The sequence below is a fragment of the Diadema antillarum genome, unplaced genomic scaffold, assembly GCF_040938485.1.
Source record: "Diadema antillarum isolate AM-2024a unplaced genomic scaffold, OU_Dant_1.0 seq00000304_RagTag, whole genome shotgun sequence".
Classification (NCBI taxonomy): Eukaryota; Metazoa; Echinodermata; class Echinoidea; order Diadematoida; family Diadematidae; genus Diadema; species Diadema antillarum.
The window spans coordinates 248720-392898 of record NW_027271327.1 but is presented as its reverse complement, the minus strand read 5'-3'; the positions used below and the strand labels follow the sequence as shown (position 1 = coordinate 392898).

The 144179-nt window shown below is 38.8% G+C and overlaps 2 protein-coding genes across 2 annotated transcripts; one reads left to right on the top strand and one right to left on the bottom strand.

Moving 5' to 3' along the window:
- Window positions 1-54847: 54847 nt before the first annotated feature.
- LOC139730381 (solute carrier family 52, riboflavin transporter, member 3-like) lies at window positions 54848-56954 on the top strand. The gene is made up of 2 exons (XM_071641247.1): window positions 54848-56066; window positions 56719-56954. The coding sequence occupies exons 1-2, from the start codon at window positions 54848-54850 to the stop codon at window positions 56952-56954; spliced, it is 1455 nt and encodes a 484-aa protein (XP_071497348.1).
- Window positions 56955-61666: 4712 nt separating this feature from the next.
- LOC139730380 (uncharacterized) lies at window positions 61667-135119 on the bottom strand. Its single transcript, XM_071641246.1, has 50 exons — window positions 135050-135119; window positions 124226-124375; window positions 115822-115935; window positions 111278-111415; window positions 110893-111003; window positions 109317-109601; window positions 108325-108363; window positions 107392-107558; window positions 104755-104925; window positions 102443-102587; window positions 101290-101459; window positions 99988-100149; window positions 98554-98698; window positions 97929-98116; window positions 97326-97499; window positions 96238-96385; window positions 95479-95880; window positions 94753-94875; window positions 93843-94012; window positions 93217-93385; window positions 92410-92572; window positions 91702-91949; window positions 90792-91166; window positions 89755-90201; window positions 88373-88612; window positions 87494-87571; window positions 86356-86511; window positions 85372-85622; window positions 84530-84548; window positions 82308-82346; window positions 81168-81524; window positions 79863-79985; window positions 79045-79188; window positions 76126-76242; window positions 73972-74088; window positions 72945-73088; window positions 72181-72297; window positions 71577-71693; window positions 71039-71150; window positions 70397-70522; window positions 69935-70006; window positions 69300-69371; window positions 68333-68404; window positions 67543-67614; window positions 66848-66919; window positions 66234-66305; window positions 64795-65545; window positions 63523-63853; window positions 62649-62860; window positions 61667-61813 (listed from the first exon to the last, which is right to left on the bottom strand). Exons 1-50 carry the CDS (start codon window positions 135117-135119, stop codon window positions 61667-61669), a joined length of 8604 nt encoding a protein of 2867 aa, XP_071497347.1.
- Window positions 135120-144179: the final 9060 nt, after the last annotated feature.

The window sequence follows — 144179 nt, the reverse complement described above, 5'->3', positions numbered from 1 at the left end:
AAACTATACGATCCCTATAAGTTGAAGAATACTCCTTATGATACAATATAGCGATACAATATGATACAATATATCATTGGAAAGGTTTCTACCTGTTGATGAACTTCTTTAAGATGTTTAGAAATAGCACTTTTACCCGCTTCTTGATCAACTCTTCTTTCATGTTGAATATCATTATGTATGATAATATTCTATATTGATATACAGTTTCAGGGAAAAGAATATTTGGGTAAATTTATTCTGTAGAACACTAACTCAAGCCATCTATTTAACTGGACCGACGATAAGTAAAAACTACAATCAGACAGAAATATCATGATGCAACTTCTACTGCCTAGGGAGTGAAATGACTTCTCCTCATTTGTTCTACCCATTAAAAAGTATGCACATCAGCAGTCACCGACTGGTGATTATATAATGGCCTTGTACGCCCCCACGTGCACTCTGAAATAATATTTTGTTATTGACCTTTATTAAAGGGTTACAGACCTCTATCCCAAAGTCACGCACACACTAGATTTTGACTTAATAAAGGAGGAGAGGAAAACATCTTTTAAAAAGTCTACCCCCGACATTCTCCGGTGTCCGTCACTCCACCATCCCCCCCCCCCCCCCCCCCGTCCCGCCATCCCACTCCGGGCGCATGGATTTAACAGGAGGATTTAGGCAGAGGATGTCACAGAAAGTTCTCACCGTCTTCACACTGATCACCAGTATAGAGACTCTGACACTGGCAGGTAACTCCGTTCGCATTGTCCGCCAAATCCAGACAAGTGCCACGATTGTTGCAAGACGAGCTGGTGCAGGGCGAACCTGTTAGGGTAAAAAAAGGCAAACAAAAAGAAATAAATGCTGTCACTTTCGATGTTTTGTAGTGCTCGTTAGGGTCCCATGACGTGACATCCCTTACATGTTCACGTGTTACATGTCTATACAGATAACAAATTTACAGAGTTTTTATACCAAAATGTGCAACGCAATTTTTTTAAAGATTTTATTTTTCTTCTTTTCTGCTCCCAGCAAGCTATTATTTTGAAGGGTGGAGAAGTAATAATGTGTGCAGATAATACAAAAGTGAAAAATTGACATTATTGAAAAACATTTTATGAACATACAATTAAACAGTGCCTTAATCATGGACACATTATTTGAATTCATTTAATTTGATTTATTTGTTCCTGCGTTATCGTCGTACATGCACATCATACGTGTACATGTGTACACACATTGTTGGTGTCATATATATATATATATATATATTATTTACACAAATTTATTTACAAAAACACTTCTTGTATCCACTGGTTTTACAGTGTGTACAGCAAAATATTGATATCAGAGATACGGTGAATAATACAGAAGGGCTACATGTAGCTTAATTTGCCTACAACCAACGCACTCCTTGCACATAATATATAGATAGAAATAAATAGAAGGGAGGAGAAACATGCGTAGAAATAGGATTGCAATAAATAAAAAGGAAAAGGGAAAGGAGAAGTATGTTGCTTTCATAAAGGTTTACACAAAGTTATACTAACTGGATAACTGATCAGCAAAGCATCGGATTAATTAAAATTTGTATGTGCAGGGAGGCCTTTAAATTCATTTGAGGGATGCTTTGCACAAGTGTCAAACTGCTAAAAATGGGGACATCCTAGAGCCAAAAAAAAAATTGACTTTGTTTTTTAATGATTGCCACTTATATCTCTTTAAACATTGAAAATGAATTAAATTGAAAGTCACACATTTTGACAGTGCCAACATTTTGTGACTGAGTCGTCAAAGAGTACAGTCATATTTTAGTTATTCCTTTTCTTATAAAATCAGTTTTCTCGCTTTATCATTATCATTATTGTTATCTCCATCTTCACAAGATATCTCTTGGAGGTTAATATCACGTCGAGGACCATCCTGGAACCTTAGACTTCAAGCACTTTTCTCAGGATTCGTGCCGTCCCCAGCAATGCTCCTTTTTGGAGCGCTTGCACTCGATCGGGCACACCAACGTCGTCCAAGTGCCGTCGCAGCTGCTTTGGCGTTGTTCCGAGTGCTCCAACGACAATAGGGATCACCTTCGTTCTCATATTCCACAGGCGGCGAAGCTCTCTGGCAAGGTCTTGGTACATCTCTATCTTTTCCTTCTCCTTTTCGGCTACTCTGCTGTCTCCCGGTACCGCGACATCGACGATTGTGCACATCTGTCGAGCCCTTTCTACGACGATGATATCCGGACGCCTGTGCTGAATGACATTGTCAGTTTGAACATCGAAATCCCACAGGATTTTAACTTGATCATTTTCAGAAACTTTCTGTGGTTCGTGCATATACCATTTGCTCTCACATAGTATTTCATGTTTTCTGCAAAGCTCCCAGTGAACGTCTTGTGTCAGTTTGTCATGTCGTCTTTTGTACTCTTTTTGCGCCAGTTTACTACAGCCACATACGATATGTTGCACTGTCTCGTCTCTTTCTCGGCATATCCTGCATGCGGCATCCACATCTCTCTTCTGTATCTTGGCTTTCGGAGCATTTGTTGACAGTGCTTGCTCTTGGGCAGCGATGATCAATCCTTCTGTCTCCTTCTTCAGTTCTCCTTTCTTCAGCCATAACCATGTGTCATTACTGCTGATGTTCTCCGTCTCTCTGCAAAACTGCCCGTGCAGCTGCTTTTCTCTCCACTTTGCGGATCTGTCTGTTCGTTTCTGGATTTTGAAAGTAAGTGGATCAATGACGTTTACATTATTTCCACTTTCAACCAGAACAGCTCGAAGGAGTTTTTCCTCACTGCTGTTTATGTCATTGTTGAGGATGATTTGCTCCATTTCGACGCATTCTGATGCACTCACAAGCCCTCGGCCTCCTTATCTCCTTGGCAAGTACAACCTGTCGACATCAGCGCTCATTTGGTGGGTTTTGCAGATCCAAAGCAGCCAGTTCCGCCTTCGTCCATTCGACCACTCCTCCTGTGTATCTCAAAACTGCTACCGCCCAGGTGTTTAGAGCTGCGATCACGTGTCCGCCATTTAATTGTGATTCTAGTGCACTTTTCACACGTGAGAAGTACTCCTTCGTCACAGACACTTTGATAGCATTGTTCGAGACATCATCAGATTCCAACACTCCGAGGTATTTGTAATTCTCTCCTTCCTCCAAACTCTGTAGTATTCTTCCATCAGGGAGTGATATTCCTGCACTCTTCACTCGTCTCCCTCTCTTCATAACCAGGGTAGCACACTGTTGATGCCGAAGTCCATGCCGATGTCTTTGCTGACCAGACGAACCGTTTGAACGAGCTTGTCGCACTGCTTCTCGTCTTTGCAAAAGAGCTTAAGGTCGTTCATGAACAGCAGATGATTGAGAGAGCCATTATTTCCTCTGAGCTCATAACCGGCCGATACATTTCGCAGAACGCTTGTAAGTAGGATGAGTGATATAACGAAGAGAAGGGGTGACAGTGAGTCCCCTTGAAATATTCCTCGTTGTATTCTCACCTGACCAAGATCTTTGCCATTCGATGTGAGGGTTGTGCACCATGCCTTCATAGAATTTATCAGTAAAGCTCGGATGTTATCTGCAAGTCCGAACATTTGCAAGCATTCATCGATCCACGAATGAGGCACCATATCATAACCTTCTTATAATCGATCCAGGCTACACACAGGTTGGTCCTCCTTCTCTTGGAATTTCTCATCACCATTTTGTCAATTAGTAGTTGGTCTTTAGTTCCTCTGCACCCTCGCCGCCCACCTTTTTGTTCGACAGGGAATATGTCCTTCCTTTCAATGAAGCTATACATCTCATTCGCTATGATGCCAGTCATTAACTTCCATATCATGTTTAAGCAAGTTATGGGTCTGTAATTTGAGGCAACATTACCTTTGGATTTGTCCTTCACGATGAGGACCGTCCTGCCTGCGGTCATTATCATTATTATTATTCATTATTATTATTGTTTTGGATTTTGTAGTAACCGGTCGAAAATCCTCAAACGATTGTACGGTTATGGCAAGCTAAATGTCCCATAAAGACGTCAAATTCAGTTTATTGGTCGATAAACTTAGTTTAAAGAGAAACTTTGTATATTGAGGAAAAACTAGGTAAAGTCTGTTTATTGAGTGAAAAAAATAGATTTCTCAAGTGAGAAACAGGGTTTAATACTTTATCATTAAAATCTGTTTATCAAGCCTCCCCCACCCCCCCAAAAGTGTATCTTGACAGACCTACTTTATCACCGAAAACTTAGTTTATCGACCGATAAAGTGAAGTTTATCGCCTTTATGGGACATTTGGCTTGCCATATCGGTTGGAAATGCAATCAATGAAACATACTTGCTTTTAGCAACTTTCCCAAGTCGCATAGCCGTGTTTGAATATGCAAATATGCAAATCAATGTCGGGCCTATTAATTGATTTGATTTGATTTGATTTGATTTATTCATTCTCCGTATGGCAACATTTACATTTTTTTCCAACATAATCAAACATAATGATATACAAATATGAAACTCATTATAGCTAGTTCCAACAATTTCAAAAATTTTGATTACAAATGCATTTAAGACAACATTACAATACACGTGTTACGAATTACCATCCAGAACGGTCGCCAATAATAAGCTATAAGCTTGACCCTTTGGCAACCGATAATACAATACGTTAATGCAATAAAAGAAAGGGGTCCAACATGATGCTCGCGGGTTAGGGGCATAATAGGAGAGACAGAAAGAGCAGGAAAAAGAGGGTGATAGAAACGTTCCGATACCAGGCTTGCCAGATCAAACTCACAGTAAATACGTACAGGTGTATTATGATTATAGATTACAGTGATGTATTCACATTTCACGCACACATAGACATGATACATTGTTGCTATTGTCAAATAAAAGTTACATTGAATTAAGAATACAAGAGCAATAAAAATAACTACGAAGTATACACAGTTCAGCGCGCTACCAGGGCGTATAGAAGAGGGTAACTTGCCCGACATAACAACAATGAAAGATATCAGAGACAAAGACCATGGGAGGAGTGCGGAATGGGTACAGGCAGGTGCATCCCGTATGTGCAGAGTCTCAAGAGCAAACTATAAAAGCCAGGGATAAAGAATGAATAGGGTAGGGTTTCTGCAAAGAACATCACTGATCGTGCTGGTACTGTGTGATCAACATGTTCTTAACTGCCTTTTTGAATGATTATATGGACTTGATGTTACGTAATTCAGGGGGTAATTTATTCCAAATATCAGGGCCAGTGTGTCTTACGGATTTATGGGCTAAGAGTGTTTTGGGGTTACATAAGTGCACGTCTGTTGCTTGCCTTGTTGGATACGAATGAACTTCTGCATTTAAATGGAACATATTTTCAAATGAACGCGGTAATGAATTAGTATTGAAACGGAACATGAAGAGCGCGTTTTGCAAAATATGAATATCTTTTACCTTTAAAGTCTTAAGAGAGAAAAAAAAGAGGATCTGTGTTTGTTAATGAGTTTGTTGGAGGAAACCTGCGTTGATGGATTGAGAGATCGCACACATGGCCAGCGAGAAATTAAGCCAGTTCGTCTCCACATCTCCTTACGTAGCTCATGGGCACATTGGTACGAATGACCTTTCTTTTTTCTCAGTTGGTTAGGGGCACTTCACTCGCTTTCAGAGCGACATAATGCATAAGCTTTACGTAACAATTTATGGATTCATCAATCCCGTTCAAACAAAGAATAAACTTGCGTAGACCAGATGAGCAGAATGATCTGTCAATTCACACTTGAGAAAGCATCCATTTCATTATTTTGCATTGGATGTATTGGCAATCTCTTTCTATTGATATTGCCAAATACCACTTTTGCTGTCAGGTGGATGTGCCGGCATTTATAAGGATTACATGAATAATCATTACATGACAGATGCTTATCCCATTAAATTAAAAAACCAACAGGCCTGTTGGTCCGAATGACCTTGTTTCTGCTCATGCACAAAGTGGAACTCCGAACTGGCTTATTAGTGTCCTGTCCCAGAAATGACGTGTGCTCTGTGGCTTTATTCCACGGTCTCTTCCTCTAGGCTATATAACATACGAAATTGCTACTCAGTACATTGTCTACAAAAACGAATACAGAGAGTGGCGTGCACATCATGAGTCATATGCACACTGCAGAAACTTACCGGACGCGGTGTTTTCGATGGCGACGAAGTTTAAATCCACACCTCTGTTCGACAGAACCTGGCTGTTTTGGAGGATAGGCGGCAGGGAAACCCTCAATCGTGTCTCCCCCGTCACTTTGGAAATGAAATTGAAGAAGTGGACGATGAAATAGACTATCACACTGCCGGACCTGCAAAGCAAATCATAAGGAGGTAGATATCAGGGGTGCACATCAGGAGCTCGAAACCCACGAGTCATAGTATTACAGCCCATGAGTTATACAGTCCATGAGTGCACGAGTCCTATAAACTGCCAACGAGTCATACAGCCCATATGAGTCATGCAGCCCACGAGTTCTGTATACTGCCCACGAGTCATACAGTCAACCAGTTTTAGCTCAAGTTCGTGGGCCTTATTTGCCAAATGCCCAGTTCGTGGGCCTGCTTTGTTGGTTGGTGTCTCTATCTCGCGGGCCGTATGACTCGTGGGTGTCTAGCTCGTGGGATGACCCCCATATGAACTGGGTGGTGATTAGAAGAGCAACAGGAACGGAACAGAAACGGGAAAAAACACGTTCCTCCACCCCTGCCCTCTTGTGTGGAGTAATGAGCAATGGCTCGTGGCTAATTTGAATATTGTTAGATTAAAATGATGATAGGCCTTTCAAATGAGGGTGGCTTCAAAAGCCATGAGGATGGACACGTTATTTCACACTTACTCGAAACCCGTCACTTGAACTCCACTGTAGTCTGCGGTACTCGAGAGCCCAGAATTCAGCTGAAATAGAACAAATAATGTTCAGTAATTATCACTGTATGCTGCCATTTAAAACACCGCTGATATCCCGTTCAAATCAAAGGAAAAGTTTTACAAAAATTACAAATACAATGATTTCAGTTAAAAGTGCCCTCGCCTGCGTCATTGTTACTTCAAATGAATTAATGGGTGTTTTCTAGTTTGTTCAGTTTTTGAAGGAGATATTTTGAAATATTTCATAATACAAACTTTATCGCGATTTAGTCTATATCATAAATAAGCAAGGAGTCAGTTGAGTCGTAAATTCTAAGTTTGAATGCATTGCATAATGATGCCGTCAATATTATGATAATATGAATGCAAAATGAATGCCGGACAAATGCAACGTTATGCGCTTCACAAGGAAGTCTCGACCCATTTATCACACGTCCACCTTATCCGGTCACCAGTTAGAAACAGTGTCCAGTCACAAATACCTAGGAGTTGTCTTATCAGACCACTTAAGTATTGATATAACTACATCCAGAGCAAGCAGCATGATTGGCTTTCTTCGTCGTAATCTACATAATGCACCGAGAAATGTTGAATTACAAGCATTTAAGAGCCTAGTGCGTCCCCACTTGGAGTATTGCTGTACAGTATGGGACCCCTTCACTCAACGTAACATCTCTAAGATTCAACCAGTACAAAATAGAGCAGCCAGATTCATCTGTAATGATTATAAGTGGCAATCTTCTGTCTCCGGAATGATAAAGGAACTCAAACTTCATCCACTCCCAGAACGACGCAAGCTTTTAAGGCTATCAACATTTCATAAAATAAAGCACGGTAATATTGATTTAAAGCTTGAGGATTCTATTACATAACACTCGTACAAGTATTCCGAGGGTTAGCATATTCCACGTGTTCAGGCAGTGCATCACACAAAGGAAATTCAAAGTAGTTAAGATTCCAGTGTGTGGAGTGTGAGGTGTTCACGGCTATAAAGGAGTGTGTTTGTAAGGAGTGTTCATCTTTTTCATGTGTGACCGGCAGTGTAACAGGAATGTCGAGCGACGAGCAGCAACCCAGTAAGGAAGGCGTAGAGACCCAACTAACATCTCAGGCCGCGGAGATTAGGCGGCTCTCGGAGATAGTTTCTCGCCTAGCAGAGTCCGGCTCTGTCCAGGGCCAGCAGCATGGCCACGAACCGAACACACGGTATCCAATATCTTCTCCCGGCCCGGACCACGAGGCTGACGACGATCTCTTGAGTATCATCGCAGGGAGTGATTTTATCCCCCAGTCGGAGGCGCCCGCGGGTCAGATGTATGACCCACTAGCCACTTTAGCCTCCAACCCCGGAGGAGGGGTTGATGTTTGGGAGGCGGACGTGGATACAATTTATGAGGAGGCCAACAAGGTCTCTCCGCCTGTATATGACGGTTTAGCGGATCGAGTCACCAAGGCGGTAACTCTACCCCCTCAGAAAGACGCTATACAGAAGATACAAGAAAAATACAAGCCTCCGGCCAACGCCGCGGCAGCCTGTGTGCCGCGCGTGGACCACGAGATCTGGAACTCCCTTCCCCCAAGGGCAAGGGCCACAGATGCCCAGTCGCAAAAGTTACAACTCAATATCGTGAAAGCTCTGCTTCCATTTGTGGAAATGTTAGCATATCTCAAAGAAGTCGGGAAAGGCAAAAAGACCGTGGACATCGAGAAGCTACAGCGGCTGGCCGTCGATGGCCTTACGCTAGACGGCTATGCCAGCTACCAGACGAGTATGAAACGTCGGGAGGACATCAAACAACACCTCAATCCCCGTTACCAGGGCCTGTGTGCAAAGTCTGTGCCAATTACGGACTCCCTGTTTGGGAGCAATCTGCCTACGACGTTAAAAAACGTCTCGGAAGCTTTCAACGTGGGTCGCAAGGTAGCGCCCGGCAAGCCGATTTCCTATCGCGACCGTCAACGCCGTCGCAGAGACGGCGGCCCCTATCAACGTGAAGCCGCGTGGCGAAGGGATGTTTTTCGACGACCCAGGCCTCCAGCGACCGCTTCCCGGCCGCCACCAGCTGGTCCCCAGGCCCCAGCCTACGGTCGACCATTCACCCGTCCCTATAGGGCCTCGTACACCCCAGCCAAGCCGGACGCAAAAAACTAAGAGTGAGTTAATTCCCCAAGCCGGGAGACTCAAGTTTTTTGTGGATAATTGGTCTCACATAACATCCGATACATGGATTTTAAATGCTATTTCAGGTTACAAAATTGACTTTGTAAGAACGCCCTGTCAATTTTCCAGGCCACATAATATACCTCTTTGTGCAGACGAAAAGAAAGCCGTTTCAGCAGAGATTAATACACTTCTGGAAAAAAAATGCAATAGTAGAAAGTCGTAGAGAAGACTGCAAATTTGTTTCCACTATCTTCACAATTCGGAAGAAAACGGGAGATTTGAGACCAGTTATCAATCTCAAAAACTTGAACGTTTTTGTAAAATATGACCATTTTAAAATGAAAATATTACGTTTGTTAAAGATTTGGTTCAGCATAATGATTTCCTAACTTCTCTCGATTTAAAGGACGCATATTTTTCGGTCCCAATTCATCCTGAGCACTGGGGATATCTATCCTTTTTCTGGGAAGGAACATTTTATTCCTTCCAATGTCTTCCATTTGGTCTCAGTTCGGCGCCCCGTGTTTTTACCAAAATAATGAAACCTGTGATTGCTGCTATTCGCAGCAGAGGAATTAGAATCATCATTTACCTGGACGATATTTTGATTCTTGCTCACTCACTTCGAGAAAGCATGGAGCACACAAACTATGTGTTTCATCTTTTGTCTAATTTAGGTTTTATTGTAAACCGTGAAAAGTCGGTCATGACGCCGACGAATTCGGCGCTCTTTCTCGGGTTCCAAATCGATACCCGCAAAATGTCTTTTAAGTTGCCAACAGAAAAAGTCCAAAAAAATTCAATCCAAGGGTGACGAATTACTAAAATCCGATCGAGTTCCAATTCGCGACCTTGCCAGCTTCATTGGTTCAATTATTTCTTCGTTTTTAGCGTTTCCCTGCGGGAAAATGCACTTCAGACCCCTCGAATGGGCAAAGACAAAAGCTCTTTACGATTCAAATGACGACTATAGTTCTTCTGTTTCTCTTAATGCAATGTTACGTGAGGAAATTGGATGGTGGCTTAGTCAAGCACCGGAGAATTTTACAACCCCAATTCATGAACCCCCGGTCTCAATCACAGTGTCAACAGATGCTAGTAACACAGGTTGGGGAGCCGTCTGTCATAATGACAATTCTTTCTCTCAAGGCGTCTGGCGCCCAGAGCTAAGGTACATGCATATTAATGCCCTTGAGCTTCTAGCAATAGAGCAAGCATTGCTTACCCTCTGTAGCGAGTTCCGCAATAAACACATCCATATTCAAACAGACAATACCACGTCAGTGGCCTACGTTAATAAGATGGGCGGTAATGTACAGAAAATTAATGAGATCGCATTCCGCATTTGGTCTTGGTGTATAGAAAGAAGAATTTGGATTTCGGCATCTCATGTTGCCGGTGAAGCAAACAAAGAAGCGGATGTTTTGTCCAGAAGGGACATGAATAAAGAATTAAGTTTGCGTCCAAATGTCTTCTCTCGCGTGGTTGCCTCTACCTTTGACCCAGACATCGATTTGTTTGCGTCGGGTAATAATAAGCAACTGCCATCGTATGCGTCGTGGAAATATGATCCAAATGCGAAAGTTATCGATGCTTTTTCAATCTCATGGAAATGTCTAACTCCGTACATTTTCCCCCCGTTTTGCCTCGTTTCTAGAGTCCTCAACAAGCTACAAACGGACAACACACGAATAGCACTCATCATAGCCCCGATATGGAAAACCCAACCTTGGTTCCCCGCCATTCTTCGCATGACAGTTGCCCCGCCCCTTCTTCTACCGATGGACTGCCTACGCCCCGTTGTTCATCCGATACCAAAAATGAGGCTAGCCGCATGGACTATCTCAGCAGACGCTGGAATGCAGCAGGTTTTTCGAGAGAAGCTTCCCATCTCCTCGCTCTCTCCTGGCGCAGCGGGACTAGTAAGCAATACGATTCAGCCTGGAAACAGTGGACTGATTGGTGTCATAAACAAAAGACCAATCCACTCACGCCTACTTTAGCTGACATTGTTAATTTCCTTGCCTTCGAACATTCCCAAGGCAAGTCTTACTCTACAATTAATTCTTACAGATCTGCCTTATCATCTGCGATTCCACGAATTAATGGTCAGCCAATAGGCCAACATCCTGATGTCGTTCGATTAATGAGAGGCATTTTCAATCAAAATCCACCCAAACCGAAATACTGTAGCACATGGGACGTTTCTATTGTTCTAAACTATATCGCTGGTTTACCAGATGATAAAGATTTGTCCCTGTTACAATTGAGTAAGAAATTAGTGTCTTTGATGGCGCTCGTTTTCGCCCAGAGGTCACAAACTTTGTCTAATCTCGATATTTCTTCATGTACCATTTCTGAAGATCACGCTACCTTTTTCATGACAGATTTGTTAAAAACTACTTCGGTTAAGAATACTCTGAAAAGTCAATCGGTCAAGTTTAAGTCATACACTCCGAACAATAAAATGTGTGTGATAAGAACCCTCAATGAGTACATTAAACGTACCGCCCCTCTCCGTGAACATAACAATGAGACTAGGCTTTTTGTTTCCAGCAGGAGGCCACACACTCGAGTGACCACCTGTACTTTGGCACGTTGGATGAAAGATATCCTAAAATAATTGTCAGGAATAGATACTTCAGTATTTCAAGCGCATAGTTTTCGAAGCGCATCAGCCTCATCCGCCTATGCTCACGGGGCGACCCTAAAGGATACAATGTCAATCGCTAATTGGTCTCGCGTGACTACATTCAGAGATTTTTATCATAAACCAATTGTTGACGGTTCTTATCATTCGGCTGTCCTTAATTCTACTGCGTAATTCTCGGTGATGACGACCGTCTCTAGCGGTCCGACTGTTAAGAGGAGAAGGTAGTAGAAGGATGGCAGTCGTGGTTTTTCTGGCGGCGAAAGGTCAATTTTTTTTTAGAACCGCCAGTATATGATCTTAAAGAGAAAGTACTCCTTTGCATGTATTCTAGATAATCTGAATGACAACTGCCTTTGTATTATCGTTTGGGATAATGTTGAGTCAAAAGACTACAAGGGACAAAATGTCCTGCATCTCGGTAATAAAGTCAGGTATACGAATCAGACAGCTGGTGTGTCTTGCGCCTGTGTTATTACGTCTTATCCATGCACATCAACTTCGGTCAATTGCTTCGAACATGCTAACCCTCGGAATACTTGTACGAGTGTTATGTAATAGAATTCTTAAATTATGCAAATAATATTATGAAGTATAATTGGAATTCTATTAATAATAACGAAGTACAAGTAGACGAGGGTCCCACCCGTTTTCAACTCCTTTACCCACCCGCGTGTTTCACAGAAGTTGACGTGCCTTGTGTGCCTGGTATCAATGACTGATTGTGCTGTGTCTATTGTACTGCTTGTGGTGGATGCATCCGCATGTGCAGGAATGAATCTGTATACAGCCCTCTTAATATTCAACACGATTACTGCCATATTCAAATCTCAAAATCCACAAACATCTTGTCTGTCTTTAAAGAAAGATATTCATGCTTTGAGCATCTTCTTTAATTTAAGGAGTACCTTATATCTGCCTAGGAAGAATAAGTCAGTAATCGTGCAGTCTACTGGTACATTTACACTTATCTTTGAAAGATGAACACTCCTTACAAACACACTCCTTTATAGCCGTGAACACCTCACACTCCACACACTGGAATCTTAACTACATTGTACTTTGAATTTCCTTTGTGTGATGCACTGCCTGAACACGTGGAATATGCTAACCCTCGTCTACTTGTACTTCGTTATTATTAATAGAATTCCAATTATACTTCATAATATTATTTGCATAATTTAAGAATTATATCAGCCCCGCTCAAGCACCGAGAGGTATGACTACCCGAAGTTATCATCCTGATAATTATTCTACTTCATACGGTTCTTCAACTGCTCTCGTCAACTCCTTCTTCCATAGAACAGCGAAGGATTGGAATAATCTGCCTAGTAATATAAAGCAGATTCATAAATTTGACACATTCAAAGAAGCGCTCCAGCGTCACCTCCGTTGTGATTAGCTGCACATCACACCACAGTGCCGAGTGATACTCTATCCAGAGTTTTTCAGCGTACTCATCCAGATCCAGATCCAGACTACTTTTTTTATTTTATTCTTGCCTAATACAGAGTATTAAGTTGTTTTATTTCAGTTTCTGTCAACACAGTATTCCCTTAAAGACACACTGTTTATATATCATTTCTGCTGTAGAGTGGAGTACGATGAAAATTTCCTGCATCCCGGATATTAACATTTAAACGACAGAATAAAAACGAATGTAACCTGGGGATTTTTCCTCTTGAAGACGTTGGTTGTAAACGGGTCCGCTTCATGTCTGAAATTCAAAATCTTAAGTCGATAGAGGTCAAGGGTCATCTCTTTGTTATTAAAGCGAATCAGGGTTGACTTGAAAATTTTACCTCGCGCTGGATTTCTGAAGCGAGGTTCTGGTAAGCTGCACTCGAGGGATCCATCAAGTCTTGGGTGAAAGTCTCCCCATTCAGGCGTATGACAGCATTAACGGTGACAGTGTTCGCTGTTCAAAGATATCAATGTTGGGGATAATTTCCTCTTAATCTCTTATTCTCTTTTAATTTCTAATGAGCAAAGAAAAAAAATCTCTTGAATTATAATCACTGAAACCGGTTTTCATATTCAACTGATTTTTTTTTTTCTTCTTGAACAGATAGCTGTGCTGGCTTTGACAGTCCGTCCTCGTGTTGTTTACAGATCTATACAATTCAAATCAATTCAAGTGTAATTTTCGTTATTTAACAAAACATAATAAGCATTTGGCTCTCTTTATTTGAACAAATGAATGATATAGACGACACATTGTTGAATTAGCAACTACAACACCAGCGAAATATTGTCGTAACATAACATTGTAATAAGTCATCGAAGCGAGCAATGTGTAAGGTGCAAAAAAAAAATACTCAGTGAGTAGACGCCATAAACTTGATGTTGTTTGTAGAGAGTGATACAACATTAGAAGCTTTGATGAAGGCCTAAGGCCTTAATTACAAGGTAACGATTAAAGCTGAGACTTTATGATAAAAAGCGACAACACATAACGGTCATTACTCGAATAATTGTCTATTATCTGATCACTGGATAAATGTTTGAATTTGAATGGCGCGAGTGCCAATTTGACTGTTTGAACGTTTTATTTTCAGTCGAGTAGCACCAACGATTGGCCAAAATGATAACAAGAAATGCCGATAAAGTCGTTTTTTGCACTCAAGGCGACCTACGTGTATCGCAGGTATCTCCCGTGAAGCCAAGGGCACACTGACAGGCGTTATTTTCACACGTGGCGCCGTTCAGACAGTTGGTTACTTCGCAGAAATCTGTGAAAGTAAATCGGATGCTTAATACAATGACGTCATCATGCTACACAATTCACCCACATATACATTTCAACTAGACGGGTATTCTCTGAACTGATACATTTTAAAAGACATGACACAGTTTTTTTTTTCTTTTGATTTGTACTTGATGCAACGAAATGTAACGATGAAAGACGTCGTTTTGTCCGTGAACAAAATCGTTCTCTAGTAATCTAAGTATGCAAGATTCTACTCGATATAGGGGTCATGATAACAACACGTTATTTCAGATTTTTTTAGTCTAGATTGCAGTCTGTCATGACAGTTTCTGGGGGAAATATAGAAAATTAAGGGTAATGCCACAAGGATTGAATAATTGTAATGAGACTTCCGTATTGATTCAACTGTCAATGACTGCAAAAAAATCAAAAACAACCCCCTACTTTGCGTAATTATGCAGATGGCGAATATGACAGTTTTTTAACAACAATTACCAAAAAAAAAAAAAACAATGCTGAAATTGTTCAAATGTAGGCTTAGAGATAAAAGTTTCGGTTGTTTCCTAAAATTTCAGTTAGGAAGTTGAGTAAAATCGTCATATTTATCGGGTATCCTGAGAAACTAATATTTAAAAATAATCCTGTTGTTTATCAAATAATTTACTTAAGATGGAAACTCTGTCAAAAGTGAACAAACTTGAAACATGAAGCGACTTTTGAAATGGAGACATCTCCAAAGCATTTCTTGATATACGTGATAATGTCAACTGCAGGCAGGCTAATTAGAATGACCAAGTTATGTCATATCATTTATTATTAAAAAGTCACTCTAAGTGTTTTTCCAAGTGAAGAGCGAAATATATGAGTGACAAGTAATTATGAACCGGAAAATGTAAAAAGAAATGAGTGTTTTATTGGTTACAATCTGATCTTATTATGCAAAGACGATGAAACCTTGAAAACAGGAAAATATTTACAGAGGATTTTTATCCAGATGACATAATGGGAAGAGGGTAATGTCTTTGAGATATGACCTCTTGTTTCAGATCGGAATAATTACTAATGTGTTTAAAGGAGACCTCCGGATGATTTTCAGACTTTTATATTTGAACAACTATAAATTAGTTATACTGAGTACAGAGTTTCTAGAATTAATTTATAGAGATTGGGATGAGGAATAAGAATGTTTTCAAAATTTATAACAAATTGCAGTCAACACGGATGATGACGTATCAGCCTCGCCAGAAGTATCCATGAGCTGGGGCTCAAAAAAAAGCAGAACAAAAGAAGAAATTGTACTCCGGTGAACGTGTTAAGTAGGCGGTAATTTAATAGAATTGCATTGCTACATTTCTAAAATATGTGAGCCTCCTGTGTCACCAGCGTTGTTCAATGTAACTTGTTTAAGATTTTCGAAGTATTGGTTTCCCTGCTCAAGGACCCGATAAATTCCACAAATCTACACATGGAGCTGTCGATTTATGTACTGCATGATGTGAAATTATGAAAATCGTCTGCAATACCCCTGTAATACCAAAGGTATTCAGGTAGAAGAATTACTCACTTGAGTCACTGCTTGAATTCTGTCTTGGAACTGTAAATGGAAGAGAGAGAGAGAGAGAGGTGTTAGAACAATGCAGATGAATTATATCTTTATATCTCTCAAAGCTGTAGCAAAGTTTCCGAATTAACAATGTACCTTTTTTTAAAAGGTTGTTTGACAAAAGTTATATCATCATCTAGTTTTTTCACACAAATTAAAATTTACATTCACTTTGATTATTTAAAGATTGTGTAGAATGCTAAAGTGAATCAAAGGGTCTCCTAGATAGAGAATTTGAATATTGTTAATAGTGAGACGTAAGTACAATAACTGAATCACACCAAAATTATCCAGATTATCATGCATGACTTAGGCAGATATCTCACTGCACTAACAGTGCATAATGACTGAGCAAATCATAAATATGCACTTGACGGCAGCATCCCAGCTGCTTCACAATATGATCGTGAGGGATAATAAAACCTGATAGAGAAAATAGTAGTAAATGTCATTATAATCATTGCAGTCTTCGATACCAACGTGAGGCTCTTCATTCTAAGCATTTTTCTCCCCTATTGCCAATCTACAATTATTACCCCTACTAACTGCTAGGTAGCCACTTTAACTTCCGAGAATAGAAGAACTTATTGTATTGGGCAGGATTGACAAATCAGACTCTCCTTGTGAGAGCCGAAAGCCACAAGGAATAATATACCTGAACTGTGCAAGCAATGACAGTAATGAAAACAGGAAACTATACAGGCCTGTTACTTTTATAAAGAAAAAAAAAATCCGCTCAAAAATGTCATCAATTTCCTATGAAACGGGAAAAATCCCCGCATAACAGTGTAAAATAATCAAAATCGGACAAGAAGAAAGGAAGTGATGACATTCTGTGATTTATAATTTTTTTATTGTAAAACAATATTTTTGACCTGTCGTTATGAATATTCAAATTAGCAAGTCGATTATGTTATGCTCCCACAATTTCTTATTTATTTCATATATAGAAATGAAAAAAATCTCTTAAATCAGCTTCATGAGTGTAAACATGCCTTAAAAAAACACCCAAAGTAAAAAAGAATGAGTATTACCTGTGATGTATTAGGTACGGAAATACGTTTTTCCTGTAGGACCCTTATTAGCTGATATGTATTTTTTTCCAAACTTCATTTGTATTGTACGTGAAAAATTGTGAAGGCATGACATCATCAACTCGCTCAATTGAGCATTCATAAAGACTGGTCGAGAAATGTTTTCCGAAAAAAAAAATGGCATTTCAAAATGTCATACTTTCCTTATCTCTTATCCAATTTTTGGAACCTTCTGTAAGGCATTTTTCTCTTCTTTTGGAGTTTATTTATTTTCAGGGTGGATTTCGTGTTTAAGTTCATTCCAAAGGACTAAGCACTGAGGATAAAACGCCCTGCGTATAGGTCCCCAAAAGGCGTGCTCAACTTTAAGTGTAAAGCTTGTGAACCTGTTTTATTTGGTGTCTAGCTCATGGGCTGTATGACTCCTGGGCAGCTACTGTATGTCTCGTGGGTGTCCAGCTCGTGGGATGTTAACAACTTACTGTATATGGCCAGAAGCACGGCTGCGACGACCATGAGGATGAGGAGGAGTAAGGCAATGATAGACGCAACGAAACACAGCATCCGCGTCTTGCGTAATCCATCCATGCGCCTGTCCGGGCCGTACATGTGGTGTCCTCGGCGGTCATATCCATCGAAGCTGCCATTGTGGCCCCTCCGGAACAGTCGATCGTCGCCGTTTTGGTCGCTGTGGAAACCATCGTGCACCACGCCGAAGAACATATCCTGCCGCGCGCTTGGAGGTCGTTTCGTCAGAGGTTGACGTGGGGTGGAGCCGTTCCTCCGCGATTCGTGATAGCTGAATCCATTGTACAGATCTCGAGCAACCTGTCAACATTTCAGACACATCTTAAACGTTCACATACACTATCAATTTAGGAAACATTTGTTATGGTTTCTTTTTAACAGACATGACGTGTAACGCCACAAACTATTCTGAAGTTAAAAGGTCTCAATAAGCAAAGTCGTACGCATTTTAATTGTAAACGTCTAGCCGTTTGGGACATATGCGACATACACGGGTGATGTTCGTTTTTCCAAAGGTTTGCTTATCAGGAAATAAGATTCTTTATTCCCACGGTTAGTTATCTCAAAACACAGAAATTACTCATACCTGGAAAATTGTTAATCCGAAAATGAAAAAAAAAAAGTTCTGTAGTCCGAACACTTGAGGCATTATTCCGAAGGTTCGTTATTTTGCAGGTTCGTAATTCCGAAAACGAAATCAGATTCGTTGATCCGAAAATGACATAAGGTACGCTGTTCCGAAGTTTCGTTGATTCGAAAATGATAATATGATGTTCGGTTTTTCCAAAATTTCGTTGACAGAAGGTTCGTTGACATAAGGTTCGTTGATCTGAAGAATGATGTAAAAACGTTGCGTAAAAAATGAATCTCCGGCATATCATTACTGTCCGGAATTCGAACCTCATTTCGTTATCGGATTAACGAACCTTCTGAATGAACAAGCTTTATCTCTTTTTCGGATTAACGATCCTTGGGAATAACGGACCTTGCTTTATTGTCGGAATGACGAACTTTCCAAATAACGAACCTTTGCAATAACACCACAAATGTTCGGATTTACGATACTTGTTTAATTTTCTGATCAACAAACCTTCGAAAAGGCGAGCCTTTGGAAAAAAAGCCAGAAAAGTCCGGATGAACGAACCCTTTTTATTTTCGAGCGAACTGTAACCTTCATTCAGCACATTGCGTGATCTATTCAAAGGGAAGACACAACTCTCATCATTCTAAGTAAATTGCTGGATAATACTTTCATTCTTTGGATGAATCAGAGTAAGTGTGAACAAAGGTTTTTAAGAAAGAGGGAACTTAAATTTGTTTCCAAAGTAAAGCGATTACAAGAGGATGAAAACATATTTTTTTTTTATTGTGTTGTGCATAAACATCGATTAATTTGAAGCCCAAAATCTTTTAACATTGAATGTTAATACTCTGAATCACATCCTTTCACAGCCATGTTTCGGAGTAATAGTGATAATAATAATAATTCAAAGTTTTAAAACGCATAACAATTATCAGTAATTCTCTATGCGCTCGACATAACATATACAATCATTAATTTCTTAAACAGGTATATGGTATATCAAGAAGAATAATGTGGGCATGCATTTCCGCAATTTAAGAGGGCAGATACATCTCATTCACGATAAAGTTGAAAAAAGGGGTATTAACTAGTCATGGAAAGTTGTCGACGACTAACTGTTCCCTAATTGTCACCAGATATCTATAAAAACAAACTATTCATTGCGCAATATTTGGTTCAAACATTCTCAAATTGATATTATACAGATTTTGCAAACCTTATGCTACAGTCAACGCAGCATATGGAAGTTTCTCCCCGTGGAAACATACGGCATGCAAATCGATCTATCTCTTGATCGTGACATTATGAGATTCAAAGTAAGCAGACTTAATAGTGCCAATACTAACTGTCGTAACAGGAATTTAGTGTATTGCAAAATTCACATTTTAGTGTGTGACCTTCTTGGATGATTTCGATGCATATTCATCAGATTGTATAGATCCATAACATCACGTCAAGAAAGAAAAATTCCTGCACCGACAGTTTTTGCTCCTCAGGTAACCTATGGTGAACACCACTGGATTTTTGTCACACGGAAGTCCGGTATGTCAACATCTTTAAAGAATAATTCGCTTTTATTGTTTATGCTGTATTAACAGTACAGTAATCAGGAGCAGGCTGTTTACATAATCATGTTGCATTGTTGTGGTAGCTTATTGTCTTTATTCAATTTCAAAAGCCTTTGGTGAATCTCCGTATGTATTTGTGAAGGGCGTTCCACAACTATTCAGCTAAAGAGACATTACAATGGTGCTAACCAGATAGCGTATAGAATCGTGGGTTGGCAGTTGTTTTCAGCAAATAACGCCATTGTGCTACATTTGCAGTGCGACCTTAGAGTGAGGCAAACCTCACGAATTTCAAAAAAAAAAATGTTATTGCTGCTACCTCCATTGAACTACTTTCACCAAAAACAAACTTTCAAATCCTCAAATATGCTCGTTAATTTTGATTGAAAAAGTGTGAATCTGCATGGTGAATATGCTAACGAGCAAGTCTTGCTGGAGAGTCAGACGTCACCGAGGCACAACTCTTCCCAGCTGTGTTCTGCTCCTCATGCGTAAGCTCCCTTGTTATTCATGAATTCATGTTTACTATTTATTTTTATATTATATATAAATAAGCTTGAAATATTTTGTTTGAAAAAATAAAACCACATATTATCATATTTTATGACAAAATCAGATGTGATCATTTTGAACACTTAAATTGGTTCTCTGAGGCACGGCGGTCAACTTTAATAGTGAGTTGGGTATCAACGACGTTGCACCTTTTTGCAGGCTCTTACACGATCGCTCGCAGGAATTATTTTCTAAAAATCGCGTACAGAGACAGTGTGTGCTTTCCACGTGTGTACATTGGTGAAAGGTTATATTTTTTATTCTTCTTCACTATCATACAGTGAAAATTCTCAGGACTGCCTCCCTTTAAGCGCAACACTTCACGGACCTAGGCTGACCCCCAAACAATCTGTATAAGCCAGTTCACAGTTAGCACTTGTCTGCAATGACCTCTCCAACCACAGACTTTGCAAATCATGGAATAGTCTTCAAGAAGAGCAGTTAAAACAACCATGCGGGAAGTGGTAATTTACATGTCAGTGCTGCATGAATGGCTTTTGTTAATGTTGCTGGAAAGAATGCACATTCATCTGCAAATACCAATCTGCAACTGGTTCATTTATAACACAGTTGTCATGAAGCCCTATCTATTTTTTTAATACTTCAGTTGCAAATCCATTTCAAGAGAAGGTCTGCAATGACCTTTATCTGCACATGCTCAGATTGAAACTGTAAACTGGCTTATTGCAAGCCTCTATGACCTTATGCTTCTACAGGAAGTGTAATAACTAAAAAACTCACACATACACACACCAACACGAGCAAAATGGTACAAATTTCATCAAATATCGATGGAAATATAGACGTTTTCGCAGTGAAGAGGTGTTGGTCGCAACCACATATGCAAATTAGCTATGTAAAGATATAATTAACTCACAACTCTTCTAAATTGAAATATAAGCTATTTGGGTCAATAATTTAGCACTAAAACAACACTTTCTTCTTGCAAGTCCCTATTGTTAGTTTACCACAACGTAACTCAGATTTAGGCGAATGATTCTATTTATTTTTTAATTCTATGTCAACAAAGCCATAAGAGACTAATCTGGGTGTAATGTCATTACCTTATATTATCCAAACTTTGATTGTTCTTAATTTCACTATTTCGCGAACATGTGTACAACTGTTCGATTCCAAACTTCTTAGAAAGTATGTAAAGCTTCGTGATTGGTTTTTTTTTTTCTTCTTTTTTGAAGGTACTACAGTCCATCCTCTCCTATCCGGACATGTCGGGACCGGCGCTCATCCGGATAAGGGATTTGGCAACCCAATGTTAGTTGAGATGTACCGGCACATGTATCAATTCTGCATGAACGTGTCACGTCGTCGTAAGCTGGTCGGCATTCAGAATTCTCTGATAATTTGCTCAATGAACGATCGCCTGAACCGTGCCCTGATATTTAGTATTAATGAAAAGTTTTCTGTTCATGTTCTTGCGGTGATGTTTGGGTAGTGATAGAATGCAGGTTATGTAGATGAAAATTAGATTTGAATGTATGATAATTATGTTGGGAATAATGTGCAATTCATGTGAGTTTGTGTAGAAATTTTGTTTGAATGTGGAATCCCCATTTCCCCGTAATTATTACATTGAAAAAAAAACAAACACGCTGAGATCGCATCCGGATAATAGAGAGATCCGGATAAATGGAGGCCGGATAGGAGAGTTCGGAATGTATTTACTTTGTTTGCTTTTACAGTGCACCCTATCTCTCATAGCCAAACTGAACGTGAAGTATTTTATTGCACTTTGATTTGTTGAGTACGAGTAGGAATGAAATTCTTCTCAGAGACACAAACGCAGGGGATACGCTGATTTTTTGCACTCCCCGCTCCATCAAGCTAAATCCACACGACAAAGAGAGCGGCCATGTCAGTTCTAGTTCGGAGTCATCGTAGTGTCAAATAACAAAGGGGAGGCAAATTGGCTCTGTTGGTATAGCATATCTGCCTTGCAATCTCATGGCTTGGGTTCGGTTTCGGGTTCGGGTCCGGGTTCGGGCTCGGGTTCGAATCCTAGTGAGGTTTTTTTTTGTTGTTGTTGTTGTTGTTGCTGGTTTTTTTTTTTTTTTTGTAACCCAGTCATGTGGTAAGCCTTTGACGCCCTAAGTTCATACAATTGGACTTCATGGAAGACCAGCTAGTGCAGTTGAATATGGGCTATCTAGCCATCTTGTCAAATGGAAAATAAAAACAAACTAGGTTTGCGGTAAAGGTGTCCCAAATATCCTTCCGCTTGTGGAGAAGTCCATCATAGGCGAGACGCAATTCTTAACACTGTAGTTGTCACTGGTAAAATATTATTTTATCGTGTAAATAATATGTTTACCCTGATAGCAGACTGACGTCTAACAGACATCATAAGATTGTCATAAACTGGTCAGCTCGTCATACGTCAGGTCGATGACAACGTTATGACGTCAATATGATCTTTATAAAACCAGTGTTTCCTCGTTATACACATGATTATAATATGACGTATAGGTTTTATGTCAATTATTCAAACAATTAGGTCCTAACAACGTCTTATTTAGACGAAAATATGATGCATTCTTACGTCTACTTTTTCCATAATATAAGTTCTTTATATGACCAATCTTAACTCGTTATTTGATGACCATGATATGCTTTAAAATAGTTCTAAAACGTGAGTTAGGGATAGAAACAACCACTGTAAAAATCTGAATCAGTATGATTAATGTTAAGTATTGTTTTAGTACACAAAATGTGAACAATAGGTATGATAAACATGTTTCCAGACTAAACCATTTACAGTTATGGTTTATTGAGAAAAATACTGATATCCCCTTATATTTTAGGATTTATTGCGAAAATTTTGTATGGTGGGATGTTTTGTGATACAACTCACCTACACATAATGCATCAAATGAGATATCTTGAACATTTTTAAAATCACTGCTCCCAAAGGTAAACAGGACCTTTCACGAGGACATTCATTCATTTATTTTCTTTCATTTATTTTATTTCCACACGGCCACTTGTTTCAGCCACAGGCTGTTTTTCAACAAGTCCGTGCATCTTGATAAAAAACACCACGTCATGCAAAAACATCATGATACACAAAATCATACTGAAGAAGAGGAAGAAGAAGAAGAAATAAAACACACACGCACTTGAGCTTACAGGCTACATATCACATTCTGTATTCCTAACTCCCCCCCCCTCCGACGCAAAATCTATACATGTTTGTACTTTTACATAAGAATAAACAAACAAACATACACAAAACGCATGACTCCTTAACTGAAACAGTCTCGTTAATAAAAAAAGAATTATATATTCAATTTAAATCTAGTGAAGGACATTTCTTTCAGATTCCTAGGCAATCGATTCCATTCTTTAATTCCTCGAAATGAAAAACACGGTTTCTTGATATTAGTTCGTGGTTTGAATAACTCAAAGCATTTATACACATTTCTTAAACCATGATAATACTCTGTAAAAACAAAATGTTTTAAAAATTCTCCCGGTATCATGTTATATGCAATCTTATACATCATATACAGAATTTGCTTATTTCTTCAATCAGAAAGATTATCAATTTTCACATCAAACAAATCCTGACTGGGAAAACTCCATTCCTTCTTCAATATAATCATGAGAGCTCTATTTTGCAATTTCTGTAATCTATCGAGTCTTCCTTTCCCAGCATTTCCCCAAATAATACTACAATAGTCAAATCTACTCTGTATGATAGATTTGTAAAATGTAAATGCAGCTTGTTGAGTGACACAATATCTTATTCTCTTTAACAAATAGATATATTTGGCTATCTTTTTCGCCAAATACTCAATATGTTTATCCCAATCTAAATATTCATCTATGAAAACTCCGAGGTACTTACAGTGGGTGAACCGGGAAATTGGAATATTGTGAATATATACATCTGGAACTTTGACAGACTTGAGTCGTTTTTTAGTTCCGATCAAAAGAAATTCACATTTGTTAACATTAAGAGCTAATCTATTCCTTTTTGACCATTCATCGATCATCAACAAGTCTGCATTCAGCGTCTCGGTTACTGACTTAAGATCACTACTAGTATAATAAAGACAAATATCGTCAGCATATAACGAAATTTTGCACTGGCGCAAACACAATGATAAATCATCAATGTATATAGCGAAAAGTGAAGGGCCTAAGATTGAACCTGTGGTATTCCACATTATCTTTTGTTGAGAAGATTCAACTCCATTTACACATGTATATTGCATACGATTAGTAACGTAGCTAGTGAACCATTTGATTGATAGTTCATCGAACCCAATGGGGCGCAGCTTATTTGAAAGGATTTGGTTGTCAACTGTATCGAAAGCCTTTTGTAGGTCAAGGGTGACAACTCCTACATACTGGCCTTTGTCTAGACTAGACCAGTCTTCTGGGACATTGAGTAGAGCTGTTGCGGTAGAATGCTTTGGTCTGGACCCACACACTAATACGGTGTCATCATTTCCAGGAAAAAAATAAAGGTAAAACATGAAAATGCCCTAATTTGAATTAATTCCATTCCGTTGATGAAGATTTTTGATTTCATACTCATATGCTCTTTATCGGAGAATGGAGGCGCACGTCGAAGGATTTGTTCATTTTGTCTTGAAGCAAAATGTGAGGGAGTGTTCCAGCCCAGAATCAAATCTACATGACATCAACGGATATGTCACTAAAAATTACAGGACCAGGAGTGGGACGAGTTCTTCACAAAATGCACGCACAGTGCCTATTCAGCGCAATCACCGCACAACCAAAGGACGCATTTTGTTCGATTTGGTCCTTCAAAGATTTGTGCAGGCACTTGACTTTTCGTATACAGTGAAAGAATGTTACCTTGCGAGGAACGGAGTTGCGGAACGAGAAAAGGCCAAGACAAGCATGACAGGCATATGAACGGGGACGAACGAACTTAACATTTTTATTCTCCCTTGGACGTCCATTAACAGTATCTGGCAAGATGCCACCAATATGGTCGATTTAGAACTGAGGTATTTTCTTTGCAGTCAAACTCTGCACACGACGCTCTCGTTCCATACAGCTGTCTCACCATGATAGACAGGGCAGAGCCAGGCAAAAACTGCCTTTTTTTCCAGTCAAGGTTTTCTCACTTGATTCTGGTACTTTAGACCATACTTAACAAAATAAGCTTCTGCGCCATCTTGAAATCTGTCCCGAATCCAAGATGGCCGCCAAAAATCCAAAATGGCCGCCAGAGGACCTAAAAAGTGCCTTCTGTGGTTAAGATTTGTCTGGGGATGGGTTTTTTTAAACTCTATTTGATGATAAATGGTAAGAGAAATAAGATCCAGTGGATTAAAATTAGAATCCGTTTCTTTTTTATTGCGAAAATCCAACATGGCCGCCAGACGCAGCTCCTGAATTGATAAATGTCATAATAACCGGAGGGCCAAACCCTAAAAACTCGCTTACTTAACGAGTGAGTTCCACTCTCTCTACAAAATAAGTAGACCATGCTTATTTTCAAATTTCTATTGTAACAAACAACATACCACTGGTCTACCTCAAAAAATTTGTTGCGAAAGCCTCCAAATCCAAAATGGCGTCCAAGATGGCCGCCATATTTACTGAATTTGCTATTTGAAAGATAGAATTTGATAGAAACATCAGATTTCAACAAATGTGATGTCATATGAAAGAGAATAAAATTTCCTACAAGTTGATATCATTTTTGTGGGAGATTGTGATAACTGGATTGAGATTTTAAGGAAAAATACTCATTTTTTGATATTTTTCTGAAAAAAGGAAAATCATGAAAATGCTTGATTCAGCATAAATCAGAAAAAGACTGAAGGTTTATCTTGAAACGTTTTTAAGAATTTTGTTTGACATATAATTAATATTTGGTGAAAATTAGGGGTCAGTACCATATGCGGTTCAGGAGTTATAATGTCTCAAACTTGAAAACTCACTATGTAAAAATTTCCACTTTAGCTGTGACAAGACCTTGTTGGTCGTAAAGAGAGTCTGCACGTGCCAAGACTACTACACGCACCACTGGCACTGACGCTTGTGCCAGTGGTGCGTGTAGTAGTCTTGGTGCGCGCAGACTTTTTTGACAAACAAGAGTTTGTGCCTGCCAACTAACTTTTCATACCAAGTGGTAGCTCAAGTGACGCCGATCGCTATCATTTCAAAGTAGATTGTCCTGGAGCAGATGAGATGAAGGAAAAAATGTCTTTCAAATAGAAGTAGAAGCTTGAAACAACCATTGAGGCACTATCCATTGAGGCACTACCTGCTGATATTATTTTTGATGGCACACCACTGGAAAATGTTTCTTATATCAAATTTCTGGGAATAACAGTTGATAATAAGCTTTCATGGAAATTTCATATTGATAGTATATGTAAGATTATTTCTCGAAACATCGGTATAATCAACAAGATTAAATTTTGTCTTCCTTTGTCGTCCCTGCTTACATTATATTCATCCCTCATATTGCCTTATTTAAATTACGGTATTCTTGTATGGGGAAATACATATCAAACTCTTTTGGATAAATTACTTCTGCTACAAAAGAAGTCACTGCGTATTATATGTCACACTGCATATTTGTCTCATACTGATCCGTTATTTTTTGAAAATAAAATATTTAGAATTAAAGATTTGTATTTGTTTAATTTAGGACAATTTATGTATAATTACAATAAAAACAATCTTCCATATATATTTGAATCAATGTTTTCAAAAAATCAATCTGTTCATAATTATCCTACAAGGCAATCCAACGAATTTCATTTACCATTTTTCAGGACTTTGCTGGCTCAGCAAACCTTCATCTACGAGGGGCCTAAGTATTGGAACTCACTTCCCAACGACATAATAACAGCACAAACTTTGAATTCTTTTAAGAACAAATTAAAATTCTTTCTGTTGAAATCTTATGATATACAGCCAAATTAGTTTCGGTTTCATTCTCTCAATCAAGTCGTGTGTTTGTTTGTTTGTTTGTTTTTACAAGTATTAAGATATCACACAGAAATCATCTTTTAAGGAAAACAATCTGTCTAACATAAGTTTACCTCAGATATTTATTTTATTGTACCAGTAACAGTGAGTCTATTCTCTTTCTCTTTTTTTCTTATATCCGTTCCTATGCATTCATACCGGCATATGCACCCAATCAATCGCAATTTCAAACCAGGGAGCGTTGTATTGTTTTGTTATTGCATTTTAATCATGAAGTACAGTATGCTTGTGTCCACGATGGCGCGTGTTGTACCATAGTCTCATTCCCCCTTTTTTTTCTTTTTTTTTTCTTCTTCTTTTTTTCCCCTTCCTAAGTTAATTTCATGTCAGTTGACATTGGTTTCTTTGACTTTGTGTACGTATTTTTTGAGGGTCCTATACCCTACAAGCTTTGCTTTTTAAGTGGGACCCTCCATTTCCATTCTAATCTTTGTATTAGGTATATACCTTAGAAACGAAATTCTGTTGTTACTCGTGACCACTTGTACGTTTTCTTTGAAATTGTTATAAATTTGTTCTGTAAATGTATTGTATATATTTTTTTCTGTTTATTCAATGGAAATGGAAATAAAAATTGAATTGAATTGAATTGAACCATGCTATAGAAAGTTTACAACAAAATTTGGATCAATCACTCAAAAACTTCCAAGATTGCAGGCCATCAAAGCTGACATAGTTTATTGCGCCAAATTAAATGTATTATTTTAATTTTGGTACAATTTTGTCTGTTGTGCTATCTATTTATGGTTTTTATATATTTTGAACATTGTAGTGCTATTTCAAACCGTCATGGGTTTTTATGGAGATACATTTAAAACCAGTGATATTCTACTCCGAAAAAGAAAAAAAAATCGAGTGGAAGTTTCATTTTTGAAGGAGTTAATAACGGAAATCAGTAAATTTAAAGTAAAATTGGAGTGAATTTTGAGTGAAAATTTTCATTTTCACTCATTTTAGAGTGACCTTAGATATGACTCGTCACTCTTTGAGTGATCCCTGAGATCACTCTAAAAGGAATGAAAATGAACCTTTCCACTCTCGAGTGATCCTGATATCTAAAATGTGAAAGCATCTACCAATGGCATTGTAGTTCAATTCAATTTTGACATTATAACCCACATGAAATCAGCCTAAAACGATGTAGGAAAAATCTAGTCACAGTGAATACACTTTCAGCATGCTTATTTGTAAATTCAATTCAATTCAATTCAATTCAATCCAATTCAATGTTTGATTTCATTTTTCGACAAGAACATATAAACATCACTTCTTATTTTTTGGTAACAGAAAATCAGGTGCTCAAAACTATGTAGGATGAAAAGAATACAATAATTGTAGCACCTTACAATCATTACAGATTATCATAAAACTCGAGTGATTTGAAGTAAGTAAACATTGTGGATAATTCGAAAAATAGAGGGACCCACTAAAAAGACAAGTCTTGTAGAATGTGGGCCCCTCAGAAATTTGAATATACAGCATGAATAATCATTTTGGACAGTGTTATTTGAACAATATACTGAAAAGTAATTTCGTAAAAACACATTTAAAAGCAACTTTGAGAAATTGCCGCCATGTCGGATTTTTCGGGGGGGGGGTGCTCGGATCAGAAGGGCTTTCAAGGACATGTACGGATCAGATATTATTACACATATGCCATCATCATTCACGTTTCTACAACAGCAGAGTAACATACAAGTACAAAAGCATATCTTTGATACAGAAGCATTTCTTTTTAAAATCAAAGATCGGGCCTTACCCAAACACTAAAATGAGCTCCACCCCCCCCCCAAAAAAATACAATAAAATAAACCCTCAATATGGTTTAAACAAGGACAATATATATGATAGACAACAATACAAGAAATTCTAAAATATATATCAAATTATTAATCAAGATTTGACTCTGACGCAACACGCTAAAGGTATCGTTTACCATTGAAAGAGATATCACATTCGATTTATATGTGCAGGTTAGTTGTATCACTAAACATTCTACCATGTAAAAAAAAAATATATATATATATACATATATATATATGTATATATATATATATACATGTATATATATATATATATATATATATATATATATATAACATTGTATATATATTATATAATGAAGCCTAAAACATACGGAGATATCACCATTTCTTTTCAAGAAACCATAACATTGATAACTGTTGACAGCTTAGTATAAAAAACTAGAAATGTCGCTACGGCGACTGGTATGCCTCCGCCATAATGCATGGTTCTCCTAATAGACTATAGTACAATGTCTTGACAATGTGTGATGACAGTTTCACACAATTGGCAAAATATCAAAATGACAGGTTTGCGACAAATCAATGTCTTGACAATGTGTGATGACAGTTTCACACAATTGGCAAAATATTAAAATGACAGGTTTGCCACAATGTGCTGAATGTTCAATTTCCTAGAGCTAGGTTCAATTGGATGAATGATTAAAACGTCAGAGTGCAGGTATTTGGGGAACTGATGATTTTTACTTGACTTTTGACCCTTTTATAAGTTTATGCATTGAGTAATTTTCAAGTATTGAGAAAAAGTATAATTTCAGTATCAAATGGTAAAATAGCATTATCTAAACCTGGCCTTTGACCTTTGACCTCACAGTTCCAAAGAGAATCACTGTCAGGTAGAACATGCATAAATATGTAAGTTTCATGATGATACCTTGAGTTACTTTCGAGATATGGAGGAAAAAGTGCAATTAAGCACTTTCACTTGACCTTTGACCTTTTGACTCTTGACCTTTTGGCAAAAACTTCCCACAGAATATATATTTGGTAATACATGCATGCATCAAGTTAAAAAAACAAACCTTCAGGCATTGCAAAAATATAAGTAGTGATATTTTGAGGAGTTGACCTTGACCTTTGACCCCCCTGACCTTTGACCCATGACCCCCAGCTTTCCTAGATAATCACTGCCCCTCGGTACAAGCATATATATACTAAGTTCCATGAAGATACCTTTAACCATTTGCGAGATATGGAGAAAAACATGAAATTTCAACCTTTTTTTCCACAAAATAACCTGTGACCTTTGACCCCATGACCCTAAAATCCAAACAAAGTATTATCCCCCAGGATATACCCTCATACCAAGTTTGATGTAAAACCACCACACGGTTCTTGAGATATCGACAAAAACAAAACGGGACGGACGTCCGAACGTACGTACGGACGGACGGACGGACGGACGACCCGAAAACATAATGCCTCCGGCCACTTCGTTGGCGGAGGCATAAAAACATATCAGAACAATCTCCTCAGTACTTTGAAATAATAACGATCAACGTCACCTGACCTACCACTTGGTATGAAAAGTTAGTTTGCAGGCACAAACTCTTGTTTGTCAAAAAAGTCAGCGCGCACCAAGACTACTACACGCACCACTGGCACTGCTGCAAGCGTCAGTGCCAGTGGTGCGTGTAGTAGTCTTGGCACGTGCAGACTCTCTTTACGACCAACAAGGTCTTGTCACACCTTAAGTGGAAATTTTTACATAGTGAGTTTTCACGTTTGAGACATTATAACTCCTGAACCGCATATGGTACTGACCCCTAATTTTCTCCAAATATTAACTATATGTTAAACAAAATTCTTAAAAACGTTTCAAGATAATCCTTCAGTCTTTTTCTGATTTATGCTGAATCAAGCATTTTCATGATTTTCCTTTTTTCAGAAAAATATCAAAAAATGAGTGTTTTTCCTTTATATCTCAATTCAGTTATCACAATCTCCCACTAAAATGATATCAACTTGTAGGAAATTTTATTCTCTTTCATATGACATCACATTTGTTGAAATCTGATGTTTCTATCTAATTCTATCTTTCAAATAGCAAATTCAGTGAATATGGCGGCCATCTTGGACGCCATTTTGGATTTGGAGGCTTTCGCAACAAAGTTTTTGAGGTAGACCAGTGGTATGTTGTTTGTACAATAAAAATTTGAAAATAAGCATGGTCTACTTAGTTTGGAGAGAGAGTGGAAGTAAGCAAGTTTTTAGGGTTTGGCCCTCCGGTTATTATGACATTTATTAATTTTGGGAGCTGCGTCTGGCGGCCATGTTGGATTTTCGCAATAAAAAAGAAACTGATTTTAATTTTAATTCACTGAATCTTATTCCTCTTACCATTTATCATCAAATAGAGTAAAAAAAAAAAACAACCCCAGACAAATCTTAACCACAGAAGGCACTTTTTAGGTCCTCTGGCGGCCATTTTGGATATTTGGCGGCCATCTTGGATTTGGGACAGATTTCAAGATGGCGCAGAAGCTTATTTTGTTAAGTATGGTCTAAAGTACCAGAATCAAGTGAGAAAACCTTGACTGGAAAAAAAGGCAGTTTTTGCCTGGCTCTGCCCTGTCTATGAAGGGAGAACTATCTATGTAAAGGCCACCGCACACTACACGATCAGACTGGTCTTAAAGTCTTAAGCCAAGCTGGGTCTTAAGACCAGTCGTACGACCGGACACCGCACACTATACGACCCGACTGTAAAACGCGCGCAGTGCGCACTGTGTGCGCTTGCATTTTACTGCGTTGTGAATGGGTGAAAGCCTACGACCAGTCGTAGAAATTCAACATGTCAAATCCCTACGACTGGCGCTAAGACCCAGTCGTACGACTAGAAAATGGCAAAACTGTGACGTCACACTTCTAGTCTTAAGGTCTTAAGACCGGTGAATCGGGGCAAAATCGTGTAGTGTACGGCGGGCTTAACTGTATCTTGTGATATAAATTGATAAAAATTACAGCATCTAAGGCCCTTATTACATTGACCCTCAGATTAATCCCATTATAAACCCTAAACCCCGTACGCCACCAGCCTCCAAAAAGAAAACCGCAAGTACTTGTATATATCTTACATGACATAGCAACACGGCTTTTGTCAGCGCTATTGTACAGTGTGTATAACAGGTAAGCACCCCATCTGTGCGCCACACCCATGCATACCGCAGTGAAAGGAATGGGATAAATCAGTCTTCATACTGATTCCGAACATCAGCGTTCACTATTCTAGGCACAACAAATTAGGCCCATGTCATTACCATCCATGTTGAACACTCATTGATCTTACTTGGACAAGGCATCGAAGGTATAGTGACATTATAGGTGAACAGCTCTATAACACATTTGAAAAGCAGGTTAACTACCGTGAGCTTCTGCGCATTGTTTGCACAAAAAATAATGATACAATTTACAAACTTATACATATGAGGAGAAACAAACTTGAAATGTTATCCCTTACGGATCTCGGGTCCCTCCTGTAGTCCATTCTGCTATATCCTTGGTGTCTTCCAGTATTCAGGAAATTTCCGCGCTCTTACAAAACCAGACGTAGAATCCGGGGAGGGCGCATAAAGCGCTAGTCACGTTTAGAGCGACAAAATGCGAACTGTTATTAGCGAAATATCCAGCAATTTCACCACATAAAGAAACGGCAGTGACCTACCACGGTTGCCGAAGCAGTACATATGGAGCGAAACAGAGAAAAATAAACCCACACTACTTTAACTCTTTGCATGAATGACTCCATTCATTTTTCACCCCTTTGGGGTTTGTCATGCTGACAATCAACCCGGAATAGAAATTTATGTGAGAAATAAATGGATATAATACATGTGTACAACATAATATACCGCTGCATAATTGAAAAAGAGAGAGAGGGAGAGAGGGGGGGGGGGGCAGAGAGACAGTAAGAGAGTCAAAGACTGCATGAGTTAGATAATGGTTTGACAATTACAAACTTGATCTTGATAATGAATTAAATGCCCTATAGGATGCTGAGAATTAAACCTAAAATGTTAAGAGTTTGTAAACTGCGCACGGTGCTTTAATTATTGTTTATTAGGATGTCTCTGAGAGCACCAACGTGGATGCAATTTAGCCGTAGGAATTTCAAAATGATGTTTTTTTCACTTTCTATACACGAATGAACTTAACCTCAAATATATCAAAAAGCAACCTCTTGTGAAATTCGTTTATTTCTCTGCTTGTTTTATTTTGATGTTATAGGGTTTATGTCCTGTCGTTTAGTGTTTTCCCGTGTGTGTTCTTATCATCAATCTACTGATAATGTGAAATCATACTGTGTTTAGAAGAACCATGAAAGATCTTTTTTTTCGGATTACACCCAATGGAATGCATTGTTCTTGCATGTTTCCAAAGCAATGTGAAAGTGTATGTGATTGTGTGTGCGTGTGTGTGTGTGTGTGTGTGTGTGTGCGGGTGTATATATGTGTAGGTGTTTATGTGTAGAAGTATGTTTTGTAGACTGACTATACAGGGTGGCCCAAAAACAACGGAACACCTAAGATCTTTAATTTCAGCAATATTGTTGCAAATATGTCGTTAGTTTGCACACTGTTGAAAAGGCCATTCTTTTTCCAATAGAATGACACCAAGTTCTTTAATTTGGGTTAATGTGTTGTGATTTAAGGACCATTTTGTCAACCCTTGCAATTTTCAAAATGTGATCATTTTGCACTCTCAGAGATACCGAAACCAGCGAGAATTCGGCTTGCCATAGAACTAGTAGCATTCACAATGATATTCACAATGACATTCACATTATTCACAATGATAACGGATAATAACAATTACACCTTCCGCCCCACATTCCACACATTGTGAACGCTACTGGTTCTATGGCAAGCCGAATTCTCGCTGGTTTCGGTATCTCTGAGAGTGCAAAATGATCACATTTTGAAATTTGCAAGGGTTGACAAAAATGATCCTAAAATCATAACGCATTAATCAAAATTAAAGAATTTGGTGTCATTCTATTGGAAAAAGAATGGCCTTTCCAATAGTATGCAAAATAATGACATATGTGCAACAGAATTGCTAAAATTAAAGATCTTTGGTGTTCCGTTCTTTCTGGGCCACCCTGTATATCTCATAGAGTAAAATGTCTTCAAACTACAATGTAGTTTAACGACAGATACAATGAGAGAATTGACGGAATATATTCGCAATCTGCTGCAGGCGACCTGATGGGCAAGAAGAAAGCTCATTACTGTCAAATGATAATATAGATATACCGCCTTATCAGAGTGCTCATTATCAGTATAATATATGCTTGTGAAATAAATACCTTCTACTGGCTAGTTGGATAATGCTATTTCAAAGACAAGTAAAAAGTATAGTAGCAGTAGTATAGTTTGTTGTTTCAGCGACACAGCATATACCTCTGACAAGGTTTATACCCAATTTAAGGGAACTATGCAATGCAATTATATGTTGATTTGTTTTGATTCATGGTATCTTCACTTCATCACTTATGTGGCCAAATGAATACCTAAACACGTGTCACATACGTTATATCAATATTCTGTTATTTTTCTTCACATTAATTGTGTGCGCTCGAGAAAAAAAGTCTTCCAAATTACGATGTTATTGATGACATCGTATAGCGATCACTGTGGTGAAGTATAGGTTTACCCATCCATTTTCGCACTTTTGTCATTCGATTTCAAAGATTTATTATTCAATTTCGTCCCGAAAAGCACGTGGAACGCAAATCCTAACTTCAATTTCGTCAATTGTCATTGTAATTCGTTTTTCCATGCCGTCAATCTCTCGTTTGAGGCGAGTCCCCATACTGGTGTTACCCAAAGTGGGGTGCGTATATTTGTCGTTTGGGAGTTGGGAGTCAAAGTACTTGTCCATTGCAGATAAACTTTCTGCTCAGGCGTGACAAACCTGGAGGCCAAGCCAGGGTTTGATGACTCCAGCAGCTGTCGTATTACGTAAGAGCATGATAAGGATATCTGCCTGTAGCAGACCATTCAAAGTGAACTCAATTTTCTCTATCCTTTTTAAAGTTTTCAATTTTATATTCTATTGAGAAATTCTATGGTCATCCATTTTACATTTCGAATGAAAAAAATTGACCCGTAAATAACGAAAATACAGGAATAAGAAGGAGAGCATTGCCAGTTTGCCGGTGCTATTTGGCAGTGAGTTACAACGGGGAGGTGAGACTACTCCCTGGTTCTGACTGGATCGTTGAGAAAGCAGCTGTCGTATTACGTAAGAGCATGATAAGGATATCTGCCTGTGGCAGACCATTCAAAGTGAACTCAATTTTCTCTCTCCTTTCTAAAGTTTTCAATTTTATATTCTATTGAGAAATTCTATGGTCATCCATTTTACATTTCGAACGAAAAAAATTGACCCGTAAATAACGAAAATACAGGAATAAGAAGGAGAGCATTGCCAGTTTGCCGGTGCTGGCAATGTGCTATTTGGCAGTGAGTTACAACGGGGAGGTGAGACTACCTCCCTGGTTACAATCAGCCTGCTGACTGGATCGTTGAGAAAGCAGCTGTCGTATTACGTAAGAGCATGATAAGGATATCTGCCTGTGGCAGACCATTCAAAGTGAACTCAATTTTCTCTATCCTTTCTAAAGTTTTCAATTTTATATTCTGTTGAGAAATTCTATGGTCATCCATTTTACATTTCGAACGAAAAAAATTGACCCGTAAATAACGAAAATACAGGAATAAGAAGGAGAGCATTGCCAGTTTGCCGGTGCTGACAATGTGCTATTTGGCAGTGAGTTACAACGGGGAGGTGAGACTACCTAACCTCCCTGGTTACAATCAGCCTGCTGACTGGATCATTGAGAAAGAGAGAGAGAGGGAGAGAGAGAGAGAGAGAGAGAGAGGGAGAGCGAGGGGGAGAGAGGGAGGGAGAGGGGGGAGAGATAGTTTGCAGGCACAAACCCTTGTTGGTCGTATAGGAGTCTGCATGCGCCAAGACTAATACACGCACCACTAAACTAAGAAGCTACAACACAGGGCCTATGGGACAGTGCCGAAGTGGTGCATATAGTAGTCTTGACGCAGACTCCTTTACGACCAACAAGGGTTTATGCCTGCAAACTAGGGGAGAGATGGGGGAGGGAGAAGGGGAGAGCACAATAGTTCCGGTCACTACAGTACAGGCATGCTCTGTCTGCATACGCTGAATGTCTACACTCACACACACACACGTACACACACACACGCACCATGGAGCTACATGGCCCATGCCAAAACCAAAACAATCTCCTCCTCTCGCGGTGCCCCCCCCCCCCCACCCTCCTGTGGCGCTGTGGTGATGACTGACGCTTAGATTAGGCCAGGGTCAAGAAACAGGTGTTATATATCTTTGACTTTAAGTCATTGATTGCCAAGATATGCACTGGCATTATTTACTGGGGTGTAGCCTCTTCAAACGAGAGATTTGCGTCATGTCGTCAAACATTTTCGAAGACATAGCATTCAGAATCGTCGATTGTCATTCAAATTCGTCCCTCCCGCTGGCGGATCGCAGAATGTGAAGATCAAATTCGTCTTTGTTCACACAATTTCATGAATTTTTCATTCAAATTAGTCAGATGTTGTCGATTCTTTATTTTGATGGTGAACCAACTTTGAGCTGACATATTTTTACTTTCTCTCGTATATTGTATCCTTACACATTATTCCCTATGCATTTTCCTAGACAATACACACGAAAAACATGACTGCCAACCAAAATTGATTGATGGATAAACGACAGTCGAAAGTCATATCCCAGGACAGTATGTCAGTGTCACACTTTGAAATTTAACTCGTAATGTTCAGGTTTTCACATCATAATGCATGAAGCAAACTTTGTACCCTGGAAAGCAGCAAACATAATTATGTTATCCATTCTTTGACACAGGTTACAATTCTACACTTAAATTTTGTCTTCAAATCATGTTTGCCTAGAAATCGTTTGTCAGTGTTTTCGTTTGCGAGACAGTTCGTCTGTTTGTATCAGTGTGTACTCGGATTGCTTGTGTGTGTGTCTGTATCTGTGGTTCTGTGTGTGTGTGGGGGGGGGGGCACTTGTGTGTATGTTAACTCCTGAATGTAAAATGTGAACGGTTACAGAAAAAAAAATACATAAATGACTGGAAAATCACACCGGATAGAGATATGAGACGAATATGAATGAAAAGCTAAAAAAAATGATTGACAAAAGACGAAATCGATCCTGCTATTTTGAGTGCTGCGAGTGAGACTGACGAATTTGAACTGTAAATGACGAAAATGTGTGCCAAATGACTCAATTGAATGGACTTTATTTATTGACTTTATTGACTTCAATTTCGTCAATTGTCATTCTAATTCGTTTTTCGTCAAATATTTTCGAAGACATAGCATTCAGAATCGTCCATTGTCATTCACATTCATCCCTCCCGCTAACGGATCGCAGAATGTGAAGATCAAATTCGTTTTTGTTCACACAATTTCATGAATTTTTCATTCAAATTAGTCAGATGTTGTCGATTCTTTATTTTGATGGTGAACCAACTTGAAGCCGACATATTTTTACTTTCTCTCGTATATTGTATCCTTACACATTATTCCCTATGCATTTTCTTAGACAATACACACGAAAAACATGACTGCCAACCAATTTGATTGATGGATAAACGACAGTCGAAAGTCATATCCCAGGACAGTATGTCAGTGTCACACTTTGAAATTTAACTCGTAATGTTCAGGTTTTCACATCATAATGCATGAAGCAAACTTTGTACCCTGGAAAGCAGCAAACATAATTATGTTATCCATTCTTTGACACAGGTTACAATTCTACACTTAAATTTTGTCTTCAAATCATGTTTGCCTAGAAATCGTTTGTCAGTGTTTTCGTTTGCGAGACAGTTCGTCTGTTTGTATCAGTGTGTACTCGGATTGCTTGTGTGTGTGTCTGTATCTGTGGTTCTGTGTGTGGGGGGGGGGGGGGACACACACACAAGGCAATCCGAGTACACACTGATACAAACAGACGAACTGTCTCGCAAACGAAAACACTGACAAACGATTTCTAGGCAAACATGATTTGAAGACAAAATTTAAGTGTAGAATTGTAACCTGTGTCAAAGAATGGATAACATAATTATGTTTGCTGCTTTCCAGGGTACAAAGTTTGCTTCATGCATTATGATGTGAAAACCTGAACATTACGAGTTAAAGTTCAAAGTGTGACACTGACATACTGTCCTGGGATATGACTTTCGACTGTCGTTTATCCATCAATCAAATTGGTTGGCAGTCATGTTTTTCGTGTGTATTGTCTAAGAAAATGCATAGGGAATAATGTGTAAGGATACAATATACGAGAGAAAGTAAAAATATGTCAGCTCAAGGTTGGTTCACCATCAAAATAAAGAATCGACAACATCTGACTAATTTGAATGAAAAATTCATGAAATTGTGTGAACAAAGACGAGTTTGATCTTCACATTCTGTGATCCGCCAGCGGGAGGGACGAATTTGAATGACAATCGACGATTCTGAATGCTATGTCTTCGAAAATGTTTGACGAAAAACGAATTACAATGACAATTGACGAAATTGAAGTTAGGATTTGCGTTCCACGTGCTTCTCGGGACGAAATTGAATAATAAATCTTTGAAATTGAATGACAAAAGTGCGAAAATGGATGGGAAAACCTATAGTAGAACAGTTATGATATTTATTGCTCGTATTTAAATAATTTTCTGGTGACATAAGTGATGATCAGGGTATTATGGATCAATACTGGTCAGCATGCATTTGCATAGCATGGTCCTTTTAAAGGAGAACTCCGGGCAATTGTAAGATTTTTACATTTGAACAACTACTTTGTATATAAATTGGTTATACTGGTATAGAGTTTAAGAATTTATAGCACTTGGGATAAGGAATGAGATTCAAAATTTATAGCAAAATCACAAGGAACAAGGTTGACCCATTTCACCTATTTTTCATCCCTCACACAAAATCAGTAGGCGTGACTTTTTGTTGGTTTTGTGGTGCACAGTCACATAATATTATGATGTGAAATTATGAAAATCGCCTGGACTTTCCCTTTAAATAAACGAATAGTGAAAATTATAATAAAAGAAATCTTGCCATAATCAAGTAGATAGTGTATAGTCTAACAACAATATATTGTTATGACTTCTGAGCATAAATCACAGGGCAATATGACAGCAGTCCATTCATATTGTGACGTACTAATCACTAATCGGTGGCTTCCCATTGTTTTAATATCATTGTGATGTAACAATAACTAATCAGTTATAGTCTCACAGTTTCAGTAGCCTTGATTTGCGTATGGCTCTGGAATGAGAGAGCTCTATCCGTCCATAGTCTGATGGTCGGTGAAGTATCTGTCTGCCCCTCAAATATTGAATTCACGTTGTGCAACGACGGGTGACCAGGAAAGTGGTACTATCATGCAGATCCTGGGTCGAGTTTACCCAAATTTAAAGGAAACCAAAGCCCAATTATAAATGTGGAGTGAGTAAAAGCAGCAATATTAAAAGAACACATCTTTGACAATTTAATGAAACTCTGACAATCTGTCCAAAAAGTTTAATTTTCAAAGTTCAGGTGCCGCGATAAAGGAGACTGCTGCTATACACTTCATGACGTCATTACGGACAACGATGTAATGAAAAGAACAAATTTCAAATTTTTCGTGAAAAGCACACATTCATCGACTTGTTACTGACATAATGTCAAGGGTAATATTTACCATCTAATTTCTGAAAGAGGAAAGTGAAAAACTCTGTCATGTAGCTAGGAAATTAAAAATATGTTGAATTTTCTTTACATTTTCTTTGTATTGTTGTGTATAATGACGACTTGAAGTGTAGTAGTCACCTCAATCGATTTTCCTCAAACTTTCATTGATGTGTATATTTGGGCTTTGGTTTCCTATAACGTTACTCCGTCCACTAGTCGCCGTCTGAAATGGCGTAGTACAGATTCAAATACGGCGGAAAAGACATCCAAACGCATGAGATTTTTTCCCCCAGACTAAGTAAGCCCTAATCTCTCACAAGTCTAAAGGCATGTCCGTAACACGGATTGTTCAAGACTTTTTCTATGTGCACTCTACCAATTCGCGATTGTTTCATCCTATGGGGCATTCTACAGTTGTTGTGTCGTTATCTTCTCTATTCCGACCTTGACCGCGTACTCTTCATAGAAATGAATGAGACATCTACCAAGTCACATCCACAAACAACTTCAGGGTTCCATCCAGGTACAGAATGAAAACAACTTGAAAGACAAAGGCGCGTTGGTGCTTTTTCAAAAGCCCATACCATGTATAGGTTCCCCGCACATAATCTTAATCATCTATTATAAATATGATGAATGTAACGTACGTTTTTCAATTTCAGTTTCAAAGTTTGTTTCCTTTTTCGACAGAACATATATATTTCACTTCCTTCGATAACAGACAATGAGGTAAACAGAACATTGTAGAATGAAAAGACTATACAATAATTGAGGAACCTTATAGTAGTACTTAAGACTGATGTGAATTCATTTTGTGTCATGTCGTATAATACAGTCTTTATATATATAATATAATATATATATATATATATATATATATATATATATATATATATAATACTGCATTTACAAAACATGTGTATCTTTTCATCCTCATAATTGATGTATGTTACAATTACAACACTGTATAATTTGTAAGGAATCTTAATACATGTACATGAAATATAATGAAAATAAAGTGAAACGTAGCTCCATGGTCATACATGCAAGTACACAAATAAACAACATCTGATATGTGTGTGTGTGTTTGTGTGTGTGTGTGTGTGTGTGTGTGTGTGTGTGTGCGTCCACTTTCTGTGTCCTCGTCGTAGCAGTATTAGAAGATGACGTCATCATCTTATCTGAATGAACGTTTTGGGGTGTTCCCGCCTGGTTCAAAGTCGAACTGTAGCAGGTGCCCACTCTCCGCCGTCAGAACACACTGGTTGGGCCCATGAGTGCCTGGGAATCGGTCCAGTGGAGCACAACGAAATAGGCCTACACCTGAGAACACCTCCATACCACTCCCTCGGTATTCATCGATGGCTATGGCAAAGAGAATCGTATATTCATTTGCACTTCCATAAAAGACCCATATCTCTGTGGTGTATTATTCTCTCTTCTTTTGTTGTCGAAGTAGAGCGCATGGCATCACAAAGGTATGAAAAAAAGGAAAACAAATTCAAGATAAATAAGCTTCAGCGTTTGTCGCAACTACAGACTGCATATTTTTTACTGACAAATCTGTCACTGGCAATAATGTCTGCGGGCGATATGAAGACGGTTAGTGCGCAACTCTCGCTGTTCGGCCGACCAAAAGAAAAAAGAAGATAAAAGACGCCCTAATATCACGTGCTAGCGTGCCTTTGTCAAACACACAAAATGGGTTTTGTGCTACATACTATGACCTTTATATTACAAAACACGAAGTGAAAAGAAGGACGCGTGGATTGCTTGAGTTTACCAAAGTTTGATTGCGTGCGTGGCTATCCGAAGGGAACGTTTCCATTACCCATATATATCTATATATATATATATATATATATATATATATATATATATATATATATATATATGTTTAGCAATAATAATGTCACAACAGAGGAATGCATTGAATGCCAATCTTGATTTTAATGAAAAATCCGAATTTTCGAGGATCCTTCCTCTTCATCAGGGATGATTGAAATGTGTGCATGCTGAGACGTTGTTGCTGGTAAATGTAATGGTGCAATGGAGTATAAATGTGCTTTATATGCTATCCTGAAAAGAGCGGATGGGCGGTGAATGGGATAACCAATGGACTAAAAACATTCATTACAAATTGTTGACCGCGGCAATGTAGCGATTTACAGACCGTGGCATACCATCTCAATTACAAGATCACACAATATTTAGCATACCACACCCTAAACATACAATGATATCAGCCTCTGCACCAAGCAACCACAAGTTTGAAAAGGTTTTGTCAAATTGAGAGTGGGCGACAAATTATAGAAAAGTCAAGGTGATCTCCATGTTTCTTTGTTACTTTTTTGTTTATCTGTTTTTTGTAGGTGTGTTTTATGGGCGTTGGTCTTCGTTAATGGGGAGGGGAGGGAGCTCTAATACGTAGCCCTACATACGTTTTCAAGATTGATGTTATTGAAATTGTCAAAAAAACCTACCAATGACATCAATGCCATTATCTCTCTCACAAATGTGAAATTTGATATACTCTTCTCCGAATAGTCAGTCAAAGGTACATTGGCTGTTAGTGTTGTCGTTGTTGTTGCTGCTGCTGTTGCTGCTGCTGCTGATGATGATGGAGTTGTTGTTGTTGTTGTTGTTGTTGTTGTTGTTGTTGTTTCAAGCTTCAATTGCTTTTCCAGAGGCTATCGATGCGTTTTCATACTTTTGGGCAGCAAACTCTTTTGTTAAAGGACCCGTGCAATAAAGATCATGCTGTACAGTTGTGGTGATTTACGAAACTCTGATCATCACCTATGTGGCTAAAAGAATATCTAGATTTGTGCCACATGTTTCATCACCTATGTAGCTAAAAGAATTTCTTGATTTGTGCCACATGTTTTATAATAAGTTTTGAAAGATGACTTAGTTACGGCAAGGAGGTTTTATACGTGGAGTTCCAACTGGCTGTAATTATTCTAACAGATGTCAGATTTCTATCAATGTACAAAAGAATTCCACAGGTGCACTTGTGCCTTTGAAGATCGATGTTCGAAGCCGCCGTCTTGCTGAGCAATCTGAAGATTCATTTCGAACGTTATCATAATGTTGGCCATATTTTGCTTATTTATTTATTAAATAAAATGAAATTTCACTTAATGATAAAGCATGTAAAACAAAAGTCAATCTCGTCCAGAAATTTGTGCAAAAGTGTAAATCAGAGCTGTATCATGTAAAAATGTTTCAAACTGTACCATCCTCGAAAGCTGGTTTTATTACTTTTCCGCTTTATTTCCACAAATGAAACTAATGTGGAATGATCTTCAAGTATAATTCTTTATTGATAGATATATCAGAGTAGTGCCCGGGTATGCCCAGTCGAGTACTTTTCATCTTTATTTCAGCATTTTTTGGCTCAATTTCTATTCCCGCATCCTCGTGTCTGTACCACCTACCTTTTATAAGAAGGGATAGCGAAAAGTAATTACCATCACAAAGATATATCTTCCTTTGAAAGTGGCTGGTGATAATATGCGTTTTCACATCAGCCCAATAAAAATCCAAGCTCGAGATATTTTTCATTTTCCCAAGTCAGAAAATAGCGCGCTATTTTCTGACTTGGGAAATAGGAAAATATCTCGAGCTTGGATTTTTATCGGGCTGATGTGAAAACGCCTAGAGACACGAGTCAATTGTCTTCGTATCTGCGCGGCAGATCCTGTTTGGCACATGCTTCAAATATTCTTGAGCGGCGGCTTCGAACATGGGTTCAAAGGAAATAAGACAGTTGTGACTCCATTCTCTTGAACCTCCTTGGTTACGGGGAAAAAAAATCCTTCAAAACCAAGATTTTGTCGAGGACTTCGTCATTAGGCGTTTTCACATCAGCCCGATAAAAATCCAAGCTCGAGAAATTTTTCGCGATTGCGAGTTAGCGCGCTATTTCATTTCTTATTCACATCAGCCCGAAGAGAATCAGCCCGGATTTTTGTCGAGCTAATTCGACAGCTGAGTATGTGCAAACAGCATAAGTAATGTGTGTGCCCTCTCAAAAATTCCTCGTGATTTGTGTGCAGTTTGCCTCGATCGATCGGGTCACACACGCTAGGCATAATGGGATGCATCGCGCTAATTTCTGGAGTCGTTTTCACATTATCAAATAGCGCGCTACTATCCCGCTATTTCAGAAATTTCCCGAGTTGGACTCGAGAAATTTTCTCGATCAGAGCGATACAATTAGCGCGCTAATTCGTGTTCACATTATCAAATAGCGCGCTATTTCGCTATCGGGATAATTTCTCAAGTCAGAAAATAGCGCGCTTTTTCGAAACATCGGGCTGATGTGAAAACGCCTTATAAACACTGCTACAGTACTAATTTGAATAACAAAAGACATTGGAATGCACATTGCATGTTCCTTCGCCATGTCTTTTGTTAGACACACTAATATCACAGAAACATGCAAGTTATGCCGAATCGAGGGGAAGGTGCATTCCAATATCTTTTGTTAAACATTTCAGTACTTTAGCAATGATTGACAGATGAGGTCATCTGTGAGGAATACTAGTTTGGAAGGATTTTTTTTGTGGGCGTTCCCAAATAATCTGAAGAAAAATAGAAGAAAAATCGTTAAAAGTATATGAAATTTTTCTAGATATTCGTTTCACCGCAAAAGTGATGTTGAGGGTATCACAAATCAATACAAATCAACATGCATTTGGATTTAAGGGGGCCTTTAAACAGCCTTCTAATACTCTGAGGAAGGGGTGTTTAACTTTATGTGTATGGACATCGAAAATCGTCTATTTTTCAAGCAGATTTCTTCAGAGTGTGTTCTCGGGAATTCTGGAAGAAAACCCAAGATGATACATTATTCAGGCTAAATAATAGTCATTGAAATGAAATTATACGACCCCTTTCGAGAGAAACATTTTTTTTTTACCCTATGAATGTAGCTTTACTGAAATAGTGCAAACATACCAAAGTTTGTAAACTTTTTGATATGCAGTAAATGTAAGTTGAACGAAGTTGTCGGATATTCATGCATGCCATTCCAGTAACGATGTCAAATTCATTACTTGTTTTTGACCTCAAGAGGGACACATCTGCATTTGATCTGTCACTCAATACACACACACACACACACACACACACACACACACACACATATATATATATATATATATATATATATATATATATATATTGTTTTGCCAAAATTATATCGAGTCATTTAGTTTTTACAACTGAGTGGGTAGAACTATTCTTGACGTAAATAACGATTGAAATGACACCACTTTCTGCTTTCTTTGTTCGATTTTGAATATTCCCCTAGCGCTAGCTTATATCGGGCCAACGCACTTGTGCAAACAAACACCGCAGTGGCCCAGCACCGTTTGGGCACACACGCCGACAGGCAGACAACTCTCCAAACAATCGCTCTTCATTAGCAAGCAATGAACAAATTTAGTCAAGTTATATGTCATTTGAAAGAAGATAAGATTCCCTTTAAAATGGTATATGACATGTTGCCATTTGATTTACAGTGCAGTCATAGTACTCAGCAGAAGTGAAGTACAGTCATCCAAAAATTACGAAATCAATTTGTATCTTTGCTTTCATTCATGGATTAAAAATAGTAAATGTCGTAATTTTACACGTCCAGTACCGAAAATGAAATGATCAGAGCGTCTGCTTTCTGGATATATAAATATCATGGCCATTGATACAATAATCGCAGATTTATGTTTATATTCATGACGATGAAGCCATTGTTTGTTGTTGTTGGTGTTTGTTTTTATTTCCGTCTTCATATAAAAATTCACATATTACAAGTTGCATATATACATTACATATACGAACAGAGGAAACGGGGGATTGCCTGTTCAGTCATATTTTCAAAATATGTCTGTTCTTCCACAGGGTCCCGAATTTACAATACAATACAAAAATAATACAATGTATATACAAAAACATAAGAAAAATAATGAAAATCATGTACCGAATTGATACAGTAAGAGTCAATAATAGTCAGAGATAGGTAGAGAAAAGGCGAACAAGGAAAAGAAAAAGAGGAGGAGAACAAACTTACAAAACAAAAGGCAAGACTCATATACCCCCCTCCCCCCCCCCAAAAAAAAAAAATGGTTGTTACATTTGGTACTTCATTGAGTCCTTTTTTTTTTTACCATAATGCTCTATCTAGATAATCGGATAATAACATTTGACAGGATCTTAAAGTTGATACGTTACGAATTTCATTAGGCAATTGATTATACATTGATATTCCCCTGTAGAAAAAAGTCCATTTACAGTTATTAGAATTTGGCTTTGGAAGATTCAAATTCTGATTTGAACGAAGTGAATAACTAAGAAATCTTCTAGAAATATTATCAGACATGTAATTAGGGAGTAAATTCTGCAATATCTTATAAATCATCATACTCATATTCTTTTTATATCGGTATTCTAGAGATTCCCAGCCCAAAATATCATGAATATGTTGAGTAGAAACAAAAGAATATGGATTTACTCTCATAATCATACGACCCGCTCTATTCTGTAGCTTTTGAAGGGCTGACAGAGAACCTTGTGGAGCGGAATACCAGATAACGTTTGCGTAATCAAAATGTGGAAGAATCACGGATTTATATATCAAATTCAAATTTGATTCATTTACAACATGTCTTAATCTTCCAAGAAAACCAATCAGTCTACTGATTTTCTGGCACATTTTATCGACATGAATATTCCATTTCAACTCAGCGTCGATATGAATTCCAAGATATTTTACCGTTTCAACATTTCGAATCTGGGTATTTTTTATTTTTACATCTAGCGAATTACACGTTGAGAGCATAAATCTCGTACCAAAAAGCATACTGACGGTCTTTGAATAGTTGATCAATAGCTTGTTCTGTGACATCCACTGATCCAAAACTTGCATTTCTTTGTTTAACATGGACTCCAAGACTTTAACATCTTTGTTGGAGTAGTAAATGACTGTATCATCCGCATAAAGATGAACACGACATGACTGGAAAATGCGAGGCAGGTCATTAATGAAAACACAAAACAGTAGAGGGCCAAGAAGAGAGCCCTGGGGCACGCCATGAGTTAAGTACATTTCATCAGACAATGCGTTATTGACCTTAGTCACTATCCTCCTGCCCGTCAGATAACTCTTAAACCACTGAAGTGTACCTCCATTTATACCAATTCTCGACAACTTGTCTAACATTACATTGTGGTCAACAGTGTCAAACGCTTTCCGTAGGTCGACGAATATCGCCCCAGTATATTCACCTTCATATTGTGAGTGCACGAGAAATCGATAGTACAATGTGTGCATCCTATAGTTTGTTGAAGCGAAACTCGTAACAATAGATACACTTCTACAGCTTGTCAGTTTCGACAGAATTATACAATTGTTGTACATACATGTGGATGTACATGTGGGACTATTATCACAGTCGAATCATCGCCCGACAAGTGTCCAAACCTCCTCAAAAACTACGGCAGAAAATCCAAAATCGAGCATTCCGTACAGCTGTATATAGATAGCACCCACTGATGCTGCTTGGTTATTCGCGTTATTCCATGTAAACACTCATTTTACTCGATGATTTTTACGATATTGTTGGGGTTCGACAGACACACCCTTCTTGAATTATCGCAGACAGTGTAGCAAAGCATTCTGGGATATGTTGTCAGAGGTTAGAAGGTGAAAGAACTTTGGAATGGCGTCGTTTATATGTCATTTCTTTCACTACGGGATATTCTGTATAATGGCCCCTGCGGCGTTTGGACGAACTACGGAATATCCCGTAGATGGCCCGATATGATATTGACAACGGTCAAAAAAAAGGTTGTCAAAGTTATATGGAGTAAAATCTCATCTCACTTTTGGTGACACTGTACAATGATGAGATCAGAAAATAACTATCAGAACGCAGAGAAATGTCATGTACATTGCGTGTGTCAATAGACAAATTAAGAAATCTGCACACGTCATAACTCTCTCTGCACAGGCTCCTCCCTATTTCATGGTTCATTAAACATTGGCGGGAATAATTTGTTGTGCACAAATTTAACAACTGGCGTCACTTCAGGCGTAAAGGTTTGTATACTTACCTCACTTCGCACGATAACTGTTTCATACTGACGACATAAGTCTCAGACTGACATAGTTTTCTGTAAATAGAATCTAAAATCTAGTTTCTCAAGAACAGCCTATTGGCTGCTTACCCGGGGGATGCTGAGGCTGCAACCCCCCCCCCCCCTTTATCATCAAAATAGTTAAAGCATGATACTAAAAGATAAACTGAGAAACACACATGCGGTACAGTTGACTGGGTTGCCTCCTCTTATATGAAGTAATCACGATTTGCGGCATTTGCATATAAAATGTTAACACATTTACAATTTAATGAAGTTAATTGATCTCATTTTCTACTAAGGATGGATCTTTCTTTAACCCTTCTGCACAAAGGGAACATTTTTCGTTCTATCTCTATCCATTACATTTAAAGGGATGGTAAAGTTTTGGTTGAGACCTGGCTTCAGGTTTCTAACTTTTTCGTGAGAAAATGAAAACCTCTCAAGAAATATGAAAGAGCATGTAATTCCGAGAGGAATTCAGCGTTTATTTATCAAAAAATGGTTTTGAAATGGCTGAGATATCCAAAACAAAGCGATACTAATAAAAAGAGGGACCCACCTTTACTGTGCGTTTGGATATCTCGGCCAGTTAACTTCGAATTCCGCTACGAATTTCATAAGTTGTTTCTTGCAAAAAGTCAAAGCTCAATCCTCATATCTACCAATACTAACCAATCCCTTTAAAACTAGAAAATGACGCCTTGCCCCTTGACCCTAACCAGAAGCAGTAGAACGCATCCTCCCTTCCCCCAGTTATTTTGGGTCGTCTATCACCCCATACTCTTCACCATGATCAACTTGATCATACTCATCAATGCTGCTTTAGTGCACAAAATGCATTCATGCAGGGATAGCCTTACACATACATATGTATACAAACACACCACAGAACCAAACATACGTCAAAAAGGAGTTTCAGTGCCCTTAAAAGTGGAAATGGTCTGACCCATTTTTTCTTTGTTTGAATTGTCATTATATTCCGTCAAAGCAGCAAATTGCAACCTAAGGCGTGTTTATTTCGTTCCGTTTGGAAAGGATAAAATAATGGCAGACTATTTCAATTACGCAGGTCACAATTCGGCGACTGCCTTTGTACTTGTAGTATGCCCTATGGAAGAAACGGTGACATCCATTACCAGAGATACCATAGACAGATAGAAAGAAATGGATAGATAGATAGATAGATAAATAGATAGATAGATAGATAGATAGATAGATAGATAGATAGATACATGTAGATAGATAGATAGACAGATAGATAGAAAGATATAGATAGACAGATGTAGATAGATAAATGGATAGATAGATAGATAGATAGATAGATGGATTGATGGATGGATGGATTGACGGATAGAGAGAGAGAGAGAAATAGAAAGATGAATAGAGATAAAGAAATATAAGCCTATATAAGGATTAGAAGGATACAGTAAATAGATAGATTGTATACAAATAGATAGATAGATAGATAGATAGATAGATAGATAGGTGAATAGATAGATAGACAGATGGAAAGATGGATGGACAGATAGATAGATAGAGACAGAAGAGAGAGAGGGAGATAGGGAAGACAAGTCAACTAATTACCGATTACAACGGGAATACATAAAACCCGAAATAGCTAAGAGTTGTTTTATACAACCGACTAACCGAGTATGTACTTGTACAATGTGTATTGATATTATTTTCTTATTTCACCTGCGCACATTGTTATCTTCCATTCAGCTTCTTTGATTGGTCGAAGATATGCTGATACCTTTCAGTTTCTGGGTTTTTAGCCCTTTAGATGACCCCATTACCAAGGTAATTAATCATTTCACCTTCTCCTATATACAGAATATGATATCTTTTCAGAGTTGAGAATCTAGTTTGAGAGTTAGGAGCTCATGTGCACATGGGTATTACAAAATTCTCTCGGTTGGTTGTAGGCACTTCGTGATTTCAAAGAGACATAATGCATGAGTTTGCCCGGAGTAACAATAATTTATCGAATTCATCGGTTGTGCTCAAACAAAGAGTGAATTTCCGTAGAAGCATCCATTTCATTATTATGCCGTGAATGTTGTAACAAACTTTGCTGGCTGTCAGGGGGATGTACTGGCAAACTCCATTTAGGTTATGTGAATAATCATTATATCACACATGCTTATCTCAGTGAATTTGAAAAACCAACGTAATCACATGCCTGTTTGGTACAATCGACCTTATTCTGCTTATGTGTAAAAGTAGAATTCCGAAATGGCTTATTGCTGCTTTGTCCGGCAACTTTGAAAAAGCTTTCCGTTTGTCACGAAAGAACACGCGTCAGTAAATTTGTAAATTGGCACATTCCCAGATCATCTGTAGAACAACTTAATCACCTGTAGAATAAAAAAATGCAATGAAAAAGTGGGGACAATACTGTTGCCCTATACGATAAATTCAGTACTCAATTATCACACAAATGCCCTCTTTGAACACTGCAGTAGGTTTAATTCAATTTAATTTCATTTCATTTTTATTCCTAAGGTTTCAGAATCATTGGTTACAATTAGATTTATTGCATTGAGATCTACACTTTCACTAAGTTAGTAAGGGATCCGACATGTGGAATAATTGCTGTAAGTTTATTGGCATTAACAGATAAAGGTTGTTGTTGTTGTTATTATTGTCGTTATCAGACATCATAAAGGACCCTACTAGCTTCAATATTTCACTCTGTTTAGTGAGAGAAAATTGGGGGACGGGATGTCCTCAGGCCTGAATAGTGATAACATCACTAGATAATATTGTCAGATTCTGATGACCTAAATTCTGAACGATTTTACATAAAGCTCAGAAAACGGCTCATTGGTCTGTTGGGTCCGAGCCCTTTGTACATAGTCATGGAAACAACACATTCGACAAAGGATTTTGATGTTATTTCGAAGCTGCCTTCGCTCTGGGGGCCATCGCTTGTACGTGCAGCGAGGTCGTCGATGCGGATATTGTCCTGTCGTGGCGAATGCGCAATCTGATGAAAGCACTGTGTTATCAGCATAAGGCACTGTGGGTGGAGCGAACGTGTGTGATAAGTCGATCATGGCGCCCCGATATCTCCTTGTAGCACATATGCCAGTGTTTTCCGTATCATAGTGCCAGCTCGTACTCAGCGAAGGGTCCGCATTTCATAAAGAATTCATCGTTCGTATTAGCAAGGACGCTGATTGAGTATTTCAACAGGTTGTAGGTAAGCATATATCAAACGCACGTTGTTGTAGAGACCGTAGCTGCTGTTTCAGTGGCATGTCACCCGTGTAAAAAAGCGCTTGAGATATTCCGTATTGTTTGAGGTGCATTGTTATTGTATTTGTGCAGATTTACAGGTTGTTGTGCCGCATAGTAATCATATGAGCCGCATGCACTGTAGAGTACTGATAATGCATTATTTGCCACGTCGTGCACACCTAGCTGAAAGTACAATTTACCTGGCTACAAAATGCACTGAAATACGCATTTTCATCAGTGAAAGAAGATCTAAAACACTTGTCTGTGTGCTGCTAGGCAGGGATCAAGAAAAATCATACACACACGAAAAGTATATATTACTATAACAATATATATGCATATGCTTATACATAAGTTACATCATATGTATAGACATCTCATCATATTAGGTGTTACAAAAACATTTCCCACTTTTGATCCTTAATAGTTCAAAAGCTATATATCAGATAACACTGACATTGATAATTATGAGCAACAGCTGAACAGTGTACAGTTTTGTCGGCGGGAATTCATATATGAAAGCATAAATCAGTTTTTGATTTATTCTTAGGTTATGATTCGGATTTTGCTCTATTTTCAACCCTCTGTACAAAACTTTAGCTTTGCACAGGGGTCAATTGGTGCGTACATAATGGAATGTGTGGTTCACACCCTGACAATGGTCCTGAACAATGGCCAGGGTCTTAATGCTCTATTACATATTCATGAGAAATCCCACTGTCACAGCTAGTCTTTACTCATCCTAAAATGTCGTGTATGCAAGCACATGAAAACATGCGTTTTTTCATGTGCGTGCATTTTACCCTTTCCCATGCATTTAGGCTATCAGTGCCCAGGGCAATTCACATGAATTATTGATAAAGCATTCATGTGCCTTGGAGCGAGAGACCAGAAGCATAGTCAGCAAAGCTCTAAAAGGTGGTATTCGTGGTATTCATGTCTATTGTTCTGAGTCATTGTAAGCACATTCTGGGGTATGACCCCAGAATATCTGTCTGAATCTTTTGATTATCTCTCATCCTTATTCTTTGCGTTTGGGAAACAAACTTAAATTACCCAAGCCTTATAATGAATTTCTCAAAAGATCATTTACATATCGAGCGGCATTTATGTATTATAACCTACCACCAGCTGCTTGATCAGCCTTAAATTTAGATGTTTTTTACGGATATATACAAATTTATGAATCCCAGTTGCAATGTATTGTTTACTGTGACAGGATAACCGGCTTTCTTCGTTCTGTTCTGTTGTGTTATGTAATGTTTGACTATGTAATGTTATGTAAGTTGTTACCTCAAGCCCAGTATTTTTTTCTCTCAATCTCTTTCCGATTTTATCTCCATGTATCATTCTGCCTTTTTGCATATTGTAAAGCCTTGTTTGATTTCTATGTAACTGGACCCCATAGAAGACCAGTGGTGCTATGGCGGCACCCCTGAATATGGGCTTTCCAGCCGTTTTAAACTGTATATATTTTGTATATGTTTTTAACGGAAATAAATACCTACCTACCTACACTCACATACACATCATTGGTTACTGTGTAAAGTTCAATTTTGCACAGAGGGTTCAAATTTCACCAAAATCTGGAACTTAACTTTAAAAATAAATCACGATTAAAAGAAACTGATTCATGCTTTCATATTCAAATCACCTCCAAGTATATTGTACACTATTAGTTATGACTCATATTAATGACAGTGTTATCTGATATACAGTTTTCCAACTATTAAGGATCAAAAGTAGGAATGTTTTTATAACTCTTTAGTAACATGTACATATACATTAGTTATTAATTATGTCCAATTTTTACTTTTAACTGCCTTAGTACTGATGTCCATCTTACCTTTTTTTTTCTTTCGTTTTTTTTTCTTCCAAGATTTTCACCATTCTCATTGTTGATCAGAAGGCTTTTATCGGCAACATGAAGGTGCATTAATATGAATATTCTCTCGCGGTGACGAAGCTTTTTATCTCTACTCGATAACAGAATGAAATTTGATACTATTATTCCCTGAAAATCGCAAATACAATACCCTCTGTACTGTAGTGAGTACTTTCAGGCCTAAATTCGGGAATCTGCCTGAAAACGAGAAATTACTGCGTTTTTCACGACGCGCTGTTTTCATCTCTTAAGAGTAGGAGATAATGTATACCCTGATCACTTTTAAAGAAAGCTTTCTTGTACAACAGTCATCAAATACATATAAAATACGTTGAAGGTTTCACAAACTTTCATAAGAGGAACGTATGGAAACTACCACTTTCTAGTAAACACATTCAATGAATCAAGGACATTTTGTGAGCAGGCCTTTGAGACTGCAGAAAACTAGAAAATAGACTTACCACGGGCCGTTTACTGGTGTCAATCCAAGGTCAGCTTTCTCGTACAGCCTGTTGTATAGATGGTCGGAGAAATCAAGGAGTAGAATCTCTTCGCAATAATTTTATACCGTTTTCGTAATGTATTCAAATTTCTGGATGTTTTATTCCAGGGAATATAGCGACGAGCTTTATATTCCACTAACCTGCTCTTCTTGAATGAAATTTAATTGCCGGAACCTAGTTTGCATATAATCATTCTTGCTGCAATAGCCATGTTCAGACATATTTCTAGTCGGAGTAAAATTTTATAGCGCAGCAGTTAGGGAATTCAAATTTATACTCATCTTACCACGACCCAGTGTCCACACGACGGTCGTGGGAAGAAACTCCGACCAATTTACCACGGCATTCGCGGGGATCACCGTGGAGCGTCGGTGTATCTTCCGGAAGTGGTAGCGCCGCGCACGTCGACCATACGATTGTTTTTTATCAGTGGCATTTATCTTCTCCATTCTTGTTCATGAGAATTTCTGAGCACTAGCTTCTCCGTCTCGATCGACTAGGTTAGAATTGTACTGCAAGCGAACGTATACTCGCATTTGACTCCGGAAGTTTTACCTAGGTCGTATAAGGTTTGTAAGGTCATAGATACTCCGAGGGCTTGTCCGAACGGGCAATTTACTCTGACCGGCTAGTCGTGGTAGTGAGATACTCCTGAAAAAACTCAGGAGTATCTTGGTCGGAGGAAGAGGTCGTGGCAAGTTCCCCCGACCGGAGGAAGTTACCACGACCTTGTTCAGACGGGCAATACTCCGACCTTTCCTCCGACCTTCCTCCGACCAAGCTTCCTCCGACCCTTCCTCCGAAGTTACTCCGACAAAAACTGCCTCCGTCTGAGCGCAGCTTATGTCGGACAAGCATCGGATAAGCTTTCAGGTTGTAAAGAACAACCTTTCATGTTTGTTTAAAAGGTATGCATGAAATTTTGCTGTTACAAAAACCGCCTATTTTTGCAAATTTATGTGTACGTTCTAGATAACAGATCAGCAGTTTTAATCTTGCAAATTTCATTTGTAGAGGGAGACAAAATGAAGAAAATTCACCTCAACCTTCCCCCCTCAGATTAATCTATTCTCTGTTTTCAAGATGATCAACTCTTTGGATATTGCCCTGTAATCTCCTTTTAGATGAAATCAGATACTAAATTCCCCTGTTGTTCTCTGTTTTGTCTCCCTATATATATATTGTAGCAATTTTGCCGTGTTATCAACGATGGCGCGGTCGGGCAAGCTTCGAACGATCTTCGCCATTTCACTCATCGTCTTCCTCGGCATTGGTTCCTGGGTCTCTGTGGCCGGGATCTGGTGCGAGTTACCCATCCTCATTCTTGCAGGAATCCCCGAGCAGTACAGAATCAACTCCTACGTTGTAACCGTCACCAATCTGGCTGTGGTGGTGCCCTTGTCGCTCCTGCTCATCAGTAAGCGCGTATCTCCGGGATCTCTTCGGGTTGAGATTCCAGTGAACCACCTTCTAGGTATCCTTGGCACGCTCTCATCTCTCCTCTTGATATTCTTCTGGAATCGCTTCACAGAATGGCGATCCATCGAACAACAGCACAGCACTGCGTTCTTGTGTCTGTTGTTTGTGATGGCGGCGGTATGCACCACGTCCGAATCAACCTCCCTGCGCTTCGCGTCCGTGGTCAAACCCGGCTACTTGAACTGGTTCTGGATCGGACAGGGACTCGGATCGTTCCTCCCGGCCCTGTTAGTCCTCGTTCAAGGATTCGGGATTTCCTGCACCACAATGCAGCCATACACTGTGGAAACGACCACGCAGATCGACAACATCACGTGCTCAAACGAAGATTGTGTTTATTCTTTCAACTTTAGTCCAGCTTGCTACTTCTCCTTGCTCCTCGTGTTCGTCGTGTTGTCGCAACTTTCTTTCATATTTCTGAACACCCTGCCATGTGTGGAACACGAATATAATTCGTCTCTAAATTACAGGCGGTACCATGGCTGCACTGGGGTAGTCCTAGACGAGTCATCAAGCCCAGAAGATCGCGGATGGCAGCTGGATCTCCCGCTCGGCCGCGAATCCCGTCGTGCACTGCTGAACCCCTCAGAAGTACTCGACGAGGAAGAAGAAACGGGGAAGTTAAGGCCGGGACCTCCTTCCTTTGACGTCACGGTCCTATACCTGACACAGTTTCTCATCTCATTCGTCTCCTGCGGGGTCATGGACACGGTGGAGAGCTATTCAGCTGCCGCCTACGGCCACGGCACGTTCGTGGTGATCGTACCGCTGAGAGCCATGGTAGCGGCGGTCTCTATTCTCTTCTTCCTCTTGAGACCACGCAATAGCCTGAGGGTCGTTTACACCTGTCTCTTCTTCGGTATTTTGGCGTCTGCCTACTGCATGTATGTAGCGTCGAGTCCAGTGCCACCACTGCGTGGAACTCTGGCTGGAAAAATAGTCATTGTAAGTACATTACAGTAACCACGGAACTGGAGGGGGCTGATGTGGCTGCATTCCCACCCCTACCCCCCCCCCCCCCCACCCACACACACACACACACTTAAAGAAAACGGTCTTTAAAGATTATTTTAAGAAAAGGACAAGAAACATTTGATTAGCGAGAGTTCCACCCAAAGATTCTTTGCATCGTAAGGGTGGGTCCAGGGGTTCTTTATAGAGAGCATTGATACTTGACCCAACTGAGCATTGTATTATCACGGATTCCCAATCTTGATTATTCACTTTACAGACGTATGTATTACAAGCTGTTAACCTCTTGTAATATCCACATGTGTAGTGTCGTAGTGTTGTTTGTACATAAAGTTAGCACTCACATTTTTTTTTTTACAGTAGCGTCATAAGTTCAAAGCTTGCTTTATTCGTAAACTTGCCATCACGAACACAGGTTCATGTAACATGTTTAATCGTGACTGAAAAGTTTGGTCATTTTTTTATTTGTTACCGTTGTTGTTCTTCTTATTCGTCGTCATCTCCTCCTCCCTCCTCTCCTCCTCCTTCTTCTATTCTTCTTCTTCATCATCATCGTCTTTTTCATCATCTTCTAATTCCTATTCCTCCTTTTTTATTTTTATTTTGGTTATAACGTCTGTTTTATATAGACAATCGCTTGGCTATTGGAAGGACTGTTCCTAAATTACTGCCGAGTGGGCCATCCTGTGGATGCTGCGGGGTAACCGACACCAGTCTGACTTCGCTCATCCGCGGGGGCGTGATCGGACAGCTAGGAGGGCTGGGCGGATCCCTTATCATGTTCGTGCTCATTAACGTCCTTGGCCTCTTCCACACCCCACAGGACCAGGGGGCTGGATGTGGAACACTCCTGCCGGACCCTTGATCTACCACATGGGTGTGTCTTGTAGTGTTAGCCGTGAATCGAAGATGATTTACACACTAAAATCGGATCCAACTGGTATCAGTTGATCGTATTAAGATGTACACATTGACGTTCGAACGTTATCCACGCGGATGATCCTCCTCCATCAATCGTCCGTGGAAGAAAACCATCACGTTTGAAAAGCATTGTCCAGGGACATGTTCCTTGTGTTCCCGCCTTGAAAATGGCGATGCTTTAAGTTTCATCCGTAGCTTTACTGATCTGATACGAAGTTAAAACGTGGGTATTCTGGATTTTTTTCCATGTTAAGTGCTGATTGGCATTATGATCTTGTGATTGGTGGACAGTCCTTTTCTCACTAACATTACTTTCTTCTTGTTGCCTGCTGTATGCATGTATATATTCATAATACATATATAATATATATGTGATTATATATACCAACATAAATCTACGAGACGTATACTTGTATAAACAGTATACCTTTCCCTGCATGTAAAGGGAAGCTTAAGCATGAACATTATGCCTATAGTATGCCTATCATACACTTATAATATGAAAAGTCTGATCGCAAAAACAAGTTGACTTAATTCATGTTAAGCTGAAATATGTGCGATTGAGCAACAACAAAAAGAACAAAAAAGAATAAAATAAGAAAAGTGAGTTTTATAACTTCAAGGAGTAATTCTTATCATGTGACAAGCGAGGTATCACTGGAAAGGTTTTACCTTGCTCTATCTGATGATGGACTTACAGTGTGCAGAAATGGCGCCTAGCCCATTACGTATCATATGTACATATATATATATATATATATATATGTGTGTGTGTGTGTGTGTGTGTGTGTATATATATATATGGTAGACCTGCACTTCAAAATAAGATCTAGTTCATATTAGTCATACTAGTTACATTTCTTCCTATGCATATAGACAGAAGCGTAAGCATAAATGTAATGCAAAGAGAAATATATATATGTATATATATATATATAGAGAGAGAGAGAGAGAGAGAGAGAGAGAGAGAGAGAAGCATGATATGGACATGATTTTATGCGACCCGGTATGATGCGTGCAAAACGTGATAAGTTTTCCAACTTGTGACCTTGCGGTTTATGCATTCCCACCTTGAAGGAGTGTACTTACTGTATATAATTATATCAGCCAGTGACAACCAGCCTTTCATCATTGTTCTCTGTAGGATCTTACTAGTTCACCTCCATGTCTGTATACTACACAAAGGATCTATGTATTTGTGGGGGAGTTAAGATATCAAGGATGAAAGCGACTGTTGATTTAAGGCTCTATACCCTGTATCGGTAACCTTGCTGGCTTGTTGACATTTGTATGTTAAAGTTCATTATTATGTCAAGTAGTCAACATCTTGCCGAGAACATGAGAATAATGCTCAAATCACCGGCACAGCTAAACGTCATTCACCAGCGCTAAACACACATCGCATCGCTTCAGTGATTTACATTCCACCGCCGTAGTCAACAATGACATGGTGAATTGTACATAAAAGTAGTCTGTGTATTCATGGCGGCAGTGTGCATATCAAAAAGAAATACTGATATATACTTTTGTGGTATATATATCATGTGAATAACTACAGCATTGTGACCCCTGCAAATCAAGTTGGTGGTATGTGAATGACAATAGCATTGTGACCTCGGCACTGGTGGGCACAACTAGCCAGGGGCTATCCCCCCCCCCCCCCCCCGACACACACACGCACATATTACACTTTCGGTTTAAAAAAAAAAGAAGAAAAAAAGAAACACAATCTATGACTTTATAGGCTTTCACTTCGAGATCATTCCCATAAAAGGTTGTAATGTTCACCCACCCTACTATGATGCATTCTCCCTACCAACTCGAGTTTTCCTTCAATGAGCATTATATTTGGTGTTTCGTTCCTTTGTGTGCTTTTCTTCACCATATTACATTTCTGTTATGAGTGTTGCGATGGTATTAAAATGTCATTTTGTATCAAACAAGCAAGCGGACATGAGCGTTATGAGGGATAGAGAATAAAAGCCTGTTTTAAGTGTGTCAGGTTCTAATGTGTTGCATCTTTAATGAACAGTCGTGCAAAATGGCTATCTTGCATTTCAGAGACTACGCCTACATGCACACACAACAACGCACACACGCACACACGCAGACACACACAGAGACACACACAGAGACACACACACATCCATGTACACATGCGATTACTTGATTGTTTGAAAAAAGACAGTGTTTCAGTTTTGTTTTCATGTTGCAAATACACAGTCAAAAAAAGATTTATAAATAGAAATGTAGATTACATAGATCGATAGATAGATAGATAGATAGATAGATAGGCACATAGACGGATAGATAGATAGATGGAGTGTGTGTTTGTGTGTGTGTACGTGTGTACGTGTGTACGTGTGTCTTTATGCTTTATATGTCTTTCTCTCTTTTGCTCTGACTTTTGTTCTTCTTTTTACCATAATTTTTATGTCTGATAATCAACCGGAGACTCATTTCACAAAGATGCCCACGATAGATTGATAGTGAGTTGTAGTAGTTCCTACTTGAAGACACCCATCCGTAGCAATGCCTTAACTGCTCAATGCTGATTGGTTGTTCCTGTCCTGTTGCCATAGCACTACACGTTGCAATATTATCAGTGCATGCTTCATTAAAGAACAAAGAGGTCCCGGATTAAAGACGTCTAACACAGAAACAGAAATGAAACCGAGAACAACAAAAAACAACTCTGCCATTCACGCACGCCCTCTTTCATCTTTAGAATGCATTTTACTCGTCTTTTCCTTTTCTTTTCTCAGTGCAGTTTCATTACTCCACGAGTTTTTGCAGCCTTTATTCACATAAATTAAGGATTTAAACCTTGAGAAATATCGATTCATATTGACAACACGAAGAGCACTAGTTATTTATATGAAATGGATCGGCCAATGAGAGAGAAGTATACCCAAAAAGGCCAATCAATGTACTACATCCCATATCAGCCATCAGCGTGCAGCATTACGTAAAGTTACGATAAGCCAGAGAGACCAGTGCGACGCATGGGTGTATTTAAGAGGTTACAAGAAAATTATATAGCTTTGCAAAAAAAAAAAAATAGTATATGATAAAAAGGTGAGGTATGGGGAACTCTTTTACCCAATTTCACTTGTATTAAACTTTTAGACTTACTAAACTCTTGACTTCTGTATCAGCACACAAGCATAATTAAATGAGTTTTGTCTTGGGGAAAGTGTTATTTTCCCTGCGTTATTTCATTCAGTTCAGGAAGTGAGATTCCTAATGCCTAATGCCTGGGCCCTGTGCTACACCCGACTACTGACGTATAGACACAGACACAGACACAGACACAGACACAGACACAGACACAGACACAGACACAGACACAGACACAGACACAGACACACACACACACACACACACACACACACACACACACACACACTCATGCATATATCAGGACTCGGCATTAGCGGTGGCCCGAGGCCACCAAAAAAAAGATTAAAAACAACAACAACAACAACAAACAAACAAAACATGTCGAGCCTCTAAATTTTTCAATAAGGTTTTTCTAGTGATTCCTTTTATTTCGGGCCACCAAAATCTCAAATTCATAGATTTTAGTGGCCATCAAAGATGGTCACTAAAATTCGAGCCCTGCATAATAACACATTGTACACACAAACACGCACACACACTAAAATTGCTAAGGAGTCAGTCATTTCCATTATTATCGATGGAGCCAGTATGAGCTATCCATTAACGTGCACTGCTCTTGAAAATGTGGCAACATCAAATAATTTGCAAAATTTCATTTTATGATATTACCATTTGTTAAGAAATAGGTGATGTGCATCAGTAAATTGCTCACTTCCTTTGATTTCTTCGATGCTTCCAAGGTCTTCCCGCTTTGACAAACTTTTCAAAAATTTGATCGCCAATCTGCGCCATTTATCACGACTCTGAGAAAAGAATGTCTCAACAAATTGCGTAACTGGAATAGTATAATTTCGCCGTTTATATAATGTCCTTTCAAATCCATAGTGGCAGAATCTACGTCACATCCCTCTATGGCTACGTTTATCATCTTTCCCCTGTTTAAACGGCTTTCAAAAGCCGTTTCCAAAGCCCTTTAGAAACGGCTTCCAAAATAGTTGCGTTTATCAACTCTTCGCGAACACGATAACTGGTCTGTCACTGCACATCTGCATTACGTAATTCGACCCGAGGAGAAGAGGTCATAATAAGGCGTGCATTGTTCGTAACTGAAGTACAATACTACAAAGCCGTTTCAAAACAGCTTTGCGTTTATCAACTTCAAAAGGCTTTTACAAACAGGTTTCTGAAAACCTGTTTAGGAAACCTGTTTGGAAAGCCACAAATTTGCGTCTTTCGAAAAGGCTTTCCGAAAGGGCTTTCAAAACAGCTTTGCGTTTATTAACTCGTAAAAATTCCTTGAAAGCTATTTGGAAAATCCGTTTCTGCCGAGAAAAAGAGTTGATAAACGCACCCTATGTCAAACAGTAGCAAATGAACGGGATATCCTATAAAGTGCTGAAGTGATAAAGTCACAGTCTTTTTATACAGCTTGGGTAGGAACAAGGTGCGTGCAAAGACACTTGGACCAGATGAGGTTGCTTAGAGCCAGTTTCCATGGTGATGAATGGCTATGACATCACAATGAATGGTACTCTATACGGTTGTGCCAAGTCCAAGTGCGTCGTTTAACTCGGCTATGACCAACTCCAGGTGGTCGAAACAGTTCGCTTTGTCTTGGTCGTTGTCGCTGGGGGCGCTGTCACATGACAGCAACAAAGATCCTTTCCATTTACAGGTTTTCTTAAAAAGGGAGGATGAAGAAAATACAATGTCATGTCAATTATAGGAGAGTACAGAATTTCAACAGATTAGAGAAAATCATACGATATCATATAAAAAAAACATGGAATATATGGCAGTTCTTGTGGAGACCCCCTCCATTTTCAAATTGTATGGCCAATTTAAAGTCTCATGTTGCATTGCTGGACAAGGCACAATATTTCTAAAGATTACAATAAGAATATCACCTACTTCTTTCCGTCATATGAGACGATAGGCCTTTCATATCCCAAGTAATGATAATTATTCCCATTCGGATCATCGACGAAACAAGATTGATTCCCTTTAGATTTATCTTTGAAAATTTGTACACAAATTCTTGGTAATCTCTGCCATCTCCATTAAGTTTTATGTAATTTAGCTCTAGGTAAGATTTTTGATTGTTCATAAGAAAAAAAAATTAAAAGAAGTGTTTGTTTGTATAGGTATGTAATATGTGTACCTGTATCACTATGTATGTATGTATGCATGTTTGTATTTAATGTACGCATTTTTTCATGTGTATTATAACTATGTAGTGTATAATTCTTAATGGTTAGTCTTGAAGTACAGTGCACTCCTGTTACAACGAACATGGTTATAACGAAATCTTCGTTGCAACGAAGAAAAATTAATGTCCCAAAATTGTCATCTATCTTTATGTACATTTCTATTTAGCTGTATTGTGGAGAACGAAATTTCAATAAAATGTCGGTCCTGAGAACTTCGTTATAACGGGAGTGCACTGTGTAGGGGCATATTTTATGATTCACAGCCATGTTTTTAGGCGATGCCCGGCGAATCTTATATTTATTACCTCGTTCTTCTCAATGATTATATTGTCAGCGCTGACAATGTATCCTATCGAGCAAGAGTTGAAGACTTCGAGCATTCTGTGTAGATCGGTTGTTATTGTGGATACGTCACTGGCGTCCAGTGTCAGCTTCTTCGCTTTGACCAGCCTGATTGCCTCCGACAGGAATAGTCGTATGGGGGCGTCCTGCTTTGTTTTCCGAGGACTGGCGGAATCTTGGGGGACAAAAAAAGAAGAAGAAATAAAGATATGGTAGGCATCATGTTTTTAAGTAATTTTAGAGAGGATTTTTTATAACGAATAAAGGCTTTTGGAGCATAATACATACAAGGTAAACGAAAAATTAAAAGGTTGACTGATGTTTGATTTAGCACCCGAAAATATTAATGCGCAAAACCAGGATTTTAACATGAAATAAAACATTTGTTTTCCAACATGATAAGAAAAGAAAATGACGGAAACAGATGATCTTAATTCCTCTCACACCATGCATATAATTATCTGTATACATCACTTCACACACTTCAGCTCTTTAATGTAGAATTTTTATTGTAATTACAATCAAATCTAAGTGGTCGGTAAGTTTTCAGTGATTAGTTTTAGGCTCTGGGTGTATCATTTGCCGTTGTTGTTTTTTCCCTTCTTTCTTTTCAGCTTTATTGCCGAACCATTTGGCATAATCGTTACTTAATGCATTGTTTTTCTATCCAGTTTTCCTGTAGTAACCCCTATCTCCTAGGTTCCCACAATTTTGTCTTCTCTTTTTTTTTCAGCAGATCTAGCTTGTCTCGTGAGAAGCGCAGATTCGCCATGTAGCCACGACGCACAATGTGTCGTAGCAGTCCCGCAACAGCAGGACCTGATACAAGTAACTTACTTTGTTTCTCAACCCGCGCGCCGTTGAGTGACATGTCCCTCCTCAGCAGTGACACGTCCGTCGAATTGTGGTTCCCGTTCCCGCTCGATATCGTCGACATGAACGTGCCCCTGAACGACTTCACCTTCGCTCTCACGTCGATGGCGGAGATGGTGTACAGGTAAGGGTTGATGGACGAGTTGATCGGGAGGATGAAGACGGCGGTCCAGGCGTAGACGCTCGGCGGGATGACGGCCGCGTTGGTAAGAGCCAGGAAAGCCATGACCACAATGGGCAACCAGCAGCACATGTCTGTCGCCACGATTACAACCGTTCGCATCGCCAGCTTCATCTAAATGGACAAAATGATGATGATGATGACAATTTCGATAACGATGATGGTAATCATCAAGATTAGGATCGTCACCTTCTTCTTACCGAACAACAATGATGATGATATTAGTTGTAGTCAGATATCAACCTATACTGTTGCAAACTTTGATGAAAGATAAATCACCCATCATTTTCCGAGCAAGAGGACCTGACTCAAACCATTTTTAGTGCATGCAGTACAATCAGTTTACAAGTTTCCGTTTCACAATTCTTGAAATGCGTCATCTTTAACACACTCCAGATGACTCGGGGATCACTTTCCTGAATTTGTAAAGACTTATCGTCGTTTCAAATGTTTCGACTGTACTCATTTATAGACTGTGAAGTGGCTCAATCTGCCTTGTAGTTAAACGTCCAGGGGTGTTTCATAAGTTGTTCGTAAACTTACGAACGACTTGTGAACGACCGGTAATCAGTTCTTGTGCTGAATTATTGAATTTCTGATAGGTACAGCACATCAGAACTGATCACCAACCGTTCTTTAGTCGTTCGTAACTTTACGACCAGCTTTATGAAACAGGGTCCTGGGTTCGAATCCCACAGAGTCTACCTGTGTGAAGATGTGTGTATTCATTCAGATAGTCGTCCCCTCTAGCTAGAAGCCATACACCTTGCCACTCCCGATGGGACCTGAAAATATAGGTCCCTTTAGTAAAAAAAGTCGCACCCCACTGTACTTGCCTAGCCAGAAAGATAAAAACCCACCATCGGTCCCATTAAAGCAGGTGAATGCTACCAACCCCATGTGTTTCGTCCCAGGTGCACGCAACTACTGGTATCAACCCTCGGCATGTTGCAATGCGAATGACCTGAACACTTCTTGCTTGCCTTTTGCGGAATATTGTTATTTCGGCCTTTGCAATAGACCTCTTAAGAAAGCCACAATTTCTGGATTATTACCTCGACTGACATTTTTCTGCTGTTTCTGATGGCCATGGTGGATCGTTTAGCAGTGCTGTAGATAGCAGCGTAGCAGACGATGATAGTCAAAAGTGCTACAAAATTTAGTCCAACGAAAAGACCGGTTGCGTACTCCCAACCAGGAGGCCTAGTGTTCGTCAAGGGCAGAGCGAGACACACCCCGGACCGGCCGTAGAATTCGTCGCGGAAGTAGGAACTTGGCAGCGCGGGAATGGCGCTGAGAATCAGAGCCACTAGCCAAACCACTCCGGCAACATAGCGCACGGACTTCCGCCCGAGGTGGTACTCCGAAAATGGGAAAGTAACGCAGAGAAAGCGATCCACGCTGATGACAGTCAGTATCAGCACCGATGCCTCACTGGAGAGATTGGCCAGAATTCCAGCAAGTTTGCACATTCCACCAGATCTCCAGGCCTCGGCGTGGTAGACGTACACATCTCTGTAATGCGCGTCCGCACTAGCTATGACGATCATGTACATCCCCATCAGGCAATCGGACAGGGCCAAGTTGAAGATGAGGAAAGACTGGACCCGGAATTTCTCGCGCGACTTCAGTCGCCAACCGATGACAAACGCGTTGCCGATGAGCGCGCTAAAGCCAAGGATCCACATGAAAGCGCGCAAGACATCTGACCGCATCAAGTCTTTGCATGACGAGAATTCATCCTCGGGCGGACTGCAGTCTTCTATGTCAGGAACGATGCAGCAGAACAGGAACAACTCCGAGGACCTAATGACGTCACAAGGAAATGAATGACGTAAATTCATTGAGGAAACTGTTGGAATACACACACGTGGATATTCAGGAAAAGTGAAGAGTACTTTAAGAAATTTCTAATAAAATCGAATCCCTGTTAAATTCCAAACAATTTTGTGTCATCTCGGTAATGGGAATATCATGAGAGGCAACTTTTGATACCTTTAAGACTTAAATATTTTGATGTTTTATTTCCATTTCCAGAATCAATATTTTCAGTCCATGTCAAATTCCGCAGAGTGTCAAAGCTTTGTGATTTGGTGCTGATATCCAATGTGTAGTCACTGGTCACACAGAAACCGTTCTGAATGGAGATTTACAACGCATGTAATCATGTCACAGATGTTATATAAAATTATTATATGTCTAAAGAAAATTGTAGGAAATAGCAATGATGTGTATAGTACTATAAATATTATAATGTTTGATGACATTGCTGAAACAAGGAATTGTAACATGATGCCGTACAGAGAATGAATAGATCAAATCAAATAAAAACACGCCATGCCGTAGAAACCCTTGCAGCAATTCATATGTAAACTGTTACCATGGTTACAGAATACAACATATATCTTCGCCACTCATTTCCAATCATATGTGGCCTCGTGCCCCACGAAAATCAAAGTGAGCCCTCTTTTTTTTTCTCTCTCTCGATACTTACAGAGTCTGCAAACTGGTCAGGTCTTCAAAAATGTCAAGATCAAAGTTGAGGACGTCATTACCATCCAAGATCCTAGAGAAAAAAAAAAGGAAGTTCGTCAAAAGAGTGTGAAGAGAACAACAAAAGTATACAACTGTCATTGTGCGCAAATGTCCAAACAAAATCACAAACACATACACACAGATACATACATTTCTCTATTTCTCTCTCTCTCTCTCTTTATATATATATATATATATATATATATATATATATATATACATGCATATTATATATATGCTGCTATTGATGCGTTCGGAATGGTTTTACCTTTCAATGTGATTATTTCAGAACATATGAGAATTTTTACTGTAAGTGCCAGTGTGGTTTTTTTTTTTTCAAATTTTCTTGAACATACTCTCAACTGTCATAGACAGTTGATAGAGAGGAATATTTTCCCACTTCTCTAGGGCATAAACAAACTTTCTCGTCACATTTTGTACCTACCTTCATATTCAACGATGTATATTATGAAATGTGAAATAATTTTGTGTGTTTTATAACGATGTCACTGAAAATATAGTGGATTGACATCATCTAGATCACAGAAAAGTTTCCTTTCAAACAATACTTACAGAGTGTGGGTTTTAACGAGTCCCTCAAAGGCTCCAGACTCAATATTTCGTATGTCGTTCCCCGTGAGATTCCTACATGCAGAAAACCGTGTGAAATCGATGAAAACAACAACAGCAAAAGGTACAAATGAAGGGTGATACTCGTATTAAATAGCATAAAGTTATGATTTATGTGTGTGTGCGTGTGTCTTTGTGTGTTTGTGTAAATTATTTAGCACTCATTGTATTGGCACCGGGAAATTCACTGCATTCGTCAGAGTGTACCATACAACCATAACTGAAGAATCACAACTTTAATGGTTTTCTGACGTCCATTCGCGTTCACGTTGACTTCTTTTGATGTAAAAAGATAATGTTATTCATAGTTTAGTTAGCTGAAATAACCATCATAATGCCTATTGTTATGTCCCCTTCATACACTTCACACACGGTATTATTACAAATGGCGCGTGCTATGTCATGCAATATTCTATAGACTACATGCACCCGAAATGCATAAATTTCGTCCTCATACAATTCTATCGCACCTCAGCCTTTAGCCTTAATGAAGTACACCTTTGGTTGTATGAATATGTCGTGCCAATATTCTGGTACAGTGCATTCGAAATTATACACCATTCAGACGTTACGAAAATCTCATTGAAATATATTCAATGTGATACAATGGAAGGCATTTACATTGTCTTTGGTCTTACAAAAGTTCCACAGATTGTAGTCCAACAAATGCCCCTGCTTTTAACGCGGATAAGCGAAGATACTGCAGATTCCTAGAGGTGGAAAGACATCGAATGGAAACCAAATGAACTATCAATAAAATCCGGCGAGTACTAATATGTGACGAACTGTTTTAAGCATTGCCTATAGAAATATTTAAGATATCATGCTCTAATCAGCAACGAACATCGTCATGAAATATTGTTACAGACAACTCAGACTGATGTACTTGTTAAAGTGATGTATGTCTAACATTGTATATGTTGTGTATACAAGGAAAACTAGTAAAAAGAGATGCGGTTTTGTTATTAGGCCAATACGCTCCAAATTCTTGCAGCACAAATTCAAGCAAAAATTTTTCTTAATCTGAATTATCAGTAACAATATTAGTTTGTTAAATCACCGAGAGGGTACGGTTTCAGTTCTCACGTAGAGTGAGTCAACATTTTGATGCTTGAATATTCTAGAAACGTCTTGAAGATTTACAGTGATACTTGAAAGTCCCTTTAATAGCATTCCCCATTCGAGTATTTCTATTTTATATTTTATGACAGTAAACACACACACATACGATATGATATAATGTATTATGTAATTACATTATACTATATCATATTTTATTTCATCATATATGATTATCATATCGTATCATACAATATCATTCATTGTCATATCATGTAATATAACATAATGATATCATGTTATATCCTTTCATAGTACATATATTATTTTCAGGGGGTTTTCTTTTCGGGTATGTGCGGGGAAACGTACATTTGCGGTAGGCTGCTGAGTGACACGAATGCTTGTGGCTCGATGGTCACCAAAGGATTCGAAGACAGGTCTCTGTAATAAAAAAAAGAAAAAAAAATCATATGAGGTTTCAACTGTGTTTCATCTGAGTTTGAATCAACTTTGTGGAGTTGAACAGAAAATACATCATTGACAAGGTATTCTCCCACCAATATTCTTTCATGATATCTAGGGGATCTCTCCGTCTAGTGATGTTGTCACCGACGGAGTACAAAGAGACAACGTGGAGCAGATATCCTTAAGAAGTGCCACAGATTCTAAGTCAACGGGCTGCTCTTGAGCATATTACAGAAAGAATGGGTGTTCAGATCTCTCTTTGTGACCTCACTTTGATTCTTATCAATGCGATGTTATCCAACGATAAAACCCGACCTTAGTTGTTCAGGTAATTGCTATGACCGAATAAGAGACAACTTATTTCGAGCAGGTCGTGTGGGCTTATACAAAAGTCATCGTCAATAAGTATTATTTTCATGATCATACACATGAACTTTGTATGTTTTTTTATTCAAACGTATTAGTAGAAATGAAATAATAAAGTATTTCTTCTTGTGTGTGTTTTTTTCTCTGAGCTTGCTGACAAATAAGAGAGATGGTTTCCTCGCTCCCCCTTAGTGGGAAAATACAAGTAGACGTTATGTATGAATATGCACTTCACATAACTATTTAATGACTAAACCTTCCAAATGTTTTATCACCAATATTCCGTGAAGTGTAGGATATTCGCCGATTTGTAATCAGATATTGGCTGTATACATGTTTATGTTCTCCGTGACGCAGTGGCAGCGATCTGCATTATCTGCTTTATGACAATCGTCGTAAACGTTGACGTGTCCCCTGTGAAACTCAGTCCAGGATACCATTCCCATGACCTGTCGAGGGGTACAATGTAATGAGCGATATTAAACGATATGGTGAAAGTACTTACAACGAAGTAAGACGACTCAGTCCACTGAATGTATCGCGATGAAGAACGGATATTTCATTTCTCGAGAGGTCCCTACGGAATCAAAGAGAGAACAACCGTACTAAGATCATTCATGTCTACATAATTGTTTCATGCAACCTATTACTAATGATATCGCTTGTCATGAAACTTTCACTAGAAATACAAATTAGAACTATCCGAGCTGTTCATCACTGATATCAAATCTCCTAAGACCCAAGTTCAGAGCGCAAACATGATTGCAGAACAAATAAGTCAAGAAAGTGCCTCATATGGCTCTAATATATTAGTATTCTATGCATATCTTTGTCACAAGTGTTGTTCCTGGCAACTAGAAAGCTTGCCCGAAGCTTGCTCCGACAAGGCACCAACGAATGAATAATCATTGCAAAGTGGATTCTAATTCTCGTGTATGATTGTGCATATTATTATACAAGTGCTTGGATAGACTGCTACTAGGTCCAAGAAGAAAAAGTCATTCATACATTTCAAATTATTGATAAAAGGGTTAAGTATTCCATTGAAACAGCGATACAGAAGAGAACCGCTGGCAATTTGGTGTTTTGGTGCTTAAAATCCAGGCATGTTATCGAGCAATATTGTACATCATGACTTACAGGGTCATTAGGTTGAGAGAATGAGCGAATGTCCCCGGCATCACGAGTTCAATCCCGTCTCCCGACAGGTGTCTGTATATTGGGGGATAATTGAAACAAAGTACTAGTAGACGATGAATATACAAACATCTCTCTTCAAAATTTGATACTGATACGTAATTACTATTCATAAATTTCCTTACACATACGTAATTGACGTGCAGACCAGAAGGGTTAGTCCTTGAAGAGCAGTAATGACGTCAACTCAATCTGTAAATATCACCTTAAGACAGTGAAGTATAGAATTCTGGTATTTGTAACAATCTCTGACATATAAATGCTTGCTACGATCCGAGTTAGCATTTTCGGATTCATGAGAGTGCCAATACAAGTGCAATAATTCAATAATGGCTAATACCATAAAACCCTCGCTGGTAATTTACAGTAAGATTGCTTTACGAAAGTCATAATCATTCTGCTTACAGCGAAAGGAGAAGTTTGTAGTTTGACATATTCAGGTATACAGCGTCCTCTATCGTCGTCTGATTTGAAGTCGGTGCTGAGTCGCGTCTTTTGCGCCGACTGCCGCGGGCAACGTTGTTGATGACTCTGGAATAAAATGAGAGAAATCTCACAAAAATAAAAAATAAACGTTGGAAGGAACATAAGTTCTCATTTTGACGCTAGGATTATTTACAAAAAAAATATGTAGGGCCTACATGCCACGGAAAAGTAGCCACGCAATAAAATTTTGAGCTGTATTTGATTAGTCTTACCTATGGCGGCGTGGGAGGGCCCAACCGCAGATATGCCCGACTCTAATCGGTCGAAAGCTTTGTTACTGTCTTCATAAGATAACCAAGTCTGAAGACAGCTCACAAAGTGTAGGGCATGCAAATAATGAAGAATCGTCGGCTTCTAGTTTGGTGATTACACCGATTCTGCGTTCTACTTTTCTGCTTTTACGTGGATCAATAAACTGTCATACTATAACATGAGATCACGTGGCAGGCATGCAACCTTTGCTGCAGATGAAACGTTCTTAGAACTGTTTTTACCGGTTGACATATGCATTACTGTTCATCAGCTGAGAATGAAATAAGTTGCGGACATTTATCTACTTACATCTGACGAGAGTTGGGCGAAATTTCCGCCGCAAGCTCTGGGGTCCATGCTCCAACCGACGAGCATTCAAAATTGAACCCGTCGCAAGTACAGCCAGACGGGCACGACACGTCTTAGTATTCGGGAGAAACGGTAAAATCTTTACTTTACGACAAGAATTTAAATTGAAGAAGGGTCGCTCGATTCAATAAATTGCATTTGGAAATCAGATAGATTAATTTGCGAGCACGGGCTTTAATGATTTACCACAAGACGAGGTACTTAAATTAAAAGACAACAAATATTGAAGACCAGTTGAAAATGCCTCCGTGAACGGTTTACTGATTCTTTTTTAGTTCAATTGTGCTTAATTTCTACCCAATAACAATAGTCAGTACAAATGCAAAGTATGCATTTCAATCAATCATACTGTTTTCCTTTAACAAAAGAGTAACTGCTGTCAGTATTAGTAATCAACTATGGCAGGTAGGAGGTTATCGTAAAGTTCCACCAAATTGACAGTCAGAAATGGAAAACGGAGACGCTCTAGATCCCTCACCACAGAACATTTCATCGTCTCCATCCGGGCAGTCGGCTATTCCATCGCACAGTTGAGAACGCGTGACGCAGTACCTCGCCAAGTGGCACTTGAGAAAACCCGGACATGAGAACGACTCTACGGATAAACATAAAATAAGCCGTTATGATGTGATATATTCTCAGAAATGAAATAATAGAAATATTGGCTGTCACTATTCTGTAACTCAACTTGTGTATGAATAAAAAAAAGAATCATTATAGATGTACATACATACATACATACATACACACGTTATAATAGCTAAAGTTTATTCATTTCTAGGAAGTTAAGTCCAGACATGATCGTATATACCCGTACTGAAAGCGTTGCTAGCGATTGTAGAATCCAATGTTCAAATTCATGAAATTCCACCGTCGAGATATTTTCATGGCAACTGATTGACAAATTGCCCTACATCGACGTAACTTACGATGTTGTGTTTTCATCATCCAGATACACAAAAGAACGCGGTCTTTCACACGTCTGACTTGGACTTTAACATCTTCTCCCACCCATAGGGGAAAGGGATGAGAGGGAGAGCGAAACAAAAAGAGTTGCACCAACAAATCAGGTGACAACTTACCGCACGATGATTCGTCCTCCCCTCCGGGACAATCGACGATCCCGTCACATCTCCGACGCAGCGGCAAGCAGTAGGACTCGGGGCACTTGAACGTGTTCCCCACGCAGTCAAAGTCAGCTATACACAATGAGAACATACGAGTTCAAAGAGAAAACATTTCCGCATCCTTAATTCGACAACAATGAGCATAGAGGATCGAAATCTAGCACACTCGACGGGCGTATTGTGTTGTCGTGGAGTTGGGTAAACTGCCAAATCTTGTGGTGCTGTTTCAGGAGCATACATTTAGATGAAAAAAAAAAGAATTGAAAAATGAATGAGCACTTTATGAAAAGGGTATAGAGAGAGCTTCCATGATAGTTATTAGCTAATAAATTTAATAGATAGGCACAGAGATAGATTGACAGGTAAATAATTATGTATTCATTGATCGATTGATTACGGGATGGAAATGCTGACAGTTTATGATATTAATATGTTTGTATGTATGTATGTATGTTATGTATGTATGTGTGTAGGCATGTATGTATGTATTAATGTATGTATGCATGTTTGTAATATGTATCATAAAGTATTATGATATGGTTCTCGAGAGAAAACATGAATGAAAAAGCGTGACAGCAAATACACTGGATTATGTTTGTGTTTCCTTTCGTCTTTATATGGTAGAATATCCACCACAATATGGCTTCCTTATCATACTGTGTCATCAACATCAAATATCTATAAATAACCAGTTGAAGAGAAATAAAGATTTCAATTACCACAGTCTCTCAAGTGTGTGACGTCACGGCAGCCCTGCTGAATCCCGTACGCGTCAAAGTCGTATAAACAGCGCCACCTCGTGTCGACTCTGTCACTGTTCAGGCATTCCAGACCTCTCGTAGTTTCATCTTCATTTCCGTCATCTTAGAAACCGAAATATGACCACAATGATGAAATTATGCAACAAATTTCCATACAATTTCGTTCATAAATGGATGGATGAATTTAATGTTCATAATAAATAGCGTGCATTTATGCATGACTTGTTTTTCTTTGTGTATGTCAGCCTGGGGGCACTCATGTAGCGTTTTTGTCTGATAGAGCATATGTTTCTTTTATGTTTCTTTTTCTGTTACAAACTGTTATAAGTTATCGAAATCCTTGCATCTTATTAGCTGAGAGCATATTTGTCCAAAAAATTTGTCGGACAAAAGATTCATGAAATCTCCTCGATTAAAAAGTTATAATCCTTTGTTGATTCATGGTCTTATGTGATTTATTGAAGTGTATCTATCCTCTACCCTCATTATCACAAATAGCCTTACTCGAAGTCGCATTCTTTGAAGAAATATCCACTCTCCAGGTGAAGAAGAACGGCTTAGGGTAAATGAAATACCACAAAATGGCTGGCAGTGCAGCCTAAGGATCTTGGTGACATATCAAACAGTCTTATGGATTCACTTTGATCCTGGATGTAGCTACAGCTATATTTGCAGCAACATGTCTTCGGGCACACATAAGTGAATTATCAAAACATGACAACGGCACCACAGTAATCAGCTGAAAAACATGACAGAATGGTGAAATACAATATTGAATAAACACTATGGTGTGAAACAGCATGATATCTATTTATCTTACGCTAGATTTCTTTGTTACCAAACAATCAGTTAATGTAGCACTGAAATGACCGCTGCTATACATTAATTCCCATAAAAACTCCTTCGCTCTTGAGTATAACCATAGTCTATCAATGCTGCTGAACAAGATGATGACGTGTAACCATCAAAGCACATGGTGTCTTACCACACATTAACTCGTCCTCCATAGTGAGCCCCTGGCAGTCTTTGAAGCCGTCACACACGGCCTTATGAGGGATGCACGTCCCGTCGTAACACTGGAAGAAACCTTCCGAACAGAATTCTGCGATGTCAATCAAAAGGAGAGGATTAATGATGATGATGACGATGATGATGGTGATAGTGATGATAGTGATGATGATAATGATGATGATGGTGATTATGGTAATGAAGATGATGATGGTGAAAGTTTGTTGGGTTTTTTTCATTCAAGTTCCATATTCCATATTTCATATTCAGGTTTCATATTCCATTTGATTTCGGAGTAAAATATATATAACACAACAGTCAATTTTAGACCTAATTTCACAAATGTATAAGGACATGTAATATAATGATGTGTAAATATGAGGAAACTACTAAAAAGCAATGCTTGTAGGATGTAGGTTCCAAAGAAATGATATAAGCGTTTAGTACAACATGCTAATTACTAAAGATGACGAAACACAAGCGAAAATCAGTATGTCGAGATTATAAAATCTACGAAATGTGCAAAATAGTTTATAATGTTCAAGGTAAAAACTCAGGGATTCAATGCTCCATAAAATTGCAATATTGGTCAAACAAATATGGTCAAATGTAGTCACCCGAGCGAGGCATCATTGCGAATAAGGACAGATATATCAAATGATCACGGCAAGTAACTAAGCATAGGATTTTAAAAGATTAGCTTTTAGATTTTGCTTAAAGGAACTTGTTTAGAGAACTTGATTGCAGCCGAACAGAATCTAACTCATTCCAGAAAGAAGGGCCGGTAGAAGTAATCGTCATGGTCTTAAGGGCTAAAACTGTACGAACGGGGGAAAAGTGATATGATCTACTGTGTCTTGTCGGGTAATTATGGATTTCATTGTTTTTTAACAAACATTGAGGAAAATAAACAAGGAAGATCGCCAATGCTCAACTTATACATAAAAATTCCAACGTGATACAAATACAAATCAGAAACTTTTAGTAATTTCCTGGAAACAAACAATTCATTTGTATGATCAAAAAAATTGCACGATTTATAATCCGCAAAGCCTTTTTCTGAATTAAAAATAACGAATCGATTTTAGTCTTGGAGCAATTCCCCCAGGCCAATATTCTGTAATTTAAGTAAGGTAATAATAGAGTTGAATAGAGAGAATGCAATATTGGCTTGGGGAAGAGGTACTTCAATTTGTGAATAACTCCGACGTTTTTACACAACAACTTACATAAATAATCAACATGAACCTTCCAAGAAAGATTATTATCAATATAAATACCTAAAAATTTTGTTGAATCTATTTGATTTAACTGCAAACCATTAACTAATACTGAACCTGGAAGAAACTTTATTGTATTACTAAAAACCATGTAATAAGTCTTGTTTATATTGAGCGATATAGTGATGATGATGATGATGATGATGGTGATGATGGTGATGATGGTGATGATGGTGATGATGGTGATGATGATGATGGCGATGATAATGACTTTTTTGTTGTTGGTTGTTAGTCAGGTGAAACCCGGATGTGATGGCGCCAGAAGTCTGAAGTCCCCCCCCCCCCAACTTTTGAAAACGTGGCGCCATCCATGATGATGATGATAGTGATAATGATGATGGTTATGATGACGACACTAATGATAATGACGATGATGGTGGTGGTGGTGGTGGTGATGATGATGATGCCAATATAACAATCAATCATATCGGACAAAAATTTGCATCAATACTGTGAATTCTTTCCATATGTCTCTCGTGTTTGTACCTGGTATTAATATAAATAGTTACAATAATAATCCATGATAATGTAAATGAAAAGAAGGGCAAGAAGAAGAATTAACACACACAGTGATAATGATTCAAACAAGAGAATTAGGGAAAGACGAACAAAGCAAAATCTTAATACGCATGGCGGTCATTGTGCTTTCTAACACCAAGTCTCTGGTTAATATATATAATTTGTAAATAATCTTTGTTCACTATCATCGCCTAATACGCATTACCCCTCCTGTCTGATTTATTGCCATAGTCGCCATGCACCGATGCTGCCGTCTTTCTCACTATCTTTTAAAAGGCACCGTTGATATTATTTTCTTATACAGATTATCATGGCATGCAAACGAGACTCACGACATCGATCTTCGTCACTGCCGTCCACGCAGTCCTGGACGATGTCGCACTGCTTCTCGATGGGGATGCACTGCCCGTTGGCGCACTCGAATTCGTCTTCCTCGCACGACGGATAGCCTATATGAACAAAAACAGATAGTCTCACATGCGACAAAATGTGATGGATGGAGTAGGAAAACGCGAAGAGCAATACGCGATATTTGAATGTAACACCGTCATGATAGCATGTTTATGCAAAGATTACTATACAACGCTCATTACACAGGAACGGCGCAGTGTTTTCAAAAGTGTGGGGGCCCACTTCCGGGTTTCATGAGCCAACAAAGTGATGACACCTTATTTATTCCTTTGTATGGTGCACAAAAAGTGTGGGGGCCCGAGCACCCACGGCCCCCACGGCTGCGTCGGCCCTGCTACATGTGAGGAGTTCAGCTCTTAATCTTGTATCATTGCCTTCTTTATAATCACTTAATTTGATTCAGAGCAAGAACATATTTATAAAGATACGAATTCTATGACACATCATAGCTCCCTTTAAAGAGAGCTAAACGCCGAATTGTCTAAGTATCTTTTTTTTTTTCGTTTGATATTTGGTTAATTCTTATTCGACATGTTATGTTTCATCCAGGATAACAACAAATTTCCATGCCTCCTTTCGTCTTTCTCCAACTTTTAACGTCCTTCTCTTTCTTCCAGATCAGAATGCTCAGTTGCATTTTTCGTGGTTATCGCCAGGCACTAAATAATGTGATAAATTATTCAAGTTAATTAATGAGTTATAATTAATGTTATATAGTTAATGAGTTATATAAGCCATGATAAATTCAATCTATACTTAAAAAAGAATACAAAGAAAATGAAACGATCGAGACGCCTGTTAAGCTTTGAAAATAAGGCATTGCCATAATAACTGAAAAGGCTCTATAATATGAAAGCAACTTTACATTTCGGACTATCTTTGGGTGAAAAAAAAGAGAAAAAAAGGGTCCACATATAGATTAAGAGCTGATGCTTTTACACCGGACAAACAGTGATGGCAACATGCATTGACGGAACAACGTTGCTTTTCAGTGTTTCCTATCAATCATCCCTGCACTAAGAACTCTCAAGAGAAATTCACTTTCCATAAAAACGAGATCTATCCGTCTAATCAGTCAGCTGGTAACAAAGCGCGTGATGATTTTCTCACTACAACGATCAAGTAATCATCACCCGGCATAGAATGCCTAATTACCCCCCTAATTGACATACTAGCACCTGGACTGCTTTTGGTCTTTTCAGCGCGCACAACCATGGCCATTGAAAACGCTCTTAATCCGCCATTTTGAAAACGCGATTCTCCTACCAAAGCTTGAATGAATAGCCCTCACCATTTCTTTGTCTTATTTTGATTGACTGACCCTTGACACGACTGACACCTCTGCAACGGACAGTTTCCCTTTGGTACTGAAAAGCAGCAATTACGTCGTGTTATGATGAAATTGCCTTGATTATGGCTTGTCCAGCGATTAGGTATAGCCATTGAACTTATCATGCCATTGTCTAAATGTTAAAAGATGGAAGTCCATGGCACTATCATTCTCTTTTTAAGCTGTCAACAGCAATGATAGGTAAGAATATCTCTGTATATATGCTGGGGCATCCACACAGATTATAAGTGCAATAAGATGCTGTATTGGAGAAGTGTGTGACGAATATTGAGCGATTTGGTCATTCGTTCGTGACAGCATGAATGAAAACATCATCTTAAAATGATGGTAGTGAAACAATATATTTCTGAGAAATTGGATTCTGTCGTCAAACCTGATATATACACAACACATCGCATTAACTAAAATATCTTATCTGAAATCATAAAAGCCAATACCTGTCCTACTTGCATTTGTATTGCACTTATATCTAGCTGTTTTCATTCTGCAGGAGAGTTTGTTGGTTTTTTTTTAATAATATTCTTTATTTGAATTTAATTTTGCCGTTATTGCGATGTTGTTTTTCTTGTTGGGGAGGGGCAGTTGGGGTGACATAAAACGGTATCATCATGGTCATAAAACCAAATTCACTGCCATGGGTTTTGCATCTTCTTCATCCTTCTGCAAATATATCAACATTAGTTCCTCCCTGTTATTGATTTATATATTTGTGACTAGGTCCGTCTCCACGATATTGTTTAATCGGTAGAAACCGTATTATGTATTTCATTGAAATATTATTTGTTGATTGCATTAGTTAGTGAAAGAAAAATATGCACAAATTAATTTGAAACAAAATGAAAAATAGTATTCTTCTTCCTCCTTTTTTTCTTTCTATTCTTCTGTCTTCTTCTTTGTCTTCATCTTTTCTGCTTTTTTTCCTTTTGTTTTTGTTTTCTCTTCGTCTTGTTTCACTTCTCCAGCATTTTCAGGTACATGGCACGATGTATACCACGTGAACATAATTATCGTTCGAGGGGTATCACATTTGCTCCTGCGAATAACTGCTCCGGTCTGATTTTCTCAAAGAAGTCAGAGTTAGGTTTAGTTTGCTGTGAAGTTTTGGATTAGGACTAGAGTCGTGTTCGTGAGCAGAATTTATATTTTCGACTCAGCGTGGAGATACTTGATTGGGGCAAGTGTCACAGGAGCAAATGTCATGATACCCGTTCGCGGACTATTTGTTGTCGTTAACACATTTGTTCCTACGACAATTTCTCCCTTCATATTTTGTACATGGACTTAGGGTTAGGAGTAGGTTTGTGATAGGGTTTTAGTATTGTCGATGTGAGGATTAGAATTAGGGTTAGGGTAATGCTTGTGGGTATTTATGTTTTGCTTGTCGCAGGAAAAAATGACATGGAACCCGTCACGTGTGTGAGCCACAGGGGCTCGGTATCTTCCGCCAGTTGTTCAGGAGGTGTAAACTTGACGATTGGGATCTACTCACTGCAGTCCGCCTCGTCCGAGCCGTCGGGGCAGTGCTGGATGAAATCACAGTAGAAGGAGACTGAGATACATTCGCCCGTCTCACACGTAAAACTTGACGGGGAACAGCTCCTTGTTTCTGATTCCATCGTGCCACTGAGAGAATCTAGTTGAAAAAAAATATATATACGTAGATTTATGAATACCGGTATTAGGAACAACGTAGTAGGGATACAGAATGATTTTATGGATTGAAATTGGTACACTGTATTACCTAAATGATAGATCGCCCCCCCCCCCCATACACAACCACAAGCGCACACACTTTTTGCTCATTAAAAAAAATGTACACAAGACCAGAAAGCATTAATTTGTAATTGACAAGTGTATTGTACAAGGTGTCAATACAATAATAGTGGAGGTGGTGGTGGTGGTGATGGTAGTAGTAGTAGTAGTAGTAGTAGTAGTAGTAGTGGTAGTAGTAGTAGTAGTAGTAGTATCAGCAGCAGTAGTAGTAGTAGTGGTAGTAGTAGTAGTAGTAGCAGTAGTGGTAGTAGTAGTAGTAGTAGTAGCAGCAGCAGCAGTAGTAGTAGTAGAAGTATAGTAGTAGTAGGCCTTCTATATCACAGTGATGGCACATGGTGGTTATGAACTAATGGGAAGTAAGAGAAGAGAGTAGAAAATAATAACCCTCCGTATTTTAAACTTTGAATGAAATCCAACACATCGACAATGCGAATCCTCATCCAGTTTCTTTCTTTTATTTTTTCCCTCATAATTTGATATTGTCGATGAAAGGAAATTCAAATAGTGAGAAATAAACAGATATGATATATTTACTTGAGCACGATCTCTCATCGGCGCCATCGAGGCAATCGGCGTGCTCGTCACACACGTACACGGATTGAATGCACTCGCCGTTGGGGCACACAAACATATCTTCCGGACAGTAACTCATACTTTCTGTTTGATGCGTGATAAAGAGGTGAAAAGCGCAAAGCACGATGGAAGAATTAATGAAGAAAATCTTAAATCTATTTGTTGTCCACTTGCACATTTCTATGAATGCTGCTTATACCAGATAAACAATGATATCTACGGACAGAACATTATTATATATATAATATTCATAGTTTCGGTTTATTGATACTATGAAATGCACATGCCAAACTTGTTTGGTGAGAAATGCTATCCATACTTACGAGGAGATTTCGCGATGTCACAAACAAAAGGTCGCTTCTTTTACAGCTAAACGACTACCGAAAAATTATAAACTACTTATATTAATGATTTGTTAGCGAAGTCCTCGTTTGGGTAAATGAATGCGCCACACATCCAATAAGTTGATGTCGAATCATTGTACTTAGACATATAATACCTCGTTCAAATATTTCTCTGGGGATGTGAGGTAGCTGAATTACAGGATGTCTACATTAACAAGTACGCTGCTGATTACTTTGACACTGGTTTATTTTATGCGCATTCTCTATGTCATTGTTCACGCAAAAACAACCATTCAGCTGAAACTGAAATAATTATCAATTCAATTTAATTCAAACTTATTTTCACTTTTGCAACAGAATGTATAAAGAAAAGCGTGGAATTTGACATGCATTTCGTGGAATGATGCACAGGTAGCAAAGGATAACATGTTCATGTCTGTAGTCATTACAATATGAGGCATAATCTATGCAAACATATTTATACATTCTGCGAAAAAAAAAATGGAGGTACCCGCTCAAAAGACCATGCTTGTACTATGTGGGTACCTCACATGGAAGAGGAAAGTCTGCTGCTCTTCAAATGTCATCCTAGGTTGAACATTTCAGACATTTATTTCTCGAATGAGGCCTTTTTGGCGAAATCGTAAGATTTTTTCAATGAAGATTTAAAAGAGGGGGAAGTCTTTGATATCCGATGACGTGACAGCTTGTAGAGTGAGATCAGCACGGCAAGTCTTGTAGACAAGCCAATGAAGTGGGTCGTTTACATTGTCATGAAAACTTTGAACAATCTTTAAGCTGTTTCGTTGGATTATGCAGAAAAAGTTTTGTCACTCACGGCTAATCCGCTTGCTTTGTTTAATGAGAGAAAAAGCTGGTGTGAAAGGAAGAGACAACCACTGCACAATTAGCAATCACTTACCAGACACAACTTGGTAACACACGCTCCCATTGTACTCCGGTGAGCACGACTCGCTAACTACCTGCCAATCATCGTCGACGTATGTCATCACGTGACATGGACCGTTCCAGGCGCCGCCGCTGCTAGGAGACTGCAGAGTTTCGTTCTCCCCACTGTACACACCCTGCAGATTGATTCTGACACCGAACTCCTCATCTCCGCCGGGCCAGAGAAGGCCTACGGTAGCTCGAACGCGTCGTACGGGAAGGGTGTGGGAAGCGGGTAAGGGTGGACATGATGCAGATGGGAGTGGGGATCCAGTGTTCTCACGGAGCCAGAGGCATAGATCGCCTACACGAACACTCTGTTGTGGACACTCTAGAACCATGATTTGTATTAAAAAAAGACATCCACACTGGTTTAAAGTAAAATTACAAGAGACTAGTGCGTTGAGTATAATGCCACATTAAAGGATTGTTATTGTTGCTGTTTTTTGCATAATGACCATATGACATGACCTCTTCTCCTAATAGAAATGCTGATGTTAGCAGTAAAGGATCACTGCTTTATTGAATTTCACCACAGATCGTCTGTTTTCAAAATACTTCACAAGAAGGCCATTGTTACGCAATCATGCCTGGAAATAAATGTTAGAGCACTATCTTGCTCTTGCAGAGTTTCATCATGGTATTCTACGAAGAATTAATCTCATATCTACATCCATATAAAATAATTAAGCTTATTACAGAGTCGGGGAATTCGACGGAATCGTATTCATTTTCTAATATGCATCTGTTACTGGAGCCAAGATACTTTGGTATCGACGTACATGCCGATAAAGAAATTATTATTAGTACCTGAATCCATTTAATTAAACACCTTAGCAAAGCACAAATTAGTTTATAATGTAGTGAAAACAGTCTAACAACAACCAATAAACTCTTCTGTATGTTTTGATAAGTGATAGCTGCAGTTATACTTACATAGAATTCATAAGATTCCAAGACGAGCCCCGGATATGCGGTTAAATTATATTTTCAAACGGACTAACGCACACAGTGCGTTAACGACATTTTGATGCTCCTCGAGACCATACATCAAAAGGAAAATAAGAATCGATGTGCTCTTACAAAACAGAAGAAATGCTACTTTTCACCTTACCTTCAGTTATCAAATCACCAATGCTCAGAGTGACACGATCTGTGTAGGAAAGAGCGCGAGAAAGAAATTTTATTTGCTGAGTGAACGGTGATCGACAAATTAATGGGCAATGGAAAAGAAAAAGTTTGTGGAAATAAGGAAATGGAAATTCTCAAGCGGTAATTGATAAATGAAATCAACTGATAATCATGACTTATGCCAATGCGCTCATTTGAAATAGATTTTTGTTCCCAGATTCATGGTAAAAAGTTTTTTCCCCAATACAAAGCCTCTATCATTCATAGTTATCATAGAATCATATCTATCATTTAATAACATAAAACCATGCAAGTATACTACATTGGAATAATAATCATATTTTGTTTCTTTTTTGAACAACATAATGTTAAATACGAAAGGACCAGAAGGGCAATGTACCGCTAAAGTAGAACATAACAAGAAGCAAACTATCTATGGTGAAAGGGTACACTGTTGATAGATGTTCGCATTTATCGGCGTGATGGAAGATGGAAAGCTTTATTTTTGTTATATATAAAACCGAACTCAACAAATGTATCATGTTGCTAATAACAACAGTCTATTTAAAGAAAACACACATTTTCAGGCTTCCTGTTCTTCACGTTCTCTGTAAAATTAACTTGACAAAGCCATATGGGCGAAAATTCGTTAAAACGATTCGTCTTTCAAGGAGTTTTATTATTACAGCTGTTGTGAAACAATGTCTTCTTAGATTCTGAGCAGAAACATTTTGCTGTTATATTATTCTACATTGTTTGTCAAAAACGGTAGCAAATTTCCACCATAGATGGCTTACGATTGCATTGATTGATTTTGTTTTGCTTTGTCTTCTTTTAAGATTTATTTTTTTTATGAGAAACAATGATAATATATTTCTCAAAATCCTTAATCTCGCAGGACGTTTCAAATGTCCATTATTGAATTAATCATTAGTTTGAAATAAAGCTTTCAAATTGATTATTTCGGTTCAAAAAGCATAGCTACTATAAGAAATACACGCATGGTGGGTTCATGTTTAGTATCTAAGTGATATAAAAAACAACAACAAAACGGTTGAGAAGAACATAACATAAAAAACTTTGTCATTAATTCATATGTCAGATATCCCCAGAAAGAAAAAAGAAAACCGAACACAGTTTCAAAATGCTTTTCGTGTAGTTTAAAGATTTATTTCTTTGGAAGTGGTTTTGTTTTTATGACTAGAACTTTATTACGCAGTAAGATGGTCATACCACTGGATTAAAACGCGTATTTTTTTCTCTCTCTCTCCCTCTACCTGACAACATTTTTGTAAGTGCACCATTTGGCAATGACTTGTAAGGTGACATGAACTTTGACAAAGAATCAAATTTTATCATAATCAATTAATACACTAATAGGAATATCACTTCGTTAGATTAGTACTTCAGAAAACTGAAAGCAAAAATAAATAAAGAAAGAAAGAAAAACATTCAAAGCAGACAAAAGGATAAATAAATAAACTCATTCCTGTCTCAAACTCCACACTTTCGCTGCCTGGCTTCAGCCTCCCTCCGTCAAGATTAATTACGTCGTCTGAGGTTATACAGACGTGATGTGAAAACAACGACAACAGCCATAAAGCCACTGGACGTCACACAATTCACACTCAAGTATCCTCTTTTATTTGCAATTTGTCCATCAAATTCTCAGAACTTGACATAGTAGAACATAATAGGACGGATTTCTATTGGGATCAGCCTCTTCATATGGCGTGACTGACAAGCGTGATAAACGCTTGACTTCAATCCAAATGACTCGAAAACTTTTGTCCAAGTTTGGTCCAAGAACAGAAGGGTTTGATCCAAGCCACGCCTGTGAAAAGCGTGATCACACGTCAGTCAACTTAATGACTAGACCATGATGCTCATTGAGCGACGCTCCAACAAGTAACAATAGAGGACACTTTGAGCTCCTCCCACGTGCACACGTGACACGCGTCGATCACTCCGCGATTCTATAGGTTGCCAAGACAATGGACTTGACCCTCCGAACTGATTGACAGGTAGGGCTTCTTCTTCGATGTATAGCTCAATTAAGCAATGATCCTATTTGAAAACTTCTTGATTGGTCTTACTAGTGGGTAAGAATACTGGTGTTACTATTGTTGACTGACAATGATCGATGATTACATTCTTTTCAGGGAAACAGTGGGATCGCTGAAGGATCAGTGTTCGTGAGATTACCTTGGCTGCCTGGCTGGTCCTCGGGTATAAATAAGGACCATCAAGGTTGTTCGGATCACACGTTTTAACGTCAGCTCTCTCTGCAACATCTCTCGTAACACAACTCAAAACTCTCAAATTTCCATCATGACCTTGTTCAGCATTGATCATCTGGCTCAGAGTGACTGTACGTCCCACCGTTCCAGTCCGATACTAGCAGCTCAGGCAGAGTTCGGGAGAGTGCCCCGTCCGCAGCTGCAGGCGGCGATGCCGATGTCACCCGCAGCAGACGGCCACCCGGTCAGTCCTATTAGCCCTTCAGAGAGCAACAGTTCCGAGGCCTCTTCCAGCGATGACGGCTCGACATCGGCGAAGAAGCCACCGCATTCCTACATCGCTCTCATCGCCATGGCCATACTCAACTCGCCCGAGAAGCGGCTGCTGCTCTGCGACATCTACGAGTACATTATGAAGCGCTTTCCCTTCTTCAAGGACAACGAGCGCAGCTGGCGAAACAGCATACGCCACAACCTCTCGCTCAACGAGTGCTTCATCAAGGCAGGCCGCAGTGGAGACGGTAGAGGTCACTTTTGGGCCATCCATCCCGCAAATGTCGACGACTTCGCCCGAGGAGACTACCGACGTCGTCAGGCGCGCCGCCGAGTGCGTGCATCGGGCATCTCACCATATGCCTACCCGATTGGTATCCCTAGTCCACATCACATGGGATACATGGCAATGGCCGCCTACCCTCAACTTGTCACAGGCTCTCACTTGGCTATGCTACCGGGACTTCCCCCATACAACTTCGCCGCGACACCGCATCACAGCGAAGCGACTCTCCTTGCAGCCGCGGGCGTCACCTCCGTTCCCGTCGGCGGCCACCCGTTCATCCCGACACCAGCCATGCCTTCGAGACTGCCCACCACGGTTCCGAGCCCAGCAATCGTCCGGCCCGTGTCGTCTGTGCCACCGATCACCAGCTCTGCAGCCAGCTTCGACGTCGCCGCTCTTCGCAGCCTAGCTACCCACACAAGTTCACCTAGTCTGCATCCGGGACATGCCAAAACCACACTCAAGTCGTCCGTTTTCCCTGTGACGTCACTGTGGAACCCTGTAGGCGTTAGTCCTCCTCGAGTTTAACTCTCAGATTCCAGAGCGCCAAAAATGACTCTTACTTCTTCAAAGAACTTATTTCTTGTAGTGAAATTTCCTGAACTTCGATGGAATTGGTTTCCAGTGATGATATGCGACAATCATTTTTCAGTATGTTTCACTTTGTTGAAAAACAACACTCTGTTCTGGAAATAAATTGTATTGTTTTCCAGGAGAATTCTTTGATTTCCTAGCATTTCTTCTTTTTTTTCGCTCAATGTCTTCATTTCATTTATCGTTTATCAATGTTCAAAAATTTAAGTCGTGCGTGTGATCTCAGATGAGTGTGTATGTGTGTGTGTGTGTGTGTATGTGTGTTCGAGTGTGTTTAGCGGCTGTATGTCATTTACATCATGTCTCAATATTCGTTTTTATATTCACAGGCGCACTCATACGCACAAACAAACACACACACACACACACACACACACACACACATATATATATATATATATATATATATATATAGTATAAATTTTCATGTATCTATTTGTGTGTGTATTAGAAAGCAGAGATAAGCTGTATATACAAGCAAACTGATTGAAAAAGACTTCCCAAAATGTATGACAGAGAGTCCTGTCCTCATAATTTATTACAGCGCATCGCCCGAGTTAGTTTTTTAAATTTGAAAAGAAAACGAAAAAAGAGTAACTTCGCCAATCAAGTCTATTTGTCCTGAATTTCAGGCTCACCTTTTGCACCTTGTTTGCAGATGTATTGCCTCGCCTGCAGCGACGCGCAGGCGATGTCGTGCCAATTTGCGGACGAGAGCAGACTCTGTTGGTAGATCATCGTGCAGTCTTCCTGCTCGCCTCCGTTCGGTTGAGACATGTCCAGCGAACTGTCACGTGACAAAGTGAGATGACACGAAGATTTATAACTAAATATGTATATATATATATATATATATATATATATATATACATATATTATACATATATATATTATATATATATGCTGTTGATACTGTCCTATATTCATTTGTTCTTTTCCAGGCCCGTTACTAGGATTTAGAAAAAGTTGACCACTTCCGTGTTTGATCTGCTGGCAAGCAAAAAAAAAAAAAAACACACACACACAAACACAAACACAAACACAAACACAAACACAAACACAAAAACTCACGTGCAATCTTTTCGTTTCCAGTGCCACTTCCTGGTTTCATCGGCTGATAAGCCCCTCCCCCCCCCCCCCCAAAAAAGAGAAAATCTTCAAGCCCGCTTTCATTTTGTAACGGATGGGGGTTCCGCACCTCATTTTTTCCTGTTCTTTTTTATTTGGGGGACTGTTAGTTATGGGCCTGTTCCCCTCTTTCTCTCAATCCTCCTTGTCTTTATCTATCTGTCCATCTATTTACTATTCATATTCCACATACTAAGAATGTTGCAATAGGATTGGTCCAGAGCTGATCACGTGATGAAGCGTAGTTTTGCCCATCACATCACCTGAGAGGAAAAGTTCGTTACACTCTATGTTGATAGTCCCTTTTGTTTCGCTGATCTCCACACAGTCCACACAGTCCTAACGCAAGATGAGTACGCGCGAAATAAAAGTGCGTTGCACTCATGACCAGTTTATCATATCCTAGATCATTAAAAAGTGAGTGTCCTGTCACGCTATTAACTCTCTATCGAAGTATTTTGCAGTGTTTGCATTAGATCGATAGATCTACTGTATATTATAATTATGAAGTTTATTATGTCTTGCACCATTAAGAAGGCAATGTCCTATTACACTAACTCTCTGTCGACGAAGAAGTTGCAATATGTGTATTAGATCGATAGATATACTGTATATCATATTTCTCATATCCTAACACTTACACTGTATCGAAGAACCAATCTGCATAGCTCAGCGGACTGCCGTCCATCCAACGGAAGTGACCTTCTTTGGCCGCGTCGGTCAGACCTGAAAAACACAAATCACAACATATATAATTATTCATTTTAAACCACCCTTTACATCGATTTCATGCAGTGATTATCAACGTTATTTTGTGCGTATCCGCGTGGGATTCTTCCATTAGTTCTCCTGAGGCGACTATTCAGCACCTTGATAAATCCTTGTCATTTGATTGGTTGTTTGATATTGATCATCTGTCCAATTTTATCATCACGTAGTAATTCGTGCAATTGTGGCTCCATTTACCGAACAGTCTTGGATCCATGCGATTTGCTCCGTTGCACGCACGCCGAGAGCAATAATATTCCATTCCGTACAAAATGAAATTAATGATCCATTCAACTCGGCCCTCCCTTGTAGAATAGATCATTTCATCTTTCACCTCATGAAGTATTATGTTCGTCGCACTCATAAACATGTATTATTTGTATAACAGCTTCCCACTAAACAATATTGGAGGTGATAACACTTCCATCACTTCAAGAAGGGAAATTAGGTATAACGAATTCGAGTACAATGTTTACCTCAATCAAAGTTCTACAAGAGCTGAATGCAAGTTCGCATAAGGCCATCCTTCTTAACCCGTCGAATACTAGTCTCGATCATACTTAGACAGGTGTTTACGGGAAGTCGAGGTTTTTAAGAAATTATGTTCAATTGGATAAAGAGAGCAGATGTTAAAATAATTCATTTATTGAAAGAAACATCAGAGGAAAACCCGAAAATTAAGCACAAGAACTTGCGTAATAATATCGAAGGGTATCGACTGCAAATCAGCAGAATATGAGTGAATAATGTGTTACTTGCCGATGTACGTTTTTTCGTCGTTTCCTGTAAACCAAGATGACGTCAGCATATAGTGGATGTAGCTCATTTCTACCGAGTCCTTGATGCTCACGAGATGTGCGCCCTCTTCGTCGCATGCGAGAGAGGCATCGTTCCACCTGAGGGTTTGGTTGAGTGAAGTGAAGCGGTAGCAGTTACCTCTGAACTCTTCCCAGCCATCGGGACATGCGTACTCTGTACGGATCAAAACGCAAGAACGGACTTGATTGATGCAAAAGGTCGTAAATGACATGTGAAATAATCCAGTTCATCACAACATAATGATGTTGTGACATAAAAATCCACTGACATCTGTCTATTTTTAAATCAACATCAAACCAATAATTCTCCCAAGCATTACTGTGACAGACAGGAATCACAGGTGCGCACTATGACTTGAGCAATCGATAAATTGGGCTAATAAAAATTAATCTTTTCTACATTTCACTAGAACCTAGCAGTGCCAAAGACGTACAAACCTCTGTCTACTTTGCAGATTCTGGAAGGCTGCGCATTCAGATTTTATCGAAAGTAGGGAATTGTGTGCTTACGTAAACTCTACATGTTGCCTTGTACGCTAATCTTGACGCTGCCTGATGTGATTCGTTGAATGCGAGCACTCGTGAGCTTTGACATAATAAGCCAATTCGTAATTAGCTCATGTACACATTGGTACAAATGACCTTTCTTTTTTTCTCAGTTGGTTAGGCTCTTCATCGTTTTTAAAGCGGCACAATGCATAAGCTTGCCCGACGTAACAATTTATGGAATTCATGTTCAAACAAAGATGAATTTGTGTTTAGATCAGGTGATCAGAATACTCCATCAGTTGACAATTTAGCAGGCATTAATTTCATTGTTTTGTATTGAATGCAATAAGAGCCTATTTCCTTTTATATTGCAAAATACCATTCTTGCTGTCAGATGGATGTGCTGGCAAGCACCATTTAGATAAAGATTACATGAATAACCATCGCATGACAGATGCTTATCTCAGTGAATTTAAAACCAAAATGTCTGTGTTGGTACAAATGCTCATACGCAAAGTAGAATTACAAACTGGTCTATTACCGAACGGTAGCACAAAGCAGAGCTCTCACATTTTTTCTGATGGCAATTGTTCTTTTCTTCGTACAGTCTTATCGAATGTGTAATGACCCATTTTAATTTATAAACGCTTTACCTTTGTGGGAATGACGATACGAAGTAACCAATGTAACAGAAATAAAACAGGACATGCTTAAAAATGCTCATGTGCTGTTTCTAAAGAGCGCAGTTGGTACCCAAATATCAAAACAATGTTAATGTTTGACACATTCAAGGATGTAATCGACATACGCCATACTTTTTTTGCAATCTTTTACCATTCGGAGACACCTCGATGTCCAGTTCGGTGTAGGACGAGCGATACTCGGCGTAAAACCCTTGGCCTTCCATACCGTCATCGTTTGACCTAAATTTGACGGCCACGGTATTCGAGCTGCTCCTCACCGCACTTGGCGGCGGCATGCCATTGCAGAATCTCCCCAGTTGCGTCATGTCTGGTTCCTTTGTGTCCCAACCGTCGAAAATAACGACGTAGTCGGAATCTTGGCAATCAGTGTCTTCGACATGGGACCAGACGCTGAAATTAAGGAAGGTGATGGTGACGAAGGAGCCCTCGGGGGTGCGGATGTACCACAAGCACCGGGAGTTTGCCTCGTAGGGGTACGGGTAGTTGACGGAGACAAAGACAGCAGACGGGAGGGTGCAGAATTCATCATTTGTGTCACGTGCGCAGGTGTCCCTGCCGAATCCACAGCCACCGATATCTATCATGTGGTTGAAATCGACGCTCTTTATCGATTGCAATAATTGCATTCTCAATCAATTACATTATTTACCACTGAGCAAGTAAATTACACACCCAAACGGAATGTGAACAGGTGTTCTTTGGTGTCGCCACTTAGGCCTACATTCCTCTGTCCTTATTCTTCAAATATCTATCACTAGTGAGCTTTAAATCTGCGACGTGAAGGCTAAGACGACGCCAAGTAGGCTTAAAATGGTGTTCTGCACATGCACGAGACAGGTGTTTCCATTGTCCAACCCGAAGACTGCGTCGCCTTCACGTTCGCGTCGCAGATCTGAAGCTCGCTATTACCACTAATGGTGGATGTTGTAGTAGTGGTGGTATTTGTATGAGTGGTGTCCCTATCATTAGCACAATCGCCATACAGCGCCATTTTGGTCTTTCTCTTATACTGCTGTTTTACATGTCCTAGATTTTTTTTTCCATGTGAAGAGACTCAGTTTAATTATAATTTTGCTTGAGATGAAATAACGTCAATATTGGTAAAATGCATTTGTTACGTGAGTACCGAGCATTTACTGGGATGCTGCTCCATTTCATGAAGGTTACCTGTGGTGCGGTAGGATGCGTTAAACCCCTGCGACATGCCCGCCAAACCCGTATCCAGAGAAACGACCACGATGGACGAATTCGAGACGAAAAGGGGCGGAGCCTCGTGCCCGCACATCGACTCCTTGACCGCGCCCTCATGCGTCCACACTGACACCTCGTCCACGCACTCCTCGTTGTTCGGGAACTGCATGATATTGAACGCGGGGAACTGCAGCTCGACGAACCGACCTTCTCCCGCTGACACCTTCCACTGACATGAGGTGAAGGGCGGAATGGCCGACGGGAAATCCTTGGTGCTGAAATAACCGCTGGTGTCGTTAAACGTCTTATAGCCACTCCCACAAGCTTTGTTACAGTCAATTTGTTTACAATCTGTCGCATGGCAGTAAAAACAAAAATTGTGGTAATTATGACGATTATGAAAATTATGACGACGATAGTGTTACTGTGATCGCAAGGATATTGACAGAAATATGTGACATTGAAAACAATTATTTTGTCTTTAAAAATGTTAAAAGCAATGGAACTGAATCGAAGATAGAGAAAATAACAACAATGGCGAGGATGGCGATGATGATGGTGAAAATGTAACATTAACAAAGTTCTATGATGAATAACAACAATAGAAATGATAACAATGACAGAGACAGAAATGATAACAATGACAGGGACGAAAATGAGACGCAGATGATGGTAATGATGAAAAGAAGAAGAAAACGACGACGAAAGAGTAGAAGAAGGAGTAGGAGAAGGATAAAAAAAGCAAAATGTGATGGACAAAAAGCTGGATACACGGAAGTTTAAAAAAAAAGAAGAGAGATAGATATGCTAGACATTGATATCATCACGGTAGCAATGTAGAAAACGTTGCATAATACATACTCAGATGATTCGTTCGACCACTCACCGACCATGTCGTACCGAGCCTCAAAGCCCAGCTCGAAGGGCATGTCCACGGTCAGTTCGTCCATTCGCAGCTCCAGCCGCATGGCGTTGGACTTCCCGATGACCTCCACGTCTTGAATGTTGCCGCAGTAACCACCACGCTGATGGAAAGCGGTACGGTTGCCAAGGGAGATAACATCCTCTATGTCGAGAGTATCGAGGCAGGCGATGTCATTGGTCATGCGCAGACTGAGCCAACTGATGTGTAGCCTTTTTATGGATAAGAAAGGCGCAACTCAATCAGACAAGTATTTCAAAGAAGTGGAATCGTGTGGAGTTGTTATTATTTTCATGACGGGAGATGCTTTCAGCAAGGAAACGATCCACTTTAACAATGTTACGTTTCGCGACAATACCTATGACTTTTTTCGTATCCTACGTCTTTCAGTGTCTTTGCTTGAATCTCGCCTTCCGGTATATGCTTATCCTCAAATTTTTCTTCTCCTTCTCCTTCTCCTTCTTCTTCTTCTTCTTCTTCTTCATCTTCTTCTTTGTTTGCTTCTGCCACTTTTATTTAAGAACTTTCAACCTGGAATCTACGCCAATGCCCTTTTCCTCAAAACTAAATAATAATGGTGATACGACATTGTACAAAAATAAGTTTCACAACATTGGAAATCTGAGTTGACTAAATATCATAGTGTGGATGCTGAACCCTACACTCCCTCACCGGACGTTAAGTCCCGCTGGACCGTTGACATGGAAACGGCACGACGACAGCTGGTTGTACCACGGTGGGTAGCTCATAGCCTGCAGATGGCCGAACGGTGCTGACGTCACGTGATCGGCCACGCCCTCTGACCAGCTGCCATGGCAACGCAGATCGGCGAATTCTTGGAACGGATTTTACAGAGGAAGGAATTAAATGATTGTGTTTTCAGTGGTCAGGTTTTCGTCGAAATAATCAAGAAAATTGGAATGTTACTTGAAATTTAAAGACTATCCACCGCTCACCATCCACTTTTCTCTTTTGTTCTTTTTGCAAAATGTACCATGAATAAATCGTGTGCGATGATGCCATCATACATAAACATTGCCCGAATGGAATGTAGTTTCTTATGATATGAGTCAAGACGTTCCAACAACTACATAATAATCTGTTGCTCTGTATCATACTAAAATGTGTTCACATTAAAGTAACAAACGCAAACAGGGGGGCATTTTATGAAGCGTTTTGGTCAGATATTTTCCTGACAACCTGTTACAAGCTACTGAAATCCTTGCATCTAATTGGCTGAGAGCAAATTTGTCTGACAACTTTGTCGGACAAAATGCTTCATGAAATGCCCCCAGAAGGAAACTGACCAGAAATGAATATATTTCATTAGTGGAAAAATGAGCAAAGAAAATGGGATTCCATCGGGATTGGAACCCTAGACCTCCGGATTGCTAGCCCGGTGCTCTTACGACTGAGCTATAGAAAGCCCTAGGTCAGTGTTCTATTAACTTAATATTAAAGTCGAGAAGTGAAACTAACCAACTTCACAGACGAACTTTGTCACGGCGCCACAGTCGTCAATGGTGTCAGTGAGGTCACTTGTGTTTCGTCTGATTGTGTGACAATTGCTGTCCTGGGAAGGTAGAGTGACGAGTACTTCCGGGTCGTCTCGACTTATGAGTCTGACGTCATTAGCATCTGCTAATATCTGGGAAGGAAAAGAAACCACGTGCGATATTAAAGCGTCACTTACGGACACCTCGTGTGTCCTGTGTATGTTCTATTGGAAATTACAATAGTTTGTTTACATGTCACGCCCAGATCAAAAGGATATCGAAAGTACGTAAGAGAACTTTGATGAGTAAGTGTGAAAGGTACGCAATCACGTGTGACCCTTTGAGTAACACTGAAGTGTGCTTCCCGACATAATGTGCACTTGAAGGAACGCTTATTTCTAAAGGCGGATCAACTTCATTTGATTAATTAGATTTACATAAGTCACTTGTTGTCATGTTATTCTTATACCTGATGTTCAACTAACAGTTATTTGTCATCTTTTTTGTGTGTATGTGGGTGTCTCTGTCTGTCTGTCTGTCTGTTTGTAATTTCTGTTTCTGTACACGAGACTAGGCGATGCAAAAAAAAAACCAACAACAATAGCTTACTTGCAATGTTACCACGTCATCTATATTTGGTAAATGGCCCAAGATTTCCGAGCACTGATTCGTTGCTTCGGACCTCGTGAACGTATCCGAATCGATGACGTAGAAGCACGAATAGGCGCTCTGGGTAATCGTTGAATTTGTGGGCGTGGCGATGTTGTCGTTACATATATCTGCAACACCAATCAATAGAATGCTCAACACCGAAAGGAAAAAATCCAGACTGATATGCCAGACAGTACTGGTTTTGTTTGCTTTAGCGTATTCATTTCTGATAGAAACAAATGAAAAAAAAATATTTCTCAATTCCTGTCTAAATTGCTGCGACCGTGACGACCAAAAGATCTGGAGGGCATTTCATGAAGGGTTATGTCGACAAATTTGTCGGATATTGATTATGCTCTCAGGCATTCAGATGCAAGGGTTTCAGTACATTGTGAAAATTTGTCAGAAAGAGAAATATCTGACCCAAATCTTCATGAAATGCCCCCAGAAAAGTAACTTCGACACAGACGAAATATTCCTTGAGTTGAGAGACCGAGTGGAAAGGATAATGGAGAATATTTCATGCCTTCAAATTTACGTTTATGAAATTGTCTAAAGAGAAATAGTATGAAAAAATATTCATGATCATGATGATGGCTTATTCACTATTGTTTTTAATAGTCCCTCATATTTAAATGCTTGTTATTGAAATAGGTACGGCCTAAACAGAAAATGAATGAAAGTCAGAAAAGATATGAATAAAAAGAACACAGACTGAACCATATTTGTTGGTGTTTGGATCACAGCAATACCTATCATAGCGTTGTATTCTTCTCTAGCCGAAATAGGAGAAAAAGCTTTTATCTTAGTTCCAAATGAATTGAACCGAACTGATTACAATTTGTCTCACTTCGTAGTTAATACCGACCCATGCAATTGTGCTTCGTGGAGTCCAGTCTACTCCCGCGCGGACATCTGCAGTAATAGCCGCCTGGAACATTGGCGCAGTCGTTGGAGCACCCCGAGTCACTCCGCAAACACTCGTTCATATCTTCGTTTGAGAGAACGTACAAGCGAATAGCTAATTAGAGCAGTTTGTCTTTGTTAATCATGGCTTGAATTGAACAACACGGGATTATCAATCAGATCAGCGCATAATCACAATGCTCATCAATAAAGATATTGTTGATGTAGTTTAGTTATGGCTATACACTCCATCTGAATGTATGGTGCCACGAATCTCCACGTTTCAAGTGTTCGATTTCTATGTGCGGGAATACAGATTTTCCCCATCATAACCACAGGCAACAATGAAATAAGATATTCATGACCCATCGAGACAGTGTTCCTACCAGAAGTCAAATGCAATGAAGAGATTATTGATAAGGCAGCAGTGGTTTACAGATGATATCAATTTTGTGTTTTAAAGTGGTTTTGTGCAGCTACATTACTCGATAAAAAGTAGTATAATCAAAGGTCAGAATTGCACGCTATGGATGTGATTGTTTACTTTAAATAATGTCATTCTGTACTGGATAAGAACGCCATCATTTCAATTGGACTGCAAATGCTTGACTTTTTACCACACACCAAAGAGAGTACGAGGCTGAATAGACAAGAAACGTTTAGATTAATTGTGAATAACACAGCTTACCGAGTTCGCACAAGGTTCCGCGCAGTATGGTACTATCACATTCGAATGGCATCCAGCGGAAGTTAGCCATGCCGTCCACTGCGGCGCACAGCTCCACCCCCGACTTTTCGGGAGGGTCGACGAGGAAGTCCTGGTATATCATTGGCGTTCCGTCGTCCCAAACGAAAGGGACATCGTCTCCCGCCTTCGTGGCGCCGATGACCAGCTGCGTCTTGGCGAGAAAGACCAGGTCCTTTTGGCGCGAGAGCAGCTCCGCCTTCAACGCAGATGATTTGATCAGAGCGCGCGAACTCTCCTCGGCGAAGATATCTTGGCACGCCGATGGCTCGTTGCTGCTTACGGAACTGTAGCAGTGGCCGGAGTGGAGGAAGGACTTCCCACGCCTGCACACGTTACCGGTCCCTGAAGGAAGAAAAGAAGGTCAAGGTCTAGAAATGGTATTGTTTGATACTCATCATCTTGTCGCTGGATAAATTTCAAATACCTTTCGTTATTTTGTATTTGCTCGTTTAAGTTTGATCGATGAAAACGGTCATCCTTTTCCAGCACTCAATTGGTTACAGGTGAACCACCTCGTGTGGGAAGCTTCTTTTGTTGCCGCTTAGTGTAGGGTCTATGCATTGTGAAATATTTTTAACCGGAAATTTTGAGAGCAGCTTTATTGGTACCAATATCAAAATGCTCCCTGTATTTACGAATTGACTTGAAAGTCAATAACATGTCAAATGAAGGAGACATTAAGTCACATTTTATCCTCACCTCGAAGGGGACAGCCGACCAGCTCCGCCCGGATGACGATCTTGGGTCCGTACCACTCGTAGGGCATGATGCGTACTTTTCTTGTCACTATGGGTCTGTCCAGATTGGTGCGTGACTCCGTGTTGTGGTCACTGTTTCCTTCAAGAATCTGCGGGCAGTTGTGTCAAAATTAAAGGAAAATGAAATCCGAATATACTAACAATGACTGATGTGGATTATTAAGTGAATGCAGCATTATGAGCGTAGCACAACTAGTGAAGTTTGAGGGGAGTCTGACAATCTGCTTGAAAGTTATGAATTTGTTAAAATTTTAGTGCAGCCATGGCTGGATCTCAAAACAAAAGATTATTTACTTCTTTTAGAAAGCAGGGGGAATACTCTTACATTTAACATGATTTTGAATAATATCAGAATAAAGAGGAGGGATTGTGTACTCTATATGAAAACTGATATTTTGTGGAATTCTTTGTGATATTTCGTTGTCCACGTGTGAAATCACAAACAGTTGTAATCTTCTCATTAAACGATGGCGGCACTGAAACTTCCAAAAATTCAAAACTTTCAATTGAACTCATCATCAGATCTCCCTCAAACTTCACAGATGTGTGCTATTAATATTGTCCTATTTGTGATCACATGCAAGTGGGAGATATAGTTTTTCCTCTTCCATTTTAAGTAAGCTGATATTAACTGTTTTCAATGAACGCAAACTTACTGATATGATAATGTATAATAAAGATGATAAGTTAAAGATGATATCACATTGATGACGATAATGACGACGATGACGACAATGTTAGAAGGACACAACCATTTGCATCAGCCACCAGCTAGATCCAAAGCAATGTTACAATCAGCATAGCTTGAGAGTGCCTTGCCTCTTCCGCGGCAATACACGGTAATATCATTCGGTTTACGATAGCAAAAATAAACACATCAATTGATCATTGACAAACATACGTTGTACAGGGTGATTTAGGGACCGGCGTGAAGTTTATGACCAAAGATGGTTAGGACGATGAAGCTACAACTCCATGTTAGAACTGACCAGTTGCGTATTCAAAATCGAGTTGCTTTTCATTCCTTACCATCTGCCGTCCTTCGACGTCACGGTAGAACAGCCAGGCGTTGTCATCGGACTCGTTCATGGCGCGTACGCTCCAGTAGGCCAGCCGATAGGCCGTCACCCAGCGCACGACGTTCTGGTCGCCAGGGCCTTGTGTGATGACGGCCGTGATCGTATACAGCTCTGGTAAATCGACCTCGGATCATCGGTGGAGAAATCAGCCATGCCAAATGATGATCAATTTCTTTTATTCGTTTTTATATGACTCGTCAATTCTGATGTTGACAGAAAAACATTTAGCTGTTTCGTTTGCAAACTAAACGGCCGGTGCTCCAGATATGATGGAAAGAGATCATGCGTATTGTCGACCTACGACTACGATTCCTCCATTATCCCAGGAACCTTGAGTTTCTGAACTGAACAGTGCCTAAAAAGTTGTTGTTGTTTTTTAACCAAACATTCTTTGAACATCACTGGCAAGTTCATGCCGAATCGAGAACGAGTGAAGTACCTAACCAATTAGAAACAAAATGAAAGGCAATTGTAAAAATGTGCACATGAGCTAATTGTGAACAGACTTTACTAAAATGAAGGATCTTACGAAACACCTGCAGATGGTGTTTACCTGTAGCCACTCATTCCTGGCGAAAGTCCCCCTGGCGCCCCAGAAACCATGTGGGCTTGGCGTCCCTTCGTTTCGCTCAAGATGCAGCCGACCGTTGAATCCAGGAGTGGCGTAATAAAAAGTGCTGGCGCTCATAGCTTCGTCGGGGATCTTCTCGCGGGATTCCAGCCCAATGCGCTGGTTGCAAACTGTCGAGAATTATTAAGCGGCCATCAGAATCAAGATTATTTTGCTCGATTTCCCGATAATATTAATTCGAGCACGATTTCGCTCGGTTTTGACCATTTGTGGCGAACAGAATTTGCAACGTATAGCCTTTGGCCAAGAGTGAAAAGTCAGTGTTGATCCACTTTTTTTTGTTGCCTCTTAATATTCATCATTACGATAATATCTTTTTTTATTGACTGTATTCCATATTTTCTGAAAGTGGGATTATGACAAGTGATCAAACAGCCTGAAAATGATGGGGACATCATCTTTAAACCCACATTTTAAAGAGGTAAATATAAATATCGCCAAATAAAAAAGGGTTTTTTGGCATCTTCACTGAAGAAAAGTTCAAAGGGGTAGTCACAGAGTTCGCATGACCTAGAGAATCGTTGAAAATGATGAGTCTTATATTTACCTAGATTTTGGCAGCCAGTGAATTCCGTTCTCAAGCAGATGATACCGTGCCAAGCAACAGGGTTGAGTCTGATCCGTGGCGTAACAATGGGTGGGTCCAACGTTTGGCGCCAAAGAGTCATCCTGTCCCGGTTTCCGATGAATCGCTGTAGTATGAGCAGTGTCGGGGAAAAGTTAACGAAGTGTGCTTAGTGTCTCTCTGTTGCTGACTGTGTATGGTAATGGTTCATTATGATAATTACAATTATCAAAGTAAAAGATAAGGCGTCTTCCCACATGCTCGACACCCACGAGTCATATGGCCCACGAGCTAGACATTGTAAAAAGGTCCACGAGTCATACAACCCACAAGCCAGATACCAAGTAAAACAGACCCATGAGCTCGTCATTAGTAGGTAAAAAGGCCCATGAGTCCTACACCACGTGCATTAAGCCCCGTGATGTAATGCCGAGCTTGTGGGCCTTGTTTGCCTAGTGCCGAGCTTAAGGACCGTATAGCTTATAGGAATGTTTTAGTTGATGTTCACTTAATGTCTAGCTCGTGGGCTGTATGACTCGTGGGTAGTATGACTCGTGGGCGGAATGACTCGTGGGCTGTATGATTCGTGGTAGTATGACTCGTGGGCAGTATGACTCGTGGGTCGTATGACTACGTGGATGTCCAGCTCGTGACGTGTGCCCACGATTGATATTACAATAAAAACTATTACATTTTACATCCATCTGCTGGATACCGGGATAACATTTCATTGTTCGGCCCCGCCTTACTACATACAATATCTTCCTTTCAATTAGGCCCACACATCACAAAATACATGCTGATAACTAGGACTTTCCGTAGATCTTGGTAGCTGGGTTAGGTTTAAAATGGAGTGCCTCGATCGAAACTGAAAAAGAAAGAGAAGCCATCTAAAGTGCACTCAGAGAAAGAGAACCCCCTATAAGTGCACTAGATCGAACGAGAAGAATAACAATTTTCGCTCTAGTTTAGGTTTGGGATTTTTAATCCCACAAGCGTACTGATTCATATTCACTTTATTGTTCCTGTTGGTGTCGTTGGTGTTGTTAATGTTATTGTTGTTTATACCTCTATGCATTTCAATACAATGCTCGATGGGTTGTCGCGGGTGAGCTTTTCAAATTTTGCTATAATCATTCCAGCACTGCTGTAATGCGGTCATGTTGGCCATTGTCCGTATAAAACAAGCCAGATCGCAGACTTTTTTATTCACCGTTATCTTCATCTAAAATGGCATGATCCTTGTCTAAATCCTTGTTTTCCTATGCAAACATATTTATGTTATAAAAGATCATTGTTTAGAAACTAAAATATCTGTAGAAATCGTAGAAGAAAAAAAAATAGATATAACACTGCATTTCAAAATATTCTAGTTCCACCTGGATTGTGATGCACTTTATCGTTTTGAAAACTTACTCTCCTTCCATTGCTATCGCGATAGGGAGTCAGAGCACCTTTCTCTGGGTCAGTTGTGTCAAGATAGGAGATGGTGTACGCTTTGACCCACGCCTCCCGGTCGAGACAACCCTGCGTGATGACGCCGTGAATCCGCTTGACGTTGACCGGACCAAAATCGATCTGCAAAGAGCGAAAACGGAGTGAGAATATTGTATTCTTTCATCATTCTGTGGTAGCGTGGTTAAGAGTCGTGAAAAGCAGATCAGAGGTATATGGGTTCAAATCGTCCTCGGACATCCACGAACAGGATGTTTAACAAATTAAAGTCCATCTTTAAGCTGGAGTACAAACGGGTATCAAGCAGAGATATAGCAGAGGCCTCCACTGATTAATAAGACCGTGCTATTTCATTATGTTCTCACCACTTATTAAAGCTCTTTTGAAGAAAAAGAAGAAGAAGAAGAAGGAGAAGAAGAAAAAGAAGAAAAAGAAGAAAAAGAAAAAGAAAGAGGAGGAAATACTTTTCAGCTCTGACTAGGTACTCCTTAAATTTTCTTTTGCAGTCCAGCTTTATCTAGGCTAATTATTGTAGCGTCGAGTTGTTGTCATTGCAACTTGTCGACAAATTTCCCTTCACTGGCCTAAATAAACAACAATTATTCAGTGCTTGGAATAGTAATCCTCGAATATGAAATATGATTAGCCGGGTGCACATCACTAGACCGACACCCACGAGTCATACAGCCCATGAGTTCGACACTTTAAGCAAGAAAGGCCCATGAGACCGACAAAGTAAGCCCGTGTTGGATCGTCGAACTCGATGGGCTGTTTTTAACTAGTGTCGAACTCATGGGCTGTATGACTCACGGACCTTTTTTCAATGTCGAACTCGTGGGCTGTGAGACTGATATCGGCCGAGCTCACACGATGTTCAATTCCACCACCCTTCACGTAGTCACTGCCCTTAGAATCTTTAGTAGAGTGACTGACCGGTTTAACTGTTCAAGATTATTGAACAAAATAGAATTATAAACATAGAATGTTTTGGAAGGATTCTATTGAAGTTGTATCGACTGCACAAACTTTTGGTAGTACGATCAAAATTGCACTTCAGCTCCGATCTGTCATCATATTCCATTTTATGATAACATTCTCGGTGATTTTGAAACTTAGAAACATCGTTCGTGATTGGCATAGATTCATCACAGAGTTCAACGAGAAACTGAAATGTTATTGCTCATTTCTGGAATTTATAGAACTAGGAAACTTCGTTTTAAGTCCTTTTTAATAAGTCATGAGATTAAGAAAGTATCTGAGAACCTGAATCCATTCTGCCGTGGAAACACCTGAAGCCATCCAGCCATATGCCCTCTGGGTGAGGAAGCCGACACGCCCGGCTCTCGGGGTATGGTCTTCGTCGCTCCATGATGATGCAGTGATTTGGTTGTCATGGATACCATCTAAGGAAACCCCAACAACCTCATCACAATCTGGTAGTCCAAGGGCGGTGTAAATGTGATAAAAGACATAATATGAACATTTAGAATAATACAATACAAATATAAGAGAATATGGGGAGGAAATACTAAAAGAAAATTATGAAAATTCTGTTTCGTTAAGTTACCTGTTGCGACCGTCTAGTCATCGGTTTTCAACATGGGCAAGTTTTTTTTTTTTCAATGTTGATTCAAAGACCACCGTTCTCTGTGAACATGGATGTTAGAGATGTGTTGTAGCAAAGTCCCGATATTACTACATGTGCAATATTGTTGGATAGGCTATCCTCGAACTATTGAAATTTCTCTTATACTTAATACAATCACCAGCAAATGCCTGATCGTCCATACAAAATTATATTTTGATGGACACAACATCAGTCGGGGACAGAGATTCTCAGCTGTTGCACCATGTTCGTGGAATCAGTTTCATATCTGATGCGCTCTTTGCAGTAATTTGGATTCTTTCAAAGCTAAAAATTGGCCTGAAATTAGTCCGTTTCACAACAGCATACAGTGAGCCTACATAGCTCATTGGCACAGTTTGTAGCTGTCGCTATAGCATATGATATTGTCTACTTCTCCTCCTTCACAGTGTGCCTCGGAATAGCTGCACTATTAGATAGATGGTGCAATGTGAATGCACAGTATGGTGATGGTGGTGGTGGTGGTAGTAGTGCTTATGATGATGATGATGATGATGATGATGACTATCATTACTATTATTATCAGTACCTTAAATTTATCCTGATTTGCATATCGACTGTTACAGTGTCTGATCGAAAGCTTCGAACAAATCAATCACATTTATTCATCTTTTTTACCATATTCATTGCTCTGAAGGACAGCGGGATGCCCTGTTTTTGGTTGGATAGGGCCTGAATGTTTTTGTACTGGCAAGTCTGGAAAGGATCACGATGGTATATGTAGCGCTATTGGCTGGAGCTATGTTGGCTGACTCTCAATCAGCCACTCACCGTTATCGAGACATCCCAAGACGGTGACGGAGAGGCAGATTTGCTCTTGCCACACCTGAGGCAACACGCGCAGGCATTTGGCGCGGAGCGGAGAAGGCATGAATGACGTAGCGTTACACGTTGACTCGCTGTTGGCCAGAAACGTCTGTGCGCAGACGTACAAAGAAAACAGAGAAAATCAAATCAATTCAATTCGATTCAATTCTGCAATTCAAAGTAATATATTCACTTCAACTCATTGATTCAATTTGATTCAATTGAATTCAATTCATTCCATTCAATTCAGTTCAAGCCAATGCAATTCAATTCAATTCACGTCGATTTATTTCCATATTTCCCATATGATAATAGGTATTTCTGAAGAATATATTTTATGTTGTTAGTATTTCAGACAGCAACAGGCATGTTTAATGTTCCTTATGACAAGTTTCAATATTGTTGCTGTTGTTCATTCGAAAAAGTACATCGAGAATAGATTTCTGGTAGTATTTTCAAAAACAGGAACTCAAGAATTATGTCACAGATTTATCAACGTAGAATTGATATCGAGTAGAATTTGGCTATTAGGAAAAACACGTTTGAGCTTTTTGAGGATACCAGTATTTTAAGAAAGAATACTACTTAGATAATCGACTTGGGATTTCCATAAGTCACTATCAATGAAAAGCACTAAATCCATATTGGTACCATAAAACTTATTTAGTTTTATGTCATTGATCTTAATATGATAAGGAAGTGTTTCCAGAGAGTTACTTTAGACATGGAGTGAATTTTGTCATTGGTGAGCGATTTTTATGAAAAGCACTGCTTTAACAAGCTCGAAATACTCAAATTATGCCTTAGAAAGAGATCCGCCTTAACGCTACATTAATCAATATTTTATCATCATCATTATCATCATCACCATCAATGCTGATCACCTTCTATTTTTTTTCGGATACATTATTGTAGATGATATCATTACACGCATGCATCTATTTTCATAAGTAGTTCGGTGGAAAAAACAACAACAACAAACAACTATTGTTTTGGACCCGTCACTTGGTGTGACTAGCTTGGCAACTGATGAAATTTCATGTAAACCCTACTCTGTACAGCAAGATTGCGATCAGTACTTAACGGAAGAGAATTGGTAAAATATGAATGGGTCCTTGTGGAATACAACCAGACAATAGGGCAGAACAAACACTCGTGTGTCAGTGAGTAGGCCTACGTCGCTTTGTTGGCATGTACCCCTTTGGCCTTGTCGTCAATAATTCAGGTGGAGGTCGGTGATGGTATACGTCCGCGTCTATTATTATGTTTGCGAAACTTCCCCACATTCATAACATCCACTCTTAATTACAGTGTATAACATGTCAATCATTTACTTTATACACAAATACTACACAAACACACAGTACATGCGAACATACACATACACACACACGGATTCATACAAGCACATTATCAACACTTGTTTTATACCGTATGTGGAAATGATAAAACAAGACAAGTGTATGAGGAACGTTTACCATGGTCCATTAATAAAAGTTAGTGATGGATAACAATCATTTTCCTCATCTTTTTTCTTTCATCTGGAGTCCCTCAGTTTGCAGATAACCCTGATTCTCTGCTTGTGATGTTATAATTATTCTATTTCCTCACTTCTTTCTTCTGGGGGGGGGGGGATTTGCATCTCACGCACAATCAATTATTAACTGATTAACGAAATCATGCAGTTCTTCATAAAACTGCTCGTTATACATAATATAATTATGGTAATGGCTATAATGGGCAGTATCAGTAATTATGGTGTAGTGGACACTAAGGAAAAAAAAACTGTTATAATGAAATACACGATGACATGTCAATATTCACGACCATTGATTACGACCGCCTGTAATTTCTTCATGTAGAACTCATTTCCATTAAAATGATTGAATTTACAAATTATGAATATCATGATATTTGATGGCAATTCAATTGATTTTTAATAATTCCAATAAGTCCAAGAACTTTGAATAAGAAATGGTAAACTCTTCAAAATACGTAAAATGAAATAATATTTAATAATGATGAGAAACATTTAAGTATAGATAAAAAGATAGATTGATTGATTGATTGATTGATTGATTGATTGATTGATTGATTGAGATATACATAAAAAAAGATATTCTGCTTTCAGACCAACACCGCAAAAACAAATGCGCTCCAGATATCACCTCTAAGAAGCCGCGTTTTGGATATAATACGAGATTTTGTTAATCAGTGCGGATTAGAAGGTCAAAAGAAAAGTGCTGTGATCACCATGGTGTACTAGAGGCACTTACCAGCTTACGCTTTTTATCGGGAGATGTGTAGTCCAGGAGATTCCACCACCTCTCGCCGTCGAGACTGTAGTCAACCCGGAAGGAGTCCACCCAACATCCGGCGAGTTGCAAGGTGTGTCCGCTCCCCCGGGTCACGAGACCCGTGACGATGACACGTTCGCTGTAGCACACCTGCGAGTGCGGTAGAAAGGGAACAAGTTAAATGTACTTAAAGGTACTCTAGCATATAAAACATAGTTACCATTTGCATAACTACAGAAACTGTAAATTTTTATCCTTATCATCATTTTTGCACATAAACTCATGCATAAAAATTTACGAAATAACGCTTTGATAACATTTCAGTTGGGCACATTGGTTAGCCATTGCTTAACGACGAAAACGAGAAATTTCAGTTTGATAAAAAAGTGTTGCAGTCTGAGAACATATCCGATCGTGGTCACCAGGTATGTTTTATTAATGATTATCGACAATCGACAAACCGGGCTATGGAAGTACACATATAGTCTCCATCTTTTGCGCTATTGAGAGAGTGAATCGCATGTAGCTTCTTGGGATAATTGGTATGACACGATGTATTATCGTAACCTAATGTTTTACCTATGTATCCATTACTGAACAACGACGGCCCTTTAGGAATAAAAGTCGGGTATATCGACTTTTATTATTCCACACTTTTGATAACGAGATACTACAAAACAACTCATCATCCCCGAAAATTGCTTCAGCCAGACAGGTTTAGTAGTAGACTTTTCTAATATACAAATATATCGAGCAACTTCCAAATGGTGGGAGATGAATTTTGAGTTATTCTGTAAGTTATCTTTTAGCTTTGATTAAGACTAGTTTCACTCCCCAATACCGGGAGCAATTTTGCTTAGAAGAAATTATAATGTCGTCCTCATCAAATTGTTAACTTTGAATTTAGCCGCATATCTTAGACTAGAAAATAAAATGAGATAGAACTTGTTAAATTCACTACATCTGCTCTATATAAGAAACATAAACATTCACATAAGTATTAATACATAAGTATTAATATATTCTGAAATGTAGGGACCTAATCTAAGGATCACTTATGAATTCAGTCAATTTAAGGCTTTTTATCATACTCCAACCAATATCCAAAAGAAACCCTGCCCCACAGTTGAGGGGGAAGAGGAAGAAAGCGTGACAACCTGTTGGAATAATACGTATATTATATCGTCAATTTCGTCTTGCTCAATTGAGATGTTGCACGACTGAGAAATACGTGAAGTTGAATAACAAATGAGCTTATTTTCTTTGTGCTAGATCACTTTTGTGGTCATACAGGGAGCAGCCATTCGCGGCTTTATCCATACGTGACTGATGCGACGCTTTCATGACACGAAATATGATCAAAACGTCAATCACCTGATCTTCCACTGTTTACCCACAAAATGGTTTCATTGCAACCATTATGATGATTCGGACAGCAAGATATTGCTATAAGTGGTTTCGTTGTCGAAACGCAACGCAAACCATAGCCCGAATTCGTGTATCTTATATTCTAGATTCCTTCAGCTGATTAAAACAAACAAAATAACGAGCGCCTGGTTCGTGTCGGCTGATGCTATCGAAATATTACCCGAGATGAGAGAACTCCAAGGAAGCTGACATGTCCAATTTCCGTCCATGTCGCAAAGGGTACGTACGTGCTCAAAAACAGCGATTCTCATACAGTGAGTTCATTTTGTGAAAGTCATTCGTGTATTAAAATCACTTTCGACTGTACGTCACTGAAAGTGTCTTCATTACCTCCCCGGACATCACTTTTCAAGAGAAGTGCTAATATTAAACCAGTTCGTATTATACACTAGCCCATATGCACATTTCCCTACTGAATGATCAATCTCTTGTCTTTGTTGGGTATGTACTTTACTCGTTTATTCAGCGATATAATGCATAAGTTTGTAGGACATAGCTATTCAAGGCATTCATGTTTAAACAGAGAATAAACCTGCGTAGACTAGGTGTCCAGAATAGCCCGACAATTTTAACGCTTTGGGAAGCGCATCTATTTCATATTTTTCCATTGAAAGCGTGTTTTTTTTCTATTCATATTTTGGACTTTAATGAACACTGTTGCTGTTACGTTAATGTGCTGGCAAGCACAATTTATATTGATGACATGAATATTCAGTTACATCACAGAATGCTTATCTCATTGAATTCAAATCAGTCATGCCCGTTACAACATACTGACATTTTTTTTTTCTCAAGCGCAAAGTGGAACTATACAAATTGGCTGATAGGAAACGATATCCGACCCATGTATCATGAGATATTTGGTATGTTTCACCTGCTCCTCCCCCCCCCCCCCCCCCCATATGAGTTTGTGCAAGAATTTTGTTTGAGTTTGGAATTCTCCCTTTTCTCCGTAATTATTAGATTGAGAAAAAAATCACAGCGAGATTGCGTCCAGATAATAGAGAGATCCGGATAAAGGGGATGCCGGATAAGAGAGGTCGGACTGTATACTTAATTGCAGATTTTTTTCTTACCTCGCGCGCCACCCCCCCCCCCCCCCCCCCCCCCTTCTCGGCACAAACTTTTTTTTCCCATAACCCACTACACCGAGACAAATTTACAATCTTCTTTTCGATGCTTTAATACCTGCCACCACTCATCTGTGGTGCTGGCGGAGGGTATCCAGTTTATGCCTCCCTCCACATCGGCTTGATCGGGTGGGTGGCCTTCGATGTGACTAGACGCAGAATATGTCGCGTTGAGTCTTCCCGTAGACACCACAGTAGAGATCGGCAACGGACATTGGGCATGAGCTATGGTGGAAAAAGAAATGGTAGTCATAAAGCTTTTTCAGTCCTCTCTCTATCAACCCAAGTTACTCGGCAATGGACCTTTTAAAAACACCATTCAATCTCTGTACATTCTTATACGAATTTTTTTTCCAGAAACCAAAACGTCCACCTCCCATAGAAACAGCCGGATGGGAGAGCTCGCCGCGCGGAAAACAGGGGAAATATTCTTGAACTCATTCTCATTACTGTAACGACTAATTCATGTGAATCTGTGTTCGACGTTTACTTTGATTCAACCTTAATGCCCATTACTACTGCATCTGCTCGGACGAAAACAACGCCGATCTCATCACAGCTTATTACTGTGATGAAACACGTAGGTCATCACGAAAGGACTCAAAAGATGGAGGAGAATGATAACGCAAGAGATCAGGAGGCGGGAAATATGATATTAGTACTCGCCAATTTGTCATTTCCTTTTTTTGAGCGAATAGTAACTGAAGCAACATGCAATATATGAATATTTCATGGTTGCATCGTTGGCATCAATATGACATTGATAATGATTATCATTACTACGAAAACTAGTGCCTAGAAATTGAAATGCGATGGTTGTTATCAATTTAAAAAAACACTAATCAAGTTTCACATCACCTATAAACAGTTTTCATCGAGGTGTTTAGTCCTTAAAAAATATACTACACGGAGAGAACAGCAGGGAAATGTTTTTTTAAAACAATATTTAAAAAGGGAAAAGAAATAGATATGGTATGTAAAAATTTCTTACCCGGCATTTGCTTCATATCTGGCTGGAAGGCATCGCAGACTATTAGAATGATGGAAATGGGAGAGAAAATTTATTTTAACTCATTTATAACAAGTTATGATCTGGCGTTATACTGGTCCTGAAATCCAATGCCTCTGTATAGTCAGCATTGTTAGGGATGTGGTGAATGATAAATACATTGTATGTGAATAGTCAAGTCTTCAAATGAAAATGAGCATAAATTATAGAGAAAAGTCGCCTTATGTGTGACTTCCTGGAATTACCTTCTTGTTCGCTAAATTTGAATGGCCAGTAGTGATAGTTCATGTTCAGTGTTGTCGGTTTGTGCGTTAGTTTGATGTAGGCTATCTCATTTGGGAATGCGAGTACGTGAGAAATCGATTTTATGTAACGAGAGGCAAAGAAAACTTTTGAAGATCTCTGGAACGTCATTTTACGTGGCTTTTTATACCCTTCAGGGTTTCATTCTCCTTGCTGGTATATATTTTATTCTGCACAATGTGATCGTACAACTCTTTTATTTCAATTTAGTTCAGTATGAGTTCAATTGATTTTCATATTTCTGTTGATAGGTTACATTGTAAATAATATAAACACAAATTGTATTCTGTTAATTGTAAACACACAAAAGAAAACCTATATCTTAATACCATGACATCACATAACGTATATATCGATATCGAAATCATTGTTCAGGTTGTACAAATATTAGAGAAATATGACGGGACCTCATCATAAAAAGTAAGCTTGTGTGACTGTATAAGCAACGAATCATCGGACGTAGTGAAACAAGGGGAGGGGATGAAAAGAAAAAGTTTAGACTGGACCGAATGATAATATCAAAAATAAAGTTATATATCATGGTAAATTAGTTGTAAACATGAGTGGAAGATCAGATGTAGCATGAAATAAGGGAAGTTTTTAAGCAACAAAATCAAAAGCAACCAAACAAACAAACAAACAAATAATGATAAACAAGTAAACAAAAGTACTCTTGTCTATTCGGGTGAACGTGTCTGTGTCGGTTGAGTACAGCTGCGGGAGACGCCGCGCTCCGTTTAGAGTATAGATGCTTTCTGCGGATAGGATGCACACTCTGTCGTTATACGTGTACACGTCGCGGTACTTGAAGGAGCGGCACATGAACGACCTTTCCCGCAGGCAGGCAATGGCGCATTTCTCGGCGGTGATGTTGGCGTTGCCGATGGCGCGGTTCTCGTAGTGAGAGAATCTCGTGCTCGGCAGGTGGTGGAAAGCCTGGAGCGAGTCAGTTTCACCTGAAGATAATGCGATAAGATAATATACTAAACTTTGGATACTAGTAGTGATATTGTAGTTACGTTCAGACGGTGATAACTTCGAGGATCGGCTCGTAGTTAAGTATGGGGCGCCAAGTATCGCATGGTCTCTTTCGTCACGAAATCCGTCTTTTCGTCAGGAAAAAATTGTTTTTCGTTGACAAGCGACAACGTCAATGCCGATCGTCAATGAAATGGAAATTTTGTGACGAAATGACCGATTTCGTGACGAAAGAGATCATGCGACATTTGGCACCCCATACTTCACTACGAGCTTATCCTCTAAGTTAGCTTATCGTCTGAACAATCGTAATGATAATATTTATCTATTCACTTATTTATTTATTTATTTATTCATTCATTCATGCACTCATCATTCACTCTTTTATTTATTCACTCACTCACTCATTCATTTATCTATAAAACATTTTCATTCAGGATGGCTTGAGCAGCATGAGCAGTTTTTCATCAAGGTTCTGATATAAAACACAATACAAACATTTGATTGAATCTCAGCTCAAATTATCATTAGCAAACATTATTCCAGTTCACCTGCAGTAACTACAGAACAAAAAATCAAACAGATGAAACTACAATATCGACAGAGTAAAAAAAAAAAAACATATCTTCAGATTTTTGCATCTCTCTCGCGGATTGGCAGTAATAATGCTATCGATAATGATAGTGACAATGGTGACGATGATATTAATCGCCATCCTACCAATACCCAACTGTAATCATTGTTCTCTTCTCTACACATAAGTACTTTATAACTGAGTGTATGAATATTTGGGTAAAGAGGCAAGGCACGAGTAGATATTGCAAGGAAATGTGCTCACTGAATCCCTACACTACAGTGTAGAGATCAGTGATAATGCCTTATTTGAATGATGAAAAAAATCAGTCTCAGTCATGCCCGGATCAGTTTCCATGCATCGTGATGGAGACTAGAAAAAAATCAGTCTCAGTCATGCCCGGATCAGTTTCCATGCATCGTGATGGAGACTAGCAGGAAATAAACCGAATAATATTTCAACACAGTCTATCAATTTATGATTGCACTGTACTCTTCGCAGCGAAATTGTAAAGTGCACCCCATCCTATGAATGATAGAATGTTGAAATCCAACTAATCCCGGCATCCAGGTCAAGCTGTAGATTTATGTGGATTGTAAATCAAGAAATAAAAATACATACGAGTTATTGAGGCGCTGACGCCAGCTGCTAAGTGCGCATGCGTGAAGACAAATCGGTGATTATTATCTACTTACAGACATCGATCTGGCAGTAATCCCACAATATTTCGCTGCTCCATGGCGGTCTGTAGTAGCACCACGGCCTGTCTCGTCCGTCGGGGTTACGGCAAAAGTTTTGCTCCAAATCTGGCAAAATGCCAACAATGACAGTGACAGTGATGCATAATGTCATATCTCTTAGATATTGCTCACTGTTTCCTATACCGTATGAACGTGATTTTTACAATGCAAAATAGCACGCTTATATTAAATTGTCGTAAGACGCAACCATTTTTTACGCCAATTAACTATAGTCAAGCATTCTTAGCAGAAATTTATTCACACAACATTTCATCCTCCTTGCTCACAAAAGAAAAAAATCAATAAAATAACACTATCAAAGATCAAAACAAGACGATACCTGAATCAGGAAATGTGATGTCATTCACGTCTTCGTTGTAAGTTTCGTTCCAGTAAAGACAGTGGTAACCCGACTCCGTGTATTCGGCAAATCCCCGGTAGTCCTCTCCCGTGTCGTTCGACCTACAACCAGCGTGTGCTATCACATCGAGAGTATGTAAACACACATATTTGAATTGAGATTCCAACAGGGCAAGCACAAACGGACATAGCTGAAATACTTAGTTAAAGAAAATGAGTATCATTGTCATCTGAGAAATACAACAATACCTTTATGTGATTTTGTATGTCAAACTCACACTTTAGATGAAATCTTTGGTACAGAACAATCTGTCCAATATCTCCTTACTTCTAAAGGAATGACAAAACTATATGGTCGGGTGAGGGAGGGGTAGCCCCAGACTGATGAACTTTAGGGCTTTTTACACTTGTGTTTCTTAACCCCGGACTTTCTCTGACCCAGGACTATCGTTAGTCCCGTACCAATTTTTTCAGCTTTTTACACTCGCCAATTAGTCCCGTACTATCTCTTGTCCGGGGCTAAGGAGAAATCTGACCTTTTTACACTCGTATTTCTTAGCCCCGGACTTTCCAAACCACTTGAATATTCATAATTACGTTGTGTACTGTACACGTACACGCACGCACCGGCAGCACTTGATTACCTCGTTTCTGATTGGTCAGTGAGGGTCGGACTTCGTCTCCGTCGCTTAGCACTGATAAACACCGATAATTCAATTCAATTCAATTCAATTAATTCATTCTCATTTTTTCTCTCACAAAACATAACAAAGAGAAAATCAGGAATTATATCATAAGCACATTTACATTAGAAAGTGTGAAAAATAAACGATAGTCGACAATTTTGAGACATGGATACATACCAGAAAATACTAAGTTATGTTTAGATGGGCAAAAGAGAACTGAGAGGTCCAATAAAGAGCAATGTTTGTATGTAGACCACTAAAGAGTTTCTTCAAATACTGAATATACTTTCTGTAATTACAAATACATAACACACACAATGGAAAGTTGTCCACAATTTCCATCCGAAGTTAATTTTGTCGCCCTCTACAGTTCATTTATTCAAATGGCTGTAGCTTCCTTATTCCTTCTCCGATTTAGCTCAAATTTGCAATGAACAGTGCTGAATAAATTAAATATTTAAATAAGAGAAACTTCATCTGAAAGTGTTGGCTCCCTTTAAGTGCTGATGGCATTGACCCCACACCTCTTCTACTCTCTTAGGTACGAGAATAAAATGACCAAGCGCTAATGATTCGACCTCTCTTGCAAAAGTCATTACTGCTAAATCATTATAATCGCCAAATGATTTGACGGGCAATGACATTTTAATCATCTTTCATTAACTTTAGTCGAAATGAACGAAAATGAAAATAACGAGGACTGAATGGTGTGCAGTTCCTCAATTTCTATTCACATGCAGCTTTCGTGTTTCTGTTGATTTAGTATTAGACCATCAATCAAAGTCATCTTTGCCCTGGAATAGGTTTTTAATTGAATGGTTTGCACTCTGCCCGAGTGTCGGGGGGGGGGGGGGGACTCAGCTCAAGATACTGCCATTTTATTTCACATTGACTGTGGCAATCCCCATTATGTGTTTTATATCCTGGCGGAAATACCAAGGGGTCATCTGACGAAATTTTAACCTCAGAAGGTAAATCACTTCATATCCCCGACATGTCAATGCCTTTGTGCTCATGATTGGATAAGGCTGATTAAGTTCCCTACTTCTGACGCGCTCAAGGTGAAAAAGAACGATCTACTTAAGGGCAACCCTCCATCCACCGACACTCAAAGGAAAAACTGCTCGAACGGGTGTCCACGATATAAACAAGTACCGTACATGCGTATCATGCGTAAGACACATGAAGCAGATGTACTTTATCCCGTAACTCTGTTCGTATAGAATATGTGTAGGCAAGCCCCCATGAAGTGTGTTTGTGATATTACTTTGAGAAAGATGATCACATTAATTCATTTAAAGATGCATACACACAATGCAGTTGTATATAACTCACATCTAAATGAATATCTATTTCTTTATTTATTCATCTTTTTAAGCATAGGGTACTCCCTAGTCCAATTCAAAGCCACAGCGGCCTGCTTTACCAGGGAGCCCTGCATTAATAAACGTTACACTGTAAAAACGTCCGTGTTAGATTTAACACCATGGATGTTAAATTGAACACCGATCAAGTGTTAACAGAGGACCACACCCACAGGTGTAGAAAATGCACTGTGATGGTGTTGAAAAGTGTTCACCTGACACTTCATGGTGTTAATTTGACACTGTACCTGGTGATATTTTGACACTGTACTGGTGTTAATTCAAACATTTCACCACATGGTGTTGATTTGATATTTGTTGGTGTTAATGTCAATAGTTTAACACCCATCCAGATTCAATAAGAGACCACACCAGCTGATGTTACTGTGGTGTAAATTTATTTTCTCTTTTTTTCAAAAATCTAGTATTTTAACGTAAAATTCTTGATCGTCTTGTTTAATTAGAAATCAACAAGAAGTGCAGTTACTAAGAAACTCTTCAAAAAACAGTTTTATATTTGGAAATGACACCCGGAGGTGTTAATTTAACACCATTAATGAGCACCGAAAATTTAACACCAGCTCGGTGTTCACTATTCAACACCGGACTTTTTGCAGTGTAATGTGCACAACCAAAAGCAAAAACGAGCGAAGTATGATCCAGTTAACAGAAAATCAATTTCATTGAACAACAAAAGAAACACGTAAACAAAATTTAATACGTATGAAAAGTTTAGGGCATAATTTACCATTTGCAGATGGAACAAAAACCCAGCATTAGTGCTTCAAGATAGTTCTTAGATGTTTTAAGGATAGAAACAACCAATGTAAAAATTTGAAACTGTATAATCTATGTTAAGTATTGTTATGTATATAAAATGTGAAAAATGATTATGATAAAAATGATTCCAGACTAAACCGTCTACAGTTATGGTTTAAAGAGAAAAACAGTGATAGCTCCTAATATTTAAGGCTTTCTAGTGCCAAAATTTTATATGGATGTTTTGTAACACGAATGACCTACACATATACATCAAAAGTGATATCTTGAACATTAATCACTGCTGCCAAAGGTAAACAGGACCTTTAAAAGAAAAGATAGGACATAATAAAATGGTTCTACGTGTGTACATTTGACCTGGATGTGCGTACCACCATCATAAGCCATTGTCTTTCGCTCTTTCATTCTTTTTCTCTCTCTACCACTTTCGCATATTTATTACTAAGGATTACGAGTATATAGTTACAGCCGGTTTTGTGTGTGTGTGTGTGTGTGTGTGAGTAGCACTTTTATAAAAGCTTGACGTATTATTTTTAAGAGTCGCTTGGGCGGAAGGAATTAAGCTCTGTCTACCAGTAAAAGTGCATGGCCAAGTGATCAGCGAAAGTGGAGTCACTATAACACAGGCAGAGAGGTTTTGTTATTGTGCTGTTGTTGTTGTTGTTGTTGTTGTTATTTTGATTTTTTTGGCGTGTATCATTCATTTATACCTGTTAAAATCTATACAAATATCTTTATGATTATTATTATTCATCACTAATTCAAAATTTTCCGCTGCATTATTGCTGCAATTGTGGAGATTTTATAAACAGACTGTCACCCAGCTGATCGATATCACCGCAGCCTAGTTCATGGCGTTTTCTCATTTACCCCAATTCAAACGATTTGCGTTTTTGTGTTCATCGCCGTCATTACCTGATTACTACATAAAAGAGCGTGATTTGGATCAGGTAACCAGTTGCCTGCTATGGAGTGCAATCTGATCATGGCCCCACTACACATAAGACATTCATCGCTCGTTAAGTAATTCATGCACTTGTTTCTGTCAAAAGCAAAACAGAACATATCTTAAACATGCTTCGCATAACTTCTTCTGGCAACAGCTTTTCCGGAAGCAGGATTCTTGTCGTTACCATAACACTTGCCATTGCAGCAAGATGGTTATCATAGCAACGGTTTTTTGTTTTTTGTTTGTTTGTTTGACACTTGTTTGTTTGATCTCTTGTGTGTGGGGGGATGCGTGTTTGTGAGATTGGAAATAGAGCTCACTGATCTCTGAAGGACGTACATATCTGGATATCTCATAATTGGCCCATTCATGCTGTACAAACAAGACAGTTTGGTGAAGCCTCCCCGCCGCCATGTTGTTAGGCACGCTCTATGCACGCCCTTTCCAGCAAAGATTGTCGCCAAGATCACGTGACGTCATGATTTCCGTGCACAAACGTATGGACGATGTGCGTGGTAAGATGGTGGCGCGATGGCGGCTTCAAAGCAATTGGCCAATGAGATGTCCAGATACTCCATATAAAGGTACATGATGGAGCCCTGATGTGGTTCTCTTTGATCTCCGAAGTTATTGTTACGTCATCTATGATTTACAGCGAAGTGTGTGGATAGGTCATACATCGACGCTTTAATGGCGCCAACCGTAAATGGCGCCACATTCGCATCAATTGTCTGCTTCGTCTTACCTCTACAGGGCTCAACGCGACAAACGCTGGGCCGAACATCGCCGTTCATATCCGTGAAGTAGCACCATGGCGCAGTCGTGTTTTGCATGATGCGACAGTGATTGTCTTGCAGATCTGCATTAAAAAAAAAGAGTAATAACATCATAACAGAAGTTACATACCACTTATTGTATTCAAAATGGTTTACACTCTACAGCAGCGCATTCCTCTACTTGATGTACTTGTGGTGACGTAAAACCGTAGCGTCTTATCACAATCATAACATACATTCTCTTTTATTCTATGGACGTCCGTCGTGTCGGCGAACACTCTTCGCTATCAGGAAGTCAGGAATCTAATACTGTTGTTGTTGTTGTTGTTGTTGTTGTTGTTGTTGTTGTTGTTGTTGTTGTTGTTATTGTTGTTGTTATTTCCGTCTTCAGATTAAATCATACACAAGCTGCATATACATTGCATATACAGTATGAAGAAACGGGAGATTGCCCGTTCAGCCATATCTGCAAAATATGACCGTTCTTTCGCAGGGTCCCACATTTACGATACAAAATCAATACACTGTATACACAAAACATGAAAGAAAAAAAAAACCCTTAGTGAAAATCATTGACAGGACTAGTCAACAATAATCAGAGATAAGTAAAGATTGTGGGTGCGATGGTGGCTATGGAAACCTTATTCTGGAGTGACAGCGTCTGTCACGCACAGTCATCACAGTTGTAGCCATTGGGCCGAATGCATAAAACTAGCAATTGCTTGTAAGCAATTGCTTGTAAGCAATTGCTTCAAGCAAAAGCACAAGCTCGTCTAGCAAAAGGTCTAGCTCAAGCAATTGCTTAAATCTATATGCATAACCTTTTTGCTTGTGCTTATACCTTTTGCTTGTCCCACACAAGCAATTGCTTAATTACGTTTTCAACAAAAGGGACGTCACGCCTGTGCGAACACAAGAACAAAGGCGAGTGTGACAGCATGTATTTGAAAGGGCGTGGGTATGCGGAAACATTTCCTGGCATAGCAAAGGAGCTATGAAATGACACTCATAAATGCACACCCAGATCCACACACACATCTATGCACAGACACGTACTGGCTGATTCCCATCACTGCTTAAATAATGGGCCGAATGCAAAAAACCAGCAATTGCTTGTAAGTAATTGTTTCAAGCAAAAGCACAAGCTCGTCTAGCAAAAGGTCTAGTTCAAGAAATTGCTTAAATCCATATGCATAACCTTTTGCTTGTGCTTATACCTTTTGCTTGTCCCGCACAAGCAATTGCTTGCGTTTTCAACAAAAGGGACGTCACGCCTGTGCAAACACAAGAACAAAGGCGGGTGTGAAAGCATGTATTTGAAAGGGCGTGGGTATGCGGAAACATTTCCTGACATAGCAGAAGAGCTATGAAATGACACTCATAAATGCACACACTGACGCACACACACACATCTATACACACACACGTACTGGCTGATTCCCATCACTGCTTAGAATAGCCCTGATCTGCCAGATCGCACTTGGAGAGAGGTCTCCTTGCTCTCTACCGAAGTCAGACATCCTACCTGTTTTTCATCACATTTTGCGTGCTAACCACTGGACATTCCCGTTGCTGAAACGAAAAAGTTTCTTACACTACTTAGGAGTAATTTCTTGTTGATTTATACAACTTTTGCACAAGTGTGGTCTTTCTTTTATGAATATGAAAGCGACACTTAAAAGGGAACGTCCCAGTTAAGCAAAAGCTCAAGCTCATTTTACAGAGCTTGGAAAATCGTAAGCAATTGCTAGCAAGAACAAGCAAAAGGTATGTTTTATGCATACGTTTTTAAGTAAATGCTTGGTCTCTAAGCAATTTCTTGCGGGCAGCAAGCAATTGCTTGTGCTTGCGAGCAAAAGCTTCTGCTTGCAAGCAATCGCTTGTTTTTATGCATACGGATTCAAGTAAAAGGCTAGCACAAGCAATTGCTAGCTTTTATGTATCCGGCTCACTGTCTGCGGGAGCTGCCAGGGGACTGGACGATTGCTGCTGCCGTTGACGCAGGTGACGCAGAACATACTTACAATACATACATTACATGCATTATGATATTTACCGTTTTTCGGATATCTTACATTTTGTACATCATAAGGTACCTACCATTGAATCATTGTACACTTTAGGGGATCAAACAATATTTATATCACGTTCCTTTTCCCGTCATCCGTACAATGCATGATATTTGAATATGTCCTGTTTCTCATTATTATGTTATTATCACGAGTGACACAATGTAAATATAACGGGGCAAGCTCTGGTCATTCCGTTTCTACTCGATATGCACAATATGTTGTCTCAAGAGAAAACTTTCATTATATTCATCGTTTTTCCTGTCTGAATATTTTTCTTCTATAATCTGTCTTATTTCCTTCGGCTTTCCTCGGCATAACATAACATCCCAGTCTTTATCTGGTTTACATCAATAATTGGGTTTGCTTTTCTTCTTTTTTTTTTACTCCTTGTACCTTTGGGCTATATTCAGCAAAATAATACAATAAAAGTCAGCCAGAACCAGCTACTCTGACTGCATTGTTTTAACACTCGCAGCATCTGTGTGTTTGCCATGTAATAAATATAGTAGAATAATGTATCTTTTTGAAGGACCAGAACAGTGCCCTCACACGAGAGATAAATGTCGACCTCATTAAAAGAAAAAAAAAACTTTCAAACATCCGTATTGTGATTCGAACGCCTTAGCTTTTCAAAGTCTTTCATTCTTATTTTCATATTAAAGCCTTTACTCTTATTTTCATATTAAAGCCTTTACTCTTATTTTCATATTAAAGCCTTTACTCTTATTTTCATATTAAAGCCTTTACTCTTATTTTCATATTAAAGCCTTTATTCTTATTTTCTTATAAGTCTCCAAGAAGCGATTGTATTTTATAGAGCGACCTTCAAGTTCCATTCATTATAGTTACATTCAATTAAAAAAACGACAAAATAATATAATTGACCCCCCTCCCCCTCCCCCCTCCCTCTCCCCCCCCCCAAAAAAAAAATGCATTTTTTTATGTTTTCAAACAGCAAGATAGTTATATGATGCTATACAAAACAGAACTGCCGGCATGAATATATATTTTAGTGTGCGTGGCGCGTTTTAACGCAGTGAATGATATGATAGTTTTCTTAGTAATGAAAGGAGCACCTACTTCTGTGTATGCATGAGTGGGTGTGTGTTTAAGAATACCTATAAATACGCATACATACCCAATAAATTCCATGTCTCTTTTTCTTCTCTGTATACACTCATCGTTTGATAAAGCAATGAAATGCACTAATCACTCCCTGTGTAGACGGACTATCATACCCTCATTAAAATCCGGTGACCACTAATCTCTTTTCACCACTGAATGGCGAGCTCGGGTAATAATTTCCTAAAAGCTTTCTCGGATCCCCTTCATACAATTTGATGACAATCCGCCTTCTATGCACACACGTCCAATCGGCCTTCAATTTTCCAGTGCTATGGTTATCAATTAATTTGCCACATATAAATAATAGTTGATACCAAAAAGCAGTCGGACGCTGGAAATCAATCAAGTAAACAAGTCTTTTTCTTTTGATTGACTGAATTTGAATGGACGATTGTTCTCACACAGGAAGTTCGTTGCCTTTTCTTTTTAATGGCAAGTCCATGACCCTTTGAAAGCTGGAATCTAGTAAATTGATTTTATCATGCCTTTCCAGGATATAGCTATAGCAAATGATGGGAGAGATGATGTAAACACGAAACTACTTATCCTCGCTTTTCAAACAACCGTGATTAGTCTCAATAACACATGATGCTATAATGGTCTTTCGCGAAGAGCACTCATCCTACGCGGGAAACGAATATCATTGATGAGTTGTATTAATTATTTATTATCCTTCGCTGGCCGACCCACTCATCCTGACACTTGTACACTTTCCACCTACAGCCAGATTTTATTGGGAGGCACACGTACACTGGCGGAGATGCTGCAAAGAGGTAGGTAGCAAATAAACAGAAAATTGTCTGGGTCCTTTTTTTCACCATATTTTAGGGCCACAAACTTCTAGCGACTCCGCGCCTTTAACTTTCTATGCTATATAGCCACTGGTCAGAGTGACGTTTGATTTCGAAGTCAGGTCCCTGTAACGAAATTTAGGGTAATACTTTTGGTAGACCTCAAAGGTAAACCTGGCCCTGATCAAGGTGGCTTGACGAAACACAACAAAGTCAAGCAAATCGAAAATGAGTAGTTGACATTTCTGAAATTATTAATACTAATCAAATTCCATTCAAACGTGGCGTGTAGTTCCTCATAAATTGACACGCTCGCCTGTCTAATTACCCTAAATACACCCCTACCACCACTTTAACTACCACCACCACCATCATCACCCTTTACGCTTCCTTCCGAACTGACTCCGTTTAATCCTTTGCGTACATTGAATGTCCATTGGTACAGATATCCTCATAGCGTTGCACACACTTTTCAAAGTCCATGGCGTGGAAAGGGTTTATCCTGGCTTTATGTCCGTTCGTTCATGGCTATCAAGCTCCCATACAGTTAACTGACCCCGGATTTCGTGGAAACTACTTTGTTTAGTATGGGATGGCAGTTAATCAAGCCGAAGTCCAATCACATGGATAATCGATCGATCTAGGCATAATTGTATACAAGGACGTCGGTGAAAAGCGTGGACATTGACTTATTTGAAGGTTTCTTTCGTCTCCTGAAATTTCGTCAGTTGTAATCATTAGAAAGACCTTGAGTGACAAGATATTACAAGCCCTTTCGGTTTTGCAAAGGAAACTTCTGCTTTGATGGACAAAGATTATAGAATAGACAAGTATAAAATGATAGTCACAAAGCACTTTTGCAATCAAACTACAGATTCTCCAAGAAACACTTTTGCCGATTTATTATTTTAGAATGACACTCTCTGTCGCCTTAAAGCTTAGCACAGGCTCCATATTCGACGATGAAATTATTTCGTACATGTGCATGTCGCTTTTCAGTTTGTGCCGAGAATTCTTCTAATAAAATGATAACTTATGTTATACGTAAACAAACAAAAACAAAATGTGAGCGTTGTGGATGCAAGCGTGTATGTCAACTTTTTAAACCTAATAAACATCAAAATGAATCTATACAGTTCTGTAAGGTTGCAGACGTGATTGGACCCATTCTAACTCAGTATACAGCATGGGAAAACACACACACACACACACACACACACACACACTCAAGTCAAGAATAAATAGATGACTCTTTCGGAAATTTGACCTAAAATTTTACACAAATGTCACTCTGGTATGAGAGGTGTCTGCATTTTACGCTAACATGTGCAATCCGTTCAATTCAATAGACATTTATTATACGCTCTTTATATTTACACAGGTGACAACCAAATTGCACGAATCTGATGGGTTGTTGTCCAGTTGAAACCATGGAAACTGTAACTACTGTAATTGCAATTGATGCAAACCTGCTGTAGGATTCGGAAAAAAGGAGGAGAGTGGAGGGGGTTGTCATACATTCATTTTAAGGTAATTGGGGAGTTTGCAGGACGCCCTTAACTCGCCAAGGCGAAACCTTCTACACACTCAAAGAGAGATATCGGTCTCTTTGATATTCGCTTAAAATTGATGGCAGTTTAAAATGTAGATGCTGTCCAAACAGCTCGTGTGAATTCTGATAAGACCTGTCACCAGGGAGTGAAAGTCACGCAAAATTGCCTTGTGTAAATGAGAGGCACATGCTAAATGATTCATACTCTCCTGCACATCAATCACGCCCTCTCATGGATGTTCCTGATTTTTATCGAGCCATTAGCGTAATGAAATAAATGATGCATTCGGACGAAAGAACTACCAATGAATGCATGCCAGGGAGACTTTGTACAATGTACCACACTGAGACAGGTCATTAGCAATCTCTCGCATGTTAGAATGTTCTCCCGTGTAGGTATGTAATTTACGATGCACTCATAACGGAATCACTACATCATGAACCGCGATCGTGATCTGGGGGGGGGGGGGGGGGGCATTTCATGAAGCATTTTGTCCGACAAAGTTGTCGGACAAATCTGCTCTCAGCCAATCAGATGCGAGGATTTTAGTAGCTTCTAACAGTTTTTCAGAAAAATATCCGACCAAACTGCTTTATGAAATGCCCCCTGGTCGTTTCATTCGCAGGTAATAATGATGTTCATGTTTCCGTCGTTATGGGTACGTGCCCGACTCTTTTGTCTTTTTGTTCCAAAACTAAAAGTTTTCATGGTTCCAAACTAAAGTTTTTCATGGTTATTTTATGTGTTTATACTACTAACAACATACAGCCTTTCATGACTCTCGTGTGTGAAGAAAGAATTAAGAGCGATCGCGTGTAAGTCACACACAAATTTCAACGAGATTTCTTAACGGTAACATTGTACATGTTGTATGAAAAATTGTACAGATCCCCTCCCCCCCCCCTCCCCAACACACACACACACACACACACACACACACACACACACACACACACACACACACACACACACACACACAAGCACACACACGTCCTCTCACAAACTATTACTGTCGTCAGACATTGTCAAAGCAGATGAATCCTAGCGTCTTTCTTTTTTCTTTGTGCATTAAAGGGATGGGGCTTCAGGTTTTTAACGGTTTTTATGATTGTTTTTAGATAATGAGAAATCTGTTGTAAAATATGAAAGAACATTATTCTAAAAGGAAATACAGTTTATTTGATGAAGATTGGTTTTGAAATGGCTGAGATATCCCAAGCAAAGCAATCCGAATAAAAGGTTGGACCCACCTTATACTATAGGATCGCTTTGATTTACTTTTTTATATCTCAACCACTTCAAAACCAATTTTCATCAAATAAACTTTGAATTCCTCTTAGACCATTGTATGTTCTTTAACATTTCGTAAAGTGGTTACTAAGTATCTCGCAAAGAGTTAAAAGCTGAATCCTCGGCTCAACTAATACTACTTTATATTTCTACTGACGTTCTTTACCTGAGGGGACCACATTCTATAAGCTTTGTCTTTTTAGTGGGTCCCTCAATAGAATTTATTTTCCGAAATGTGCATGTTGTTATTTCATTTTCATCACTTTCAGTTTTAATGAGAATGTGTGAATACACTACAGAAGGTTCCACGATTATTTCATAACTGGTACTCTTCTCAGTTTGACTTGTTATGTTTATGGAACATTATTCTCTGATACCAAAGAAAGTGAAATGTCTATGTTCTAGTCGAAAAATGAAATAAATTTGAATTTAAATTAATCAATTGAAACTTATCAGATGACATATCAGATATATTTGATCTGGCCTCGCAAAATAACAAGACTTTCTTGAAGGACTCTTTCACAACTCACAATCAAAATGGTGGCGTCTACATGAGGAATACCCCGAAATCCACTTTTATTGTACGCACTGACAATACATTCATTACACTATTATTGCACATAAGGCTTTCTCCGTCTTCCGTTTGAAATGAGTGATTCCTATGGGCAGCAATGAAATGTTTTAAAAAAAAATCGACTTGAGATACTGCATTTTGACGAATTGACTGACCCACGTGGGGGGAAAAATTGATCCAGTTGGTAAAAGTGTGTTGTATAAGTTCTTATTTACATGTCTTATGAATATCATTTTAAATGAAAAGAAAATTAATTTAATATTTATATTATGCATCATATCAACTACATTTACTATCATACTCATCTTAATTGCCACCACAGCGTAAATAAGTTACGCTCCATTTGGCACATCGGTAACCACGCTTTTAAATATACCGGGGAAAGCAGTGAAAAATATTACAGTCTACATCTTTATTGATAATAGTCTAGAGTATCACACACTTCAAATCATTGACCATTCACGTGTCAACCAATGTCTTGACTGCGAGTTTTATACACAGCCCTATTTTTCCCACTACGACTGGTAAAATTATTGTAATTTGCTACTTGTTCTTTTAATATTACAATAGTTTCGCTTAATACCATGTTCTTCTGTTTCAGAACAAATTACGAGGTAACCAATACTTCCTCATATTTCAGATATCCCTATAGTATCAATCAAGCAAGATACACACGTTCTCTTTGGTTTGGTGTTTTGTTTTATTTTGTTTTGTTTTGTTTTGTGTGGTTGTTTGTTTGTTTGTTTGTTTAGATCACAAGAAACTCCTCAAGTAGGTGATGCACGCATGAAATCTTATCCTATAGTTTCTCCCGGTGGGTGCTACATAAACACTTTTTTGATAAACGACTGTTTTTTGTGGGGAACAAGCAACCCGAAGGTTCATTAGACCGAAAAAAAAAAGAAATGGAGTTGTTGCTGTTACGTTGTCAATAGTTACTGATGGACTCTATAATCCCTTGTACTCACTATTTTGTTCCAATATCTCTGACTGGTTGCCGAGAACGGAAGTCCAGTTCTCACAGCGGTTGCAGTCCAGAGCACTTCCGGTCAGCATACATCCGTAATGGTAGGTTCCATTATATTCCCAGGAACGTCTGTTGAAGCAGTCCCACTGCCCTGTAGCAAATAAAGGTTTAGGATAGAAAATTCATCATTAAGATCGGAGTGAATGATTGAAGTCTGTCATCTTCAGCCACATTATCCTCCGCATCCCAACTGTCACCTCCACTTCATCTTCCTCCTTACCCTCCTTTCTTCCTTTCCCCTCGTCTTCTTCCTCCAGCACCACTAGTTTACTCCTCCTCTTCCTCTTTCCCCGTCCTCTTTCTTCTCCGTGCCCTCTTCTTCTTTCTCCTTCTTCTCTTTTCCCTCCTCTTCCTTTTCATCCTCTTCTTCTTTCTCCTCCTCCTCCTCATCATCCTCTTCAATTCAATTCAATTCATTTATTTCCATTCTTCTTTTCCAAAGGGAAAAAAAAAACATAACCCAGAATAAACGAGGAATTATATCCTAAACATATACAGTCTACTTTGCAAAGGATGAATGATACAGATAAAGATATGCATGAATACTGGCGCAAAAAAAAAAATACAAAGTTATGCTTCAGTTAAGGAAAAAAAAAGAATTGGGAGGTCCACTAAAAAGCAAGCTTGTCTATTGTCAACCACTCAAAGAAAAATCTTATGAAATACTTATTTGCAAATAATTAGCACGAATATAATTCAAGACAAGACGGAACAAAACAAGAGAAACACAACAACAACATGACACGATTTGACAGAAAGATGGAAAGAATGGAAGGAAAGTAAGAAAAAAGAGAATGCCTATACGCTGAACAAGGAAACGGAAGAGGGAATTGAAGAGGTGCTTCAGAGAACTCCCCTTCTTCCTCCTCTTCCTCCTCTACTTTCTTCTCCTCTCTCCTCCCCTTACGTGTAAAGAGCTTTGAAGAGCATTACCTCCTTGGGCACGACATGCTTTAGAAAGGTTTGTGGTTCTTGTTGTTGTTGTTGTTGTTGTTGTTGTTGTTGTTGTTGTTGTTGTTGTTGTTGTTGTTTCATAATATGTTCAGTGTAGTTTTTTGGTTTATCGTGTGGCAAGGGTAGCTCTGAATAAGTGGGAAGGATAAAGGGTAGATGAAGAGGAGATACAGAGAGATTAATCGGGAATGGAAATCCTCCATTATTCCATGGAGCTATTCCATCACCCGAACCGATCACAGTTTGTTATTCCGAAGTGTCGTTGATTCGAAAATGAAACAATTAAAAGTTCGTTAATCCGAAATGAAAAGAAGGTGCATACTAACGAACCTTTGGAATCGCCAACCTTGTTTCGTTTTTGGAATAACAAGCTTTTTGAATACCAAACTTTATTTCATTTTCGGAATAACGAACCTTCGGAATAACGCCACAAATGTTCGGATAAACGAGCCCTATTTTATTCTAGGATTAACAACATCCGGGTAAAATATACGGACTTTGTGTGCTTCGAAATAATGAATCTTCGGAATAGGGAATCTTATTTCATATTTTGGATTAACGAACCTTCAAACTAACGAACCTTATTTCACTTTCGGATTGACGAACCTTTGGAATAACGGACATCACCCTTCGAAACAACCCTTCCACAAGCCAAGCAGAATTACATCAGAACTACTAACTGCTGACAAATATAATGAATGAATAGATATTACAAAATGTTTGTTGTAATCCTAAGTTTGCCTTGCAACTAGTAAAATATTCCATTCGGGATTTTCTTTTTTTTTTCTCAGCAAAAATAATAAACTGAATTAATTCCTTTAAAACATTTGCCAAGCTCGTTCTTCCCACTTTTCTCCTTCTGTTTTTTTTTTCTTTCCTGTCATTATCATCTCTTTATTCCGTTCAGTTCAGTTACTTTTTTTTACATGACGAGTGAGTCATATAACTAATCATCGATAACGTTCACATCAAAATATGAATGTGATTTCTTAAAGGAATTGAAATAATTACGCCCATCAGTAACATAATACCGGTATATCATATCTTAAGGGGGAAAATCCAGTCCAGAAATCAGTTAGTCTGATAACAAAGAGTACAAAAATTACGAAATTAATGATAAAATATTAATCGAAATAAGATGAGAAATAAGTAAGAAATGACATTTCGAAGTCTCGCTAATTTTTCAGGAAACAGTTCTTGAACGGTCAATATGAATGTGCAAATGGAAAAGTGAGCATGTCATTCCCTCACAACTTGCCATATAGTTTGTACATAAAATTTTGAAATTTCCAGTTTTTTCATTCAAACGCAATTTTATGCCTGAGGCTCAAATTCTGGTATATCTAACTGATCACTATTCTGAAGTTATTCCACCATGAATAACGCCATGTTACTGACTTTAACTACAGAAACATTGAATTTTCATCATTTTTTTTTTTTTTTTTTTTGGACACGATCAATGGAAAATTGTGAGGGTATGACATGGCTAGCTCACTCGTTTGCATATTCATATCGACTCTACAAGAACTGTTTTGCAGAAATTAGCAAAACTTCAAAATGTCATAACTTCCTTATTTTTCATCAGATTTCAGTCAACTTTTTCATCGTTGAACTTGTAAGATATTACTCTTTTTTTTATCAGACTAACTTATATTTGGATTGGATTTCCCCTTTAAGTAACAGGTGTGGGAGACCGTTATCAATAAGCATTTTTCTTGACTTGGATAGTGGCCACAGGGCGATATGGTATCTAAGATTGTTATTCTCTTCTTCCTCTTTTTTTTTTACTGAAAGAACAAAATGAAAATAGGAATAGAAAACTTGAACCTCGAATGCATATACAATAATGTTAAGCCAAGGAGGATAACCATTAAGGTAATATAACTATAGACAGAGACGTATTCGAAGGGACATAGATGAAGATAGCTCGATAGGAAGAAGTTGACAGAAGAGAAGGAATAGTAGCACTGTCTATGATATATATCAGGTAGTTTGGAGCTTTTATAATCATGTACAACAACAAAAAAATGACTGTACTTTATGTTATGAATGTGTATATTGAGTTCATCATTATGTTTGTCATCCTATTTGGGTGGTCTTGCCTGATGGTATAATAGCTTTATATCCATTATGATTGTCCATTGCCATCCAGATCACCGAGGTTTCATGTTTTTATGCTGGACAATGCTCAAAAAGGCTTTAGAAATCGACCATACGGACTGACATCGCAGATTATTATAGATCTTTGAACGCACAGAGCATAAGTGACTCGCCCATTCAATTTGCATATTATTTACTTCTCAAGAATATAGGATATCATGATTTCTTTCATGAATCGAGTCCGGAAAATGGCAAGTCTTAAAAAATATATGAAAACGAGATAGACTATATTGAATAGGGTATTTCATCGAAGAAATGCCGATCAGGTATGAGGGTTCTTTACAGCACATTAAAACCATGACTGCCTTTTTTATACCTCACAGATGGACGAGCGTACTGAAGGACTAAAAAGAAAAAGTTTCTTCACTGTGTTTTGATGTTGAGCATTTTATTGATCGGACCATTAGCTTTCATCGCAAAATCTATATTATTACATATATCAAAGCCGCAACTCAGCTAGTTTCATCTACGTGGTATTATTATGCGCGTCAGGTAAAACCTTTTAAAATTGACACAAAGCAACTGTGATGTGCTAAAAAAAAAAACTATTTCAGAACTCTATCAAATTACTTACGCATCAAAATTTTGAACTGGCAGCACTTTAAATGTTTCAAATCGATTGTGTGAAAAGGGCAAATGCTACATTTACACTGCACCTATCGTTGCAAAAAAACAAAAACAACAAAACAACAAAAAACGTAGTAGCAAAGTAGAATAAAAGATAAATTGAGAAATCCTCGTTGGTGTCATGGAAACTAAAATCTGTGAAATTTACTTTGCTCTGCTGGTTTGAAAAAAAAAATGTGTGTAGTTAGCGAACCTCCTTTGACTTTTAGAGAGCCTATTATTCTAAGTCATAAAATCCTCGTCATTGTTTCCCGTAACTTGTCTCCTGCAAAACATATCATATTCACTGATTAAGGTGAAATTAGGTGGAAGGGGGAATAATCAGTGTTGAGATTTGCAAGGGGTGTTTGTTTATTGTTAGTTGGATCTTTAGTCTTATTCAATTCGTGTAATTTATCTTTGCAATTCCGTATGACATGTAAAAGTGTGTATCAATTATGTAATATGACAATCTTCTTGTGTGACGTGGATGCACTATACGTTACAAGCATTGCCTTTTTACCATTTCTCCCCATTTACAGCATTTCACATACACATATATTTTTTTTTTATTGCTCATCAATTGCAGACACATAAAGTTCGATTATTGTACATCTGATATCTATATATAATTGCATTTTTCCTGTAAAACTTCGTAATTGTAGACGGCAAAAAGATCGGCGATTTAAAAGCACGGATGTTAAATCTAGCACAAACCAGTGTCAATACAGGACCACAACAACAGGTGTAGAAAGTATGTTGTGAGGGTGTTGAAAAGTGTTCACCTGGTACTTCATGGTGTCAATCTGACACTAAAGCTGGTGATATTTTTGACACTGCGCTAGTGTTGATTCAACAATGACATTTAGGTGTTGATTTGACATTGCTGGTGTTAATTTCAATGGTATAACATCCGCCCGGTGTGAATAGGAGACCACCAACATCCTCTACTGTTTCTGTTGTGTAATGTGTCCCCTTTTTTCAAAAATCAGGTTAATTATCGGAGAGTTCTTGTTGAAGTTCAAAAGCAACAAGAACAACGGAAACTAATTACCTATTTTTTTTAAAGTCTTATATTCTGAAGTGACACCCATGCGTGTTAATGTAACACCACAAATGCATGAGCACCGAAAATTTAACATCAACTCGGTGATTCATTATACATTTAACACCCGGCTTTTTGCAGTGTATTAATCATGTCTCGGTTGGAGATGGAGAACAATAAATAAATGAAATATAATTATAAAAGATATACTACTCCCCAACCCCAGTCATCCCTTCTTTTCCTCCTCGTAATTCGGGAATATATGGTACTACATGTATGTTGATTACAACGATGGCATTTAGACAGAAAAAAAAGGCTGGACAGTGTTGAATCATCAAGGAATGCCGGGGATAGAGTGTCTTTATTGTCACAAATATATCTTACAAACCTACCTCCGCAACGAAGAGATAAGTCCGCGACTGCCCCCGAAAAAAGGGCGATTGCCGACAGATTTAGTGCATGGCATACTTTGATCCCGTCAAGCAATCGGTTTAGTACAAACGGATGGAACGTTTTCACTGTGTTGTAAATTTGTTTTAAAATCTTGCAGTACTGTGGGTTTTACATAAAAGAAGAATAACAGAAGCTTTCTTACATACAATACTGATAGTTTTTATGAATCTATATCCTTTTGTTATCACTTTACTTCCACATCAAGAGAAGTAAGGTTGAGAAAACTATATGCTGAAACTTGAAGAATTTATGAACAAAACAAAACGACAAGAGCAAATAAATGCTGAAATTCACAAGGAGTATAAAGATTAAAGCACAAGAAGCATAATTTTACATTTTTTTACAACTGTTTATATCAACGTTCATATCTGTATACTTTGATTATAAACATATTGAAGATCATGTGAAATATCAGTGGGTACCACATACCCATCGCAACATCTCTATACAAAGCAGATTTATGATTAAAGTTAATGTCATTTGAATATCTTATGTTCAAGGAGCGCATACATCTGCTTACTTTGGATAAGTCCGTGAGGTTCTTCCTCATAATGCAGTCGGTAATATGCATTCCTAATTTCAAGGGCAATATAATAATAATAATAATAATAATAATAATTATTATTATTATTATTATTATTACTATTATTATAATTATAATTATATATATATATACATATATATATATATATATATATATATATATATAGGCCTACCTCTCCAAGGCAGTACCCCACGCAAAGATAATTACGAGTTATTCAAATTTCTGAACTGTAGTGGATACGCTGACTTGGAAAATGCGTAACAAAGCCATAAGGATAGTATATAGCTCTGGCCCAGGACTACCTGAAATAAATGTCGGGCCACCACCTTTTAAGAAAAAAAAATTCTTTGGCCATATTGATATTTGTACTTATTTGTCATCCTTTAAAAGTTTAGTATGCATTGTTTCTCTCATTATACATTCATTCGTTATATATATATATATATTGTATTATCCTAAAATTATGACTTTCACTTCTTACAAGTTGTCAGGCAATATAAATTGTAACTTATATTGTATACAAGAGTATTTTGTATTATGTCATTTTTAATGTATTTCCTTTTGTTGGATGGAAATAAAGCATAATTGAATTGAATTGAATTGAATTGAATTGAATTGAATTGAATTGAATTGAATTGAATTGAATTGAATTGAATTGAATTGAACTGCATGAACTGAGCTAAATTGACTTGAATTGACGTAGTTTGCTGTTTCATTCTCCGTATCGGGTGATTCCAAATAGCGCTTTATCTTCCGAACATTCGTCTGCTTTAGTTATATTACTACTTTCACAGAATGTATGGAAATGTTTTGATGATTTTAACAATCAAACAATATAGCGCAGTGAAATTTCCAGCAAAACGGCAGTGTATGATAAACGTATTCCTCATTAAAACACCTTACAATGATATGCTTGTATGTAAACCATTAGACGATAAACTGTTATGTTCAAAAAATAATTACCGTTTGATTGCGTGCCTCGCATCTTACAAATGTTAATACAAGGTCGCCTTTACTTTAAGACAGCATCATTTTGAGCATCGTTGCCAGTGTTTGAAATGTCCTCCTGATAATACTTATGTCAATATAGAATAATTGAAAGTTCGCTTGCCCTAGGCCTCCTTCATTAAACTGCAAGGTCTGCCATGATGGATGTTTTCTTTTTTGTTTACTCCACTTGACATCCCCATTAAATCAAACAGGCTATCACATTACCATACACGAAAAATGACACGCGGATGTCTACTTCTATCCAGTGTAAAGAGTCATTGTAAGAGTCATGTTTCAAATATACTGTAATCAATTCGTGGGGTGTATGGTGGATGTGCTGGTAGGATCTGTAAGCGCATACTCTGTGCATAGAATTTAGCTATATAGCGCACTTTCTGTGTATCACGGTTGGGGACTGATTCTTCGGACCTCTCATTTGGTAACGTATATATAACATTCTTCTAGCAATGAGGTAATAAAAATCTAACTGTATAGATTTACACGTCGATTCATTGAAGTCCCCTGTATGATCGTATACTAGATTCAAAATAAAATAGACATTCTTTGCGAACGCGATTACGACTGTAATTACAGAGTTAATCGACAGGAAGCTTCAAGGCAGTTTAAACATTTTGATTTCACAGTCGTAAAGATACACAGCTGAGATTCTGGGCATAATGTTATCATGTAAGAAGTTTAGACCGCTGTTATTTCTTGACCGAAGTCAAAGGCAAATGCGAATACGACGGCGGAGAGAAATTGTGAATTCTAATCATTAGAAATATTGGTGTGCCTTCAATAAAAGATCCATGATGAAATTTATAGTTAAATAGATGTAGTCGGTTAGATTTCATTTTTCATTTTCATTTCATTTATATATTTCAGCACGGCATATGACTCAGCCCGACGGCTGTTCTTCCTCATGTCCGTGCGTCATGAGGTAAAAATGACATACTTTTTTCAAAACATATACACATGTACATGAAACATATATACAAAATGCAGTTAGATGAAACAATTAATCAGAGCAAAATTAAACAAAAAAAAAAGAAATTTACAGAAAAAAAATGAAGACATGCTCGGCTTACTTGAAAAAAAAATGGGGGAGGGGTGCAATAGTGTCAGATACAAATTTAAACTCCGTCTATAACCGCAACAGTTGTTCGCTGTTTTACGCAATAGAAGTTGGCAATGTATTCCATAATTTTGGGCCTTGATAACTAAGACTCCTTTGCCTAAAGCAGATTTTGATATATGGTAACTTGAATATCAGCGTTGTATTCCTTAAATCATCTATATAATCAAAAATTTTCAACTCAAACATTTCACTCATATATTTAGGGCTTAAATTATAAGCAACTGTATACATTGTACAGAACATATGTTTATTTTTTCTCATCTCAAGTATGTCGACATTAATTTGTGAGTACAACAAATTAGTTGGATATCTCGAATTCACCTGCAACACTGCTCTTAGAGAACGATTCTGGAGAATTTGAAGACGCTGAATATAACTATGATTGATATTTGACCATATAACATCACAATAATCAAAATTACTTTGAATTATGGATTTATAAGATATGATAGCCGTTTCAACTGATATGAAATGTCTTATTCTCTTTAACAAATACAGATTTCTGACAGTGCGTTTACACAAAACATTAATGTTCAGTGTGATGGTTCCAGTCTAGTGACTGATCAATATGCACACCAAGATATTTACAATGAGGAACTTTAGTTATTCTAACATTGTTTACACTCACATTCAAATTCTCGTGCTTAACCTTTTTCTTAGACCCTATTAGCAAAGTTTCACATTTTTTCCAAATTAAGGGCTAATCGGTTACAGGATAGCCAATCTGCAATACGGGCCCTATCATGGTTTAAATTTTCTTCAATCTGTTTTACATTTTTACCAGACACATAAATACACGTGTCGTCAGCATAATGCAACCGATGAACGTTGCAAGCAGTTAGGCAAATCATTGATATAGATTGTGAACAGAAGTGGCCAAGATTGGACCCTTGCGGGACTCCACATGTTACGCCAAGTGATTTCGATAGATAGATATACTGTAGGTAGATAGATAGATAGATAGATAGATAGATGGATGGGTGGATAGTTAGTTAGATAGATAGATAGATAGATAGATAGATAGATAGATAGATAGAGGTATAGAGAAAGAGAGAGAGAGAGAGAAGTTGTGGGAGTATTGTGTTAGGACCTCGAGAACTGAAGTGAGCACTTACAAGACTTTGGAGCTTTCTCATGGCGGAAGAATCCGAAAAGTGATTAAGCTTGCGAGAACACGGTAAGATTGTCGAGTAGAGATATCACAAGTTTATATAACACCAACAAGAAGGAAAAACCACAGAGAGAGAGAGAGAGAGAGAGAGAGAGAGCGAGAGCAAAGCAACAAGTATTATATTTAGTTGTTTCAGTGCATATCCGCAGCATGTTCAGCCGGGCCGTGATGAATAAAGTATATTCAGAGAAACAAAAGAATACAAATTTGATGAAAGAATAAAACAATCAAATAAAAAATTTACAGAAACATATAGAAATTACACTGAAACAACTAATTCAAGATGTTTTCACTGAATAATAAAAGTCATATTGTTTGCAAATGTTTATACGAAAATTAGATAGAGCTATGAAGCCAAAATGTCACAGGTCTTTCTTAATACCAAAGGCGAAAATATTTGCGAAGTTTCCTGTTTGATATATACAAGACATTGAAATATGGTACGTGTATCCTTCCCCTAAAAATTTTAATGCGTTGCAATAATCTGGTACGGTTTAACGGTGACTTCTCGGGGAAGGTTTGTTTGTTTGTTTGTTTGTTTGTTTGTTTGTTTTTGAAAGATCACGAGCCGAAAAGATGGCTTGGTGATGATTATGTTTCTTTCTTCTTTTTTTTTTTTTTGGGGGGGGGGGGGGGAAACAGTTCTTGAACAGTCAATATGAATATGCAAATGGCAAAGTGAGCATGTCATTCCCTCACAACTTACCACATAGTTTGTACATAAAATTTTGAAATTTCCAGTTTTTCATACAAACGCAGTTATGCCCGAGGCTCATATCCTCATATATTCTACTGTTCACTATTCTGAAATTATTAAACCAGGAATAATGTCATGTTTCAGACTTCAAGGACAGAAACGATGAATTTTCGTCATTTTTTTTTTACACGATCAATGGAAAATTGTGAGGGTATGACATGGTTAGCTCAGTCATTTGCCTATTCATATTCACTGTACAAGAACTGTTTTGGAGAAATTATCAAAACTTCAAATTTCATAACTTCCTTATTTGAACTCAAAAATTTTACTCTTTTCTATCAGACTAGCTTATATTTGGACTGGATTTCCTCTTTAAGGTATACTCGTGAGGAAACTTTAGTTGCTCTTGCTGTCAGATATACAGTTAAACATGTGAAACTTGAAAGATGTGAAACTTGTGAAACTTGAAATGTGAAACTTGAACTTGAAACTTGAAATGTGAAACTTGAAATGTGAAAGATTCCGTAACTTTCATATTTAAGGTCCACTTGTCGGTGCTTGTGATGAAGCTTTTATTGTTCTCGTTGTCAGATGTTACCCTCCGCATATGAGTCCTATTGTACATAGTGTGAATTGGCAATTTTGTTTTGGTATACCTCTTCCCGTACATGAACAAAAAATAAAAACGCCGAAAATTCATGTACATTGATTCGTGGAACACCAGTCAATTCTGAAATTTCAGAAGGCGCATGCAGAATTCTGATACAACCGTACGGAATGATATCACACTTTTCTTTTCGTTTGTTTACATTTGATCCCAATTGAACTTTTTCGTTGCTGTCTTTTGACTGCTGTTACGCTGCAAGATAATTTTTTTTTTTTATACTGAATGGGTTTCCTGGTCAAAATGCAAGTACGGTATATTAACCACAGTTTAGCATAGACAGATGCAGACAATTTCAACCAAACTCACTTTTATAAATTTTGATAACACTTCGTTAGCTTACCTTCAGACACTGATAGTAGGTAGGTAACCATGGAGACCCATAGAATAATCAGATTCTTTCCAACCACCATGGTTACAGTCCGTCCTCGCAGAAATCGTCAAAATGGCAGATTAGAGCTTCCGTTCTCACTTTTACCGCGACTAGACTGTTCTGAAATAGCTAGCGCGTTCCCAGCGCTGTTGTCACGGCAGGATATCTACGCTGCCAATTTTATTGTTGTTCTTTATGTGATAGCATGCACGTGTCATGCATTTACAGAAGACAGTATCATTTGCCAAGTAACCGAAGACGAACAATCAGAGAGATAAAAAAAAATGCATCTCATGAACATGGAAACGGACCATTAGCTTTACTTGTGATATGACCCCAAGTTAAAAGACAGGGTCTTCGGCTTATGGGTGGAAAAAAAAAAGTCATTGCTCGACAACCAAGGAATTCTATACCGGGCCAGCAGACAAATGAATCGTTGGTAATGTGCTCATAAATGTATGCGTGTAAAGAAACAGACGCTTTTCGAAAAGCACTTTCGAAAGTATACCCTTTCTCCTTCCCCTTCTCCTGCAGACTGGGTCGTATAACTGCGTTCATGGGTTTTATTGGCGTAGCCGCAAACCAACAGGGTAGAGCAACGAGCTTGTTTGAGATCGCAAACACGGTGGAAAGCGTAAACACGCCCTCACTGGGGAGACGTCATGGGCGTTTCTGTCAGACGCGAAGCACGTGACGACATGATGCAAAAGTGTCGTAATTTCCCCAAGAAAATGAAGCCATGGCGAGGGAATGAAATATAATTTTCAGGAACGTAAGTTAACTCCGTTCCTCCTATTAGCAAATATCGAATTAACATAATACGTGAGGTTTTCTCTCTTTAAGATCCTGCTGTATAGTTGCGATGTTTGTAAACGAAATCGACTTTGGTGTCACTTTGGTCTTTTTTTTCATTGTGAATCTTTGTATCTTTTTCTCACATTATCCGCTTACACAATATCTGTTGTCTGAGATCTGTGGGTTTAGAATCTTGACCATTGTTAAGAAATCGGATTAGTGGCTGTAAGGTCACAGCACAACTTTTAGAGGACTTACATTTTTGGCTGTGCTTAGGTCTGAGGACAAATAGACGTATAGTCTGATAGTGGAAGAAAATAGATGTAAAGTAATCTAGATCAACTGGCATAGAAACCTCGCACTATTATAGGTAAAACACTGCGAAAGGCTACGACTCAAAAGGGTTTCCCGAAAGTTTGAACGATCCCGCATTGTTTGAGAGCATCTTTGTATTTTTATTCCGGCTGTTTTGGCTTGTTTGTTTTTTGTTTTTGTTTTTTGTTTTTTCTGTTATTTTTCTATTTGTTTCGGTCAAGTTAGCACTCAACTATAAGCTATACAGCTATATAAAAAGGATCATTTTTGTGAAAATAGATCGAGTTCGGTAAAAGATAAGAAGCTGTCGAATTTCTCTTCAAACCATCAGGGGTAATGTAATGAGGATTATTTCGCCCGAGCAGACACAATAATGCAAGTACAATGTAGCTCGACTCGCGCCTGCTTGACTGTAAGGTAAACGTATTACCGCCAGCCATTCATTTAGATAGCCTGAATCGTATTTACAATTTATATAATTTCGCTTACATATCACTTATATAATTCTTTCAGTTTTCTCTTTTAAGCGTCCTGCAAGTAATATACACCGTACTATCTTTTTTTTCTTCGTGTCAATGAATGAATAAATTATAAGAAAGCTGTTTGAATATCGGTATAGCCGTGAAAATAAGATTACAATTTATAACTCTTCTCTCCCTCCCTCCCTCTCTCTCTCTCTCTCTCTCTCTCTCTCTCTCTCTATATATATATATATATATATATATATATATATATATATATATATATATATGTATATATATATATATATATATATATATATATATATATATATATATATGTATATTTATCAAAAGCCTGGAACGTGGGTCAATCAAACAATAAAGGATGAGTTGTTTTGGTCATTGTTTAAGTGAACAAAATGCAAGCTCATCTTGCGAAGCTATGTACGTCAAATTTGCTGCTGTTTTACTTTTGATATCCTTCTCCAGGCTCCTGTAAAATTTGGCTGTGCACAAAATAATGAACTTAATGCTCGTATGTGGGCGTTGGACTTCTCCCTTGTTTTAAAAACTGGCACAAAGTCCTGGACAATCCTCTTGGCATATTTCGGAGGGTTTTTTATTATTGTTTTTGTACCCCTGTCGCACTGTATCATTAGATCTAGGAAAACCTCGCTGCGTATTGGAAACCCCATGATTTAATCTTTACATAGCAAACCAAGAAATATTATATATTAACATATTAAATTATTAACGTTCAAGTGAATCTTCTCATATGAGATCCTTGTGCTAAAAAGACTTTTTCCGACTAATTCAGTACTACACTGAAATGTGCGTGGAATAGACCTACAGCAGCTTCAAACATGTGGACAACTTTGAAGTACAATTTCCGTTACTTTGAAAAAAAATGTAACTGGCGACCATATCTCACGGCTATCAAAGTACTCTTAGGAGTCTTAGCGAACAATAATTATTCGCTATTTCAACGGCACCCCACTACATATCAGTACAATTGTAGCAGGTACGAAGGAAGCTGCACAAATTCTTGACTGACGAAAAAAAAAGGGGGGCAACGTATTTCTGAATGTGGCGATGTTATTCCCTTTTGACCTCAGGAGAATTCCAAAAGTTGAAGGGCAGACGCAATAGCACCCTTTGTTTTCTTTGCAGCCTTGTTTGTTAGGTCACATTTGTAGGTAGCAACCTATAGGACTTCGTTTTAACGGGATTTTGTTACGAGATTTTTTTTTCCTCATGGTCCCGAATATTTTTTATAGCGAGGTTCGCATGTATAGGCCTACATGTTATGTTTATTTGAATATATAACGTCCATTCCAATTTTGCTCATTCCAATTATTTAATATCTATCCCAACTTATGAATGCATTCTATGTTCCATTTGACTTGCGATACAGACGGGTAAAACTGATATGTCGAAAGCTTCTTACAACATCCTTATCGTCAGGAGGGGGCCCGAATGGCCCTGAGGCTCCCCCCCCCCCCCCTCACCGCCCCCACTTTCTGAGAGTTCTACCTATAGATTCTTCCCATGCATCAAAGCAATAAAGGGGGTATATTACAGGGCCGGCGCACTGTTTTCAAAAGTGTGGGGGCCCACTTCCGGGTTTCATGAGCTGACAAGCTAAAAAAAAAAAAAAAAAAAAAAAAAGGGTCCTCAGCTCATCTCTCCCCGTCCCCGCGTCCACTTCCGGGTTTCTTCAGCTGACAAGCAAAAAAAAAAAAAAAAAAAAAAAAAAAGGTCCTCAGCTCATTCTCTCCCCTCCCATTTTAGTGCCACTTACGTACTTCCTGGTTGAAAAAAATGTGAGGGCCCAAAGTGATGACACCTTATGTATTCCTTTGTATAGTGCTCAAAAAGTGTGGGGGCCCGAGCCCCCACGGCCCCCACGGCGGCGCCGCCCCTGTATTACACAACGACCTCCCCCCGAACCACCACCACCGCCACCACCACTTGAAGAAAACTATGTGCAGGCTCCCCGCACGCGGCCTCTGACGTACTTTTTTTTTTGGTATTAATCCAGATGTACATGTAAATCAGTGCGTGAAAAGTCGATATCAAAAAGCAGTTCGTCGGGGATCCCTTCCATCAAGGACACGGTGACCTGTAAACGAAGAATACACCAGATTGTATCTTGATACGGACATGCTGGTCATCACTCGCTATCAAAAAACAAGGGCGTCTTTCAGCTTTTGTCGAACATTGTCCAAACAGATCATAGAAAAGCTCACAGAGGATTCGTACACGCATATAATATCGTATTGCCCTTTTTACCTCTCAAGTGCACACAAATCTGGACAATATTTGAAGAGGGGGAAAGGGACGAAAACAATACCGAGTGAATACAGACCAGCATATTTATAAATTTGATGCAACAACAGTATTTAGGATAGATGGATGCAGGAGATCCCTTCGACTTTTGAACATGACTTGTGCTCCTGGCCACCTCACTCAGACGGTCCACCATGCGCATAATATTAATGCTTGTTTTAGATTCTTCGAAATACCCTCCGAAGTTTGAGGATGGGAATGGGATAGACCCCCTATCACTGGCTTTCCAAAGGAAAACCAGCAAAATTACCCCTATCGAGTTTATTTTTCTTTTGAATGGATCGAAGCTGGCAGTGCATGTGGCGAAATGCGAAGAGAAGGCCGACCCGGCATGCTTTGCAAGACAACATGCACATCAGTATAAGCACATTCGGGAAATCTGGCTAACATCAAGAGGTGCCACTATACCCCTATTTCGGAATTTTCGTAAGTTTGAAACTAATTCAACTCGGAACCCTATATGAGGACTATCAGGGAAAGATTTGAAAACTACCCCTATTTAAAGATACACTGTATTTACGGGAAAAATACTAAAAGCACTGAAAGACCCCTACTTAACCAATTTGTCGAGATTTTTTCCCTAAAATTGAGCCCTTAAAATATACCTCATTCCCGAAAAATCGGGAACGCGCATGCGGTAAAGATGACCACGCGGGGGGGGGGGGGGGGGCGGAGGAGGGCGGTATCGTGCTCAACTGCCTTTTATGTGGCAGCAAACTATAAAACACAACATTTTTTTTTTCTTTTTTGTAGTGCGTGTGTGTGGGGTGGGGGGAGGAGCGGTCCTTGCATGCCCAATAACGGAGGAGTTGCCGCAAAAAGATTAGGTAATCACATAATGTGAGCAAGGGCAATTATGTGTTCATGTCACTTCATGGCACAGACGAAAATTTCTCGCTTCCTTGGTCGAGCGTCAAATGGCACAAAAGGTCAGAAAGTGGCGCAAGCGTCGTAATCCGATAATCTCCTACTTACAAACAGTCTGTATACATGGAGATTTTATTGTTTTTTGTTTTTATTCTAGGACTCCTTGTAACTTGACCTGCTATAGGCAAAATGCGGGTACAAAGGCATATAGAAAGAGTGGGGGGGGGGAGCAATGACAACATTTCAGCGACAGGTATACAAAACGAGAGTAACTTTTAAATTGTAACCAAGGTTGTATGTACTGTATATAGTCGAACAAAATGATATGGTGATAAAAGATATGACCTTCATCTCCAAGATGTGTTGTCTTGCTTCGTGCAGTTTCTTGACTTTATGTCGTTGTTGTTAAATGGCAATATATGCAAAAATAAACAGGAGTTATGGAATGTAAAATCATCAATGTTCTGCGTCATCAGAAGATGATGTAGAATGATTGGCATTTCTACAGGACAAGCGGTGGACTACATATCCATATGCCACATTTCCCCTCGGTTATTCCGAAAATCGACATGTTAGGCCCTTATACTTCAGATCAGTTTTCACTTCTCATCACCTTCTGATCTCTCGTGATTTCATTGTCCGTCTGTCTGTCTGTGTTTCTGTCTATCTCTCTCCCTCTCTTTCCCACCCGAAATCTGAATGCTACTGTGAATTAGGTTTATTCAAACTGCCTGCCTGCACTGCATGGAAGAAAGAGATCGAGATCGAGAGGGAAGGAGGTAATATAGTATATATGTATGTTTGTGTGTATAATATACTCAGTAGGCATATATATATATATATATATATATATATATATACATGTATATATTTAATATATATATATATATATATATATATATATATATATATATATATATATATATATATATATATATATATATATACATGTATAGGTAGATAGACATATAGATATAGATATAGTAGATACATTGTGTATAACAACACGGATACGAGATTTCGTTGAATACTTCCCAAGATTTCATTAGAACGAGGATTTGTGCGTAAAACTGTCACTACATGTATTTCATTTCCTGTATTTACTTTGTCTGTTTTAACAAGATTTCTTTACAAGGAAATTCTCTGTGCATTCTTTGGAAAGAAATAATAGGTAAAGCATCTGTGATGCATACTTTCATTACAGCAATGACAATCATACTACGTATAAAAGTTGCTTTAATTTGCAATTGGTTTCTTGCGTGACACAATGTCTAAAACTCAAAAGCATGAACTGAACATCACTGAGACAAATTTGACTTTGCAAAAAAGAATGCCAATAAGCGTTTATTTTATGATAAAAACAGGACAAGCAAAGCAAACGAGTCAGAAACACGTGATAACACAGAACACTGCCTATTAGACCTGCTTCCATGAGGTTTTGAAGTATCTCACTACAGTACATGTACTACCAGCTTTCAGGATTTTCTTGTGTTCACAGATATGAGTGGTAGCCATTTTCTACGAATACAGGCGACAGACAGCATTGCATGACAGTACGTCATAGATGTGATAAGTTACTCTTCCCTACAGGCGACTTATAATAGCTGTTAAATTTATTTCTATTCTACAATGAAAGGGACGACTGCAATTTAATCTTTTCATGGAGTAATTGGATGGACATCTTTGCACTTTCAATTCTTTTATAAGACAGGACATGTCACACAACAATCCACTACAGATCTTGGGTACAGGTACAGAATTCATACAATAAAACCTGTTGGTGACATCCGGTGTAAACTGTATCTTCATTTTCCATAAATTGTGCTCATTTTAAGTGATTGTCCACCTCACTACTCCCAGTACTGTTGGCACCCGGTATATTAAGAGATAAAGTAAAGAGGGGGAAAATGTCCTATTGGGGATTAAGAACTCAGAGGAAATTGTACAACCATTGCACTGCAACTCAAAGTTGTGCTAAAAATCTATGCCATACCCAGCAATCAACACTTGTCGCTCTTCCATTGGGGTCTTGTTGGGGGGAAGGTTTGGTTTTTTTGTGTGAGACATTTGACTTCCTGCAGCACAAGATATGTACATAGGCAGCCTACAAATTTTTCCACTGATATAACTGTATATTTTTTAAACGGGCAGGCGACGGCTACAAGTAGGAGTCGATGGTGATGACTGCGTCTCTGACTACGAAGTACTTCAAGGTGAAACAGAATGTAGACAGTCAACGAACTATTGAGATGTAATTATGTCAGACAACTTCTTAATTTGCTAAACTGACATCTACTCAATAACTTTCTGGGGCTACATTGTACAATCAAACCAAATTTTGAGGACTGTGCCTTCTCTGTGATTATACAGTTGAACCTCGTTTAACGATGACCTAAACACCATGACAATTCGGATGATCTTGTTGTATCAGGATTTTAAGAGTATCAGGGTAAAAAAACAAGGAAATATAAAGAGTTTGGACCCTCAAAATCTCCTTGTTATAGAAGGGTTTGGGTATATCGCACCTCTTTAAAACAAGGTTCCACTGTACAAGTCATGTACAATGATTTCCAGCTATTGGTTTAGATGGTGGGGAAATGCTAGAATGAGACTGCACTCTCACCAGCTTGCTGTAGCAATGAAAGTGCCTGCTAACAGCTGAAAGTCCAATACAGACCAACCAAAGAATGGCTTTCAAGATAATAATTCTACCAGCTATTGGGCAAAGGGAGGAAAGGTATAGGATATACTCATAAGGAAATACATCCAGGGAAGTATCAACAATTTGCTATGATCCATTCCCTGTCTACAGTCACTTGAAACTTTACTAGCAAAGGCAGTATGTTTCCTTCATTGATCTATTACTGTAAAACCAGAAATGTTCGTAAATTTTAATTTCGTAAATTTCGCATGAGCCAGGATTCGCCAAATTAAACTACACGTGAAAGTTCTTGTCTACACTAAAATGCATTGGATGCCAGAGGCAATTCGAGAAAATTTAATGCTGCAAACATTTCTTACTTTACAGTATGCTTGTGTGCATTATTCTGTCTTCAGTATTCTTCATTTTAAACCTGTTTAGTGTCACAACCATCTAAACTTACCAAGATGAGAAATACACATGACATCATATTATTTCTCTTTCACATAAATAGATACCAAAACTATACAGAGGCTTTATATAAACTTCTTAATACAAGTTTAAGCAAAAAACAAAAACAAAATGAAGAAAAACAAATAAAACACACACCACAGATTGGGAGGTGTTAGACTTTCTGCTTGACTAAAAATATGGAACAATAAATGGATGGGTTTTTTTCTCACCCTAAAAAAATATTATTCACTGCTTGCTCTTAAGTACACCGACCTTACTGGAAACATTAAACACATGGTCGTGAAATTCCTTTGGTCAGTGCTAAACATTACTGCTTCACAGATGTTCAGGGTGGAGTGATCTACCCTTAATGACAATCATGGAAACTCTGAATAAAGAAGATCTGGTATACCAATTTAGGTGATGTAATAAAGTCTAAACTTCCTTCCTGATTGAACACAAAGTCCTTTGGTTTTTAAGTGTTCCTGCTTGCTGGCGTAGCAAGACATTCGATACAAGGAACAAGCTGTGCCAGTCAAAAGAACCTCTTTATTCCAAGCTCCTACTTGAACTGTGTACCAAATGGCATACAGCTACTACATCTATCAAACCAAACATTCCTAAATATAACTGATACTGGCCACACTTATACATGTAGTAGTGGTCTAAATTTCCACAAACTTGACTATACTCGATATGAAGGAAATGATAATCTGGGTGCTAGAATTTCAGTATTCATGCAGTCTTCATGTGTGGCTAAAGGTTTCTCAAGAGCAGATATCACGAGTGTGTTTGTTTGTTAGTTCGTGTGTAGGTGTGTGCGCAAGTGTGCACATTTGAAATGATACCGAAACTATATTAACGGTTGTAATCTACATTTGATATGGATGTTTCTGAAAGCATGAGTAATGTAATAACAGCAAAGATCAGTTCAACAATTCTAGATCAATTTGTAATCAACTCACATGCATACTGAGAGAGGCTGATCTAAAATTTGTTTCTTTTCCTTCAAAAATAAGAACAGTATGGGATGAAATCATTTCTCAGTTAAATACATGTACATTGTGTAAAGTCACAATTTTGCTAGTATCCATCCTACAAGAATATTCTGCTTATTACACACAAAAAAAGCATTTCTAAGCATTAGTTGTTACCTGCATCTCCAAAAATTTCTTGTCCTTTTTGTGCGAATATCCTAACAATGGAAGGGTGAGAAGTC

Bases quoted from the DNA above. Each gene is read 5' to 3' on its own strand.
- LOC139730381 (XM_071641247.1), top strand. From the start codon at position 54,848: ATGGCGCGGTCGGGCAAGCTTCGAACGATCTTCGCCATTTCACTCATC. The intron at 56,067-56,718 runs GTACATTACAGT...TGTTTTATATAG, and splicing joins TGGAAAAATAGTCATTGTAA to ACAATCGCTTGGCTATTGGA.
- LOC139730380 (XM_071641246.1), bottom strand. From the start codon at position 135,119: ATGGTGGTTGGAAAGAATCTGATTATTCTATGGGTCTCCATGGTTACC. The intron at 73,089-73,971 runs GTAAGACACCAT...TCGGTTTCTAAG, and splicing joins GGAGGACGAGTTAATGTGTG to ATGACGGAAATGAAGATGAA. The intron at 71,151-71,576 runs GTGAGGGATCTA...CCGAATACTAAG, and splicing joins AGACGATGAAATGTTCTGTG to ACGTGTCGTGCCCGTCTGGC.